This window comes from Leptidea sinapis, chromosome 30, assembly GCF_905404315.1.
Source record: "Leptidea sinapis chromosome 30, ilLepSina1.1, whole genome shotgun sequence".
Classification (NCBI taxonomy): Eukaryota; Metazoa; Arthropoda; class Insecta; order Lepidoptera; family Pieridae; genus Leptidea; species Leptidea sinapis.
Genome location: NC_066294.1, coordinates 6049338 through 6193516, shown reverse-complemented (window position 1 = coordinate 6193516; position 144179 = coordinate 6049338). Strand labels below are relative to the sequence as shown.

The window sequence follows — 144179 nt, the reverse complement described above, 5'->3', positions numbered from 1 at the left end:
TAAGAACATCCCATCAATATATCGAATAATCAAACCGTGGATTACACCAGGAATTCTAAGATTATACATCTTCAGAAATAGAAATCGATTACAACTAAACATACGCAAAGATCCAGACAATGAAGTAAATAAAATAATATACACTAGATACAGAAATTACTGTAACAAATTAATAAAAACAATAAAAAGAAAATATGAAAAGGAACTTTTAACAAAAACACTTAAAAGTCCTAAATTACTATGGAAAACTATCAAGCAAATCACATCCACTAGTAACGAAAAAAAAATCAGAATATTGAGTTAAACAATTTAAAAGAAACTGTTATAAAATCGGCGGATTATATCAATAAATATTTTATTAATATAGGTAAAGAACTTGCATTGTAAATCAAATCTAAGACTAAACATGTTACCCCCTCTTCTGAAACTCTAACACACTATCCTAACTCAATTGTTCTTCTCCCGACAGATACAAATGAGGTTGCCAGCACACTGATGAATCTAAAATCGAATAGTGCTCCTGGATGGGATAATATCCCAACCTCATTTTTGAAAACAGCTAAAACTGACATCGTACCCATCATTACACATGTAATTAACTTATGCTTTGAAAAAGGTGTGTTCCCTAACGCACTAAAGCAATCAGTTACTCTCCCTGTATATAAGGGTGGGGATAGAGATGCTGTTGGTAACTACAGACCTTTCTCATTATTGCCTGTCTTATCCAAAATTTTAGAAAAGCTCATAAATAAAAGACTTCTAAACTATCTAGATAAATTCAATATACTGTCAGAACATCAATATGGTTTTCGACCAGGTAGGTCAACTGAAGATGCAGTATGCGCACTTTCCTTACTAGTAGTTGAGAAAGTTGACAAACATAAAAAATGTATTTCAGTTTTTCAAGATCTCAAGAAAGCTTTTGACACCGTCTCTCTCCCCATTCTTATACATAAACTAGAAGCTATTGGTATTAGAGGAACGCAGCTACACCTATTCAGTCAGTATCTTTCTGAACGTAAGCAAAAAGTAAAACTAGGTGACTGCACCAGCGAATACGAGTCAGTATCATACGGCGTACCACAGGGCAGCGTTCTTGGCCCAACCCTATTTTTAATATATATAAATGACTTATGTGATATGAAGCTCAAGAACGCAAACATCTTCTCGTATGCCGATGACAGTGCGATAATATTCACTAGTGACTCGTGGGAGTAAGCAAATATACTGAAGTGGGTTTGCGTGAAATTTACACTTGGTTAAATATGAATCTACTTACTCTAAATGCAGATAAGACCAACTACATGTGCTACAGTTTATATAACGATGCCCAAGCTGCTAGAGAATTCAAAATACAAATTCACGACTGCGTTAACATCGTACATTGTAACTGCCCATACATTCAGAAAGTTTTTCAAACTAAATATCTCGGTATCATATTGGATCAGAGACTTTCTTGGCATCCACAAATAGACTACATAATGCAGAGGTTGAGAAAACTAACCTGGATTTTTAAATCATTAAGATACGTAGTAGCGAGGGTGCCGGCTGGCCCCGAATTGGAAGACAAAGATCTCCTGAAAGAGATCTATACATCGTTGGTACAAACTGTACTAACGTATTGTATAACGATCTGGGGTGGGGCCACTAAAACAAAATTCCTTGAACTTGAACGAACACAACGTAATCTTATTAAAACAATGTACTTTAAAAAACGCAGATTTCCCACGGATAGCTTATATAAAGAAACTAAAATAGCTACAATTAGAAAACTATATATTACAAACACTATTACAAGAAAGCATAAATCCCTCGCTTTTGACCCTAAAATCCTGCAAAAAAGAAGAAAAGTCATTGTGGCAGTAGTTCCTAAGTCAAACTCAACTTTTGCTGATAGACAGTTCAATAAGCGCTCTGCCAAATAATATAATTTAATAAATAAAGAATTACAGATATATTCAAAAAACATATATGAATGTAAAAAACTTACATCTAACTGGTTAGAACCCAAATCCTATGACTGGGTAGAACAGTTGCTGAGTAGCTAGTTGTGTATGCTACAAGTATATTTATATAAATACACACACACGCGCGCACACACGCACACACACACACACACACACACACACTTGCACACTAAACACTCATTTCCCTTCTTTCCTCTTTCTCTGATCATGTCTATTTTATATACAGTAGTAACGTAACGTATACTGGTAGAACTTTCATAAATAGTTTTAAAGTACATATTATTTCATTTGTGTAATTTGCATTGTAAAAAAAAAGGTCAAAATTATATTTTTATTAGTTAACTTTTACATGTATGAATAACTCTTAAGTATAATGTATTTTTGTTTGTTATAAATAAAGGTTAAAGAGCGGTGACTCCCAACACAGGCGATAAGCTTAACGGGAGACACCTGCCCCTAGTTTTTAAGTACTTTTTGTTAAAGAAATAAACAATTTATTATTATTATTATTATTATTATTATTATTATTGTTATTATTGTTATTATTATTATTATTATTATTATTATTATTATTATTATTATTATTATTATTATTATTATTATTATTATTATTATTATTATTATTATTATTATTATTATTATTATTATTATTATTATTATTATTATTATTATTATTATTATTATTATTATTATTATTATTATTATTATTATTATTATTATTATTATTATTATTATTATTATTATTATTATTATTATTATTATTATTATTATTATTATTATTATTATTATTATTATTATTATTATTATTATTATTATTATTATTATTATTATTATTATTATTATTATTATTATTATTATTATTATTATTATTATTATTATTATTATTATTATTATTATTATTATTATTATTATTATTATTATTATTATTATTATTATTATTATTATTATTATTATTATTATTATTATTATTATTATTATTATTATTATTATTATTATTATTATTATTATTATTATTATTATTATTATTATTATTATTATTATTATTATTATTATTATTATTATTATTATTATTATTATTATTATTATTATTATTATTATTATTATTATTATTATTATTATTATTATTATTATTATTATTATTATTATTATTATTATTATTATTATTATTATTATTATTATTATTATTATTATTATTATTATTATTATTATTATTATTTAGCCGTTTGCGAACTAAAGCTCTGAGGTATATATTAAATTTTATAAAAGCGCTTATTATTAAACTCACTCAAAATGCCGTCGAAAGAACATCGTCTCTATGATAAAGATTTGAATTTCCTATTCAAATTAAGTCAATTTCCTAAAATGCAATTATTGGTGTTGAGCAGGTTATCAACTGTAAAGTAGATCCTGTAAATAGAGTCACAACCTGAGAGTTGAACAAGACATACCAAGATTTACGAACCATGCGTCACTCGAACGGTTAGCTCAGTGGAATAGCGCTTGGAGTCCAGCATCGTTCATAAATTTGTGTTGCAAATGTAATTTAAAGATACTTAATGTCAAAAAAACTCCTAAAACCGCCAAATGTAGCAATTTATCAATTAATTCGGATGGTTGGTTTTGATAGCAAGAGTCGGGATACCCCCAGATCCCGAGAGGATCTAGTTTAAATTGCATAAATTGTCGTAAGGATTTGTGTACATCTGTAGAATATTTATTTAATAATTTAGCTATCGAAAGGCGTAGGTGTCATAGGTATTTTAATTATATGGGTAACCTATACAAACAATACCACTATGGCCGCGAACTTCATAAGAATTTCATCCAACATTTCAAACCCAATTTCACCCCCTTAGGAGGATTTTCGTAAAATCTTTTCTTAGCTGAGACCTACTCCCTAAAAAGACCTACTACACTTCAATTTAACAATACTTAAAACTTTCCCATACAAAGTTTCATCCCCTATTTAACCACCCTTAAGGGAGATTTTCGAAAATAACGTATAGGTACAGATTTTCATTACTTATAACGAGTAACCTAAATTACGAATTTTACGTCTCTAATTTCAAAAACAAAGGACTTTCATACAACCTTCCAACCCCCATTTCACTCCGTTTGGGGTAGGAGAATTTCATCTCATCCTTTTTTCCTGCACTTGCCCCCGATAAAGAACCTACATTTCAAATTTCAAGTAGATAACTATAGATCCCAAAAAGACTAACACAGATTTTTATTATTTAAACCTAAATTTCGATTAATAATAATAAAAGTGACTTAAATAGTAATTATTTAAATATAATTGATTAATTAACTTTATAATGACGGTTAATTTTATTTTTCATTAGTTAATTATTAAAGTGGATAGTGTACTTAATTATATCCTCGAACATAACAGAGTCGAGGTTGGATACATTTCAGTTGGAATTTAATATCTATCTCATACACTGAGGATTCTTAGCTGCAATCATATTCACTGCTCTTTGGTGGATCGTGTTATACAGGATGTAATACTTTCTATTTCAATTAATTTATTTTAGTGTGTGTTTAAAATGCATATTTTTTGTATGGAAAAGGAGGATAAAGGAGCGTACGGGTTACTTAATGTTAAGTGATCACCGCTGCACCTGTTCTCGTGCAAGACCAAAGAAATTGACAGGAGCGTTGCCGGCCTTTGAGAATGGTATAATATGCGTATGTATTTATTAAATAAAGAAACCAATTTAATCAATAAGCTTCTATTAAAATTGTGTGGTGTCAATGTCACTGAGATTTTGAATTTTGAACTACAAATTGTATTTTTCAAATCTTCCTTTAAAAACCTCAATACACAGGCGAAATAGGAACGACTTGTAAAAAGTGAAAAACAGGAAGATCTGTTGAATTCCGTTTTAAGAAACCTCTAGCCATGCCAACATGGATCAGGCCCAAGGGTGAGTTGACAAATATATGAACGCATATCTTTTACATGCGTTCACTGTGAGATATGTGAAATAGTGGGCAAAGTGAATAATATGATACTAAGTAAATGTTGAAATGAAATGAAATGAAAAGAAATTTTTTTTTTGCAAGAAACATTGTTCTAAAGATGTTAACATAATATTATTGATAATCCAATATGTTTCGGCAATTGACATGCAAAATTTGTTATAAAATTGTCTAAATACCAACACATTATTAATCTGAATGTTATCTTAAAATCGTACTTTGACCTACTATAAAATTTTCGATTTATAATCATTTCTAACAAAATTTTATACTAAATTATATATTAAATAAAATATTTGTATTATAATGTTAAATAATATATCTAGAGTTTGGGACAGAATTTATACCGAAATGTAATAATTAAGAAGACTTTGGAACAAAATGTTGACGATACTTCCAATGCCAAGTATTGTAAGTCCAATCTAAATAACAATAACCTGTCCCACTTGATTATATAAGGCTTGATCGGGTAAGGTTTTTTTATAGTTAAAGCCGGCCAAAGGAGTCAGCCCTACCCCAAATTAGCTTTAGATGCACATCAGTCTCAGGACATAAAATTCGAGGTATCGTACTGTATAAACATGTGAGAATTATCATTTAAATTATTATTGTAAAGGAATACATTGTTATATTATTAAGTTAATATTTTTTTATATAAACCTTGGCTTAACAACTTAATTAGCGCGATTAATCAGGGCAAAATTTACCAGTTATTACTTTATTAAATACAAAGAAAAGTAATTTGATTTATAATTATTAAACTCACCTTGCGTTACCCAATGCGTTAAATTTATGATTCTCTCCGTTACAAATATTCACTTAGAATTTACAAATAAATGTATCGACCAATTAGGAACATCCTGTAGATTCAAAACACAGCGCGCCAAGAATTAGGAACGGTCAAGACATCTTAGTTATGACCGCTCCTGTCCGAAGCAAGGCTTACGTTTGCCAAGTGTACCCCACCCCCTAAGGCATAACACCCACCCCACCCTCTGACCCACGTATTAATAAATCTATCTGTGCATCCTAAATATAACCTTTTTGGTGTAAGTTCACCGAGAAGATTGCATGTATTCATAGGACTGTTAAGGTCCTGTACACTACGATTTAAAAAATTTCTTGCTTCGGACTATTACTTTTTGGAGTAATCTGTAGAGTCCTGTATTCCCAAAGCGATGTGACTAAGAAGTTTCAGCAATGGGAGGCTCCTTTGTACAGGATGCCGGCTAGGTTATGGGTACCACAACGGCGCCTATTTCTGCCGTGAAGCGGTAATGTGTAAGCATTATTGTGTTTTGGTTTGAAGGGCGCCGTAGCTAGTGAAATTAGTGGCAAATGAGACTTAACATCTTATGTCTCAAGGAAACGAGCGCAATTATAGTGCCGCTCAGAACTTTTGGGTCTTTCAAGAATCCTGAGCGGCACTGTATTGTAATCGGCAGGGTGTATCAATTACCATCAACTGAATGTCCTGCTCGTCTCGTCCCTTATTTTCATAAAAAAGAAACGTCTTACTTCGCACAATTACTTTTAGGAATAATCTGCAGCGTCCTGTATTCCCAAAGCGATGTGACTAAGAAGTTTCACCAGTGGATGGCTACTTTGCACATGATTCCTGCTAGATTATGGGTACCACAACGGCGCCTATTTCTGCCGTGAAGCAGTAATGTGAAAACATTAGTGTTTTTTCTCAGTTGGTCACAGGATGACTGACCGTCATTAGCAAGTGGTTAATAGATGCTAGAATATAAAAATATTAAGTTATTTCTTTGAATAACGCGATTGTTACAAATTTAAATAAAGTACTAAAGTTATCTACCTAATATATCTCCACGTTAAAACCCAAAACACATACCTATAATTTTGGCAAAACCATCAAATATCACCTCCGAGGCAACTATTACAAATACTATTCTCGACTCCTGTCAACCACAGTCCCCCTGAAAGTCTAGCAAAACTCTCTAAGAAAAAAAGCGATTCAATCGATTTATGAAACGTGCAGTCATTGATAGATTGACAGATGACGGATATAATCTTGTAAAAGAAACGGAGTTAGCCGACATCCACTACGTTTTAAGCAACTATTCGTTTCAAACTCAGCCGGATTATACTTCGACGCCAATCGCCACACTGTAATTACTACTATTTCAAACTTAATAAACTAAATTTCAATTTTTTCTTAGTCAGGCTCGCATTTTATTACGTAGTATTTACAACCTCTTCGTCTGAAATCGTGCTCTGCAAAGATCACGAGTTAAATAAAATAATTAGAAAAATGTAACTTTATCGCAAAAACCTAATGTAAAAACCCAGTTAGAATTAATCGTTTTTTTATCCTTTAATGAAAATTTTATTTAAACTTATAAATGCTCTATTTTTAAGTATTTTATTGTATCTTATTTGATATTCTTTAGCATCCTTTCGGTTTCATTTTGAACTAGTGTTTGAGAGGTGTAAGTACCAAAAATACATTAACTTTTATTTCGATATTGCTGCAGGTTTCTTAATATTTTATTGCAACTTAATTGACTTTTGGTGATGCATAAAATGTGTAGAAATTACATTATGTCTATATTGCTGCATCACGTCATTTATCAAATATAACTGTGAACCGTTATCGACCTTCAAAGAAACAGTTTATAAGGGTTCCGTAGTCAAATGGCAAAAAACGGACCTCTCATAGATTCGTCATGCCTGTCTCTCTGTCTGTCCGTCCGTATGTCACAGCCACTTTTTTCCGAAACTATAACTATATTTGGTAATTAGATGTATTCTGTGAACCGCATTAAGATTTTCACACAAAAATGGAATACAACTGAACATTTTTTTTACCACCAATACGTGTGGGGTTATCTATAGATAGGTCTTTTAAAAAATGATATTGAGCTTTCTAATCTGAATAGTTTGCGCGAGACACACTTCCAGAGTGGTAAAATGTGTGTCCACCCTCTGTAACTTCTAAAATGAGATAATGATACAACTAAAAAAAAAATATTTTGAAAAAATTGGTTTGAACGAGATCTAAAAAGTAGGTTTTTTAATACGTCATAAATAGTTACAACGAACTACAAAAACTTTTATATTATGTTATTTGTTGCTACGGAACCCTTCATGGGCGAGTACGACTCACACTTGGAGGTTTTTTTTAATTTTTACTATACATACCCGAATATATATTTCTTTCAATTTGCACTTAAACAACGTTTGGCCAGAAAAAAGTCCGGGGAACTGTTAATTATTTATGTAACAAAAATCTTCGACACTATAAGCAGTATGAAGATATGGAAAATGTAAATTCGCTAATGAAATTAGCCAAGTCTCAGTAATTTAATCGCATAAGGTCTGACCAGACGCACGATGGACTCAATTCAATTATATAATTCTCTCAACTAAATCTCAAGTCGTTGAATTTTGAGTAGCAATAATAATAGTCTATTGGTTTGTTCTAATAAGAACTCATATGTTTTTAATGTATGTTGACATTTTACATTATTTATCTACACCCATGCTATAATCCTCTATTAAAGATTCTAAAACAGTTAGCTTATTGCCAACATTAAAACACCCAATAATCATTACATCATCCAAACGAGTGTTGTAATAAAATTCAGTACAACATTATATCATCCGTTTTCATAATAACACTCCTTTGGAAGATATTATGGTTACTAGTACTGGCTTTTTTATGTTAGCAGTAAGCTAACTATTTCAGAACCTTTTAGAGGATTCGTATAGTGGGTGTAAGTAAAGTCTTGTATGCAACTGTTGATAATTAGGTATTACAACACTCATGTGATACTATTATCATAAACTCACATTCGTGTTTTAATACCCCTTATAACACAACAGTTGCATACATACAAACATACGTGAATGTGCGCTATTTTATGAACTGTAAGGGTAGTAACGGGTTTTACTTAAAAAGTTGGTACTTATAAAAACAAGTGAGTTTTTTCGTAGTTAAATTATTATATATTATATCAATACAGTAGTAAGAAAACTGTCACACACACAGAATGTCATTTAAAAAAACTAGGCAAGAAATAATATTAATAATACCCCGTCCAACCTCCATTATATATCCCCTCTCCCTAGATTACACTCCTTTTGTAAATATTTTGTGTAAATATATTAAAATAAATAAGATTAAGTTGTAAATATCATTAAGTACTTATATTAATTAATAATTTAAGTAATTCTATCTGTGTATGTCCTTTATAGTGTAATAGCATGTATATTATTTGTTTCAGATATTATAAGAAAATAAAACTTTATGTAATCTTAGTACCGATCGTTACCGTCAAACTTTGAAGACTATGTGTCTCGTAGCTTGGTAGTCTTCTTTTACGTGATACTGCCAAATCTGTGGTGTGTCTTCCACAGAAGCCACAGTAGGAAGAATAGAATAGAATAAAATATTAATAATGATGACATTGTTACTCATGTACCTTGCAATTGACGGTTGAGGTATTCGTTGCTAAGCAATTGTAGAACAAGATAGAATATTCCATAGTCCGGCACCCATAGGGTCGTAACCACTCGTAAATTCCAAACGTCTTCAAATTCAACTATTTCCAACTATTGGTCAAGTGCAGATGTAAAATACTAGATGTGAAATTTAATTGTATTAATTTAACATAATTTATAGTATTTTAATTTAATCTAATGTAAACTTTAATGATAAATAAGGTACTAAAACTGTAATAAAATACTCCTAATTGTACAGTTATGAATGTCCTAATTATTAATTGAATTTTTTGTAATAATAATTATAAATTGATATAATATCATTAATCAATAAAAAAAACTATACACATGGGTAGTATTTATTTAAATTCAGAATTTATCCATCTATGGATATAATTTAACCACCAGATTACCAGATAGACTGGTTTATGGCCACTGTCCCAGAACAACATTTTAACTAAATTTACTGGACTCCTGTTTAAATGGTTAATTGACAATTTTTTTTTTGGGTTAAGGGTTTTTTAAATTTTAAGTAAACATTTTGCATGCTAATTTAGATTAGCAGACTAGAAGACACTGAAATAAATTTAAGATCTATAATGTATACTGTATTCGTCGCAATAAATAAATTTCATTTCATTTCAATAAAAAAATGTTTCTTCTTAGGCGCCTTTCTTATCAAAAAGATTAATTGCTAAGATTGTATCGATATCAAATAACAAAAATAATCAATTATTGAATTCTTAAATTTTGTAAAACTTAAAATTACCTAGGTGCAATAAATAAAAAGATGCAATATATTAGAAAATTTATTGGAGTTGGCGTTACTTTGCGGAAATCCATAATTATACAAATGATTTAAGTTTTCTTTAGTGTTAATTCCGCCAATATTTGTTTTTAAACAATTCGACACGTGTTTCGCCTCTACACAAGGCATCCTCAGGACGTGTTGTCTCGCCAAAATCTGGCTCGAGACTTAGTCTCGTATATTGACGGAATTAACACTAAAGAAAACTTAAATCACTTGTGCAATATATTCATCAAAAATACATAATTTTAATTGTAATTAATCTAATTCACTTCCATTTCCATTACATCTGTGTTCACAACTATGTCTTGCTTTTACGAAGAGAACCGCGTTATTATTGTGCCTCTGTCAACGGAATATGAAATGTATTGGAAGCCGGGATGAGCCCTCCCTCTTGACCCGAGGCGGTGGTCACTCGGGAAGGGTAAGCCAAGGTGTTGTGGGGTGGTACCTAACTAAATTTAACATTCAAATATATTTGGCGAATCTTGGTGTATGCTTTTCAACTGAATTCTGAATTGGTATATGCTTATACATTTACAATAAGCCTGTCTGACTTAAATATGATTTAGAATATTATGTCACGCTTCTTATGAAACTTACAAAAAGGCTATGGTCGATGCTTCTCCTCGGATTCGATCCTTACCACGTACAAATGTGATTTTGATATTCGACTTTGTTCCGCGCTCGGTAATAATATATATTATTATTATTTTTGTTTTTTTTTGCACTGTCTTAACAACAATTGCCACTTTTGTTGTACGTAACATTTTATTAATACAATTATTAAATGTTTATTGGATGAACAATATACAAAAGTATAGGTAAGTACATACGTAGAAACTATTACTTTTTCTGTTGGAATTGTAACATGCGTTGGAATAAATTTGTAGCATTCATGATTAATGTAGATTTTGTGTCATTTATGTATTTACAAATGACTTAGGATGGCCCTATCTCGCTGGTTGAGTTTTTAGAAAATTAACTTAATATTTAATACTGTAAACGAAATTGTAGCTAGTAATGGCATAATTAGGGCTTTGAACCCTGGACAGGACTGGGCAAACAGATCATCGAAGCTTATGAAATGCTGTAAAAGGCATAAAAGGCATTTATGTTCTCAAATCGCTTTACTACTATCGCTTCGGAAACAAATGGCGCTTTGAGAGAGAAGCGGCGCAAGAAACTCTCCTAGCATTCTGTTTTCTTGCGCTCTTTTTAATAAAAATAAACATTATTATACTGTCGTTGCTATTGCTTAAATCATAATCTAGTCCCAGGCTGTCCGACCTCTTAATAGGATTTACGAAAGACACATTTTTTAATACAACATTTAAATTTATTTATAGATAATGCCTGAACAGTGGTTGGGACTTTATTATAAAAGTGTATACATTTACCCTTAAAGCTATTACGTATCTTAATGAAGCCACCTAGAATTAGTTACAAGCAATCCCTTAATTCTAGTGTTATATATAGTAGGTAATGAAAATCACTATTAAGAGCAACAAGGTGACTATTTTTGTGAACATAATATATAAAATTATCATAAATGTACTGACAATGTCATAATATTTATATCTTTATATTTTGCTTTATGAGACTGTATATGTAGAACATAGATATTATAAATAATGTATAATTATAAATAATATCTATGTTCATGTACATCATTGATTTAGAAACGTTTCCAATAAGCGAGAAACGAAATTTCAAGAGCGTTGAACCACTATTATCAGAATCAGTGGGATGAGAAATGTTAAAGCAAAGTTTGCTTACAAAATACTAATTTATCTTAAGCAAAAAATTTTTCTGAATCTGTTCATTAAATATCGTAATAAAATATTTTCCTTCGAACATATAATTGAAGTGAAATCTTCATAAAGGAGAGGCTAATAATACGAAATATAACAATTTTGTTTGTTCTTATCAACTATTTATAAATGTTTTTAAATAACTCTTATAAATTTTTCTCCAACTGATAGCGCTCCCTTTGTCGATTCGAGTCGAAACTACACATAGGAGCATTACATGGCCTTACGTGACAGTAAAGCCTCATTCAAAACTTAGAAAAAAAGTGCTCATGCATGTATGCCTAAGGAAGTTTTTACATCAATAATATCAAATTGAACATATTTTTTTCAAGTAAACAATATAATTTCACCTAAAGCAAGAATATTCTAAACACGTGTAATCCTTTCTATTAAATTACGCACAATTTCATAGTAAGCTTTACTTATTCAAATACATAATTTGAAACAGAAAACATTGCCTGAAGGCAGTTCTTGTCCAAACATCTCCAAGACTCACTATTTGACTTGCGGCCGCAACTGGACCTTACAGAAGAAGATAAGGGTGCAATTTAGAAGCTTAAGCTGTTCAAAAATATATTATTCATTTTTTTTATTTGCTACAATGTTTTTGGCAGTGAAGGAAATATACTATTATCTAATCTGTCCAATTATAAGAAAAGCTTTTCGAAATTATCACTTGTTATTCCATTCGATAAAAGATGGTTTAACTCTCACATAAGGCAATTATTTATAATAAAGTTATTTTTTTTTAGTAAACCAAAATACAAAGCCAGATCTATCGCTAGTAGATATCGATAGATCTAGATTAATAAATATAAAAATAAACATATAAATATCGTCAAAAATATTATAACATCCAATTAATTAGCTAGTGGATAGGTGTGTCCTTGGAATTTATGTATATTTAGATAGAAATATAAAAAACGCATGATTGTCATTCGTATCGATATAAATTTTTATTTTGAATGTTATGACAGGGGTAAACATTACAAACATTTATAAGGCTCCCTGAACATAATATTTGTGCCATAATTGGTATTACGTCTGTGGGACCGATAAAAGCGAAGTACATTCTTAGGATCTACATAAAGTTACCAAAAACCAAGTTCTAGGTACCTATTCTCTAATCGCTAAGGGTTGAGTATATTTATCTAATGAGACAAGGCTCATTTTCTTGCTTTGTATTTGTATGTTAATTAAAGTTTAATTCTATGCAAAATGGACTAGCAAAAACGCTCAGAGCTTATGTCATGTAACTCTACAAGATTATCTTAATGTATTTATATGCGGTTAAACCTAATTTTCGGACAATCGTTGCGGTCTCCCCTTCGTTACAGGTCTTATAAAGGATATATTGAGGTGATTTATCTAACTGCTTGAGAATTTATGTTCGCTGAATTTAACGTACATTTTGTGTTCGTGTGGTCGCTACCTACTCATCAAATTGATATATAGTGCATCTTGTGTTTTGTGTCTCCTTCGAACTGATGATTTTATTGAAGTTATACTTCTTTAGGCGCGTTATAAAAAAATGATGAGAGTGATATCTTAGGATGCGATGTGAAGTTGGTTCCTAAAATTTTCTGACGCTTGCGACATTCGTTATTTTTTTTTTGTTTCTTCGTCCATTGTTAGGATAGGCAAAGGGTTAGGCCCGTACAGAGCAGTATTCATTATTTAATGATTAATTATCAAAGCCATCGATGCAAGATTTTTCAATATTGTTCTATCTACAAACATTCTACGTCAAAACGTAGGAATAAATAATTTTAAGGATTTTTGCTTCGTTACGCCAAAGAAGTATAACTTCTTGCGTGCATACATAAGTACACATACTCGTACACTTTTCTACATTTGTAGTACATCTGTGTCCTGTATTAATCAGTACACTAGCAGAGTAAAAGTTCGTGCACCAAACGTGCGCGATAAGTAAGCCAAGAGTGTAATGATAAATGCACACAATTTTCATTTCTCATCAGCAATTCATTATTAAATATACCAGAGTTACTGTATGTTCTTAGCAATTAACCAGTTTGAGGCTCCTTGGCACAGGATGCTGGCTAGATTATGGGTACTATTTCTGCCGTGATGCAGTTACGTGTAAGCATTACTGAGTTTCGGTCTAAAGGGCGCCGTAGGTCACTATTTGGGCAAATGAGACTTAATATCTTGTGTCTCAAGATGACGAGCGCAGTTGTAGTGCCGCTCAGAATTTTTGGGGTATTTCAAGAATCCTGAGCGGCACTGCATTGTAATGGGCAGGGCGCATCAATTACCATCAGCTGAACCTGCTCGTCTCGTCTCTTATCAACATAAAAAAAATATTAACTTAACTCTTGAATGAAATGAATAGCTCTGAATATGAAATTAACTTAATCAAGATAATATTATCAAATATAAGAAAGTGTAATCTTAAAATAACGCGTCTTTATATTATGAGCCTAAAGCTTTTCTATTAGGGAGAGTCCACATATAATAAATAAAATCGAAATAAAGATATGGAACAATAGAGAAAGAGTATCTATGTGTATCTTACGGTACGCAGACGTGGTCGCTAACTATGGGCCTTATGAGAAAGCTCATGGTCGCTCAGAGCGCAATTGAGAGGGCTATGCTCGGAGTTATCCTGCGAGATCGAATCAGAAATGAGGAGATCCGTAGGAAAACCAAAGTAACCGACATAGTCCAAACGATTGCGAAACTGAAGTGGCAGTGGGCAGGGCACATAGTTCGACGGACAGATGGCCGTTGGGGCAGTAAAGTCCTCGAATGGCGACCACGTACCGGAAGACACAGTGTTGGCAGGCCCCCCACAAGATGGACCGACGATCTGGTCAAGATTGCCGGAATACGTTTGATGCCCTCAGCACAGGACCGATCGTCGTGGAAATCTTTGGGGGAGGCATGTGCAGCAGTAGACGTCTTCTGGCTGGTGATGATGATGATGGTGATCTATGTGTAGCGAGGCGATTTTTTTTATGGAAGAGGAGGACAAACGAGCATACGGGTCACCTTGTGATAGTAAGTGATCACCGCAGCCCATACTCTCTTGTGACATCAGAGGAATCATAAGAGCGTTACTGATCTTATAGTGTCGAATAACGGCCGTTTTCATTACCCTATCTACCCTTAGTTTAACTTACGGATACATTGCTTAACCGTTTAATGACAAGATCTTTTCTATCCATAGTTATGTCCAAATAGTTATAGTCTAATGCAGATAGCAATAGCAGTCAATAGCTTATTGAAATGTAAGTAAGCGTAAAAGGATAGATTTGTCTACGTCTAGTAAGTTAAACTTAGGATAGATATGTTATTAAAAACGGCCGTAAAACTACATATTATGAATTCGAAAACCGAAAACACATTGGTACGCGGCGGGAACCGGGGTGAGAGTCAACGGCTAACCATATTGTGGCCCCGTCTCTTTAAACGCCAGTTTCTAAGATTTGTTAATTCTATAATACATAATATAAATAGAAAAACAAAGAAAATTTATATAGAATAGAACTAAGGTATTGAAGCGGCGGCAGTATACGAAATATAAATAAGATATACCAATGATTATTAAAACAAATACCCTCACGGCTTATACAGCATTTTTCTAAAATTTGCGATGAAATAAATTGAATCTTAAATAAACCGAATTGAAAAATCATATTATTCTCAACCTCTAAGCGCTGCTGAAATTCAATCCGTTGACCTCTAGACATTCAAAAACTCATTACGAAGAAAAACTTACCGAACACGCATTAACAAGCCTTCGGTTTCAGACAGTGAAAAATAAACAGAAGTAAAACGCTGCTAATTTAAGGAGCCTACCTTATCTCTGTGTAAGTTCGGCATCGGCCTTCATTTGTCTTCGTCAAAGTAACCCGGTGATCATTTATGCCACAGCACACCCTACCCTTTCGTTGACAATACACGGGTGGAAACTGTAACGAGCATATTGAAATAATAACTTATATATAAAAATTCTCGTGTCACGGTGTTTGTTGCCAAACTCCTCCAAAACGGCTAAACCAATATGTATGTTTGATATAGATATTTCTTGCGCCACTTCTTCTCTCTCAGAGCGCCATTTGTTTCCGAAGCGGTAGGAGTATCTAGTATATTAGAAATGACGTCAAAAAGAATTCTAAAGTAATCAATTTTGAGAAAAAAATGCCTTTTATGACTTTTTATGAAATTTTGTGTCGGCTAGGTCTGAGAATCGGCCAAAATCTATTTTTCATACCGCTAAATGATAAGGTTGACCCACCCCTATTTATTCTTTTTTTATTTTCTTGACAAATTAATATTTTTATTTTATTATGATTCAACATTAAAAAGTACACGCAACTTTAAATTTTCATCCGTCTACGATCAACACCTATTTTTGTATCACGATTTTTATATTACTTTGTTCCATCCACTGATCCGCAAAAGGGTTTCAAGACGGCAATCGAATATCAAAACTATTGTAGTACGGTATGTTTAGTAGGTCTGAGAAGCGGTCGACTTTTTTATACCCCAAAAATTTTTATTATTGAATATTTTTTTATTACTTTATAATATGGCAATGCATTGTTTGCTGAGTCAGCTAGTTCAACTATAGAATATAATAAGCTACCAATGAGTGTCTCTCGATGTAAAATTGATGAAAATGAATACATGAATATTGGGAAGCTAAATTGTTTCAAAATATTGTTACTATTCATTAGGCGTAAACTATTTGCATCATTAGATTTCAAATTGTATAGAACCACAGTATTTCATGGTATATTTTATTATGGTGTGTTTTAACTTTTATTATTATCTGAATTCTATTATTTTATAGGAAAAGAATTTACTATTTTTTTAAATTTTATTAATATTTTCTAAAAAGAGAGAAAAGTATTTAAGCAAAATAGAATCCCGTGTTTTTCCAACCACAAATATCTCCCACTGACCGACTTTATTGCTTCCACTTTAAGGACCTGTTTCCCGTGACATATGTGGTCAGGCGATGACTTGGGACTTCGGCCAGGAAATTGAAGACACTCTTGAGAAGTGCGATGACGTCACCATTTTCCGAGTCAATAGTAAGACGGATTGTTTTTGTTTACTGTCCGACAGTGGCACAAGTTTTTTCTTGTTTGTTTTCGGTGTTTCAATTGATTGTTCCTTTATTTGTTTCATGTTTATGTTTTTTTTTAAATAGAGGACATATTATGCAATCAATATATATCTAATTAATAACTGTTAAGACCTAGCCGTCTCCTATAATATTATTTTTTACCTTATGTTTTGAATACTATAATCTATTTATTTATTACATAATTATTGTATTTAATAATGGAAGCACTTGTGGCTGTAATCGCGACGGCCGCCTTATTGAAGGTAGCTACTGAAAATCAGTGTTGGGTGATACCCAACTAATATGCTGAGTTTCAAACCTTTTTGGGACAAAACACTGCAAACACCACCTTATTATGTTGATATAGAATAAGGCTTACTTTAGTTTTTAATGTATTTTAGTTTTAATTACATCAGGCATATTATAGTATTTTTTAGATAAGTTTTTTTCATATTATTTGTTATTATATTTTGTAAATGTTCACGTGTATTTGTAGTATTTCTTCCAAATAAAGATATACTTACTTACTTACTTACAATTCCTTATTATGACCGAAGTTCAAGCTTTCTTGCTGTGCAAGAGGATTCACAAACACGTGGCCTCAATGCTGGAAAATATTATGTTTTTAGGGTACGGTGCCTGAAGGGTAACCTAGGGTATCCTAGGGTGTCCGTCCGTCTGTCAGCGGGTTATATCTTATAAACCGCAATAGTTACACATCTGTTATATTAAGAGTGTGTTACAATTACCTGCTGACCCGGCAAACGTTGTTTTGCCATATAAATTATTTTTAGAGTTAGACCGTTTCGTGGACAATGCTTAATTTTTCTAAAATAAACGTAGCCTAAGTTACTCCTTATTACATCAGCTACCTGCCAATAAAAGTCGTCGGATTAGCCGGAACAAACAGACAGACAGACAGACTTGTAAAAAATGTTATTTTGGTGTATATGTATTCATAATATACATTTAGTAAAAAATATTACAAACAGACACTCCAATTTTATTTAAATGTATAGATAATTCACACAATATTTTTTAAAAATTATAGCCTATATGTTATTCTGGTGTGTAAGCTATATTATTGCAAAGTTTCATCAACATCCATTCAGTAGTGTTTGCGTTAAAGAAGTTCAAACATACATCCAGACATACAAACTTTCACATTTATAATATTAGTAGGAAATATTTAGATTCTAATCTCGATGGTACGGAGCCCTTTCTATGCGAGTACTAAATGCACTTGACTAGTTTTTGACTGTACTTATGCCTTGTCAACCTGGAAAGACATTTTAATTGCTTTGTGGCCTGTAGTGCAGTGGTGGGATTCGGTGGCAAGAATCAGGCCAAACAGATCTACGGAACGTTATTATATATTAAATTTTAACTAATAATAATTGATACGAATTTTACAAAATTGTCACTCATGCAAACACAGACTAACTCGTAAGCATTCCATGCCTTTACGTTTCTATCGTATATAAGGCGAATGTCAACGACAATCTTTTTTTCATTACCAAATTGTCGCACAAATCTAAGAAAATTCTGCCCATAGTCACGAATGTATACGTTGTATTTTTTTTATGGAAAAGGAGGATAAACGAGCGTACGGGTCACCTGGTGTAAAATGATCACCGCCGCCCACATTCTTTCGCAACACCATAGGAATCACAGGAGCGTTGCCAGCCTTTAAGATGTACGCGCTTTTTTTTAAGGGTACCCATATCGTATCGTCCCGGAAACACAATCAAGTTCATTCCACAGCTTGTATGATGAGTATAACAGGGATACCTTAGATATTTTCGCTTTCTCGAACTTTAAGAAAATTATTCTCGAAAGAGATATCTTTAATAATATTACCCAAACAGGTTTTTAAATCTATGCTTACTAATTTTGCTAATATTTTATGTATGCAATAAAAATATAAGTTAGCGCGTTGTTATCTTAATTAAGTAAAATTCTGTGCATGCTGTGATTTCCTGTAAGTGATAAGACACTTAGCATTAATTTAATTATATTGTATTTATTGTTGTATTAGTGTACTTGTTTTTGGAAAGCCTTATAAATAAATAAAGAAACGAGACCAAAATATATTTTTAGAATGTTTGTCTCTTTGTGCATGCTAATATTCGAAACGGCTCAACCGATGAAGCAATTTTCTCTGCCTAGTTATTGTTAGCTGCCGGTTAATTTGTTTCGTTGTAATCAGTTCACAAACGAAAAGTTAAGTTAATTGAAATAAAACAGAGGACGTGCCCTGCCTGGACCCTCTGAGGATCCTACGCCTTTTAAAAGTAATAGGTCTCGAGGATATAATTTAAATCTTGGCACAGTAACACGTTTCCTAGTTAGTATGCTTGTTCTTATCCTTAACTTTTGAGTTGAGGTTAGGCGCGCTAGCACAAGAATGGGGCACAATAGATCCTAGGATTTAAGAGCATTGAAATCCCCAAATCATAATTAATAAAATAATAATAATAATTGAAATAACACACAGAAAGCGGAAAATATGTCATGAAAAAATAAAAAATAATCCATCTTCAAATTATTAGTAGTTGGAAGTTGGTATAATTTAATCAAAACACATCCCAAGATCGAAAACCCTACGTAAACTCTTGTTAATTAGTGAACTATTTGCATACATACCTACAGTTTGTTTTTGGATTTCAGCTGGTCGAATGATTTTACTAACAATAACTTGGTCAAGATGTTTTGAGTGAGTAATTTAGTTTGTCTTGATAAGGGAAGACCCTTTAAGACACACAGGTGGTCAGGGAATTTGGAATAACAGCTAGCAGTTTTAATATATTCCCCAACAAGGAGAGACTCAAATATGTATTTACTTAAAGTTACACTTATGAAAGCGAATAATATAAACCAGAGGTTTGCTCTAAGGATTTTCTTTTATTATTGTAGATAAATAAAATAGTGTGACAAAAATAATTGTAACAATAATGTTACAATGAAATTATTTCTAATTAATTTTTTTGTTTCCGACAAATCCTTCGCTTATCAGCCGCCATATTCCAAATTCAAATATTTTTTTATAATATATATGAAATTTCTTATACAAGTCAAAAACTAAACCCAATACTACGCCACAGGCACCTTATTTTCCAAACTCGTCGGCAAATAAGTCAAAATAAAATATCTTAATCTTAATATATATAAATTACGTGACACGTTGTTTGTACGCGATGGACTCCTAAACTAATGAACGGATTTTAATGGGGATTACTTCATGGAGTGCAGTTTGGTCTAACTTGAGAGATAGGATAGTTTTTATTATGATTTCGAACCCATAATTAGTTTTATTTGCAATATTTCTTTGGTATGGACATATTTTTTATGAGAGAATTTATTGAGGCACGGTTTGACAGTTCTGCTGTGAAACAATTTCATAATAACAACAGGGAGCATATTTTACAAAATAATTCTTGATGTTATGAAATAATTATTACAATATTATGAACAACGTCTGTTGGATCAGCTAGTGTACAAATAAATTCACAAATCTACTACAAACAATAAATTTATTTAGTTTTTATGCATATGTACAGAAAATATGATTTAAATTTAATGAGTGAACTTGATTGTTAACTCCACTGAGACTTGTCTTCAACTAATTCGATATATGTTTCACCTCTACACGAGGCATCCTCAGGACATGTTGCCTCATCTTAAAAGAGAGTGATAAGATAAGAAATACTCTGTATTTAGATAACAATTAATTTCTCCAAAATAATGTCTAATCAAAGACATTTTTAAATATTTAGTACAATGTAATTGATGAAGAATTTAACTCTATTTTAGATTAACTCATTACAAGCTATCATCACTTAACTCCAGTAAAGTAACAAGAATCTCATTTCCACTCTTTTTAATCAATATTTAAAGCTTCCTGATTTGAAAAATAATATATTTTACTATACTATATTCAAGCTTCAACTGAAGTGGCAGTGGCCAGGCTATATAGCTCGACGGACAGATGGCCGGTGTACCAGTAAATACCCCGAATGGCGACCACGTGCCGGAAGACGTAGTGTTGGTATATATAATAATTTGGTAGTTAGGATAGGTTGGATGAGGGCAGCGCAGGACCGATCGTCGCGGAGACCTTTGTCCAGCAGAAGAGCAGTTTTACCAGTGGGAGGCTCCTTTGCACAGGATGCCAGCTAGATTATGGTTACCACAACGGGGCCTATTTCTGCCGTGAAGCAGTAATGTATAAAGATTAATGTGTTTCGGTCTGAAGGGCGCCGTAGCTAGTGAAATTACTGGGCAAATGAGACTTAGCACCTTTTGTCACAAGGTGACGAGCGCAATTTTGGTGCCGGTAATTATTTTTGAGTTTTTCAAGAATCCTGAGCGGCAGTGCTTTGTAATGGGCAGAGTGCAGCAATTACCATTGGCTGAACGTCCTACTCGTCTCGTCTTATATAAAAAAAGACGTCTTCCGGTTGATGCTTATGATTATGTACAGTAAATGTATAGCTACGAATAAATAAAGGTATTTTGCGAACATCTTCTTAACACGTTCCCAGCGTCACTGATTTATCTGTACTTTCCATTACTGCGTTACGAGACGTTTGAAACCTCGTTCTGAACCAGAGGTTGTAGCGGCACGAGGCTTAATAACGAGGTGTTCGCAACCTCGTAACGCAATGTATTAAACTTTTTTTTATTCAGTGCGGTACGAGGTTTAAAAAATCCGGTATTAAGGTAGGTATACCCAAAAACTCAGCATCAATAGCACATCTCAGACATATAGTTATCTCTTTCCTAGACTTTACCACACAGAAGTTACGCCTCTCGCACGTCAGAGAAGTTTAAGTTTTTCCATACCGCTATAAAGACGAGACACTAACGAGGTGTTTCAAGCCTCGTTTCGCACTCATCGTGTTAAATATATTTTTGAAAATTTTAAATATTTCTTTCTCTTATTTCTCTCTCTCTCTCTTCATACATGCTTGATAGCAGAATAGAGTCCAGCAACAACCTACAGCGAGTTTGGGAGCATTTACCAGTCCCATAACACCGTGTCAAGCATAATGCAACTTTTTGTTTCAAGATGTTAAGTCTCATTTGCCCAGTAATTTAACTAGCTATGGCGCCCTTCAGACCGAAACACAGTAATGTTTACACATTACATGTATTTCGTTCGCCGATTGTTGCGAATTTCTAAAGTGCACAAATTAAATTTGTAACCAAAATAATTGCATATTAGGAAGTTGACTTGAGATATCGATCTTTTGTGTCGGTTGTGGCTCCAAAATCAATGTATCAAAATTTACGATCCATAAGTACTCGAACGGTTGGCTCAGTTAGGTAAGAGCGCTCAAACAGAACCCGACAGGTCGCGGTTTCGAATGCCGCATCGTTCATGAATTTTGTTTACAAATTTAATTTCTAGAATCAATCCCAGAAGTGAGAGATATCACATTTAAATAACAAATCGTTCTAAAGTGTATTTGAAAATAAAAATAAAGAAAATCTTAAAAAAAGCAACTTATGAATCTCTGTTAACAATATTTTGCATGAACGTAAAACCAAAACAAAATTAGCATTACATAGAGCGCGTAATTATAAATTCTCCATCACTCGGCAACAGTGAAACAATGAAGTTAATCCATCAGGCCAGCTCCTCAGGCGTGGGCAGATAAGACAAGGGCCCGTATTGTATCCCACCCCGTCTTGAATAACCGCCCTGTCAAAGAACTTAAGTCAGATATGACACAGATACAAAAAAAAAACAGTTTATACTCCTTATGTATCATAATTATTATTTTTACACTTAATTAATGGTCTGTTTCTGCATATACATACAATTCTCACATTACTCGAGTTATTTTAAATAAAACATTATATCAATCTGATCAAAGCTCAATCAAAAAAAATCGTGCATACAAAATACACATGTCGTCAGAAGTGAAACCTGCATTGTGCATTAACCTCTAAACTGGATTTGAAGTCCTGGTACATATATATGGTATACTCGCGTTATACACTAGACAATCTCTTCCAAAACACTGTAAAATGTTTCCCATCTCATTTACTCCCACGTTAAATCCTATGAATTTATGTGTCTGTCTCTTTTTACTGTGGCGCTTTTTCGTTTCATCGACTTTCAAATCACAACGATGCTAAAAAAGTTTTGTCTTCAAATATTTTCACAAAACCCTTGTTTAATTTCTAACGTTCCTCTTAATAACTGGTTTTCCAGTTTAAGACGCAGACGTTTGCTTATTTGAATCGAAGTCTGAATTGGAAAAACGATTAGTAATTCCATACAAACTGTTTAGAATTTTTAGGTTCGCAGTTCAGCAAGATGCTCAAAGACTAGGCATTAAGTAGATAGGAGACTATACCATTAATATATAGTAACTAAAGACATACATTAGGTAACATTAACGTCTGGTCTTGGAAAAATGTGGAGCCACCTTATAGCGATTTTAATTGAACTGCAAATGACGCCATTGAAACGTTTGCTTTACAAACAAGATAGCTTGGTGTGAAGTTAAGTGATCGTGAAGGCTGTACCTTGAGTTAAAAGCTAACGCTGACATTATTTATAAGGCCACAAATAAACTTGGTATAAAGTTATACCTGAGTAAGTAACCATGAGTATTCAAAATGTTTACAAATAGAAATTTAGCTGAAGATTGATTTATTTGGACGTATGACGTTTCCTGCGTTAACTAGCAAAGGTGGAATATATTCGAAAAACTTCAGAATTATCATTGTATTGACAGAACTGTCAGCTATATAGTCAAAATTTTGCATATTCCTGGTTTATTCTCATTTGTAACAACTGTGTATCAAGTTTATTTGTAAGACCGTAAAAGTGTTATGTTTAGTTTTAAGTATTCCTCAGAGTGCTATGTAACTTTTAATTTACCTGGGTAATGAATTTAAATACCCTTTTTTATGAAAATAAGGGCCGAGACGAGCAGGACCTTCAGCTGATGGTAATTGATACGCCCGACCCATTACAATGCAATGCCGCTCAGGATTCTTGAAAAACCCAACAATTCTGAGCTGCACTAAAATTGCGCTTGTCATCTTAAAATATAAGATGTTAAGTCTCATTTGCCCAGTAATTTTATTAGCTGTGGTGCCTATTTCTGCCGTGAAGCAGTAATGTGTAAACATTACTGTCTTTCGGTCTGAAGGTACCCATGATCTAGCCGGCAAAGGAACCTTTGCACTGGAAGCCGGCCCACTGGTATTAAATTTGTTAAAGTCAATGACATGATTAATCAATAAAAGAGTAATTTTTTATTCATTTAATAATTTCACACGATCTTTTAAACAATACAAAAAGGTATGTTTGAAAGAATGATACAACTTTTGTTTGTGGGTTAAATGTGTCCGATATTTTAGCAACACCCACAAGCTTCGCAAACAATTAGTTCTACTACATATCACAATTAATAGATACTTATTTCTGTTAAAGCAATGTGTTACAAATAGCGATCCTTCCCCGAGAAAAAAAACATTAGGCATAAACTCATAACAGAATGAAACACCATAATCTATTACAATCGCAAACCGATGTCCATTCCTTAAGTCCACCCTTCTCAGATTGTGACATCCACCTGGGTCCGCCATATGAATATTAATTCAACCATATCTTGACCCCTGTCCGAAGAAGCCGACTTGTCGTATGAATTTCTTAGAGAATAATTAATTACTCACCTTTATTTACAGTAGCTTGAATATAATTGAGTAGTGTGCAAATGTTATTTTAATATTTATAAGGTTCCATTTATAACTTCTTCCTAAAATGATAATAATGATAGGCTAGATTATGGGTACCACAACGGCGCCTCTCTCTGCCGTGAAGCAGTAAGGTGTAAACATTATTGTGTTTCGGTCTGAAGGACGCCGTAGCTAGTGAAATTACTGGCCAAATCAGACTTAACATCTTATGCCTCAAGGTGACAAGTGCAACTGTAGTGCCGCTCAGAATTTTTGGATTTTTCAAGATCCAGAGCGGCACTGCATTGTAATGAGCAGGGCCTATCAATTACCATCAGCTGAACGTACTGCTCGTCTCGTCCCTTATTTTCATGAAAAAAAAAACACAATTTGGTGCAAAATAGAATAGCAGTAATTGGAATATGAAGATAAACGCAAGATCATTGCACCCTCTCTTCAATCACAAGAAAGGTGCTACTGTTGAAAGCTGTTTTGCACAGTTTTTATCATTTTTGTAGGGGGGGTTCAGCGATAGGCCCTATCCAGACCTTAACGATCATAACTTAATATTCTATTACTATTTAATATAAACTAACAAGCTGAATTGAATTTTTTAAATATCTCATATAATTTTTAAAAAGAAACTATTTAATCTCCTACTGACAAAATTGTACTATTCTATAAAAGACTTCTTTTCAGATGCTTCACTCAATTAACATTTTAAAATATCATTATACTTAATTTAATTACTTACTAACTAATGGTTTTTACCAATTTCGATTATTTAGATATCATTTAACTGACATTCTGTATATATATATTTCTTTGACGTGTTATAAATTATTATTTGTACGCCACAGCATGCGGGCAAGGAATGGAGAACTTTTATTGTGATTTGTAACATCTTATGTATACCCGTGACTACAAATAAATGATGAAATGAAATGAAAAAAATGTAATTTACATTCGTGAAATAAGAAACATAATACTTCATATCATTTACTGTAAAATATCTTATTAGTAGTAGCTGGAATGGTTAACTATAGTAAGTTTAGTAAGACAACGAACCACCGTTTCTTAGTTTGGAAATCTGAGAAGAAAAAAATGTGTTAACTAATTACATATTTATATTTCATTAGCATAAATATGATCGTAAAAGTAACAACCGTAATATTCATTTCGAAAGCTTAAAACTATACGAACATTTTAACCGTTGCAGGCTGTCAATATGAAACATTAACAATAGAGTTCTAAATTCGAAATATATGTCGCAATTCCATTGAGTTCCGGTAGAGTTTGAATGTCCAAGTTGGACTTCCGGCCGCATCCAACATGGCGGCTTATCTGAAGAATTAACTAGCGATAGTTATTCAAATGGGCTTTAGGGGTGATAAAGTGACCTATTTATACTATACACAACGACACAATGGGTACATATTATATTAGTTTTTTACTACATAGGTAATTAAAAATATTAGCTATATATCGAGTAGGATTTTGTTTTCTATTTTTTATGTGTAATTAATGCCAGAAGTGAGAGTTATCACTTAAAAAATAGAATAAATTGTAGATTAGCAAGCGACATCTCAAGTCAATTTCCTTATATGCAAATATTGGGGTTGGGCAGGTTTTCAACTGTAAATAGATCCTGTAAATGAAGCCACAACCTGAGAGTTGAACAAAGCATACAAGATTTTATAAAGGATTCGTCACTCGAACGGTTGGCTCAGTTGGAAAGAGCGGTCGCACAGAACGCGAGAGGTCGCGAGTTCAAGTCACACGTCGTTCATAAAATTTTGTTTTCAGTTCTATTTGTGTAATTAATCCCAGAAGTGAGTGTTATCACTTTAAAAACATTACCAATTTTGTAGGATGTACATTTTTTTTGTATATGATGGGATTTAACCATTGGATTTTTATAATTATATATAGATAAGCATTATATTGTATTTTAACAGGACTGAGAACCACTTTTCGGAAAACTGTTCTGGGGATAAATTTTCCAGTTATTTGCATGAGCAAACTCTTAAGTAATCGTAGCTTATTTTTTGATATTCATTGAGATTTCTTGTCCAGATTCAGCAAGAAAATGGTTTAAACGGAAGATGAAGATACATGAGCGTATATTCACCTGCGCCCACATCTACTTCAAGATCAGAGAAATCCGAAGGAGTGTTGCCGGCCTTTCAGATATGTGTACGGGTTTTTTTGAAAGTACCCATGTTGAATTGTTCTCGAAACACCGCGCTTGGAAACTTATTCCATAGTTCGGTTCTGCCAGGAAGGAAGTTCCTTGTAACCGCACTGCAGAAGAAAACCATACTTACAGGTGATGAGGAGGATATCCAAGCTCCAAAACGAAATTCTATCTTTATTTTAAACTATAAACAGCTTACCTATTGATATCTAACAAATATTTAGGAATCAGGAGTGTCTAAATATTAATTGCTTGAATAAAGGAATTGCTACTCTTTCTACATATTATACCTGCCCTTAAATTATAGTTGGTTATTTAACTGATAAATTTCGCGTTATAATTCTTGCCTTTATGGAATATTTGAACAGGATATTATGCAACCAATGTTACAAATCTCCATTTTCTACCGGCACAATTGGGGTACCAAGGAGTATAACATAGTTAATACTTATAGAATCCGGGGCAAATCCAACAATATTTCAAGTGTAAGTTAGAAAGGTGAGGAGAAGGGTTGTATATAATTGTCCGGGGGTCCGTGGGGGTGGTGTGGGGTTGCGTGGGGGTGGTCAGTGTTTGTGATTTGTAAATGGGCTCAGACCTTAGCCCTTCCCGAAGACGGGGATATATCACGCGCTTTTGAGATAACTTTGTTTTAATAATTATATAGAGCTGCTCGATAATGCTAAAAATGCTCGAAATAAGGTAAATTATATTTGATTGAAAGCTGTTATTGAAATGTATTTTCTCTTTTTTTAGCGATTAATAGGGGTTTAATAAAAATTGTGTTAATAAATAGAAACACATACATACATAGAGTCACAGGATAAATATTATTATATCATCATAATAATTAGTCGTTTTTTGTGGTAGTATATGTAATAGCAGGAATACCACACGACTTTCAAATCTAATATTATTTGTTTTTTAATTTTTCATTCCCGAATTAAACTCATTAATCAAGTAAATTTGGCGTGCATTATTCATATTTTGGAGAATATTTACTATGTATATTATGCTATTTACTGTTATCACTCGAAAAACACAAATATTCTTAATTTTCCCTCAATTTCAGATATACTATTTGAAAACAATGTAGAACGCATGGAATCAATATTATACTATGAAACTTTTCTGTCATCAATTGATATTATCAACTCTATATAATTCCATGTCCAGCACATTGTCTATCGAGATATCTTGAAGGGCACAAAGGTTCCCGCAAATTACCAAAGTAAGTGTAACGTCCGAATAGAAATACATTATCTGGATGGGAAGGCTGCGATCACAAGATTTATTGGTTCTAGAGCCGGTAGGCTGACTGCTCTATTTCCTTGGATGTCCAGATAACTTATTAGTTGTTTAATACTACTTACTACTTCCATTCCGGAATTTACGTACGAAAAACAAGGAATCTTTATTAGATTATTGTGTTGTCTGTACATGTCTCTATTCGTGCATCTGTCAAAACTTTTTTTTAAAAGCACCAGGAGCTATTAAGTTGTTATTTGTAAGAATGGATATGGTAAATGGTAACATATATATCATTAACTTTTGTGTAACTTTTTACCTAAAGGAAAAAATTATGTTTCGATTGATGACAAAACTTATAACGTCTTACAAATAAATTTTTTATTAAGTTATACCTGAGATTAAACCAAGAATATGCAAAATTTTGACAATATCGCTGACAACACTGTCAATACAATGATAGTTCTGAAGTTTTCCGATAGCCAAGCAGCCTTGCAAATAAACGCGGCGAACGTTATACGTCTGTATAAAACAATCATAACCAAAATATCTATTTGTAAATTTTGCATATTCTTTGTTTATTCTCATGTATAACATTCATTATCATCATCATCAACATTTAGCTGTGGAATGAACTTCCTTGTGCGTTGTTTCCGGGACGATACGACATGGGTACCTTCAAAAAAAGCGCGTACAACTTCCTTAAAGGCCGGCAACGCTCCTGTGATTCCTCTGGTGTTGCAAGAGAGTGTGGGCGGCGGTGATCACTTAACACCAGGTGACCCGTACGCTTGTTTGTCCTCCTATTCCATAAAAATAAAAAAATCATCATCACATTAGCTGGAAGACGTCCACTGCTGGACAAAGGCCTCCCCAAAGATATCCACGACGACCGGTCCTGCGCTGCCCTCATCCAACGTATTCCGGCGATCTTGACCAGATCGTCGGTACATCTTGTCCATCATCCATGATACCAAGTTCATTTGTGAGGCCGTTAGGGTATTCTCTAATGACGTAGAATTTGGAAAGTGACAACTAACGATAATAGTTACTTGTTGCTTGTTTATTACAAGAGTGTTGGCTATAAACCAAACACATAAATCAAATCAAATCAAAATCACTTTATTCATGTAGGTCACGGAAATGACACTTATGAATGTAAATATTTTTTTTATCATATATTATCGTCTACAATATATTATTGAGAGCAAAAGTGTGGTCCTGCGTTAATGTTACCTACTGTGCTATTTTTTTTGTTACGAAAATATGAGACAAGACGTTCAGCTTATATTTCATTTCATTTCAGACGTTCAATTGATACGCCCTGCCCATTACAATGCAATGCCGCTCAGGATTCTTGAAACCCCCAAAAATGCTTAGCTACAACTGCGCTCGTCACCTTGAGATAAGATGTTCAGTCTCATTTGCCCAGTAATTTCATTAGCTACGGCGCCCTACAGACCGAAACACAGACCGAACTGCTTTACGGCTGAAATAGGTGCCGTTGTGGTACCCATAATCTAGCCGGCATCCTGTGCAAAGGAGCCTCCCACTGGTGTCCTATTTGATACCCATTCTATATCATAATTATAACATAGTTAAATTTAGATTTTTCACCTGTTAGTGTGTTACCCTGCGCTTCTCAGAATTTCACTTGACACCCATTTTTTAGATGATTGGTGATTTCTTAAAAAAAATTTTTGTTTTTCCAGACAAATTTTTAAACTTTTTAAAATTTTCAAGCATTATCTTATCTAATAAATTAGAAATGACACTAAGAGCATTAAAAATCTTTTTTTTTCTTTTTTTTTTATTAACAGACTTTTACACAAATTATCTTGCCCCAAACTAGGCATCGCCTGTACTATGGGTACAAGACAACGATATATTACTTACTCGTACTTACACATACATAAATACATATTAACCTCCATGACTTGGAAACAAACATCCATTATTCATTATATAAATGATAGCATATACCGGGATTCGAACCCGGGACCTCTAGCTCAGTCGTCAGGGTCACTAACCATTCGGCTATTTGACTCGTCAATTATTAATTAATTAATCTATATTTCCTCATTGAATTAAGGGCTTCGTTCATATCTTAACATGTTCACTTAATAGCTATACAGACAGCAGTTTAAGATAAAACTTACACAAGTTTTGAAGCTTTGATGTTTGTTAAATGCATCGTTTCTCACAAGACGCTCCGTGTCCAATGTTAAACATTAAATATATGTTTTACCACCTTATAAAGATTGCGTTTGCGATGCCCCAGGCCTGCGGCACGAAGCACTTGTACGACAGTTCTTGGTTTGTAGGCCAGGAGCTAAATGAGTATTAAACAATGCCTTATTGATGCACTAAAGATTACCATAGACAAACCGGGTCTGGTCTATTAATTATAACAAAATCATTAAGATATCATAATTAACGTTAATTATCACTGTTAAATCTTAACTTATTCGCATCTCATATTAAATGTTTATTAGTAATAGTATTTATACTTTTTAATTAAAATTCGTCATTTTGAAAAGATAAAAGCGATTTAAAGTTTTAATTGTACCTATATATCCCAATTAAATGTAAAAAAATAAAGTTTTGATAAAAGAGATGATATATTTTGCAATACAAAATTAATAGGGAACATCACACAATAAAATTATGTAGGGAAGCGGCAGATTGAAAATATTATAGTTTTTCTGAATTTTTTTTTCTGACTACCGTCATTAAATTGAAGCGATCTCCTAGACTATATTTAAATGCTCACACATACATGTGCATGAAGCTTAGCAGCCGCCATGTGTGCCATGATGGGCGCACCGTGACTTGAGCTAAGAATGCTTATTGGAGACCATTTGCACTAACTACAACATTCAAGCTGTATACGAAACATAACTCGAAATCAAATTATTTTCAGTGGGTCTCGCTATAAATATCTAATGTCTTATTTTACTCAACCCACAATAATTTTGGTTACATATACATATAAACATTTTATCGAGAATTTATTTTTAGCACCACATTTCTTCCAGACTTGGGACTCGAACATAATTTTTTAAAAAAAAAATAACAAGTATTTTTAACGGACTTAATTAGCTCTTTCTAGAATATATCTATGATATTCTCAGAATAACATGATCTAGCAAATTAAATCATTTAGTAAAACAGTAATATTATTTTTTGACATATATTTTCAATCGAACTTTGCATGCCTTGTCATTATTACTTTTAAAACCTGAGAAAATCTAAATTGAGAAACATTAATTAGAGATTGCATAAATAATTTATAGTTTTTAAACAATTTATTCACTTAACTAGAAAGCTAAACTCGAGTTTTTTCAAATCGATCGTGCTTTGTGCAACCCGGCTCTAGAACTTGTGATAGATACATCCCTACACTTACCGGTTAGTTTAACACTTTAATGCCCACTACACACAATCAGATATTTGTTTTAAATTATGGTAATAAAGTGTCTGCTGAAGTCACGAGCTCTTGAGGCTTGCGCGTGCGTCTCGACGGGAATGGGATCCAATCAGGGATCGGGGTACAGTTAGTTTAAAGAGAACATTGTCTAGGCGTGTAGAAGACTGTGTGTGGATTAAACGTGATAATTTTTTTTTGCACCAACTGCTTATAGTTGAACATCTTTTAGCATGTTCGTATTGTTTGTATGAGCGTTGTTGTGTATCGTCATATTAGGAAAATATTGTGGTGATCCGGTGACTTACAATCTCCTATCTGTCTGTCTGTTCGCGATATATTCAAAAACTACTGCTCCGATTGTCGTGCTGTTTTCACCAATGGATAGCGTGATTCTCGAGGAAATATTCAGTATATTATTTGTATATTTTTTTATTTTGTATTTATTAACCATACTACTTGTGAATTGTCCCCGTTAAGGCGACACTAAATACCAGCGACCTTGAGCGATATGAGTTCACGGCTGCCGGCCCGCCATCTATGTAACAAAGCCAATATTTTCAAAATTCTTGCGTGGAAAACAGTTTATATGCTTACAATCCTCGTTATTCACTACTAATCTGAATATATTAACCTACACAAAAAAGTACAAGCTATAAGAATAACTTTCCTGAGAGAAGTACCAAAAAAATGCGTCACGCCATGCCAAAAAACTTGTTTAACTTCAAAGAAAGTGGTAGTTCAAAAAGGCTCGGCAGTGTTCACTAAAACCAACAGCATGCATTAGCAACCTACAAATAAGACTTAAGGATATATGTAACAGGATTAAGTAGTGTTCATAGCTCCAAATGCTATACTTTCACCACAAAACTTGTCTAAAAACACCATGTTTGCGTGTTTTCTGGTTACTCTTTGCCTTAAGTGGCTGCAATATACTCGAAGATTCATTTAAGAGGCCCGATAACAAATAATTTAAAAAAAAAATGATGTGGTGTCGTGGGACACCAGGTAGGAACGAAGTTCGACACAAATTGCAAAAAAATCGTTCTAATATTGCTATAATCGTCATCATATATTAATATAATAATATTGATATAATATATACACTACTCGCTTGTATAGTATCACATTTTTTTCAGTTCGGTCGCGCAGCAAAATCCCTATCCCCTCCAAGCCTGCCGTAAGGACCTTCGTTCCAAACAAGATTTAATGGATAAAAATTGTAAATGATGAGTTAGGACTGACACAGTAAATGCATACATAAGGTTGGACGCATACTTAGCGCGACTGCAGCAGGAAATGCGCAGTGAGCGATAAGCTGAACGGACTTTGTGATGTTCACTGTCCGCGTGTCTCCGCCTGTGTTGGATTAATATGGATAATTCTATTGCTTAACAAAGAATACTAACATACAATATTAATCTTTAAAGAAAAACGTATGGACAAACAAAAGGTACAAGTTACAAGGATTTGTATGCGTGCACTTTTAATATAAGATTTTTTTAAATTCGTCTTATGAAATTAAATTAACATAAAACAAAAGTTGCAATTGCTACTACATTTGTGAGTTTTATTTATTTTATTTTTAACTGTATTTAACTGAAATGTAATAAATACCGTATAAGTGATAACTCTAGGATCTTACCTACAAATTTAAAATCATTTTACTGCTGATGGCTTGCGTAGTTTAGTTTGCGGGTTTCTTACCTTTACTATTTCTATAACACATTTTGAAAGAAATATTAAAAAAATGAATTTAATTATTACTTTAAACTTTAAAAAAATTGAAATTAGCATGTAAAAATAGTTAAATTACTTACAACTCCGCTTTTTACGAACATAAGATAAGCTCAGTAATTTAAAAAGAATATTTGTAGAGACGATTCAAAAGCCCTTACTTTAAGCCTTATTGAATAATAATAATAAAGTTTATCTGACTTTAACTACAATATTGCTGTGGTTTAGGTTGTTTCTTTACTTTTTAATTAAATTTATCTGTAGCGGAAAATTATTTTTAAAATAAAACCAAAGTTATACCTCTTTAACTGAAGTTGTTATTGACTATGACCTTAATATTTATATAACAATCAAATTAGTCTTATCCATACAAATCGAGCATATCCAACAAAACGTAGCTAGAGAGCGCATTGTTGCACTGATTTAGAACAGCAGACATCTCCAAACTAACTCGATCCATTCTCACGTATTAATATATTCTATTCGATTCTGTAATTCGCTAGACGATGTATCGATTCGAGAGATTATCGAGTTCTGAGCCGCGAAGTTTGTTACTGACGTGGAGAGATAATAACTTCTGTTCTGTTTTACGAATTATATACAGACCAATAATAAAATTTGTAAGTGTGGTTAATATTATGACGATCATTATTTATAAAATAATATGTCATTAATCGACGTCGCATCATTTATTGTGAGGGTTTGCTGGGAGTTGCGAGGTCTTGCCTCCACCAGCACTAGTGACAGTATATTCTTTCAGCATACTTCTTTGTTGTTTTCCTGAAGAAGTTCTTTGCAAACAATTTGTTATTAGGGTTCCGTATCCAAATGGCAAAAAACGGAACCCTTGTAGATTCCTGATGTCTGTCTGTCTGTCCGTGTATGTCACAGCCTCTTTTTTCCAAAACTATAAGAACTATACTGTTGAAACTTGGTGAGTAGTTGTATTCTGTGAACCGCATAAAACATTTTTCCACAAAAATAGTAATAAAACAATAAATTTTGGGGGTTCCCTCCATACTTAGAATTGAAACACAAAAATATATTTTTTCAAACCGAAATGTGGGGAGTATAGATCTATGGATAGGTCTTCAAAAATGATATTGAGGTTTCTAATATAAGCGCGAGAGACACTTCCAAACTGGTAAAATGTGTGCCTCCCCCCCCCCGTAACTTCTAAAATAAGAAAATTTTAAAACTAATAAGAAATTCATGATGTCCATCACCATGCAAACTTCCACCGAAAATTGGAAAAAAACAACCTACTAGATACAGTTAATTTTTTTTTTAATACGAATAAATGATGAGAGCTCATTTACTCTGTATGATCAAAATCATACAGAGTAAAGATTTATTCCTTTTCCATTTTAATAATTTAATATCGCTTTCCTTTCTATATAACTTTTTTATTATGTTACTTGCTGTTACGGAACCCCTTTATGTGAGCCGACTCGTAATTGGCCGCTTTTTCTTAGAGAGTTTCGCAGTAACTCACAAAACAATAAATTACAAGTAATGAACGTATGTCCTGTTCTTTATTATCAATTTTCATAACTCACATCCCGGAAATAAACATGAGAAGTACTCAAATATTCGCAAAATTTCAGAGAAAAATCAACTATATTCTGATTATAATAAGGTACATTTTAAAGTAAGCCATTATACCTGTATCAATAATAGCATTTCGCATGTCATTGTCCTAGATATTGTCTTTTCATATAAATCAATATGACGCGGTATTTGTTGACTCGACATTTTCGTAAGACTATGGCTGTTTGGCGACACTTTAATATCGTCCCTTTTGTTATAGTAATAAAGTTCAATTTAGACATTAATTATTTTTACAATGTTATAGGGTTTATCTAAATCGGTCATTCGCCATCGTGTGGGGGCTATGGCGATTTGAATATGTTGCTTTGTGAGTGAATTATAAAACAGGTTATTTACTCAAAAGAACTTTTTTTTATCTCTTATCCGTTTTTTTTTTTCAATTTTTTTTGCGATAATATACAGGTTGGATTTTTGAGAAGGGCGGTGATGGCCCAGTCGGAAACTACGAGACTTAGAGAAAAGTCGTGAAAAAATACATCCTGTGTTATTGAACCAATGGACTCTCATGTTGCTGATAGGGATCATACTTTGCAAAGAGATGTATTACTAAAAATGAAGGCAAGTAGAAAAATTTTACAAATTGCTTTTCATATCTCAGTTTTACTTAATTAGTAAGTTGCTCAAAATGGTTTCCGTTGACTCCAATGCATAAGATTATACGTCTCTCTCTCTAACTCTCTAATCTCTAATGGCAGGATTTATCTTCTATAGAATATCAACAAAAAAGTAAGATTCCTTACAAAAAGTTTGAATAGGAGCTGAGTTTTCTTCTGTGTAAAAATAATATGGTATTTCCTTTCATTTTTAGTTATACGTTTCTTTGCAAAGATTATCTTATTATGTTTGCAACAGAGTCCATTGGTCCAATAATACGGGAAGTAATTATTTAAAAAAAAAACATTGTCTCGTAGTTTCCGACTTGGCCATCACCGGCCTTCTCAAACCATCCTGTATAGTATTGTAGCGGAGAATGTAAAGGCTATACAGTTTCTTTACAATCCAGAATATTAAGACCCTCCTCCATCATAAACGAATAATGTCATAATCTATATATATAAAAATGAATTGCTGTTCATTAGTCTCGCTAAAACTCGAGAACGACTGGACCGATTTGGCAAATTTAGGTCTTGAATTATTTGTGGAAGTCCAGAGAAGGTTTAAAAGGTGAATATATAGCAAAATGCTGCTCAATTAAATAATAAACACAAATTTGTTTTTCCTTTGATGTGTCCATACATAATTTCTATGAGAGAATTTATTGGCGCACGGTTTGACAGTTCTGCTGTGAAACAATTTCATTACGACAGCAGGGTGCATATTTTACGAAGTAATTTTTGATGTTATTGACAAATTCATATAAAAACATTATTTTATTTATTATATACAGAACAACGTCTGTCGGGTCAGCTAGTCTACAATATTTATGTTAAAATTATTAATATTTTTTGTAATGTAAACTTTTGGACCTTGCTATCGTAGACGTACATAACCAATGGAAATTTCAGATAATAAAGAAGTTTATTAACTTTAAAATCTATTAAGTTATATAATAAACTTTTTTGTCATATCAAGTATATAATAATAATATTGTGAATTTAAAAGGTTCAATGCTGGTGCTCGCTTGACAGCCTATTGAGAGTCTAGTTATGTCCCCAATATACTTAAGGACACCAGCTAGGTATATTAATTTTCTTGTTAGTCCCTTTAGATTTTACCTTATTTTAAGTCTTACTCGTAACATAAACAGATCTAATACAGGATAAGTTTAACCACGCCTTCCTAATGACATTTGATTATAATTATACACACACACACATCAATAAGAACCGTGTATGTATGGGAGAATGTAACTTGTTGTAATTGTGTTCAGCCTACATAGAAAACCCACAGAGACTAAACTCGATTGAGAAACTATAATTGGTCAAAAACTCTCAGTAATGGGTTCTTTTGCTTAATATATTCTTTTTATTGAAGTAGGCGTTACTTTGCGGCAATCCATAATAATACAAATCATTTAAGTTTTCTTTAGTGTTAATTCCGCCAATATTTGTTTTGAAACAATTCGACACCTGTTTCGCCTCTACACGAGGATCCTCAGGGCGTGTTGTCTCGCCATTGAGTCTCACTATTGAGTCTCGAGCCAGATTTTGGAGAGACAACACGTCCTGAGGATGCCTCGTGTAGAGGCGAAACAGGTGTCGAATTTTTTTAAAACAAATATTGGCGGAATTAACACTAAAGAAAACTTAATTTTTTTGTATAATATATTCTTGGTAATGTTGTATATGTGCATAAGCACATAACCAGGGACCGGCATAAACTTATACTGCCTACTACTCGGCTAAGTCGAGTTAGTAAGTATTTTGTGGGGCGATGTATATGCATTTACAACAAGATCCCAGAAAATATACAAAATAAAAGTATTACGATTTTGAAAAGAATTGTTAAAAAACGTTTGTGTGGTGTTACTATGTCATAAATTACTTTCTTAATGATACCACAGATTGGGAATGGAGCGACTACCCTTAGGCTACTAAATAATAAGTTTTATTGCAAAAATTTTTATTAAAACCATATTTTTTGAAAAAAAAAAAAGAAGCCCGCTGAGTTTGTTGCGCTCGTTCTTCTCAGGTATGAGGCCACACAATTTTTCAATAAAAAAGTGGATTTGACAGATTACTAAACTAAAAAAGATATTCCAATTTAAATAGTTTTTTCGCACTCTTGTAAAACACACTTTTTACACTTATGCTTTTGTTCTTCTTAAGGTACGATATACGAATTTTAACAATTCCTTTGAATAGCGTAATACATTTGTTTTGAACATTTTCTCAGATCTTGTTGTAAAAGAGTAATATACAACGCCCCACAAAATACTTACTAACTCTACTAAGCCGTGTGGCATAATAAATTTATAATTGTTCCTGGTGTTAACATTATGGTTATGATAGTTTCTAGCAAATTCGCAGACACAAGGTTTCATAGAAACAATCACAATACTTTACAACTATCACTATCAATAGGGCAATATAACAAAAATGTCTTATTTTTTTCCAAAATGACCGAGTTCGATTCCCGAGTCGTGTATGATTATTTTTGAAAATCTATAAATACAGTTTTTGTTTTCTCTAAAATCTATATCGTGGTTCCTTAGAAGATATTCTTTTATCTCTTATATAATCTGAAATCCCCATACTGACCGGCTTGGGTGGGCTACCCTGTATACATAGCCTTATTAATAATACATTGAGAGGCAACAGTTAAAATGTTTATTTCTTTAAAAATTGCTCGCAATGAGTCTTTATGACCTAGATCATAGATCGTAGATAGATCATTTATAAATATTGTTCTCATGTAAGTGACAGTTTGTAATGTTTTTAATGAGAATAAATGATCTTTAAGCCTACAGATCATAAATAGCGCGAATCTTCTCTTCTGCAGCGCAAAGATGGCATTAATATCGAATAGTATCTAATTAATCATGTGGCATTGCCCCATAACAATATACAATAGGACATTGTGCTAGAATAAATATTTGAAATGTCAGATCGAAGATATGTAAATGAAAATTCACCGCACAACCTAAAATCAAGACATTACATTATTTCCTAAGCAAAAGAGATTAGCCAGAATAGTGTTCGATATTCAAAAAGCTTGGCAATTAACGGGTTCAAAGATCACTCGCGTGACATCGATGAAATGCAAATCTGCTTCCAAACTACGCAATAACTGTTATACCTGCAGGTGTAATCAACATTTTCACGTGATGAAATGAGCTTACTTAAAGTACGCATACATTTATTCATATTTATATTTGGATGGACTTTGCCAGTGATAATTTACTTTTCAAATTATCTAGTAAGGTAAGTCATTGTTTAGTTTTGGATTTTATATGAAAGATATTTTTATGTTACTTAAATGGAGTCAAACGTTAGAATCTCAAAAATCACTTCAAATCGATTAATTGACTTAGTAAGCCAGTTCTACCAGGTTATATGACTGGGATATATTAATATATGATTACCTTACATGCGCCTATTTCTGCCGTGAAGCAGTAATGTGTAAGCATTACTGTGTTTCGGTCTGAAGGGCGCCGTAGCTAGTGAAATTACTGGGCAAATGAGACTTAATATCTTGTCTCAAGGTGACAGGCGCAGTTGTAGTGCCGCACAGAATTTTTGGAGGTTTCAAGAATCCTAAGCGGCACTGCATTGTAATGGGCAGGGCGTATCAATTACCATCAGCTGAACGTCCTGCTCGTCTTGTCCCTTATTTTCATAAAAAAAAAACATAGGTATATTTAATATTATATTCTGTGTGATCGAGGTGTAAATTTAGGTTGATCTAAAAGAGTGGAAATGAGTTTTTGCCTTTTCGTCTCAAAAACGCACTTTTACGAAGAAGTGGTAGTCAAAGTCAAAGATTTTACTTGCATAAACATGTTACATAAATATTATAAAGTAAATGTTTGCCATATTTAATACGTGAAAATTTTACAAAATACATTAAACATAAGAAAAATCATTAGTTACATTAGTATCAATTTATTTCAAATTTTAAACGATTATATTATAATATTATTTTTAAGTGATAAAATGTGCTTTTCACTTCTCATGCTCTGAAATTGCTTATTTGTGCACGATACACACAAGTGCACAAAAGGATCTACTCATAAATGTATCTATATTAAGGCAAAGAAAATGAGCCATACAGTCAAACACAATAAAAAGTTCAGAGATAAAATTTGTAATTTTTTAATATTTACTTTCATTTATTTGCCTCATGTATTTTTTAAGACATAAAAGATATTAAAATTTAAATTAAAATACGGTAGGTTATTTAATTAATTAAAAAATATTTATATTACCAAATTAATTCAATAGTAAGCTGTATAGGTCTGGAGTCCAAGCCTAATATCAATGTCGTAAGATTAAAAAAAAAGCGCCGGCAAACAGGTCTTGTTTTTTCGTGCGTTTATTAATTTCTTCAAATTTGCTAAAATTGTCAAAAATTTCCATTTATACTACTGTTTTATTTCCTCGGAATCGAAATGGAAAGCAGAGTTTATAACTCGTCCACAAAACCTTTTTATTCTCGACATTACTATCAGTCTACTAAAAGTCTCGGATAAAAATGGTTCGTTTTGTGCACTCGTTTTAAAATCTACTATTAACTTTGTTTTAAGTTTTAATTAAGAGTCATGTCATAACATTAATGATCATGGCGATTGTTAAATTGTCATTAATATTAAAAAGCAAACTACATCGGCATTTGCTAAGGTTCACAACCCCTGTTGTTCAAACATTCGCGATGTACTTGTAAACGTAATTACACACGATAGCTCATGATTCACGAAATATTTAAATACTTTATTACAAACATTTGCGACGCTGAAAATATGAACTATCCTTTCAACTTAAAAATAAAACTTATCAGTAACTAAAAAAGGTTTCAAATCCACTGTCAATTATATAATATATATGTTCAAAATACAAAAGGCATAACTACTAATTTAAATAGATAAGTAATTTTGTGGCTTACTGCATGAGTGTTATGGTTGATAGTTGGATGTTGTAAGTATGATTAGAATGATGCGCTCGTGGGAAAGATGGAAGCGAGACGAAGCGCGCGTGAACTAACGATTCTACGGACGATACAGAATTGTAGCGAAGTCTGCTCTTGCGAAGTAACAAATGTTGGTGGATTGTTATGATTAGATAAATGTTATTTTATTGCTGAAATTATGAGCTCATGTTTAGCTATTGTACGGAGCACAGCAAGAGATCATTAAGTATGTACTAGTTTTATACAGGGGGCACCTATTATATACATACCAATTACAGGTCATACTGACAAACTGTCATAACAAAATACTTTTAAATGGACTGCATTATTAATACTACGCAAGTTCTACAAGGTTATAGGACTGGCATAGATTTTTTTATAATGAAAGTAAGGGACGAGACGAGCAGGACGTTGAGTTGATGGTAATTGATAGGTCCTGCCCATTACAACCCCTTTATGATTCTTGGAAAAACCCAAAAACTCTGATCGGCACTATAATTGCGCTCGTCATCTGGAGACATAAGATGTTAAGTCTCATTTGCCGAGTAATTTCACTAGCTACGGCGCCCTTCTGACTGAAACACAATAATGCTTACACATTACTACTTCACGGCCGATATAGGCGCTGTTTTGGTAATTACAATACTGTGCAAAAGACCCTCCCACTGGTAAAATTTTGGTTTTCATAATTATGTTTACCGGTTGGTTTTTATATGTTTGTTGGTAAAGTTAATAATTATTATAGTAAGTATATTTTAAAATTATATGAGCAAGTATTCTCCGTGGATTATTTAAAAAAAAACAGTAATATGCAGACCGGTTGAACATTATGAAAGTTTATTTGATTCAACATCATCTAGTGGTAAGTTGCAAGAAAGCGGATTGAATAGATTTTCTAAACGCATGCTTTCATTTCAATCGGATGAATGTTTAACAACAAATAGAGGACAAACTTTAATATTGATTTTATCAAAAAAAATATGTCTGCGTAGTACCGCTTTTTATTGGGTGAAAGAGGAGTAGCACCTACTGCTCTAGAAAGAAAAACACTGTGCTCACAGTAACTTCTATTGCAAATTTACCATAGTTTTATCAAATATGAACATTTAAATTTTGGAGACTATAAATTTTGCACCTATTAACGTATACCTACTTAATACAATGTGTAAGATTTTTCTGCCGCCGATTTAGGTGACAAGCTTGCAGGAAAATCTAATCCTGGAAATTTGGAGAATGTAAATTTTGTAATGCAAGTATTATATTGAAATGATGCCAAAATGTGTAAGCTTTATTGCTTATATAGGTATCTACCAAACTTGTAGAAAAATCTGAACTTGGAAATGTGTAGAACGTAAATTTTGTAATGCAAATATATACAAACCTACAAAGTACAATAAGTAAGATTTTTCAACCGGTAGGTAATTGATGAGAAACGCAGAAAAATCTGAGCTTTGAAATTTGGAGAGTATAAATTATTTTATAGTGCAAATATGTACTTACTTACCTAATACTAATGGAATAATAAGAGAACCTACTTAATAAGTTTTATTGTAATATTTATGTATAATGCAGAAAAATTTGAATCTGGAAATTTGGAGAAAAAATATATTTGGAATGCAAATATATACTTATTAAAATGAGTCAGATGGCTTTTAAAAGTTTCTTCTATTTTCTTCCCTCAAGCTCAACTTGTGGGAAAAAAATACAAGAAACTCAACGGCCATTTTAGAATCGCTGTAATATAGATAACAAATTAGTTTGTATGGTGCTGCATCCAATATATGAGTCATGTTTAAGTAACATAAATTATTCCATAAAAAGAAATACAGAATTTACTGTATAAATCTAAATTATCGTATTTATATTGGACGCATCAACCCATAGATCTTGAATTCATTGTTTGTGTGAGGATGCTTCGTGAACATGAAGGTCGTGATTACTGTCACAATTAGTATTTTCATTTTGCTTTATCACTACTTTAGGTGCGAAAAGATATGTAATGCTCAACTAAGGCTGCTATTCAAGGAAATTGCCAAAATAGCGCATAGTTGAAACCACATGAAACTCTTTCTTGACAGGTTATATATAGCTTATATTTTTACAAAAAATAATTATATATCTACAGAATATGAGGAGAAAATTCATCAAAATTTACATTTCTATTTTATTATGGACAGTGCAAAAAAATCACCAAAATATCCCTTACTTTTAGAGTTAAAATTGTATGAAAATTTATCAATTGTACACCAATACTATTTAATAAGTTTTAATAGTTTTGTAAAGAAAATTGTATAATGTTTATATTAAAATTAAAAATGCTTCTAATTCCGAATTAAAACAATGGCGATCAAATTCAAATTCAAATATTTTTATTCAAAATAGGATGTGACATCACTTATTGAAAGTCAAAATCTACCATCCATTCCAAAATGAATGCCTCAGATCTGAGAAGAACAGGAGCAGCAAACTCAGTGGGTTTTTTTTTTCATCGAAAAAATATGTTTACAAAGTAATAAGCATTATGGTTATGATAGTTTCTAGCAAATTCACTTATATGCCTATGAACATACATTGCATTATCAAGAATATATTGAGAAGCAACAGTCAAAATGTTAATTTCTTTGAATTTTGCTCTCAATGATTCTTTGGGACCTAGGTTATAAATAGCGCGAATAGCACTCTTCTGCAGCACAAATATTGTATTAATATCGGCAGCGTTGCCCCATAGCAATATACCATAGGACATAATACTATGGAAATAACTAAAGTATACTAATCGCGTCGTATCCATGTCAGTTAATTGTCTAATCTATTTAATTTTTTGTATGCTGCAGAACTAAGTCTGTTCGCCAATCCTTCAATATGGTGGCCCCATTGTAATTTGGAATCTAGAGTTATGCCAAGAAATATAGCAGATTCCACCGGTTCTATCACCCCTCCGATTAACAAAACACTTGCTTCTACATTTTTTACATTTGGTACGGTAAATTTTATATATTTAGTTTTCTTTTAACATCTCGTGTGAGAGAGGTCACCTAGCTCCGCTCGATCAAGGCCGTTGGCTCGATCCCCAGCCTTAATATAAACATAAATCGCTCGGCACTTCACTAACGGTCTTGTGATTACACAAGCTTTAATACCAGACAGACATAATACAAAAACGAGATCATATTGATCCTAATAAGCAGATACATAAATGCCAATTAACATTGACTGTCTGTTTATCCCGTCATCAGATATGAGAACAAAGGCGTCTATTAATGCTGTGATCCTCTGACATCTTATTATGATGTTTAATCTGTGGCCGGTTTGCTTGTATCGTCGCTAACTAGTAGGAAATATTTTCGTTCGATTTATAGGTTTCATTGTTTATTATAAATGTGAATCAATATTACAAAGCCTGCTCTTTCCGTCCGTCAGCCAGTGCGTCCATCACATCACCCCATCCCATCACTAGTGAGAGGCTCCTTTGCACAGGATGTCGGCTAGATTATGGGTTTCACAACGGCGCCTATTACCGGAGTGAAGCAGTAATGTGTAAGCAATACTATGTTTCGGTCTGAAGGGCACCGTAGCTAGTGAAATTACTGGGCACATCAGAATAAACATCTTATGTCTCAAGGTGACGAGGGTAATTGTAGTGCTGCTAAGAATTTTTTTGGGTGTCTCAAGAATCCTGAGCGGCACTGCATTGTAATGGACAGGGCGTATCAATTACCATCAGCTGAACTCTTGCTCGTATCGTCCCTTTTTTTCATTATAAAATCGTAAAATAATTGAAATTTAGACAGAGCGTACATCTGTTAGAAAAGTGACTGTTCATTGTCAGTACATTTATGAAAATGTATATACTCGCACGTTCACAAAAATCATCACCATTTTATTCTCTATTAGATGACAATCTTTCATTATTATAACACTAGAAATAAGGGATTTCTTATAACAAATTCTGATAGGATACATAAGATACATAATAGCCTTATGAGTAAATGTATACACTTTTATAAGTCCAAGTTCCCTGTTCAGGCATTATCTATATATAAATTTAAATGGTTTATTAAAAAATGGCTTTGTCGTAAATCCTACCACTCCACAGTTATCTAAGCGGACAGCCTGGGACTAGATTATGATTATATTATAGCAATAACAATGACAGTACAATTTATTGTATATTTTATTAAAAAGAGCGGAAAAAAGAATGCTGGGAGAGTTCTTCTGGGAGACTGCTTCTTCTCTCTCAGAGTGCCATTTGTTTCCGAAGCGGTGGTAGTGTTGGAAGTGACATCAAAAAAAATCTAAAGGAATCGATTGTGAGTAAATCAATGCCTTTTAAAAATAGTGTTCATAAAGATTTTGTTTGATAATGAGGATTTATTTGAGCTAATGGCCATGGGTAGTCAATGCTCTAAGAAAATAAAGAAATAAAAAAAAAATATTTTTGTTTAATCGACAAATAAAAATAACAAATATAGACACATAATGACCACAATGCAAATAAAAACAATTACAATAGTAGAAATTAAATTTACAAATTTAAGCGTCTTGATAGAGTCTCTTGCTATTAGACAACCGATAAAAACAGGCCAGGAATATTTGTTTAGTGTGCGTGACAAGCTACATCTTACACTCGCAATTTGTATGACAATTTATGTTAGTGTGCGTGAATTGCCCAAAATAGAGGTTAGTTCAAAAGTCTATTTTTTTCGACGTTTTCACAGCGTACACACAAAAATCGTCACCTGTTTGCTCTTAATAGTGATTTTCATTATAATATTCAAATTCAAATTCAAATATTTTTATTCAAAATAGGATGTGACATCACTTATTGAAAGTCAAAAACTACCACCCATTCCAAAATGAATGCCTAAGACCGGAGAAGAATGGGCGCAACAAACTAAGCGGGCTTTTTTTTTTTCATCGAATAAATATGTTTACAAAGTAATATTGTACAATAAAACTTATTATTTAATAGCCTGAGGGTGGTCACTCCATTTCCAATCTGTGGTATCATTAAGAAAGTCATTTATGTTATAGTAACCTTTACCACACAAACGTTTTTAACAATTCTTTTGAATAACGTTATACTTTTGTTTTGAACATTTTCTGGGATCTTGTTGTAAAAGCATACACATCGCCCCACAAAAGACTTACTAACTCGACTAAGCCGAGTAGTAGGCATCATAAGTTTATGTCTGTTCCTGGTGTTAACATTATGGTTATGACAGTTTCTGGCAAATTCACTTATGTGCCTATGAACATACATTACATTATCAAGAATATATTGAGAAGCAACAGTCAACATGTTAATTTCTTTAAATTTTGCTCTCAATGATTCTTTGGGACCTAGGTTATAAATAGCGCGAATAGCCCTCTTCTGCAGCACAAATATTGTATTAATATCGGCAGCGTTTCCCCATAGCAATATACCATAGGACGTAATACTATGGAAATAACTAATGTATACTAGTCGCGCCGTATCTATAACACTAGAAATAATGGATTGCTTGTAACTAATTCTAGTAGGCTTCATAAGATACATAATAGCTTTAAGGGTAAATGTATACACTTCTATAATAAAGTCCCAGCCACTGTTCAGGCATTATCTATAAATAAATTTAAATGTTTTATAAAAAAATGGCTCTGTCGTAAATCCTATTACTCCACTGCTGAATATCTGAATGATCGGACAGCCTGGGACTAGATTATGATTATTTTATAGCGATAGAAATGACTGTACAATATTGTATATTTTTATTGAAAAGAGCGCAAAAAAAAAATGCTGGGAGAGTTTCTTGCGCCGCTTCTTCTCACACAGGGCGCTATTTGTTTCCGAAGCAGTAGTAGTATCTAGTAGTTATTAGAAATGACATCAATAAGAATTCTAAAGGAATCAATTTTGAGAAAATAAATGCCTTTTATGCCTTTTACGTATTCTATGAAGACGTATTTATGATCTAAGTTAACTTGTGTAAGTGGACTAGTATTTTGTGGCTTTTTGAATATATTATATTCCCATACGTAAAATAAAAATGTCATTTTGTTGCTTGTCTTTCCGTTAATTTGTCTAATATTTTTTTCTCATAGAAATATCAAGTTGAAATTAATATACTTACAATATTTATATTCTATGGTAACTTATAATACTATATAATATTATTTACATTTGCATGAACTTTAACAAGCTTAAAATAAATCAAATTAAGTACTTACTTATTCTAAATATTATAGTTATAAGATTATATTTTGTTCATATCAGTAAAGAAGTCACATAATATATATTTACCTATAACTTCAACTATATTTAATAACTTAGGCAATATTAGTGTTTATGTAATAAAAGATAAAAATTGTTATCGGTAAATTTAGCGCTGCAGAGAGTTCGCTAGCGACATCTAGTGTGGAGTAGCTAAAGAACTGCAAGCCTTTAAACATTTCCTGTATCTCGGATTTAAAAGAAGTTATATACATATTATTTACTTTGCTACTGTTAAATGCTTATCCGGATTCATACTTAGCCTTTCCATAAGTCTTCAATTCTATCTTTCTTCTATCCTTAAGCCATCTCGTACGTAGCATAATGTGGCTCCGGCCACCACTACCCATACCTCAGGCCCAAATTAAAAAATAGCCACGAGAAAAAACGGAACAATCCCACCTAACACTTTTCATTATTATGACACTAAAAATAAGGGATTGCTTGTAACTAATTCTAGTAGGCTTTATAAGATACATAATAGCTTTAAGGGTAAATTTATACACTTCTATAATAAAGTCCCAGCCACTGTTTAGGCATTGTCTTAAAATAAATTTAAATGTTTTGTAAAAAAATGTCTCCACTGCTGAATTTCTAAATGATCGGACAGCCTAGGTTGTGATTATTTTATAGCGATAGAAATGACTGTACAGTATTGTATATTTTGATTGATAAGAGCGCAAAAAAAGAATGCTGGGAGAGTTTCTTGCACCTCTTCTTCTCTCTCAGAGCGCCATTTGTTTCCGAAGTGGTAGTAGTATCTAGTAGTTATTAGAAATGACATCAAAAAGAATTCTAAGGGAATCAATTTTGAGAAAATAAATGCCTTTTATGCCTTTTAACAGAATGGAGAAACAGCAAAGGTTGCAGGCAAACAAAGAATGTGGTTCCGGTGCCCAAAGATGTTCGCCTGATGAGACAACACAGGGACAATATACGCATTGTAGGTAGTCCCTGTACTGTAGTACCTGTCACTGTCCCCTGAACACGCATCTGTCTGTCATAGGTGTAACAGACAGCCCTTTGTACAGAGGATGCATGGAGGCAGAGGAAACGACAGAACACGTGCTTATGGAGTGCAGCAGTGTGGACGAACAACGGGCACAAATACTCCAATCAACAGCATCGCTTCCGAATGCCTGCAGAAACTTAAAAAGACTGCTAGACTTCTGGAATGATCTGGGCTGGTTGGAATAAGAAGATGTTTTTAAAAATGCACAATGGCCCAATCAAGAAGCTTAGTGTGTAATCAGCCCAGCTAAACTAACTAAGGTTTAGTACAATAAATGAATGCATTTATTATGGGGTGGCCATAATTCCGTGGCCATCTGGAAGGCAAAGTCAAAATGGCTCCGAAGAAGCTGGGCGTCATAAATAGAGCACGGCAATACTTCAAGCCGCCCCACATTCTAGCGCTGTACAAAGCGCAGGTCTGGCCACATATGGAGTATTGCTGTCATCTCTGGTCTGGCGCACCCCAGTATCAGATCCAATTGACCGCGTGCAACGCAGAGCAGCTCAAATTGTCGGGGACCCAGTGCTCTGTGAAAGGCTAGATCACTTGGCGTTGTGTAGAGACGTCGCTTCATTGTGTGTTTTCTACCACATTTATCACGGGGAGTGTTCCGAAAAGCTATTTCACCTCATTCCTACCGGCAACGCTCCTGTGATTCCTCTGGTGTTGCAAGAGAATGTGGGCGGCGGTAATCACTTAACACCAGGTGACCCTTACGCTCGTTTGTCCTCCTTTTCCATAAAAAAAAACTTATATTTTTATTTATTTAAATCTTAGCAATAAATACATGAGAATTCTATTCAAAACTATCACTTTTGGCTTAAATACTTACTGGTGGGGTACAACAAAGAGGATACAATAATACATATACCAATGCGAATTTTAATAGTGATCAGTTCAACGGTGTTGTAGTAAAACAATATCATATAGACATACATACATTTCTAATCTAATATGTTTAGGGGGGCTGTATGGGAGGCTCGTTTGCAAATGTTGCTATTTAGAGGTTTACTACATCACCTTCTTTTTTGCCCCCAAGAAGTAATGGGCAATTACAAATAGTAATTTCGGTTAGATGGATGCCGTAGCTAGCAGCCTAGCGAAACTCTCTTAGAAAAAAGCGATTCACTCGATTGCATGAATCGTGCAGTCTGATTGCAGTGACAGTTTGACAGATAACGGCTTTAATCTTGTTAAAAAACGAAGACAGCTGAAATCCACTACGTTATAAGCAACAGTTAGCTTTCAAACTTAGCCGGATTATACTTCGTGGCCAATTGCGATACGGTAATTACTACTATTTCAAACTTATGTCAAATGACTGCACGTTTCATACTAAACTAAATATCACTTAGGCAGTCCGCCTCTTATTACGTAGTATTTACATCCTCTTTGGTAGCTAGTGAAATTACTGGGTTGATGAGATATAACATTATGGCTGACATCTATGGAGCGTACTCAGACCTTGCTCAGACTTTACTTACGTAAAGCTTAGATGAGTATAAGCTTACTATAATCTTTGATTTCGTTTTTATAGTCGTTTGACAGCACATATTACGCTGAGCTTAAGCTATGACGGCCCAATGCAAAAGTCAAGTTTTATCACACCCAGCAAAGTCTTTTTTTCCAGCTGATAGTAATTGCTCAACCCTCACTATTATGAAACAGTGCCGCTCAGCATGCTTAAATAAAATTTGGGCGGCACTACAATTGCTCTCGTCACCTTGATACATAAGATGTTAAGTCTCCTTTGCCCAGTAATTTCACTAAATTCTAAGTACGCTCTCTAGATCTCGTAGTTACAAGCGTAATTGTTAAGCCGCTCAGAAATTTGTGGTTTTCAAGAATCCTGACCACTCTAGGGTATCGAGTGAATATCTTTCTTGCCTCTTTACCTATTATAAAAAGTAGACTAGATAAAAACAAATCTTATAACTATATTAACAATACTATGACAATATGGCAAGCTTCCTGATGGAATGACGCTGGTGGCTTGGGCACGGGGAATGGCGCTGGTGTGGCACGCGTTTTGCATCTACACTTTGGCTCCTGGTCTTGTCCGAGTTACGTAAGTTGGTGCTGGGGCTGCTGCTTCGACTGCCGAAGTCAAGAAGCGTCGCAAATATATCGGTCTCAGTGAGTCTCATCTTTGTGGCGTTTGGTGTCGAGACTCTTCGCCCGTGGGGCCCAGAGGCGCAGAGTATGTTCAAAATACTAGCTTCGCACCTCAATAAGGCTACTGGAAACCCAATCGCTGGCAGCTATCTCGGTCAACGGATCAGCCTAGCTATCCAATGCGGAAATGCTGCCAGTATTCTTGGTACGCTTCCACGTAGTGATAGTTTTAAGTTTATGTAGTCATAGTATTGTAAATATAGTTATAAGATTTGTTTTTATGTTATTTTTTATTATTATATGATGCATTAATTTGATAAATATAGTAGTTTATATAAAATTAAACGTCTGGATAATATTTTCCGCATGTGAAAGATGATGTAAGCTGGTTGGAATTTAATAAAGTCTGAAAGAGAGGCCTACAATCACATTACTCAACAAACAATGAGAACCGCTCACCCATTTCTAAGTAACGCGTTTCGATTCGTACTTTATATTCGCTCGATGTATTCATAATATACAGAGTGTTGCGTTATCATCAAATAACTTTTTTTAAATGAATCTATTAATTGTTCATTCTCGAGACAAAAGAGGATCTTCTCATGTCAAAACGGTGAAAATCTATGACGAAAATTGTCATTTTTTATGATATCTTCAAACACAGATGTGGACATATGATATTGATAGACAGTCGAAGGGACTGATTTTTTTATTTATGGAAGAAGAGGACAAACGAGCGTACGGGTCATCTGATGTTAAGTGTTCACCGTCACCCACATTCTCTTCAACACCATAGGAATCACAGAAGCGTTGCTGGCATTTAGAAAAGTAGCTTTTTTGTAGTTACCCATGTCAAATCGTCTTGGAAACTCAGGCCTACTACGTGGAAGAAAGTTCCTTGAAAACCGCACTGTGGAGGAACGCCATACATCCAGGTGGTGGGGAAAAAATCAAAAATCGTGGCGTGTTATGCGAAAGTGGAATTGAAGGTGGAAGAAACACTCCCTGTGATAAATTTGGTAGAAGAGACATGATGAAGCGATGTTTCTACGCAACACAAAGTTCTCTAGCCTTTCACAGAGTCCCCGACAATTTGAGCTGCTCTGCGTTGCACGCGATCAAATGGATCGAGCTGATACGAGTGTGCGCCAGACCAAAGATGACAGCAATACTTGTGGATCTACGCTTTGTAGAGCGTTAAAATGCGGGCTCGCCCTATTTATGACGCTCAGCTTCTGAGTAGCCATGGCTTTGCCTCCAGGTGACCACGGCATTGGCAATCGCTCGATATTTCGAGACCCAATATGCCAATACTAGGCGAGGCATTTAGGGAAATTTTATCAAAGAGTGGTGATACTGTTGTTTAAACTCTACAAGGTTTAAATTAGCCCATTCTACGTTTCTAGCGTATTCTTAGTGACGAATGGTATGAAATAATTATATGACAACATGAAAAATGCTATAAAGTTCACTAAAAATAAATATTTTCTTTAAAGCAAACAACTACGGAATAAAAATATAAGTTAAGAATTCTCGGCTGAAAGAAAAACGTATGAAACGCGGAAAATATGTTATTTATTTGTTTACGAAAATGAATTTAGATCACCCTTGAGCGGGTGTTTTCTTAGCATTAGCGTGAGATTCGTGAGACGTCGCTACTTTAAATCTCGCTTCTATGTATGTTAGGGCTACCACCTTCAACTTTTATTAAAATATTTTTTTCTTTGTATAAATATAAGTATTGATTTATGTTAGCTGTGAGGCATCATTATATAATCACTTGATAACTAAACATAATGTTAGTAGTTTTGTTGCAAATATTTATTCGGCCAAAGTGGATAAATGATGGATGCAAGATGTTTATTTTACGATTATTTACTTACTTATAACTTATTCAGTGCAGATGCTCATTGCATCCGTAAATGTGGAAGTCTCTCTGGACCTCTGGTCCTAACAAAATCCACCGCCATGATGTTCCAGGACGATAAATGAAAGATAAGAGATAAATTCAAAATGAAATGTAAAGTATTTTTTATATTTTCTCATTATGATCATCGGGATTATGGTTAAAACCAGGACAGATGCCTTTTGCAATACTAGATAATATAAAGTAATGCGTGGGCAGCCTTTAAGGTGATAGCTCCTCTCTAGCTTGAAAGACCCTAAATCTCATCGATTCGGGAATACTGCAGCCGGTAGATTATAGCACAAAGTGATTGTGCAAGGCAAAAAGTTTCTTTCAAGTGTGATTGTGGAATGCCAGACTTAAATGTGAGATGTGTCTAATTTCCTTTTTTGACATAATATATCAGATGATGAAATTCAGCTTCTAGTGTTAACCTGAAGAACTCCATAGAACTTCCACGTGGTACCGAAGAATCAGACCGAATGACTTGGTCGTCGATGATTTGAGCCGTTCTTCGTTGTCTGCATACAACGAAGATATCATGATATCTTATTAACTGTCCACAAGTCCTACTTCTATATCAAACTTGTAACTTCACTATTTATTAAACAAAATATGTACAATAATTAAAAAGCGACAACCCTATCGAATCTGAATTCGCCACTTATTCCGCGTCGCCTCCCAGCCCTCACAATACCACTGTATGTTATAATTTTTGCTTTCCCCAAATATATGAACAAAAGACTTGTTAATGAATGTATCGTAAATTCGCGAAACCATGATTAAGCATTGTTACTTTCGAACTGAATATTCATCTAAGGAAGATGTTTTTGTCTTATTTCATCGGAATAGTAGATTTTTGTTTGCGGAAATAGAGGGAGGCTTTGAATTTGACTTTCAACGGCATTGTCTATCTCTTAGGATCAATGTTATTGATATAAATAAAAGACAGAGAAAAGAATTCCGAATATGAATGACTTGACGTTTTTACTGTTACTAGGTATATAGATCATTGATAACAACTACATTGAAAAGAGCGCAATAAAAGAATGCTGGGAGAGTTTCTTGCGCCGCGGCCGCTTCTTCTCTCTCAGAGCGCCATTTGTTTCCGAAGCGGTAGTAGTATCTAGTAGTTATTAGAAATGACATCAAAAAGAATTCTAAAGGATTTTTGAGAAAATAAATGCCTTTTATACCTTTTTAGTACAATTTTTGAAAAAGAGAAAAAAATTCATATTTTGTAAGCAGGTAAAATAATGAGGAAATTGAAATGCGTATAATTGAAATTTAGTTAACTAATATTTTGTTTTGTTTTTATTGTTTTTTTATTTAATTAACTAATACATTGGATAAGGAGAATGATGTATGGCCTATGTTTTCTTCATAGCACTATTACGCGTAACTTAAATTGTGAGTACTTACTCAGTCGTATTGCACTTAAGGCCCCTTACAAGAATCTGAGAGCTAAATTACCTAAAATTTTCTATACCCCCCATGTAGATCGAAATCTAGGCTTACAGTCCCTGGTTAAGCGCATTCTTGAGGAGTACAATTTTATAAATAGTAGCATTGAGTTGGATGTGTTTCATGAGTCTATATAGTTTTGAAGAAAAATATTTGGGAGCATTTTAAAGTGTTTATATTATTGTTGTAAATTATTGTTAAATTTAAAGTCACTTAGTATTTGTATTATTTAAGAGAGTTTTGGCAAAGTTATGTACGGGAAGCGTAGCAAATATATCGGTCTCAGTGAGACATAAATCTTTGTGCCGTTTGGTGTTGAGACACTTGCCCCGTGGAGCCCAGAGGCGCGGAGGTTATACAAAGTACTATCTCACTTCTCGCCTCAATATGGCCACTGGAAACCCAATCGCTGGCAGATATTTTGGTCAACGGATCGGCGTAGCCATCCAACGCGGAAGTGCTGCCAGTATTCTTGGTACGCTTCCACGTAATGATAGTTTTAATATGATGTATCCTTCACATATGAGATTATTATAAATAAATTAAACTTTATTCTTAACTTCTCTTTCATAAAGACTAAGAAGAAGTGATACAAGTTTGCTTTATTAAGGCTAGGGTGACTATGAATTATTCAACAATTAAATTTAAGAAGTTTGCTTAATAGGCCTTGTAATTGTTTGTATATTGGTAGAAAATAAATGCCTTTTTTGGGTTGTAGTTATAACTATAAGAAATACCTGAAATTACCTTTTTGAAAATAAATAAACATTGGTCATAAATATAATAAAATATTCTCATTATAAATTAATGTAATGAGAGTATTTTCGGATGGAAAGAATGTTAATTAAATAAATACATTCAAATATATCACTATCATGATTCATGAAGACTGAGCATCATGTACACTGAGAACTTTAATCACCAAGTCTATTACATCATTAAATCTATTACATTAGTCAGTTACATCTATAAAAATTAAATTATTATGAATGTATGTTAGTTATAGTGTTTTTACCTTAAGAAATACGAATTCAATTCTAATTTGTTGTAAAAACTTAAGGATTATTTATATTTTCAAAATTGAAATCATTGTTTTATTATCTTTATATCACGTGACCGACGTGACAGTTTGATTTTAGCAAAACACCAACGGACTATGAAAAGTCATTTTTATTTTAAGAAAAATCAATATAAATTGCACATTAGACGTTTTTTAATTTATGTTATTATGACGTCACGATAATTTTTTTTTAGCATAAAGTGGAATTATTTTGAGGAATTAAAAATATCAGTTGGCTATCGAATCTTTACGAGCATTTAAGAATATATTTAAAAAAATCGAAGAATAGTCTTTTTTGCAGAGTTAATAAAACTAAACAGGTAAACTTGCTGACCTGACAAACATTGTTTTGCCATATAAATTTATTTTAGTGTTCGACCGTTTTTCTCCGACTTACCTTTTAAATTCGACAACCACGAAAAAGGATTTTCATTTATTGGATTATTATGTTGTAGTCTATGACACTCACAAAAATGTGGCTTTCTCTTAGTAACAGAATTTTCAAAAACGGTTATATATATCGGCACACTATATCTTTATATATTATAGCCTTTGTATTATTCTGATCTGTAAGCTATAATATCGTAAAGTTTCATTAAAATCCATTCAGTACTTTTTGCATGAAAGAGTAACAAACATACATTCTTACAAACTTTCGCGTTTATAATATTATTTGGATAAATTTACTAAATCATAGTCACCCGAGTGGAGTAAGGAGGCAATTGTTCTGAAGATTGGTGTAAGCCTCCGCGTGTGATCTTAATTAATGAATACGAATGAATGACTAAGCTTATTTCGTTAATTTATTTATATATTATGTATAGAACGCGAGGGGCCGTACAATATGTTTGGTAATTACAATCTCGAGTGTGCTGACGTTTCGCTAATGATTATATTAAGACTAATTTTGCTTAATTTTATTCGCTTAAATATACGATATTTATTTGTGTTCTATATAGTCTGGCCATACATACTGTTACAATTAAAAATAAACAAAATTTTACATTTGAATTTGGAATATGTCATTTTTATATGATTGTTCATTGAGTTTTCTCATTTTGGCGCCAATACATTGTACAATGTTTTGCGATTTTAAAATAGAATGAGGTGATAAAGAACACCGAATCGCTAAGACTGCATTACACAAAGTAGGTATGGAACCAAATGCAATTTATAAAACTCTCCATACGCTTGGAATTACTAAAATATTTGTGTACCAGGTTATTAATAGGTACAATGAGACCTTCTCTGTTTGTGACTGAAAAAGATCTGGCCGTCCATGTAGTGTTCGTACGAATAATGTACTCAAACCAGTAAGGAAAGGAATTCGAAGAAATCCTATCCGAAAGCAAAATATTTTATTTATTTCGGGAGATGAAGATAGAACCTAGAACCATGCCACGTATTTTAAAACTGATAACCGACCGGTTGACCGGTCATTTCTTAACTGATAATTTAAAAAAGAATAGGGTGGTAGAATTGAAACAACTACTGAGGCAAAGGGAGGTCACGGGAAAATTTTGTCTACGGATGAGAAGATTTTAAAAATTGAGCAACATTTTAGCAAACAAAATGACCGTATTTATACTTAAAGCTCTAAGGAAGCTTCCCAATTAGTCGACAGAATGCAACGTTATGTTACTACTAATAGTATTCATATCTAAATATGAAGAAGTGACTGAGCCATACTTTTGTGAAAAAGATATCAAAACATCGGCACAAGTGTAACAAGATACCATCTTGAGGTAAGGTAGTGAAGCCCTTTAACAACACTATGTTCAAGATCCAAGAATGGTCCTTCCAGCAATACTCGGCGCCGGGTCATAAGGCTCGGTCTACGCAGTCTTGGTTGGAAACGAACGTTTCGGACTTCATCAGAGCTGAAGACTGGCCGTCGTCGAGTCCCGATTTTAATCCGCTGGATTAAGATTTATGTCAGTTTTAGAGAGTACGGTTTGCTCTAAACGCCATGATAATTTGGAGTCCCTAAAACAATCCGTATGAATGAATTTTTTCATGGAAAGAGTGCGTACTTCTATTGATAACTGGCTTCAACATTTAAAGGACTGTATTGCAGCCAATGGAGACCACTTGGAATATGCTTTATATGTTTTTAATTGTTTTATATTTATGTATTAAGCTGACACACTGTAAAAATAATAAATGTTATTCGCAATAGAAGTTTTTTCTTCGTTTAAGTATTTATGGCAAGACTAGGTACATACCGGAAGATGCAGAGTTGGTAGGCCGACAAAATGGACCGACGATCTGGTGAAGATCCCCGGAACACGTTGGATTAGGGCAGCGCAGGACTGACCGTCGTGAAGATATTTGAGGGAGGCCTTTGTCCAGCAGTAGACGTCTTTCGGTTGATGATGATGAGACGTACGAGTATACATAAGAAACAAAGATTCTTATTTTCATGTGCTTTTGACAAGATTTAGATGCTGAGAGTAAATATTTAACATTTTTTCTCATTATTATATATAATATTTTGTAATAAGCATTATCTGCAATAATTTCTTCAATAAAACCCCAGTACCGTTGCGCTTTGGTTGGAGTTTGCATTAGGCTTCGGTGCTCTCTAATACTCTCCACTTACCATATGAATATTTCAAGCGAACGATTTACCGATAATAATAAGATTTCAGTACAGCTAGCAAAACAGTTACATATTTTGAAAGAAAATAGACTATATAATAACTATAATTTATATTTTATTATTTAAAATAGGGTACCTAGGCGCAAATTAGCTGGTAGCACATAATTATACATGGAGTCACGTCTGTTTATGAAAAAAATATCTCTCAGAAAAATCTATTGTCTTAAGAATTTCCGATCAGGAATTGCCCTGCCGCGAGTTTAACATTTTATACTCATCCCAAGAAAAGTGCTCAACGTCGCTAAAAAAGTTTTAGCTTCATAAATATTAACTGAATATAGATTGCATATAACCTAATAAAAATAAGCCGGAAATCCCAGAGTAGTACAGATCTCCGTTTCAGCATGTTTATAGTCAATGTTGATGTTAATATTTCAATTGAAGTTAAAGTATGTCTACAATCTAATTTGAATCCTATAACCTTTCACCGAAAATTCATTTTCCATAATTTCAATGACTGTCTTACGAATTTTCGATAAGGTCACGTGTCCTGACGCGAGTTTAACATTTTTTCACTTCAAAAAAGTTTTACGTACCTTACCTTGATGTTGTCACTGTTCTGTACTTGGTAATATCATGTGATATTCGTTACAATTAAAATAAAAAAATAGATATTGTCTTATAAAGAGTTTGTGTTGCTGACGTTACTTCAAGCAGACTGTATGTGTCTCCCGATAAGAAGCGCACACATTGAACTTCAGAGTCACAGAACTCCAGTTTCAATAAATTTTAAATTATAATAAAGGTCAGTTATTTCAATAATATCTCGCATTGTTCTATAATTTTTGATCTTCGTATTGTACGAATTGCAAATGCTTATTCATGCAAACAGCCCCATTTTGTTACATCTAAGAGTTGATAAATAGTGTAAAACGATTCGGAATACCAACGAATCGCAATCTGTATTACCTATTCTTTTATTAGATTTATTCACAATGATAGGACATATTTACCAGTGGCAGGCTCCTTTGCACAGTATGTTTTTCAATCTAAAGGGCGCCGTAGCTAGTGAAATTACTGGGCAAATAAGACTTGACATCTTAAGTCTGAAAGTGATGAGCGCAGTTGTGGTGCCGATCAGAAATTTTGGGTTTTTCAAGATTCCTGAGCGGCACATCATTGTATTGGATAGGGCGTATCAATCACCATCAGCTGAACATCCTGCTCGTCTCGTCTCTTATTGTCATAAAAAAACATTGTACTCCGTGTTTACGATCCTTCTCAACCCATGCACTTCAGGACAATCGCACTTTCTCCCGAGCTACGAAGAAAGTTGAAAAAAACCCGTATTATATACATATAATAATATAATATGTAGTATTTATTTTCTTTGACTAAACGCGGATGTTTTACATTTAAATAAAACACTTTTAAATGATTAAAACGCGTGTAATTGTAAATGTGTTTTTACATTACTTTTTTGCGTAAAAGTTACATTTTTATTTTTATTTTAGTTAACTGTCTTTCTGTCTCGCAAATACCACCTCCGAGGCAATAAATGGCGATAAACTTCATAGTGACAACTATGACAAATACTATCTTTGACTCATTTCATCTGCAGTCCCCTTGAAAACGAGATCTGGAAAGGTCTTGAAACGTCGGGATAGCGAAAATAAAAATGTAACATTTACGCAAAAATCTAATGTAAAAACACAATTACGACTTAATTTAATCCTTTAAAAGAGAATGTGGGCGGCGGTGATCACTTAACACCAAGACCCGTACGCTTGTTTCCATACAAAAAATTGTAAGCATAACTGCAGTATTCAAAAAAACAAAATCTTTAGCTTTTAGTTTAGATTACTATTATGTGCAACGAATGACTTTTCTATCACATAGGTAGCTATAAAGCTGAATTCAAAACGTTGAAGTCTGAACCAATATTTCATCGCTTCAGAGTCTTACATCATTTCATTCAATTGTATTTAATTCGTCGTTCCGTGTGTTTCAAGATTTTTCTCCGTCTACGTTATTAGATTGCACACAGTCTGTGGTTCGGAGCTGTTACGATTGTCTGCGGCGAAATGTATGTGCATAATGTAAGTTAGTATTCATTTTGATTTGTTTTGCTAACGAGTGCGCTTAAGACTGCAATCTTTTGTATTGTTGGTAGACATAACTTGAACGGGTACTATATGTGATGCCAGGTCGACCTGTTATAGTTAATAAATCAATGTAGGTATTTGTTGTATGCGATTACTAATTATGACAGTAATCACGACCATGATGGCCACTAAGGATTCTTACACAAACAATAAATTCAGCTCTAAAGGTTGATGCATCCAATATATGATAATTTATATTTATAGAGTTAATTCTTTATTACTTTTTATGAAACATTTTTTATTATTTCAACACGATTCAAACATTGGATGTAGTATCTGACAAACTATTTTGTTTTATATATTACAGCCATTGTGACATACTCTATTATTGAAAAAAGTGGCCGTTGAGTTTCTTGTGTGTTCTTCTCACGAGCTCTACTTTTTCCGGACATATGGTAGATTCAGTAATTTAAAGAAATATTTATAGACGAATCAAAATCGCTTAGTTTAAGCCTAATTGAATAAAGTTTATTTTACTTTGATTTTGCATTTGGAATGAACTTTCTTGAGCGGTATTCTCAGGACAATGTGACATGTCACTCATCTCCAATAAAAAAATTGATTGAAGATGAACTGTTAGAATATGAAATGTCAAATTTTTTAACTCTATTCTACTAAAATTTTAGGTTAGAAAAATCACTAAAAGAATAACCCCTTCGGTTCTGAAAAATCTGCGAAGATGACATCAAAATTACTTTACTTAAATTTGTCTACTTAGTTAAGCTTAAGATTAATTATATTTATGATTTATAAACGTTTATATATTTATTATATGATTTTTAACTTCCCGCTAAGAAAATTTTAAATTTTCGAAAATTCGGTAAGTTATTGGTTTTACCCCGTTTTTCGAAAATCTAGTCTTCATCAGATCTCGACGTTTTATGGTCCTAGTATACAGACACCATCGCGAGGTGTGTGTGTGTGTGATTATTATGTCCGTTTCTTGGAATTACTTTTACATTTTTTGTTAAAGAAATAAACAAATTTATTATTTATTATTACATTATAACTGCTTCGCCGATCGATTTCTAAAACGTATTAGCTCTAAACATCAAAAAACCACGTCGATCACCACCAAGCCGGTCAAAATCGGTTGATTCGTTCGTGAGTTATCGTTGACGGAAGAAAACCGAAAAGATTATTTTTCCGAAAAATCCGAAACAAATTTTTTCGAAATGACTTCGAAATTTCAAGTTCAATAAATTGAACCTCAAAGATTATTTGTGAGGCTTAAAAAATTTACTGCCGTTAGAAAATTAAAAAAAAAGTTTGTATGTCTGAATAATGTTTTAACTTATGTTTATGTTTTTGAGTTCGAAGAGACCAAAACTGTCATAAGTACAATTTGAAGTATTTGGGTAGGTATGGAATTAGCGGGAAGTTACAGGGATGGCCTCTAGGGCCAACTGTTTTCCTATTTTTTTTTGTATTAAAATTGTTTGTGTTAAGAGTATTGTTAATAGTCTAAGTTGATTTGAATAAAGACTCTATTATTATTGTTAAATTTGTTCTTATGAACCATCCAAACCTAATTATAACATAATTCTTTGAATTCACTGTACAATTATTCCAAGTATAAATAAAAAAGCGAATGATTATATTAACAATAATATGACATCGCTGATTTTACAATTCATATCCAATAACACACGATTGTCACATTTAAATATTACCTGAGATAATCTTTAGTCTAGACGTCACTAAGTTGTACTTATTTCGCGACAGACGTGGGGTAATTACGGGCAACACCTTATCCAGAATTGCCTTATACAGTAGGGCCAATGTGACAAAACATACATTGTTCAGCTGTTCAGCTTTGTTCTAGACAGTGGTTGTGGTTTCGTTGTTTTGTTACTTTAGATCTCGTTAGCTTTAGCCTTTATGTAACTTGAATCGTAATTGGAAATATATTCTGACTTATACTAAGAATCTTTCGAACAGTACTGCGAAAATCATTAAAAGCTCCTGTTTACAGGATAGACATAAAACAAATGGCTAATACAATTAATAATATGCAGAAAACTAGCTCGTTTCTCTAAAATTTTATTTATTTTTGTTGGATGAAGTGTTTCTATGCTTCTAATAAGGCATAATACAGCAGGTTGTTATACTTGTCACTTTGATTAGTGCGAGTGCAAGTGATTAGTTATTGAGGATGATTAGTGCAGGTGTGTAGTGCAAGTACTGTCTAATTCTTGGAAGCTGAACATGCAAGATGAAAAATATGGTTTCGAAAACGGATTAATAGAAGACCCATTCATGGTGCAAGCTCCCAACTCTTTCAGGAATTGGCTGCTGAAGATACGATGGAATATTACTTTGCTCTCGTGTTTAGTGGCAGGCACGCTACAAGTGAGGGGGAAGGGAGGGCGCGCGGGCCGTGGCTACTCGCACTTCACTCGCAAAAAATAGAACACGCTTCTAATCACGTTACTACGCAGCCAACTAATCACCTGCACTAATCAGTCGCTGTCCATACCTGTTTTCTCCTAATCACTAATCACCTGCACTAATCACTAATCAAAGTGAATCCAGGCCTTTAAGGACTCGCAACTTTTTTTGCGTACGGATCACCGGTGTTAAGTGATCACCGCCGCCCACATTATCTTTATCTCAACACCAGAGGCATCAAAATTTGATGATAGAATCCACAGACGAGTAGTAACTAGCACATCGAAAGTAAGTTTTACGTCCATGCATGACTTATGGGTGCCAAAGTTGGTCTCACAAATAACAAATTAAGCAAATTAAAAGTGTGCCAACATGGGATTGAGCGCAGCATGTTGAAAATAAGAAAGCAAGATAAAATAAGAATAACAAACATAAGAAAGAAAACAAAAATGGAAAAACAATTAAGCAGCAAAAATGGCGTTGGACAGGACATGTAATAAGAAGCAAACAAGAGAAATGGACAAAAGACATTATAGAGTGGTATCCAATATATGAAAAAAGAAATAGAGAGAGACAAACGATACGATGGGAAGATGATTACAACAAGATTGCTGGAGCAACATGGAGAAGAACAACTTACGACAGGAAAATTTGGAAGATCTGGAATAGTTTTTATTAAGTGAAATATAATTATAATCATTTAGTTTATTAAGTTGTAGCATAAGTTAAAAATAATAAAAAATAAGTTTTCTTGCAATAAAACCTTCATTAATTCATTAATTCAAGTAAGTTTTAAAATAGAAGGTATATTGAATGGTAGGTATTTTGGCGTTGAATAATTGATTTTAAAATACTATTTTGCAAAAAATATTTGAATTTGTTATTGTACACACAAGCTATTTTTATCGCGAGTAAAAGGCTTGGCGGGGTTGAAATAGGAGGTGGAAATTTATATGAAAGTTCGTCATTATCGTAGATAGCACCATGAAACTTTGTTGACACTTGACAAGGAATATAAGAGTATTAATTGTTCTAGCACTTAATTTTTTTTTAATACATGAGGATGAAAAAGGGGAATGAAAGTTCTATAGTTGGTAGCTTATAAAATTTATTAACCACAGCAGTTTGTTGTGTATTCCTTGCAGTAAAAGCTAGAGCACCGCGCACCGGCACGGAACGCCGGAAGCCGTGGGTTCGAGTCCCACATCGTTCATAAAATTTTGTTTTTCAAATTTTATTTGTGTATTAATCCTAGAAGTGAGGGTTATCACTTTAAAAACATAACATATTGTTTAGATTTACAAGAGTAACATCTCAAGTCAATTTCTTTATATGCAAATATTGGGGTTGAGCAGGTTATCAACTGTAAAGTAGATCCTGTAGATGAAGCCACAACCTGAGAGTTGAACAAAGCAAACAAGATTTTATAACAAGGCGTTACTCGAACGGTTAGCTCAGTTGGTTAGAGCACCGGCACGGAACGCCGGAGGTCGTGGGTTCGAGTCCTACATCGTTCATAAAATTTTGTTTTTCAAATTTTATTTGTGTAATAAAAATACTACCCATAACCCAAACTAACTATTAAACGCGCGCGAAGTCACGGTTAAAAGCTAGTAAGGCATAATTATCTAGATGTAAGCAAGGTAAGAATCATTGTTGTAAAACGTTGTCGAAATATATCATTTGGTACTATTTTCTCACATAACAAAGTCATGTTAACTGTGAAATCATAAACATATTACTACCAAAACAATGCAATCTCAAGCAATTTCACGAAATGGCTCCGATTACAGATAGGTTACACGTACGAATTAAATGTACATTATGTATGTTAATTTTGTGTGTTTTAGTAACGGATGTAGCGTGGATTATGATTGTAATCTATGCTTATTTTCGATCATTAGTTTTGTATTTCATATATTATGGATGTTCTTTTTAATAACGCCAGGGAGCCTTTGTCGTGCTTAAAGAGAATGAAGCATTATTGTTCACGCCTTATTCACGTTTGAGTTGTGGGTAAGTTTCTTTAAATTAGGAAGGAAGGTGTATTTTCTTTTTTTGAAGGTAGTCATGTCGTATTGTCGCGGGAACACCGCACAAGGAAGCTCATTCCACAGCTTTGTAGTACGTGGAAGAAAGGCATAAAAGGCATTTATTTTCACAAAATTGATTCCTTTAGAATTCTTTTTGATGTCGTTTCTAATATACTAGATACTGCTACCGCTTCGGAAACAAATGGCGCTCTGAGAGGGAAGAAGCGGCGCAAGAAACTCTCCCAGCATTAAAATAATAGCACGCTATAAAATAATCACAATCTAGTCCCAGGCTGTCCGATCATTTAGATATTCAGCTGTGGAGTAATAGGATTTACGACAGAGCAATTTTTTTATAAAACATTTAAATTTATTTATAGTAAATTCCTGAACAGTGGCTGGATCTTTATTATAGAAGTGTATATATTTAACCTTAACGCTATTATGTATCTTATGAAGCCTACTAGAATTAGTTACAAGCAATCCCTTATTTCTAGTGTTATAATAATGAAAATCACTATTAAGAGCAATGCTCCTTGAAAACCGCACTATGGAGGACCACTACACATCCAGATGGTGGGGATGATACCCTAATCTTTTACATGTCAATAATTCTAATCGGATGTTAAAAACGTCGTGTATATACGTTTGGTACAAAATTGTATTCATAATCATGGGATTATGAGCAGATCTGATATGGATAAGAGCTAAAACATTCATAAGCTCTCCGATAAAATTGATGTGACTTATAGAAGCTAGGATTTTTCTTTTTTAAGCCCTCGATAGCAAGAACATGGCCGACGTCGGTCAATTGTTTCGTATTTGACGCTGGTTTTTAGGTGCAGGTAGTTCATTATCCCTAAATAAAAAAATGTTTGAAATTTGATATTTTTTTAACTATAATCGAACCATGTGAACCAAATTAATAGAACCTTATAACTAAATAACATCGGCAGTACCTAATACCCTCATGTAGCCCTAGCATTAGATAGCGTAAATTTTTTTTGGCTTTGCTTACATTTTTGACAATTTATCTGCTTGACAACTTTCTGAAATTGTGAGTTGTAAATTTTCAGAAACAATACCTCGATAGAATCATGTTTTTTTTCTCCGAAATGTTTACATTGCATACTATTACGTACCTAGTATTTAAATTATATATCCTCTTTGTTGCAGAGGCATATGCGGTTAGTTATCGGAGGTTTAACAAACGAATATGTATAATATTGTGTTATTTAACTTGGCTTTATATTTATGTATTAAGCGTTATATGCGTGTAATTATGAATAAGACGGTCAATATATTTCACGTTTATTCGTATTTGTTTAACCATTAATTGATATATCTGAAGTAGTAATTATTTGTTTCTTTTGATATTAACTGCTATATTATATTATTAAAAAATTCAATTTTGATTTGACTTGCGTTGCAGCAGCATCTAGTGGTAGCTTGCGGAACTAATAAGCCTCTCTGAAGTTAAAGAAGGTTCTTTTAATAACAAGCGTTTGATTTTTGTATATAGTGCTCAAATGTTACAATAGATGGCGTGCTAAACGAAATTTCTTTTTAATTCAATGAAATTCAATTTAACTGAAGGCTTATGTAGAACACGAACGAGCAAAGCTTGAAAAATCATATTAAAGTAATTTATCATTGTAAATAGTGCTCGTTCCAATACCGGGATATGTATTAACATAATGCTTTTATTATTGCCATAACCATTAGATTATGGCATTACTTTGGTGTTCCCCCGATTTAGGAATGACAATCAATATGGGATATGGCGATAAGCAAAAGCTCCGGCTGTAGCCACATCTCTTCCTAAAATTTAAGCGGTTATTATTATTGCTTTAATTATTGCGGTAACAGGTATTCGTTATGTTATGTGGCCGTAGCAAATGCGACTATAAAACCTACACAACGCGCAATGCATTTTGCACGAACTTTTAACTACAATAATATTATATTCTAATACTGACTGTTAAGGCCGCTATTCTAGTTATTTCTTAACGGTTTATACGAGTATACTTAAAGCTTTTATTTTTACAAAAAAATAATTATTTATGTCTACAGAGTATGAGAAGATAATTCATTTTTTCTTTACATTTCTATCTTTAAAATACATTAAGAAAATCACAAAAGTAGCACTAACTCTTACAGATCGAGCCATATGAATCATTCAATCTAGATAAAAAATAATATGAAAACTGTTTACCAATAGGTACTATTTGACATGACAATATAGTTTTGTTATTTTTGTAAAGAAAATTGTAATATGTTTGTAATAAATTAAAAATGCTTCTAATTCCGAATTAAAACTATGGCGATATTGTGCGAGAGAGGTAACCTAGCTCCGCTCGGTTCCCAGTTTTAAAACATGAGCTTATAAACCTTGCCGTTGATAGCAGAGTAGGCATCAAAAAATTATTATATTGAATTAAATAACGCCAGTTTCTAAAAAAAAAATAAGTAGCCATAAACCATCTAGGAGGATAAATTTCGCATCGATTGGTGGTAGTTTCATGTCGATACCATCAGTGGTTTAGGCGTGATTGAACCTCAAACAAAGACCATTTTCATTATTAATAATATTTAAATAACAATTAGTTCAATATTAGTGAATAGTTTTCATATTATATTTTTAAAGATTCTTTGTTTTAGGTTCATTGTACTAATATATTTTTTTTATTTCATTTTAAGCTTGTAAAAGCAATGTCGTATTTCAGGTTTCAATCACCTCGCACTTATCAGTCCTTCACAATCACTTACATCTAGTACCTATAATATGCTATATTATTTCAACGGCTAATCTCTAGATAAAAATGCTTTTACGCTAATGGAGTTGTGTTGATGGCTACCGTATTATCGTCGTGTGAATTATTGTCATTTCATATTTTTGCGAACCGGGAGAATAATGTAAAATGCGCGGGGATTTTGTATTTGGTGACGCAATTCCAGCATTTCTGACTAATTGGACCGCTGATGAAGATGTAAGTTATCACGATATTTTTTCTACATCTAAGGTTATTTCATTACCTGTCTATTATGTTATCAGTAATTGTCATAATTGAAATAAATATCTAAAAGAAGGAATTGGAATTGCATCTGCTACAGGACACCGACCATTCCACGGGAGCCCGCTTCTGCTCCGCTGTCAGTTCATCAGGGATGTTGGATCCCAAAGTATCCGAACTTTCAATTCTTCGTGTAAAAATTTCTGATTTTGGCTCATACCAATCCCCAATAGTCTTCGAATTGTCTCAATAGGTAATTCGCGGGTTTTCTTCAATCAGCCGCTTAACAGTACCCACATTATTTTCGTTGCCGGCAGTTGTAGGCCGCCCTTGAAATTCGTCAAGAAAAGTTACCAGTGGGAGGCTCCTTTGCACAGGATGCCGGCTAGATTATGGGTACCACAACGGCGCCTATTTCTGCCGTGAAGCAGTAATGTGTAAGCATTACTGTGTTTCGGTCTGAAGGGCGCCGTAGCTAGTGAAATTACTGGGCAAATGAGACTTAACATCTTGTCTCAAGGTGACGAGCGCAGTTGTAGTGCCGCTCAGAATTTTCGGAGGTTTCAAGAATCCTGAGCGGCACTGCATTGTAATGGGCAGGGCGTATCAATTACCATCAGCTGAACGTCCTGCTCGTCTTGTCCCTTATTTTCATAAAAAAAAAAAAGTTACGGTGCTCAAGCAAGGTGCTTCTCTCCCAAAAGCATTTTGAAGACGGGCGGCACAATGTTGCGGTGACAGAGAACATTTAAAATCACAACAAATCATCGTTCTAAAATCATTTCGACTTAATTCCATTTTCGTTGCGTACGTAGAACTTTGATGTGTGATAAAAAACAATTGACAAATGATTTCCCGCCAATTGTTTTTTTTAATTACTAAGAAGGTTGGAACGGTTAAAAAAAACATTCGAAATTCAAATAGTTCCGACTAGCTAGCAAAACTTTTAGTGTTCCCTATGTACTAGAGAAGAACTAATTTTACCATCAATATTGAATGTACAATGCTTTGCTTTTTTTGTTTGTAAGTAGATTTACCAGAAACTGATAACTTTGCAGATTGATACCACGCAATATCTCTTTCCGAACCGACTATGGTATGTAAAACCTCAACAGGAAATAATAATAAAGGCATCTGTTATGGTTTTCGTTGGGGTGATCGGAATATTTTTAAACACAGTCATTTTAACTGCTCTCTGGAAGAACAGATGGCTTTGGTCTGCTAGCAACTATTTAATTGGAAACCTGGCTCTCGTGGACACATTGACGCTGATATTGTGTCCCTGGTTTATGCTGGTTAGAGATTTCTATCAGAATTATGTGTTGAGGCATTTTGGGTGCAGATTCGAAGGTTTCATGCAAGGTGCGTATGAATATGGCTAAGACCAATTTAGAGAGACATTTTTTTTTGTTTTAAGATTTTATCTTATATGTTTTTCCCTTAATTATGTGACGTCTATATGCATTTCAATAGAGCTACTGGAATCCCATCCTTGGGTTGCCAGTAGCCCTATTGAGGTGAAAAGATAGTACTTTGTATATTCTCCGCGCCTCTGGGCCCCACGGGTCTAGTGTCTCGACACCAAACGTCACAAAGATGTAAGACTCTCTGAGACCGACATATTTGCGACGCTTGCTGTCGTCGGCAGTCGAAGCAGCAGCCCCAGCACCAACTTACGTAACATAGACATGAGAAGGAGACAGAGTGTCGACGCGAGTCGTGTCCCACACCAGCGCCCTTCCCCATGCACAAGCCACCAGCGTCATTCCATCAGACGCATGCCATCGCGGCGGGTAATACACTTTAGCTCTAAAACAGCTGGTATATTAAAAGCGGCAAATGCCATGCGGATGACTTCATTAATGCTGGAATGATGACTGATACGGCCTGCCAATTTTAGGCGGGATAGCCCGTGACGCCCAAGAGCATCTACCTGAACGCCTTATGTTGTTTTGTTGTAAATTAATAAATTAACATCACTTTCCAGCGTAATAAAAGCACGTTCCTTGCAACTAATTTATTAGAAGAATTGGTAGAAGTGAACACAGTCATTTAATATATTAAACTTTTTATTGTCATTAAAATTTTCCATTACTACTCGCTTTCTTGGCTGCTTCTTTATATAAAATCATTCAAATTAAATAATAATAACTATATACGATATCTTAAGCAATTCTCCACATTTTTCGCTGTAGTAGCAACATATATATCGCTCATACAGCCTTGAATGACGTTATTAAATCAAATCAAATCAAAATCACTCTATTTATGTATCAATTTACTATAAGTACTGGCTTGGCATACATGACGCGACCTGCATAGTATATGCAAGTATGCTTTTCTTAAGTTGGAGACGTTGGAGTTTAAGGGTCCATAGATAAAAAAACACATATAAAGTGTTTTGAAGATTTGAGAGGTGACCTAAAAACTTTGCATGTATTTACTGAGGCAAATTTTCAGAGAATATGTTTTGAAACTATTAATTAGGTTGCCAGCTTCATTGACCCTTTTAGGCTTTTGAGATTTAGCACAGTTACACAGACTTAAATATAGGTCTTTTAGTAAGAGGCATTGTTTATTGGTGAACTGATTTTAGTAGCAGTAATTGTTGGCAAAAAAATTATCGAATAAACTTGATATAAAGTTATAACTGAAGATAAACAAAGAAAATGCAAAATTTATACAATATCGTTGACAACACTATCAATAATTCTGAAGTTTTCCGAATGACAAGCTGCCTTGCAAATAAACGCGGGAAACGTTATACGTCCGAACAAACCACTCGTAAGCAAAATGTCTATTTGTAAATATTTTACATATTCTTGGTTAATGCTTAGTAATAACTATATACCAATTTTATTTGTAAGGCCGTATAAGTTAAAATTTCCAACATGTACTTGTGTTTTAGCTTCTCTCCTCTTAGCTAGTGTGGGAGCATTATTTCTTGTATCATACGATAGAATGGCTGCTGCGGCTCTCACATCAGAAGCTAGGATTACCAGAGCTGTGGCACCGAAGCTAATTGCTTTATCATGGATCATATCTATGCTACTATCTTTACCGTGGATTATAAAAAGAGAATTTAAGGTATGTTTCCTTGGATTAATATTTATAATTTTACTCATAATTTCAATACGGATAATAAACTTTCATATTCAGTTAAAAAATGAGGTAAAGGTTACTAAATACAGTATTTTGGTCACTGGCTGGATATGATTTGAAATTTTTATGTGCCTTTATAAAATCTTACGGTCAGCAAAGGCTCTTTAAGGTTTCTTCTATTATATGCAACTACTATTCGTGTCAGATATGCATCATAAGGGCTTCATATTATGCATATTTCTAGTTTTTCCACAATAAATATTAGATCTACTTACGTTGCAAGGCATAAGATACATTTTTTTTTGTCAAAATTGATTCCTTTCTAATTCTTTTTGATGTCATTTCTAATATACTAGATACTACTACCACTTCGGAAACAAATGGCGTCCTGAGAGAGAAGAAGCGGCGCAAGAAACTCTCCCAGCAATGTACCGTACATTGCTATTGCTAAAATAATCATAATCTAGTCCCACCAGGTTGTCCGGTCACTTACCTACTACTCCACAGCTGAATATCTATTCAGCTGAATATCTATTCAGCTGTGGAGTAGTCGGATTTACGACACATACATTTTTTAATAAAACATTTAAATTTATTTATAGATAATGCCTGAACAGTGGCTGGAAGTTTATTATAAAAGTGTATACATTTCCCTTTAAAGCTATTATGTATTTTATGAAGCTTACTAGAATTAGTTACAAGCAATTCCTGATTTCTAGTGCTATAATAATGAAAATCACTATTAAGAGCAAAAAGGTGACGATTTTTGTGAACGTATGCTAAATTTTCTTTAAGTTATTAGAGATTATGAGGTACTTGATAGTAAAGCACAGTTTTTCAACAAAGTCTCCATAGAACATTATCAAATGCAGGGAAAGCTTGGTTTCAAAGACCTGGTGATTCTTGTAAGGCGATTGATAGGTACTGATCCATAGAATAGTGGTAACAATGGAGGGAGCGACTCTAAAGGCATATGCAAAAAATACAAGGTATCATGCAATATTTTATTTTTATTTTTGACTTAGGGTTTTTATTTGCTATCTTTTTTACAGGAACGCCAATGGAAGAATTTTCTTGAGATGTACTGCGTAGAGGATATCAATTTTCTCGAGATATACTGGCATTTTATTATAATAATGATCGTTTGGCTTCCATTAGGCGTTATGATAGTAACAGTATGTATTTAATAACACTTAAATTATTAATTTTAATTGTTCCATTTAAATGTAAGTTACATAAATTTTAAGATCATATTATCATAAGATCTCTTTTCATGATATGATAATCTGGTTTATGAGTATTAGAAGGATGGCTATAGTGTTCCGGAAAATATTGCTGAAGTATTAATTTCCAAGCAATTTACTACATTCAAGTTACTGGCACTTGAGGCTATATTTATTGATGTGAAAATTTTTTCGAACAAGAGATTGACATATGCACAGAACAGAAAAAACTAGTCATATGTATGACGCGAGTATACCTTAATATTTTCTGACATCATGCATACGACGTATTACTACATAGACACCAGGAGAACATATAGTAGCGGTGATAGTAATGTCTTTCATAGCGGGTAAAATCATGTGTCATCCTAGTAACATGAACCAAGACTTCATTTAGTCCATTGAAATGTTAAATGAGCTTTGCAATGTTTAGAGGACGCAATTTTATTTTTGGGACATGTGGGGGGTCAATAGAAGCTTAACCCCAAGTTTGTAGGTTTGCAGCCCTTGTCCCCCGGCCGCCATCTTGGAAAAAGGGGTGCAAACACCTTTTTCGCGATATCTCGGAAACTATGCGTCCTACAAAAAATTCGTATAGACATAATTTGTAGACCTAGAAGCAATAATTGTCCTTGGGGCATGATCAATCATTAATCTATACTTATATTATAAAAAGGAAAGATTTGATTGGTTGTTAGTTTGTTTGTATTGAATAGGCTCCGAAACAACTGAACCGATTTGAAAAATTCCTTCACTGTTGGGAAGCCAAACTATCCCGGGTGATTGTGATTAAGCTTTATTATGTTTTTATAAAAATTTGAGCCTTTGCAGAACACATCACTACTTATAAAAAAGTGTCGCAACAGCAAATATTATAAAAGTTCTTTGAACAAATGCATTAATTCAAACAAAACAAATCTTATAACTAAATTTACAATATTATAAATACATAAAATTAAAACTATCATTACGTGGAAGCATGCCAAGAATACTGGCAGCATTTCCACGTTGGATAGCTAGGCTGATCCGTTGACCGAAATAGCTGCCAGCGCTTGTATTTCCTGTAGACTTATTGAGGCGCGAAGATAGTGCTTTGTACATTCTATTCTCACCAGTGGGAGACTCCTTTGCACAGGATGCCGGCTAGATTATGGGTACCACAACGGCGCCTATTTCTGCCGTGAAGCAGTAATGTGTGAGTATTACTGTGTTTCGTTCTTAAGGGTGCCGTAGCTAGTGAAATTACTGGGCAAATGAGACTTAACATCTTAATATACTCGTATGTAGTTATAAGCCCTTCAGAATTTTTGGGGTTTTTCAAGAATCCTGAGCGGCACTGCATTGTAATGAGCAGGGCGTATCAATTATCATTGGCTGAACGTCCTGCTCGTCTTGTCCCTTATTTTTACAAAAAAAAATCTCCTCTCTCCTCTGGGCCCCACGGGCCAAGTGTCTCGACACCAAACGGCACAAGTTTCTTTTATTTTTAAAATTTTATTGAAATGTCGCTACTACGTGCTAAGTCCTGTGTGTACGCAGCTGAAGTCGCGGGGTATTAGCTAGTACTATTTAAATAGAATAAAACAAAACACGAATTTTCAGTATGGTGCTATTCTTTGGCGACTTGAATGGAGCGCTCGGGAACTAGCCTCTCGGGGCGGAGGGCAGACAATATCCAGAGCAAAGGGAAAAGCTATGCGAATTACTGCTTTTGTTTTGCTCGCTGCCGTTGTATGCCGGCTGCCTTACACTGTTCTCGTGTACTGGAGAAACAACATGCCAAGAAGTATTAATGCTGTACGTTTTCTATACTTTCAGATTATCTTTTTTCATTAGTAAACTTCCAAACCTAATTCTGTTATAATATTGACACGGGGGTGGGTCAGGGATTGGAAATAAAACTCCCCTTATAGGAACGAGTCTTTATTTGCGTTCACTTTTTTTCGAACTTGCACTACGCCGGTCTGCCGCTGTTCCTCATGTCGGCGGCGGTACCTTCAACGCGTCACACCGCACCGAACACTAAGTCTCTTCTATCTTCTTCTTCTTGGAACACTTCCACTTTTCACTATTTCTTCTTTTCTTCTTCTTCTTCTTCTTTACACTTCCGAGTCAGAACTAGAACTGCCGTAGGCCACGCTTAGTACGGCTTATATACCCCCGGATCTGTTCTATTTTCAAAATGATTCTCCTATTCCATCTTTAAGTTTAAATTGTACTAGAAAATTCTTTTAACTACTTTTATCCTGCTTACACATTTTCCATCCCTTTTTTCTGTTCGATTTGATCCTGAACTTACTAGAAATTTCCATTAACTTTACAAAACCCAAAATATTCCATACACTTGTAGGTGTATCGAACCCGAGTCTACAGCGTCTAAAGTAAACACTTTTACGCTAAAGCTACGAGTATTGCTGACGGAGCTGTTGAAATTATCAATGTCTTGAAGTTTGACAACTCTCGTCATGTACGTTGCTGCACGATATGACGTTTGACAACTCTCGTCATATACGTCGAAGCGTAGCTACGCGACAATATTTTAAATTAACCACGTATCACATTGGCACATTGAAATTATTTAAAAAGGGTAGCGTGATTATATCAATTATAACGTATGACCGCCAGTGATTGAGAGTGTCAGACTTTGTGTAAACGAACGTTTTGTGCTGTCAAATAAATCAAATTTGATTTGATTTGAATTGAAATACGTTTCAATTTGCTATTGGCACATTGATTTGATTTCAAAGGGTTATAACAATTAGAAAGTATGATCGCTTGTGATTGCCATTTTGTGTAAACAAACTTTATGTATCGTCAAATCTTTATATATATAATTTTTGTGTGCGTGTGTATGTCACTGAACTCTTCCTAGACGGCTGGACCTATTCTAATGAAACTTGCTGTGTGTATTCAGGTGGATGTTTTTGTTTGTTTCAGTGAATTTGAGATTGGATTAGATTCTCAATTCCGTCCATATTATATAATTTTCCTGTTCATGTGTATATTAGTGAACTCGTCCTAACGGCTGGACCGATTTTTTAAATTTAAGAGGTGTGTACAGGACAACGTCTGTTGGGTCCACTAGTCTATATATATAAAAATGAATTGCTGTTCGTTAGTCTCGCTAAAACTCGAGAACGGCTGGACCGATTTGGCTAATTTTGGTCTTGAATTATTTGTGGAAGTCCAGGGAAGGTTTAAAAGGTGAATAAATATGAAAGTGTTCGGTATTAAATAAAAACAACAATTTTGTTTTTCCTTTGATGTGTCCCCCGTCGTCCGATATTTGTTTTGTATGGACATATTTTCTATGAGAGAATTTATTGACGCACGGTTTGACAGTTCTCCTGTAAAACACTTCATTACAACAACAGGGAGCATATTTTACGAAATAATTCTTGATGTTATGAAATATTATTGACAAAAACATAAAAAAACAGTATTTTATTTATTATATACAGAACAACGTCTATCGGGTCAACTAGTATATTATAATGTAAATATATATTTTGATTTGATTTAAATTGAAATACGATTCAATATGCCAATAGCACATTATGTAAACAACTGTTCCGTACTGTCATATAAAGATATTTAGATTTGATTGACTTGTTACACGATAAGAATGCTTTCTACTTACGATATGTGCTCGCTTATAACAATTTCTGTTTAATATACATCTGAATTCACTGTCAAAAATGATACACAATAACAAACGATACACAACCGAGTCTGTCTCCCCAAGGGGAGAAGATGAAGGTCTAATCTTGCAAACATCCTGATATACTTTCCTGGAAGAATACTACTTCCCCTATATCAATTATTATCAGCCCTTTCAGGTAAACTGTTAAGTTCTCGTTTCTCTGACCCGTCTTCAGTTGCTTCATACCTGTGTTATCTTTTTAAGGGTTTAATCGTTACCACAATAATATTACTTTTGATAATAAAATAAGCATTCTGAATTTAATAATAATTAATAATTTCTCAGAGCCCGTTATTGAATTACAACATAATTTTTCAACAGAATTCTTGAGAAGGTGTTATTGGTATTTTTTATGATACTGCCTGATATTGCCTCATAATTTCATTGACTATGGTCTGATTTCGATATTTTTATTTTATTTGAAATAGCATATAGTTTCCACATTGGTTCCATATATGGATAATTTTAAAATTGGGGCTTAGTAAGATATTAAAAGTACTATTTGAGATCAATAAGTATATTCATTTCTAATTCACTTTTTTATTACTATGGAGCATTTTACATTTTCTTTCAACAGTTCTTCAATATAATTTTTATGTGTATGTAATATAACACCAATTTAAAATTTATTTTTAATGATACTTATTACTAAAACTTTATCTCTCTCCTCTATTCTAATATGGTTAATAAGGATGTTATCTAAATTAATTATCAATAATCAGTGCTGCAGTTATTCTTCTTGTGGACTTGAACTATGCAAAATTTTATATTCTGTAAGTGCGTACACAGTTTTTTTTTAAGTTTTTTGGCCAATAGAGAACAAATGGCTAACATTTTATAAAATAAGTACCACGAAAACCTCTCGGTTTTATCTGGGCACTTAGAGCCATTCAATTTATTTTTAATTATCAAATTTAAATTTCCTTTTTTTCAAAACCTATTCTTTTTTTAGGGACTATCTTTTCAAGCGTTTAACTTGTGGATTAATTAAAATATTAAAAATGTTATTTCTTCAGGTTGAAGGTGCATATGAAATTGTGTGGTTTACAGCAAATTTCCTTTTGTATTTGAATTGTGCTATCAATCCTCTTATCTACGGCTTCACAAATACTAGATTCAGGAATGCAATGGACCGGACTCCCGGACTGGCGTGCTTTCGATTTGGATACTGGTGCTGCTTTTGTAGCGCAGTATGTATTTATTTTTTTGCTATTAAATTCTTATTGCAACATTTATGGTCATCAAGAGAAATCATTTTTTTCATATCTAAGACTATGACAACCTTTAAATTTTACTCCAAAGTAGCCTTAAAGTAGTAATAGTAAAATTGTATTTTCAGCGTACCAAATCTATATCACTATCTATATAAGGGATCACTCACTTTCTTGCCCATCAATCCGTCTGACAAGACGCGGATTTTGATAACTACAGAACCTTAAGCTGAGAATCAAGGTTTATTTATATAAAAGATACGTCCATTCAGATCCAATATTTATATGTAAATTTTGGAAAAACTTTAACTAAAGCTATAGGACAGACAAATCGTGTTTAAATTTTTGAAGATCTCGTTTAGAGGTACTTGAAGCACGAGATTAATTTTAATATGGTTTCCATTATCATCATCATCATCAGCCGGAAGACGTCCACTGCTGGACAAAGGCCTCCTCCGAACATCGCCATGTTGATCGGTTCTGCGCTGTCTTCATCCAACCTATTCCGGCGATCTTGACCAGATCGTCGGTATATCTTGTGGGGGCTTACCAACACTGCGTCTCTTATGGTTCTGATACTTTCAATTAAATATCAGCTGCAAATAGTAGTAATTGGAATCTTCTTTTTCAAAATAATAAGTTTATATTTAGTAAACTCGTGGTATAAAACAGAAAGCCAAGATTGACGCACCGCTTGTCCGGTGGCGACTCTGAGAATGGTGAATTCGCGACGGTTCTATACGCCTCTGTGTAGACCCATGATCTTGGGTCTTGTGCATATACATCCCATCCCTCCCTGCAGGGCACCTACCCGGCTGGGAACGTGTGAAAAGCACTTTAGCGTAGGTGCCATTTCGTGAGAATTAATGAAAACATTCCAAAGTTGTATATCCTTACTGATCTTACATTCCAGAATATTATTCTACGGATTATCGTGGACGAATTGTTCATTGAAAGAAAATTATCATTTTTGATGTACCAATATGTTTCTTGATGTCTGGCGTAACCCAAAAATGTGCAATTTACATGAAACAGCTTTCAGCTTGATTATTTCCGAGTCAATATGACTTGAGGATCTTTAAGATAAGAAGTTGTGTGGGCAGCCTTTGAGGCTAGTGTGTCCAAGACAAGTTTTCTAGTGTCACTAATATAATTAATATATAAATAAATGATTTATTTATTGTCTCAGTTATATTATTTCTAAGAGAAACTAAGCTCATCAAATACCTTTATCTTCCTTGTTTGAGATGAATTTGAAGGTATTATATTTAATACCTTGAAATTCAAATATGTTTTGTGCATTTCAGACTGTCAAGAAAACGAAGGAACTGGAAATCCACAATCCCGATCGGATTTATATAATTGATAATGTGACTCCAAAGCCAAATAGGAAACTCTCTCACGCGATCAAGAACTTCTTGCATTTTAACAAGCATACATTAGAATTGAGTATTCCGAAAGTAGATGAACCTACTACGAAGCCAACGAGAGTGACTCCATTAAGAATTGAACAGTTCAATTAGAATGTTGATTACAAATTAGTTTTAGCAGTAAATATGATTGATAAGAAATATAAATTTATCAAATTGAAATTATTTTATTGAGCAATATACAATAATATGAAGAATCTTTAACAAAGTTTAATAAATATGGTATACAAATTCAACGTAATGTTATTTCTGATAGCCAAGATGTCTAATGCTTATCTCTGATCTTTTGCACATAGTAATCAGTGACGGAAGAGATTTGAATAAAGACCTGAAGCTTCCTGTGTCGTTCCTGTTCATCACTGACCTGTATAAATACCACTGGACAGGTAATTCCATATGTTTGAAAGATTTTTTTTTGTGCCTATTTGAAGCGGCACTCGCGAGAGTCCAGAGGACTAATTTTGACGTATAATGCAAATGGCTGCGAAGGAACGCATAATACTCTGAAGTATTTTTGCATTTTGAATTAATTTCGTTAATTTTCCGTATTATTTATACTTCGAGAATCAACTTAATTGTTTTGTAAATAGTTTCCCACCATCTATCGATGTTTGCTGAGATTGTTATCACTATTTTAGTACCGCAGACTCTCGCTACATGGCCAACAGCGCCAAAATGGTGAATATCAAACAGCCACAAAAGTACTTTGACAGCCGCCAGTCCAGTGGCATATAGTTTAGGGGTCAGTGCTGTTCACCTATTTTCTACAAACATTTATTTTAGTCGCGTCCAGTAAATACGACAAAACTAAAAAAATCAAACTTTCAATAAGAACTGTTTACTTGACAGTTACACTGCTTACTGAAAAACTACTAATAGTTTCAGTAGTAATTATAAAATGCATGTTGTAGAATAAAATATATATGAACAATGTGTACAAGATTATGCTTCCATGCTTTTGTGGGGTATTTTACCAGTTTTTATCAATTAGATGATGTCGAATCTATCAATGTTGCCAATTCATTTACTTTCTGTTCAAGTATTAATTTCATTTGTGGTTCTACTTTCAAAATCTGCACCGCTTCTTGAAGTAGGACCATGCTTTCCATCAACTGTTCCTGAAATAAGAGGAAACATTCAATAACTAAAGGTTCAATTATTTCAATATACATAATATTGGACACTGTTTATTTTTCATTTTGTTTATAGATATGCTAATTAGTTATTTGGTTTACGTCTCGTGAAAAGCATCGTCGTCCTCTCTTAAATGTCATTTCCTGTGGTTGAATTGTATCATTCCCATCACTAAAATATGGTCGAGGGAAGCAATTCAGCTCATGCTGAATGCTCGTGAACAGGTGCTACTAGGCCTGGGCTGACGATCCTATATCCGAGAGTTTGCTTTTATTGTTTACTTCTAAGTTATAATTTCAAATATTTAAAAATGTTCGGACAATACTTTTTTCATTAACTTTTGTATAGTATATTGATACAAATCCTGTGCTCAACATCTCTTGAGATTTTTATGAATTAAATACATTTTTTATTGCATCATTTTGCATAGATTGTTTTGCATCTTATTTCCCAACTTTGATATATTTGTGTGTATAAATATACCACCTACTTCAAAAAAGGAATTTCAATTCTTCGGTACGTTCTTTTCTTATGTTTGTTGGTCAGAACTTTCGACTGGGATTTTGATAATTCTTTTAGTCTTAGTCTTTAAGTCTAAGTCGGTTTCAGCCAAGATAGGTTTGTGTACATAGTAATAGGTGAGATATGCTTGAGTCGCACGTGCGACATGAGAAGCCGAGAGGCGAGAGCGGGGCCGTGGCGGACCGGTATTCCAAAAATAATAATAATCGTAACTAGAATTAATCTAATTCTATAATATCTATAATCTATTCTAATCTAATTAATAAGATATTGGATTAAATCACGCAATTATTTTATACTTTTTAGTGCATATTATATTAATTGTTTTGGAATAGTGGTTTTGAAGTCGGTTGTTTTTTTTTAACTATCGTAACATTGGGTACTGTTATAGGTTAAGTTTTATATTTATTGTTAATGCCGTTTATTTCCAAAATAAATAAATAAATGATATTTAAAATGATTAAGCTGTAAATAATATTTTTAAACACAAGCAGTTTGTGTCTTGCAACAATTTCTCTCTTTTTATTGAAACTTTAATTCCGAAGTGGTGGTAATTGGTAAATGTGTAACTTTGACATTAATGAGTATAATTGTTTCATCTTAATGTATAAATAGATACTGAGTTTGAGTTAATTTATTTGTGAATTTTGAGTTAACCTTTTCGCATTTGCCGAAAGTTGGTGTTAGATGTCCATTATTTTCATATTTTTTTTTAACTCTTTGTCTGTTCGTTTGTTCCCTATAATTTTCAAAAAACAGAAACATCTAAGCTGATTTGTATGTGGAAAGCTCCTGTTACCGACATAGCCAAAATGATTGCGAAACTGAAGCAGGATTTTAAATTAAAAGAAAAGTACTTACATCATTAAATCTAAACAAATAATAATTAACGTGTTGAAAATTTTCATTCTCTAAATAATATTGAGGTCAGTACAAGCTTAACAACACTCCGGTACAAGTGCTGGCAAAGTTCCAATATTTTTATAGTAACGACGTCTAACAGCGTACCTATTGAATGTGATAGTAATTTTTATGAAAATATTAAAATCACACCTGTCTATTGAAATAAATGGATCAGAATCTGTGATCTGACGCAAATAAGACATAATCACCATAATTTCTTTATTTAAGACTATATTTATTGTCTTAATGGTGGTACCACCGATACTTTGTAGCAATATACAGTATAATCCTGTGATGCAGTAATGTGTTTCGGTCAGTAAGGCGCCGTAGCTAGTGAAATTACTGGGCCAGTGAGACTTAACGTCTTTTGTCTCAAGGTGACGAGCGCAATTATTGTAGTGCTGCTCAGACTTTCTGTGTTTATTAAGAATCCTGAGCGTATCAATTACCATCAACTGAGCGTCCTGCTCGTTATCCTCCTGTCTCAACCCATTATTTTCATAAAAAATTGACCTATAGTTGAACACTTTCGTGATCTTGTAGTAATGGATGGATAGCAAGCTTTTATACACTTGTCATTACGATTATACAACACAAAAAGCTTAATAAATGCTCGGTTTTTTCAAAGGAATGTTAAAATAAAAAAAAAAAACTAACATACATCGCTGTATTTTGCTTATGTCTGTAAAATAACTTACAGTCCATATAGCGGTCCTTTACGCGTCGCTTGAATTATGTTCTCCGAAAAGATGACTTTTACGGGGATAGACTTATATTTTTTGGTCTACATAAACTTGAAGATAGGCGGAAAGTGACATGAATTTATTATTACACTATATTGTGGCTAACTATTCAAGACTTCTTTTTTATATTATAATCAATATAATAGCTTACCAATCCTTAGAATAATATTACTGTAATGTAATAATTTTAATTATGTTCTCTTGGTTCCAATTGAAACGAGCGTTACATGGCCAAGCGTGCACTACCAGAAAATACAGTTAAGTTGGGATAAGAAAGTAGATAAAGCAGAGAGTTATTTGAAATTCTATTTTACAACTTTTATTCAACTTGCAATGTGTGTGTGTTTTGAACTGATCAAATCTTGCAACAGAATTGAATCCGTTATCTTTAAAATTCAAAGCTCTTCGTCAAAGAAGCCGGAATTTATTTTCTCTATTTATACAATTTAATTATTATTAATGCTATTTCAGTCTATAAAAAATTTGCCTTACGGCCCGGTCCACCTATTTAATAAAATATTTGATCACCTCCGCCTACTTATTTCATGTACAAAATACCAATGATCAAGTTTTTTGAGATTTAGTATCAATCTGTTCAAAATATCGGGATTTACCTGGGCACCTTCTTTAGTAATCTTATCAACTTCAAAATCTCTCTTTGATTGCATTACTAGCGCAGCTTGTAACTCAAGAAGTATGTTTCCTCGAAATTTTGTCCACCCCGGCTCTAACTGGTCTGCTACCTCCAAGAGTTCAAAACAAATGTCTATTTTACGTTTTAGAAGGTAGTCGGGTAAATCTGTAAATAATTCAAAATATATATATCATTATTTTTAGTAATGCAGTAACTTGATATTTTAAGCTGCATATTGTTATTATCAAACTTGTTCAATTTTACTATAATTAAGATTTATTATTATTTAAATATAAGGCATTTAAATTGAAATCTTATTTCTATTAATTTCAAGTTTATTTGTTTCTTTTTATAATGTACCTAATTACAACTTTACTTAATCCCCGCGCGTTGGAACGGGGACGGAACCTTTTGGACATTAACATCTGCGTGCAGTAGTTTGTTTGTTTTGCAATCGGTACTTTTGATTGATGATTTATGAAGTGTGTGCACAGAATAAAAAGTAAAATCATGACTGAGCACGACGTCATATTATGTCACTAACATGGCAAGCCTGTCCCCATTTTATCATGTGGGTATGATATCAGATTTTGTAATCGCAGACTTCTAAAAATGTATAATATTAGGTACCTGTTAATGTGTAGCCGTTATAGTTTCCATAAATTTGCATAAGTGCTAACTTTGCTTGTATTATTAAGTGATTCTTAGGATGTAAGGTTTTGCAATAGTTTTCAATAAAGTCTTCAAATTCTTTTGGATTCGTCTTGTTTATTTTCTTAAGATCTTGCTTTAAAGCATTATTACCCCAAAACATTTGTCTACTTTCTATACAGTGTTCACACTTTGCGCATTTCCAAGGAGCAGTTTCACTTAAAGGATTTGTCGAAAGCATCATTGTTTTTGAATCACCGTTACTGCAAATTGAGCAATATATGCTTCCTAAATAGGTTTCAAATTCCGTCGCATCTGCACATCTGTTACAGCAGCAGTCAAAATATTTTATGCTTTTCAAATGTTTTCTTCTATCTAATGTACTCCACAGTGACTGTGTGTATGTAACAGTCAACTCTTCTCCCTTTTTAATTGGAACAGTGGCAATCAAAATCATGGCATTATCATCACCAACAAATAAGTGTCTGGTATTAGGCCTGCAATTATGATTCATCATTGAAGCAGTAACATAAATACCTCTAAATCGCTTTGAGCCATCCGCTGATCTTACATCAAATGAATTCGTATCAAATATCGAAGCTATCCTTAAAATAGTTTCCTCTTCAAATGGCAGTTTTAGTACCTGTACTATAAATGTAACTAGATTAGCTTTTAAAACTTTATATAATTGTGTGTGTATTCTGTCTTCTAAGTGGGATTCTAAGTTCATTATACTTTCAAATTGACCAGGGCTAGACTTCTTCATTAAAAGGACTCTTAAAGGCGCAATAACACAATACGCTGCTTGTCCTTTATCAGTAGGGTCATACTGAATATTACATTTGTATTGATTAGATGTCATTAGATCACATTCTTCTTTATGCACTTCAGATTTTTCACATTCGGCGTCGCACATGGGCCAATTACATTTAGAACATTTATAAAAATCCAAAACGTTATTATTTTCAATTGGTTCTAGTTTACGAGCACACGAAAGACAATGGGGTAAACATGCCATTCTCGGACCAGTTACAGCTGGCTTTTCCCGTAGAATCACTTCTCCTTGCTTTATGTCTCTTGAAGCTACCATATGTCTCCCAATAAGTTTTGAATATTCTATTTTGAACGGTCGACAGTTGATTTTATGGCCATCTTTCCACGCGACTTTTTGATGATCTTTAGAGCAGTAGAATACCAATTTGCATCCCCCGCAGGTTTGATTAGCAGGCTTCTGGCACACGTCACACGCGGGCATTTTTCTTCCTTGTTTTATATTGTTAAATCGAGTAACACATACGGCTAACCTAGCCGGTTACTGATAGAATACTTGACAAAAATAGATACTGGTAATTATCAAAGCATACTAAACACTCGGATTCGTGCCAACAGAATGAAGAATTACAAAACGTGGTCTACTTAATAAAAACAAAATGTTTTATGTTCAGCTACTATTTATCTAATCAAATATAAGCATGTTGTAATTTTATTTGAATTAGTTTATGTGTGTAATACTTTGAAGTCTGCATCGAAATTATAAATTGAATGAGATCCATAAAATATTAATAGTAGATTTTATATTAAGGTAATTTTAGATTCACCTTCACCATGAACATCTACTGAGCTATTGAAAAGAAGTTTGACACAAAAAACTATGAGATAAAAATAATCTTTTTTTAATGAAAATAAGGGACGAGACGAGCAGGACGTGCAGCTGATGGTAATAGATACGCCATGCCTATTACAATGCAGTGCCGCTCAGGATTCTTGAAAATAAACAAAAATTCTGAGTGCTCGTCACTGTAAGACATAAGAGGTTAAGTCTCATTTGCCCAGTAATTCCACTAGCTACTGCGCCCTTCACACCGAAACACAGAAATGTTTATACATTACTGCTTCAGGCAGGAACCTACCGTGCGGAAGAAAGAGCGCAAGCGCAAGAAACTCAGCGGCCTTGTGTAATGTAATATATCATGAAGAAAATCATTAATGTAATAGTAACCCTTACCACACAAGCGCTTTTTAACAATTCCTTTGAATTTAGTTATAAATTTGTTTTGAACATTCTCTGGGATCTTGCTGTAAAAGTATAAACATCCATCGATAAAAGACTTACTAACTCTACTTATCCGAGTAGTAAGCATAATAAGTTTATGGTTTTTCCTGGTGTTATCATTATGCTTATGACAGTATCTATAAAATTAACATGTCTTATATCTTTAAACCAGCATTTCTTGTATATATAAATTCTGAATCTTGGAAACGGCTCCAACGATTTTAATGAAATCGATCTAGCTAGGTTTCAATTTTAAATAGTGTAGTTTTAATGAGAAACAGCTAAAATAACATTAGAATACAAAGGCAAATTTCACCCCGGTTCGAATCCAGATGTCCTATTAGTTTTTTTTGTTTCTAGTTTTGTACATTCTTATAAATCCGAGCAAAGCAGATATTGTACATAGCATTATCAAAAATATATTTAATGGCAACAATTAAGAAGTTTGTTTCTTTTAATTTTGCTCTCAATGATTCTTTAGGATCTATAAAAGCGTGAATAGCCCTCTTCTAAAGCACATAGGAATATACCATAGGACACATTCTATGAAATAGATTTAGATATATGGTATAGCAAACTTATTTTTGTAGAAACGTATTTACATTTGATATCCCTAGCCGATACACCAGCTCACGCGGGTAAAGTTGTTTGAAAGCACTTTTTTCATACTTCACAAAAAAAAAATTACGGCAGTGTGCGCTTAAGGGTAGACAGGCTTTACAATACATCGCGAATCTATCATATCACACAAAAAGGACAACCGGATATTATCTAAAACAAACACAAAAAGAGCTATTATATTAAATATTGCTATTTATAACCCTAAAGAATCATTGAGAGCAACATTCAAAGAAATTAACATCTTGACTTTTGCTTCTCAATATATTTTTGATAATGTAATGTATGTTCATAGGCACATTAGGGAATTTGATAGAAACTGTCAAAACCATAATGTTAACACCAGGAACCGACATAAACTTATAATGCCTTCTACTCGGCTAAGTCGAGTTAGTAATTCTTTTGTGGGGTTGTGTATATGCTTTTACAACAAGATCCCAGAAAATGTTCAAAACAAAAGTATTAAGAAGAAAACACTTGTTAAAAAATGTTTGTGTGGTAAAGGTTACTACAACATATTGACTTTCTCAATGATACCACAGATTGGGAATGGAGCGACCGCCCTCAGGCTATTAAATAATAAGTTTAATTGTACAATGTTACTTTGTAAACATATTTTTTCGATGAAAAAAATCCCGCTGAGTCTGTTGCGCCTATTCTTCTCAGGACTGAGGCATTCGTTTTTCGAATGGGTGTTAGTTTTTGACTATCAATAAGTGATGTCACATCCTATCTATACTAATATTATAAAGCTGCAGTGTTTGTTTGTTTGTTTGAACGCGCTAATCTCTGGTACTACTGGTCCGATTTGAATGATTCTTTCAGTGTTGGGTAGTCCATTTATAGAGGAAGGCTATAGGCTATGTTTTTTTTTTTCAAAATTAGGGATCCGTAATAAAATTGCTATTTTGTAACACAAGGTGTAAAATCGAAAACCTAATTTGCGTGCGCTGCAAAAACTATTGACAATAGAACAAAATGATGTACAGGCTATAATATAGGCAATATTTTACTACTTATAAAACTATCGCGTGAATTATACTTTATATGGCAAAACAAAGTTTGCCGGGTCAGCTAGTTTTGAATAAAAATATTTGAATTTGAATACTATGACTATTGGAATAATAAGTGCCGGTAATAATTTACCATCAAGTAGACCTTATGCTCGTCCTTTGTAGATTGACATAGAAATACCTTTGGAAATAGACAATAAGGTTTTTTTTTATAAGGGACGAGACGAGCATGACGATCAGCTAATGGTAATTGATACGTCCTACCCATTACGATGCAGTGCCGCTCAGAATTCTTGAAATACCCAAAAATTCTGAGCGGCACTACAATTGTGCTCGTCACCTTGAGACACAAGATGCCAAGTCTCATTTGCCCAGTAATTTTAAATAAAGTTTAATTCAGTTTACACGAACCTAGTGTTTTCCCGAATAACCTTCAAATTTATGAATGGAAGATGAAAATAGCATCGCGGTTAATCATGTCGAGTGAGGAGCCATGGAAAAGCACGTTACTGCTTCTGCAGTTTCGGAACACAAGCTGTCAGTGCGCACGCGCATCACTCGTACATGTCGTAATTAGAACATCGGTAAGTAATTTCATCCGTTTTCATTATTACATAAATGTAATAGTTATTGTCAAAATAGTGTAATTTATTTGCTGAAGGAGGATGGCGAGTATGCATGTATTACGGGACCCATTGAAAGAAATGGCGTACATCATGGAAAATTATTAATTTAATTGTAGAAAATAATAAAATTATGAAAGAAGCAAATATTTAGTAAGTCTAAAAAAGTGGAAGAAAAAAGATATACCTTAAAGAAAAATATAAGCTTAAATTATTAAACAATATCTATTGATTAATCAATAATTTGTATCTTATGTCTTTGCCTAATAACTGTCTGCTAAAAGATAGTAATCTTAATATATATAAATTACGTGACACTTTGTTTGTCCACGATGGACTCCTAAACTAATGAACGGATTTTAATGGGGATTACTTCAGGGAGTTTTCCAACTTGAGAGATAGGATAGTTTTTATTTCGATTTAAGACCCATAATTATTTTTATTTTCAATATTTGTTTTGTATGGACGTATTTTCTATGAGAGAATTTAGTGACGCACGGTTTGACAGTGCTCAGTGGTCCGCTGTGAAACAATTTCACTATAACAACAGGGAGCATTTTTTACGAAGTAAATCTTGATGTTATGAAAAATTATTGGCAAAATCAAAAAACGATAATAATCTCATTGAATTTTATTGTGAACTACTACTGATTTGAGTATATAGGTGTCGGAACATCCATATAAATAATGACAAGGACTGTCATGTCAAAATAATGTAGATGTCAACTGTGCAAAACATTGCATTAGTGTAAGATGACTTATTTTATAATAAACTAGCTGACCCAGCAAACGTTGTATTGCCATAACAAGTAATAAGAAAAAATTCAATAATTAAAATTTTTAGGGTATAAAAATAGATGACGACCGATTCTCAGACCTACGAAATATCATTAAATCGTACATAATTTGTTTCGTACTACGATAATTATTATATTCAATTGCCATCTTGCAACCCTATTTCTGTGGATGGAACAGAATAATATAAAAATCGCGATACAAAAATAGGTGTGTTGATCGTAGATGGGTGAAAATTTGAAGTAGTATGTATTTTTAAATCTCGTTCCAGTTCCATCACAGGAGCATTGCGTCTGCGGAATCATATAGATATAAAAATTCTAATTAGTTTCTCATTTTCAATTCTTTCAATAAGATTTCTGAACGACGGGGGACACGTCAAAGGAAAATCAAAATTAATGTTTTTATTTAAATCCGAGCATTTTCATGCTTATTCAAACCTTTTAAACCTTCCCTGGACTTCCATAAATAATTCAAGACCAAAATTAGCCAAATTGATCCAGCCGTTCTCGAGTTTTAGCGAGACTAACGAACAGCAATCCATTTTTATATATATAGATAGATAGATTATCTCCTAGCGCCTCACTAACTTTTGTATAAACATCGTATAAACTTAAGTTTATAATAAATATAAACTTGTACTTGTATGATGCTTCCTTAATTTTTAAATTATGATTGACTCGATTGTACTATAATTTTTTCAAAAAAATTATTCCGTGTGAATACTCAGTATGAATTTAATACAAATTTTAACTCTTTAGATTTAAAACTTTTTAATTTTTCGAAAAATTTACCGCCATTGCCCAAATGATTACGAAACTGAAGTGGCCGTGGGCAGGGCACATAGTTCGACGGACAGATGGCCGTTGGGGCAGTAAAGTCCTTGAATGGCGACCGCGTACCTGAAGACGCAGTGTTGATAGGCCTCCTACAAGATGGACCGACGATCTGGTGGAAGATCGCCGGAATACGTTGGATGAAGGCAGCGCAGGACCGATCATCGTGGAAATCTTTGTCCAGCAGTGGACCTCTTCCGGCTGCTGATGATGATGATTTCTTATTAACTCTAAAGTTTCAATTAAACCAATGAGTTAAATACTTTTGTCACATTCCTACTACTCGCTGGGCTTATTTATAGATTGCATGGAAACTCCATGAAAATCGGTCCAGCCGTTTTTAAGTGCAAATCAACTACATACATCTAATTTTATTTAACCACAATTATTGGATCCATCTCTCATATGTTTTCTAAAGTCTATTCATGGCTAACAAGACGGGCGGCGGGCGAATTTATATCTCACTAAGCGCCCCCGCCGCCCGCACCTGTCTCGGTCCCCTTTGTCGTCATACCCCCGCGCCCCTGTACCCCGCAGACGAGGACTCAGATAAACGGTCGGCCTGTAACTGCTTCTTCTGTGAGTAATATGACAGTGACTTGACAGTTTTGCTGTAGTGGCTCTTTGCCAAAATTACTGATACATTAGATAAGTATGCATTTGCTAATTTAAGCTCATTGTCCTTTTGCGCTATTATAAAAGCAATTTCTATTTTTAGTTTGCAAGAAATCTTGGCATTTCCAAATTGTTACACATAACAGTTGTAGTTAACTTTAGATATTATGAGGATATAAATGCACAAATAAAACTTTATGAACGATGCGGGACTCGATCTCGCGACCTCTCGCGTTCCGTGCGAACGCTCTCTCCTTGGAAATAAAATTCGTTTTGTCGTTCATAAAATTTGTTTACATATTTTTAATTGTGTAATTAAACCCAGAAGTGAGGGTTATCGCTTTAAAAACATAACAAATTGTTTAGATTTACAAGAGCGACAAATATCGTTATCTAAATGAGACTTAGCTTTTGAAATTAATATAAGATAGGTTCCTATCCGATCCCGAAGTGGAGATATTTATTGAGTGCAATCAATGTGTCACTGAATTTTGGATTCTTGAATCCCAACGGACACTACTAGTACGGTCAATTTAGACCAAAAAATAAGAGTGAACTTACATAAAGTCCCAACAAGCTGAAAATCAGTTATAAAAACGCGCTAGGTACACTACCTCATGGCGTGAAAACGTGTGCATATTATGGCGATAACAACTTTTATAACTTTTTGAATAGTTATATCTCAGAAACGGTGGCTCGTAAAAAAAAAAGTATTGATACATTTTTTATAGATAATTTTATGATCTACAATTTTTGTCGGAGGTACTTTTATGATAAAACTTACCGTTTTGCTGAAAATCGCGAAAATCTCATTTTTTTGACCTTTGACCTTGATTAAAAAAAATTCCACACACGGGAATGATGGACAATTTTTAAATATTGTTTATAATTATGTTTTGAACAATTTCACTGATTTTCAGCTTGTTGGGGCTTTATGTAACTTCGAATGTCTAAATTGACCGGACTATACATTATACCTACGTTATTTTTTTTTTATATGAGAGGGGGCAAACGGGCAAGAGGCTCACGGGATGGGGAGAGGTGAGGCAACCACCCATGGACATCCGCAACAACGGTGTGTCAAGAAATGCGTTGCCGGCCTTTAAGGTGGGAGTATGCTTTTTTCTTGAAGGTCCCTAAGTCGTATCTGTTCGGGAAGACCGCTGCCGGTAGTTGATTCTACAAAGTGGCTCTGTACGAGGCAAGAAATTTCGAAGAAAACGCGCGGTTGTGGAATGCCAGACGTCTACGTGATGCGGATGGTACTTTGCACGTAATGTCCGATGGTGGAATTCGGCCGCTGGAATCAACCCGAACAGCTCCTCTGAGCACTCCCCGTGATAAATGCGGTAGAAGATGCAGAGAGGACCCACATCTCTACGCAATGCTAGAGAATCAAGCCGATCGGAGATGACTTTTTTTTTTTTTTTTGAGAGGAGGAAATACGGTTACGTATTTACGCTCCGGAACGGGGCGTAATATGTCGGACTCGAGTGTCCGCGTAAGCGGACACCCCATACCGACTAAAACCTCCTCTGTGTTGTTAGCAGCCCTGGCTTTCACAGCGAAGTAGGACGTGGGCCGTGGAGGCCGCAAAGACTAAGCAACAACAGTCGCGGGGCGTCTCCTAAGGAGACTCGAACCTCAGACCGGCTGTGTGCTTGTGGGAAGGAGAGAGAATGAAAATGAAGATGAAATGAAGATGAAAGATGAAAAGGTGATAAGAACACACTAGCCGGCGAGTGTGGTGATGTTTTGTGTAATGTATGTAATTGTGTATGTATGTGTTTATGATTGTATGTATGTGTGTTTGTATGTATGTACGTAGTTTAAATGTTTGTGTGCATGTATGTTTGTGTTTGTGTCTGTTTGTGGAGTGTGTTTGTGATTGTGTAAGTGTTGTATGTCAGTCCGTCAGTCAGTCCGTGTGTGAGTGAGTGTAGTGAAGCGATTACAGGACGAGGACTAACGTCTCGTCGGGTATCAAAACAATGTGTGGTGTATCTAGGGTGCGGGCCGCTGGCCATCGTCAGAGCGACGAGTGCCAGTGGTTTGCGGTGGTTGACCGTGCCTACGCCTGCGAAGGCGGTGTGTGCGTGTCTGTGTCGGTGTTTGTGTGGGTGTCGCGTTCGCGATGGTGATGTCGTCATCCAGGTCTACCGTTACGTGTCTGGGACGTCTTATTGGGTTGAGACTATGGTGAAGGGTGGTGTACCCGCATGCCTTCCTAACCAAGATGTTGGGATGGTTAGGCGCCTTGTCAAAGAAGCGTCGCGAGATCTCTTTAAAGTGTTGAGCTATCGTCGGAAGCTCTAGGTCGCGGTGAAGGTCAACGTTTCGGATGAACCACGGGGCTCCGGTTGCCATGCGCGTGAATTTATTTTGAAATACTTGCAAACGACGTAAGTAGTTCGGTCGGGTGTGCGCGAAAACGACGCTTGCGTATGACAGTATGGGCCGTACGATGGTTTTGTACAGCGTCACTTTGTGTTTGAGCGGAAGTTTGCTTCGCCCACACACAAGTGGATAAAGGCGACTGAGGACAAATCGGGCTCTATTGCATACCGTATCAATATGTTTCTTGAAGTTCATATTGCTGTTGAACGTGACTCCTAAGTATTTGTAATCCTTCACCCACGGTATAGGTGTTTCATACAATTTAATGACGTCGGTCGGTCGTTTTTTAGCGCGGATGCTATTCGCGTTACCGAAGAGTACCGCTGCACTCTTGGTGGGGTTCACTTCAATCCGCCATTTTCTGAACCAGTTGCCTAGTTCATCGACGGCGGCTTGAAGCACTTTAATGTTCCTGCTCAAGGTTGAGCGGTTCAATAGAGCGGAGCCAAAGTAGAGTGCCGTATCGTCAGCGTACTGAGCGAGCTGAACACTCGGAAACTTGGGAATGTCGCTCGTGAAGAGCGAGAAAAGAGTGGGAGAGAGGACTGAACCCTGTGGCACGCCAGACCTGATGGGTCTGGGTGAGGATAGGGTGCCCTCTACTCGATATCGGAAGGAGCGATCAGTAAGGTAGGCTCGTATGATGCGCACGAGCCTGTCTGGCACTCCCAATTGATACAGCTTGAATACTAAGCCGTTGTGCCATACCTTGTCGAATGCCTTCGCGACATCGAAAAACACGGCTGCCGTGGTAGCGTGAAGTTGACGCCGTACGAGAATGTACTCGGTGAGTCGGTGAGCCTGCTGGGGACACGAGTGAGCGGTTCTGAATCCGAACTGTATGTCGGGTATCAGGTTGAGCTCCGCGATGTAATGATTAAGACGCGCGAGAATTAATCTTTCGTAAAGTTTCCCGATCGAGTTAATTAAGCTAATAGGCCTATAGCTACTCGGATTAGCTTTAGGTTTATTGGGTTTTGGGATACCGATAACAATGGAATCCTTCCATTGTTCAGGGAACGCGCTGTTAGACAATAGAATATTAAAAATGGTAACCAATAAATTAATAAGAGTCGAGGGTAGGATTTTAAGAACCCTATTGTTTATAGTGTCGGGCCCCGGGGCCTTCTTGGAGTTAAGCTCCTTAATGATCAGCTTCACCTCTTCGTAAGAGGTGGGTTTTATTACATCGCCTGAAGGGCTCAGAGCGGAGCGACGTTCAACTTCACGATCAACTTCGTCAACGTGTGTCGGGTCGGCTGCTGCATTTGGAGAGCACTGACTCTCGAGACTATCGGCGAGGCATTCAGCCTTCTCATCGTCATCGAGCGCCGGCTGCAGTCCCGGTCTGTCCAAAGGAGGCATGACAGTGGGCGGCTCCTGTTTGAACGCGCGAGGCAGCTTCCAGAAAGCCACATGTGATGGCTTAAGGTTGCCGAGCAAGCGGTCCCAACGTTCGCCGCGGAGTTCCGCGATACGTTCCCGTACCACCCGCTGTAGGTAGCGGAGGTGGCGCCTATTCTCGACCGACGGATACCTATCGTAAAGTCTAGTGGCTCTGTGCTTCTGTGTGAGTAAGTTCCTGACCTCTGGAGGCAGGTTTAGGCGATGCGGTTGCATCGTCGGAACCTGCCTGGAGCAGGCCTTGATCCTATTCTGTATATGTGACGTCACATGAGAGATAGCACTGTGAGCCGTGTCGACCGAGTCGATGACGTCCGGTATAAGGTCAAGGTCGTCGGACTTGATAGACTCGAGATCCTTTTCCAGCCGTTGCCAGTCGATCACTGTTTTCGACGGTGGTTGAAAGTTAACCGGTGGGCCTAGATTTAGGACGACGGGCCGGTGGTCTGACTCTAATTCGTGAAAAACCTTGATTGAATTTACATTGAGCGTTACGTTCTTAAGTATCGCAACGTCTAGAATGTCGGGTCGGTGCGCGACGTTATCCGGATAAATCGTCGGGTGCTGTTACTGAAAAGTTCGGCGTGTCTGTCAGCGAATCTAATAAGATTCCGTTTCTATTTGTGGCTCTACTGTTCCAGCTGGAGTGTTTGGCGTTAAGATCGCCGCCCACTATGACTGTGGCCCCGTGGCCGAGTAATGCTTCTATATCTGTGTATAATACTTGTTTGTTGGGCGGAAGATAAGCTGAAATAACAGTGATCGGCTGGTGATTCGCCATACTGACCCGGATGGCAGAGGCCTCGATGTTAGTGAGGACCGGAGGATCTATAGGTATACAGTGTAGAGACCTTTTAAAATAAATGAGGGTGCCGCCCATACGGGTGGTGCGATCATTCCTGACTAAGTTATAATTAGCGATACGCGGATCGCGTATACGTGGTTTTAGAAATGTCTCTTGCACTAAGAATAGGTCTAATTGATGTTCGTGAGCGAACTCCTTCACCAAGTCTAGTTAAGGCTTAAGGCCTTGGGCGTTAAAATACGCTATACGGAGCGTATGTGGTTTAACCCGTCCGCTTACGTAATTAGGCATCGCGAATGTTTTTATACTTTCGCCCTATATCGGTGAGGGCACGGAATATTTTGCCGTTGTCTGCCATAACTTGCAGGAGCGACGGCGGGTCGTCCCGGACAGCCTCGAGCCTGCTGGCCAGGGCTATGATTTCATCTATGTCGAACAGCTCTGACAGTTCGAACATGAAGGCAAAGGTGCTCCCGCCTTGGTTACCTGTTGCCGCGGACGCGGGCGCCGATGGCCTCGGTCGCGGGACCGACGCCGCCGGGCGGGACGCTAGCGGTGGCCGGAGGGGCGCGGGGGCCGCGAGAGTGGCCTCTGTGGCAGCGTTGGCAGCCGGAGGAGACCTCGCCCAGGCGTTTACCTTCGGAGGCGACGCAGGTTTGAAGGTCGGAGTGAACTCCACCTTCTCTGCTCTGCCTTGCGGCTGGCGGCGCCCTGGGTGACGCTTGTGTTTGGGTGCCTTGGGACACCCGCGATAGCTCGCGGGATGCCCCTTCTCCCCGCACAAGACGCAGGCCGGGGGCTCCGCGCATTGTGCTGGTCGAGGGCACTCCGGCGTGCCGTGTTTGCCGTGGCACTTCACACACCTCGGGGTGTGTTCGCAGTTGCGTGCCGAGTGCCCGTATAAGTGGCATCTGTGACACTGACCAGGCCCCCCGCGATTGCGAGGAGCTTCCGCCCGGATACCCTGAAGGGAGCAAACCGATTTTATGTTAAAAATTTCCTTTCCCTCTTGCGTGAGGTCAAGGACGACGAGAACCATGTTAAATGGTTGTTTGTTGGTGGTTCCGCGCATACGGTGCACCTCGTGTGCTCGCGAGGGTAACCCTGCTCTTTGAGGTCCGACAGAATGTCGGCCTCGTCTAACTCTCTGGGGACGTTCCTAATAACGACCCTCAGACGCTTCTCCTCAGGCAGGGCGTACGTGTGGAAACCCACACTCAGCTCTCTAAGAAGGGATGTCAAGGCGCGGTGGTCCGCTACCTCTTTGGTCTCTAATTTGATGAGAGATTGGTACGCCCTCGCCTGGAAGGAGAGCGTCTTCGGGATCCTAATTTTGATAACCAACCAGCGGCCTCGGTCTCCTATAAAAATAGGAGGCGGGCGCTTGGTCGGAGGCGGTACGCGGGCTTTACCGGGCGCGGGCGCGGGCGCGGGAGTTTAGCCAGTCGTGGCCGCGGCTTTCTTGGCGGGTGTGCCATCAAGAGAAGGCGATTCGCGACCGCGCTTCTTCTTGCGACTGACGGTGATAAAGCCGTCAGCATCTGACGCGACACTCTCTGCTCTCGACGGTAAAGCGGTTTCCGGCTGGGCCGGTGAAGCACTGGAAGCCTGAGGGGCTTCCGTGCGGTCAGGACTGACCGCGGGGACCTTAGGGGTCGCCTGCGCGTCAAAGTACGCCTGAAGGACAGGCGGACGGGCTGATCAGGTGATCACTTTCCTTGGTTTGACCGAAGCTACGGAGCTTGCGTCGGAGTCATTACCTAGTTCCATTTCGGATTCCCCGTCGGAACCCGAAACGTCAGACGATGAGTTATATTTGTTGGATTTCGCTTTGATAGCAGCATCCACTGTCTCGTTGATTGTTACTTTTATTAGCGGAGCTATCTTCTCCGAAAATAACCTATCTAAGAGAGCGCTGAAGAAGCCCTCGTCGGGAACCATTGGTGAAGCCATGGTTGTCATATTTATTAACTAGGTTGGGCGGGCAACAACCCCCGCTGCCCGGGTCAGGCAGAGGGGGAATATAATAATTAAGTGGACAACTATAGTTAAGTTGTACACTTGCACATTAATAAACAATATTAATAATAATAAAATATGCAAAAATTAAAAGAAATTAATAAAAAATAATTAAGCCTAAGACTTAGCTTTGCTGGATGTAGACTGGCTGGGCTGGAACCCCGATGCACGCTGTGCAGGCCCCCGCGGAGAAGACACACACGGCACGAACTGCAACTCACAAACACACACGATTAGCGTGCAGAATCGCGAAACACAGCACAGGTGCTAACAAACACGATCGTAAAACCGGGTAATTAACACAGATAATAACTAAGCTACGTTCCGCGAAGGAACGTAACAGGTGCGAGACTCAAAGTGTCCCGAACAATAGCGCGCGATAACAATAGCTAGTCCAGGTGGCCTGAGCAGATAGTGCGATAACGCAGGTAATAAAAATATTCGAAGGAGGACAGATAGCGCGGCACGTGTGCTCGCGTTGCCTGCCTGAATCGAACTATCGGAGATGACTTGATCGTCGATGATTCGAGCCGCTCTTCGTTGTATGCGGTCAAATGGAAGAAGCTGGTACTGGAGAGCACCCGCCCAGAGGTGAGAACAGTACTCCATGTGAGGCCGAATTTGCGCCTTATAAAGTTGCAGGCGGTGGCTTTTAGTGAAGTACTGTCTCGCCTTACTGAGTACACCAAGCTTTTTAGAGGCCAGTTTGGCCTTCTCTTCCAAGTGACCACGGAACTGAACGTCGCTCGATATATCGACGCCAAGTATGCCAATACAGGCTGTGGCAGTTAGAGGAGTGATCTCGAATCGAGGGGATGCGACAAAGGGAGACTTTTTAGTGGTGAACGCACAAACTTGTGTCTTCTTGGGGTTGAATTGGACTAAATTTTGTCGGCCCCATTCCGAGACTTTGCAAAGCATAGTCTCGATTTCAGACACAAGTTTGATCCAGTTCTCGTCGACGCTATCCCGGGACATGTTTGCACGGCCGGTGTAGGAAGCATACCCCGTGCTGTCGTCTGCATAGCAATGAATATTACTGATTTGCAGACTAGCTGACCCGGCAAACGTTGTTTTGCCATATAAAGTATAATTCACGCGATAGTTTTATAAGTAATAAAATATATATATATATATATATACATATACACGCGATAGTTTTATAAGTAATATATATATATATATATTTATATATATATTACTTATAAAACTATCGCGTGAATTATATATATATATATTGTACATCATTTTGTTCTATTGTCAATAGTTTTTGCAGCGCACGCAAAAATAGGTTTTCGATTTTACACCTTGTGTTACAAAATAGCAATTTTATTACGGATCCCTAATTTTGAAAAAAAAACATAGCCTTCCTCGATAAATGGACTACCCAACACTGACAGAATCATTCAAATTGGACCAGTAGTACCAGAGATTAGCGCGTTCAAACAAACAAACAAACACTGCAGCTTTATAATATTAGTATAGATATGCAGAAGAAACAGCGTAGGGGATAGCACACAGCCTTGCGGGACACCAGAGTTTATGGGTTTTAAGTCGGAGAATGCACCGTTGATAACAACCTTGATGCTCCGATCAGCCAAAAAGCTAGTGACCCATTTGCACAACTTCTCGGGAAGCCCATAGGATGGCAGTTTCGCTATAAGCGCTTTATGCCACATCATGAAGACCACTATGAAGAGTTCCATACCTTGCAGTACCACATCAGCAACAGCGTCAGCAGCGGCATCTGGATCTCCCAGCGAAAAACAGATCCGCCTCCACGGGTAGGATGCAAAAAGCACCGCATCTCGTCCCACTCTGCTGACCTATAGTGCCACATGCGGCGACAGCCTAAGAAGCGGGGCCGTGTTAGGCGCGTGATCGGCACGGCACTCCGGATCAGGCAGTGGTCCGACGATCCCAGAGGAGGGTCAACGGAAACTAGGTAGCCTAGCCGTCCGGATGTGAGGTCAACAGAAGGTCCAACAGAGAAGGTGTATGATCTTGCACATCTGGGATTCGCGTTGGCGCAATAACCAGTTGCGTCAGACCATATGCTAAGGCGAAGTCGTGAACAGATCTCCCTGCATGATCGGTGGTACGTGAGCCTAGCCATTCGGCGTGGTGGGCGTTAAAATCGCCAAGAAACACGATCTCTGCAGTGGGGATCTGCTCCAACACGGAATCTGTAGCCATTTGGATGTGTTCGAGAAGCCGGTCAGTCTCTGCGTTACCGCTGTGGGACCTATACAGGCATGCGTAGATTCGCGGATGGTCATCGCAGTCTACACGCAGCCAGATGATGGATAGGTCCTGTCCTTCAAGAAAACTCAGGCGTCGAGAACCGACGTTATAATTACTAGATATCGCTTGGCGTCCGGTAAAAGTAAAATTTTGTGATACATATAAGTTGTATGTCTGACTGACATTATATCTGCGATTTTTTAAATTTTTGTCCGTCTGTATGTCCTTGCGTTATCTTACTGAAAGCTGTTGATGCGTAGCAAGATTACAAGAATGCCTAATATGTTTAAAAATGTGTAAAAAAAATCTTAAATAACTTTGAAGACGATTTCAAATAAAAAAAGTCCGACATCGGAACTATTATTATTATCAATATTGCCAGTATCCATCCCTAGTCTGTGCTATAACCAAAGAATAAGACATACCCCCTTATTCATAATGGTGCGCTAACTTTAAACAGCCGCTAAGGAGTGTATTTTCTTATTCTGACTTAGGTCAATAGAAGAAGACAGAGTGAGAATTAGCAATGCTTTAAGTTAGCAGACTATTATGAATAAGGGGGATAATGTACAAGTAACTTACAATACATTTTGATTCAACGCCCAAAACAGCGCGGGCGTTTGATAGGTACCAAATGGGCACACATGGGCTTAGGTACCATATAAAACACAAAATTTATAGTATGTAACAAATACCTATTAGTTTAATAACAATTTTAATAATTTATGGTATCATCTACAAACCTGAAAGAAAAAAAATATGCCAAAAAGTTTTTATATTGTTGATGTACAACTTTTTTCCAATCTCCGTTATCAAAAATGACGAAATAAAAATTAAAAAAATATACCTCATTATACATTTTGAATTCAAATTCTAATATTTTTATTTTAAATAGGATATGATATCACTAATTGAAAGTCTACCACCCATTCCAAAAAGTATGCCTCAAACCTGAGAAGAACGGGCGGAATAAACTCAGCGGGTCTCATTTGTTTTTTTTTATATAAAAAATATGGCTACAAAGTAATATCGTACAATTAAGCTTATTATTTATTAGTCTGAGGGTGGTCGCTCCATTTCCAATCTGTGGTATCATCAAGAAAAGTTATTTGCTCAACAACGTTATTTTTTGCTGCGAGTGCTGACTACCTCAGTAGTCTATAATAGAATCACCCGCTACGCTCGTTATTCAATTCTAGACTACTTCACAAATTCGTGATTTAAAGGCAAGAGACAAAAAAAATTGCTCTCGTGTGATACATACAACAATTCACCTCAACTAGCGAGAAAAGTGTCATAGGTATATAGTAAGAGAAACAATTAAGATAATATTTAACAAGGTTTATTATAAATATCATTATTTAGATGTTGCGTTCGGAAACTGCACTGCTTGAAATTTTTATGAAAACCAAACATGATATTTTTAAGTTAGCGATAATAATGTTTATTAGTAATTATTTTAAATATTAAGTCTTTAAGAAGGCAATAGTAAAATTAATAAACCTAAATTTCGATAAGTAAAAAAAAATTGTGACAATGAGATAATACGCAAGGCTAAAATGAGTTTCGGAACGCACCGGATCGCATTGTTTTTTTTTAACGCGGAATAATTCCCGGATGTATGGTCACGTAAGGTTCGAAATTTAAATCACTTTGCCTCACGCTCGCATCAAAAAGCGTTGCTGCGAGTTTTCACGTAGCAATAGCGCCCTTTTGGTGCTGGAGAGGTGAAAAGTAATTTATGTTATAGTAAGCTTTACTACACAAACGTTTTTTAACAATTCTTTTGAATTTCGTAATACATTTGTTTGGAAATCAGAAAAATTCAAAAGATTAGAAGTGACAGCATTAGGAAAAGGACAAATTTGATAGATGCTCTTGAGTACGCTGTAACACAAAAGTGGCGCTGGGCAGGTCATGTTGCAAGATTCATGGACAAAAGATGGACAGTAGAAACGACAATTTGGGATGGACCATCTGGCAAAAGGAAAAGAGGCCGCCCAAGAAACAGATGGGTAATAAAAATAGCAGGAAAATAATGGAGAGGAAAAGCACATGGAGCTAGCTGGAGGAGGCCTAAACCCGCAGTCAGTCGTTAGTCGGGTCAGCTAGTCAAGAATATAATATTACCACAGACCTTTTTATATATGAATATATGATGCCGCAATTGCTCGTCGCACCGCTTTGCTGCGGCGTATATTTGAGCGAAGCGAGGTAAACTAAGTCTGTGTACAAAAACAAAACAAAATTAATCCAAACAAAAACAATAAAAATAATCTTTTGGAATTTGGCGCCATATTTAAACATGATGAATAAGCGCCTTATTTGGTCACACGAGAAACTTGTGCTGATTTGCAAATTCAATAAGTAAGAACCTGGCAGTCGCATCACTCTCGCTTGATAGCAATGTTTGGCCCTCACGGGCATCGGGGTAACTGTTCGGGGCGATGGCCCCTTTCAGTGATATAAACGCCGCCTGCAACTACAGGCGGGGCACTGGGTGGTCCATGGTGTCATGTCCGGTGGTATTCTGCTGCAGTGCAATCGAGCCCGCGTAGTGTCGGGAGCGATCTGTGGACTTCGGCAGGGTGGTAGGTCCGTGGTTGACTTGCACCCGCCGCTCAGCGATGCCTAGCCCGACGGTAGTGTACCGGTGAGCGCCCATCAGCTAGCGGCGAGGAAGCAGTCGTGTCTTAGGAGACTAGGTCACGTGGTAGTCGTATTAGTGGAAGTGCGATGCCACGCAAATGCTGGGATCACGTTCCATCGGCGCCCGCGAACACAGAGGTACTCAGGCGACGAACGAAGTCGTCCAGGCAAATGGAAATTTCAATTTTTTGATCCTGTTTGCTCGAACTTCTTGACCCAAGCTTTGACTTTAATTAACACGTGGACCCTCATTTACACGACGTAATCCTTATTCTTTTCAAGATAGGCGTCGTACAGAAACATAGGAATCGTTATTTTTGTAAAATTGTTGTACACAATAAGCACGCTGGTGTCCCGTGAAGCGTTCCATCGTTACTATAAGTTCATAATGCGATGCACAATTCCCTGCTATCCGCGCGCCCCTCCCTCTAACGATTTTTTGAGAAATCAAGTTTTGATATTTGCAAAATTTTACGGCCGACCCTTTATTTTCAACTGACTGTTGGCTTTTTTAAAAATATTAATAAAAAAACGTACTCAGGTGCACAGGTGTACCTGTCACCTGACTACTTGCGTTGACGACTGTGGGACATTCAGTATTCACCAGCCGCCATGCGGAGCTGGTACGTAAACTCGTTAGTGTTACCAGGGAGAAATGGGAACAACTAGTAGGTTATTAGCTGTAGGTGGGTGGCCGTACTTATGTATCCGCCAAGCGTAATATTTTAGCTGAATATCATAGATGGCGCTAGCAATTACTAGCTCCGCCCTGACAATATTTATTTTTAGTTTGATAAATTCATATTTAAAGTTTAATTCTTATAGTATGTAAGATCCGTTCATAACACAATCCGTCTATATTTATGACGAGTGGTATACGACTTTTTAATATGTATACCACTTTCATAAATTAGTAGCTCCAAGTGTTCTGTCAAGGGTCGAAACGTCCTAGGCAAAACGTAATACTAGGTACCTATGACGGTGGCTGTGACTCAAAAGATACAGTGACTAATACGGAATACCTGTTAAAAAATACTAGCTGTTATTTTAATACTATCTGCAATAAATAACGTTCTATTCATATAGACAATGCACCTCAATAAAAACTGTTAAATCGTCAATGGGTTTTGAAAAATCGGTTAATGTATTTATTAATAATTTAGGTTTTTATTAGGTTCATACTTCATATTAAATTAATAACATTGCTAAATTTAATTTATACGTAGTACCTATTTCGTCAGTATAATATCAAGTCAACGTTTTCGTTCGCAAATTCGTCAACTGTTTTGAATTAAGGCGCTATAGTCCTAAAAAGTAACATTTTTAAAAATCTACTTAAAATACTTCTACAAATACTACGGTTCCAATTTTTTGACATGTTTATCTTCATTTCTTTATCTAAATTATCGCTGTTTCGAAAACACGATTACTAAAAAAATCTTGATAGATTTATTTTTTGAAAAATAGTCTTTTTTATTTGAATTCTTTATATTATAATAAAACTATGATAGCTATAAACACAAAACTTATTTCATTCGATAGTTTATTAGTATTTATCAGTTATCACTGTGGAATTTATCAATACGCTTTGTGAATTATTTTATATTAATTTTTTTCGTAATAAACCAAACGCGACGCCTTGGTTGCATGCTCGCTCAAGCCAGCAGTACGCCCGTGACCACTGTCAAGGAAGGTACTGTGCTCGTGTCTCTCGGGCTCACATTACGTAAGATTTTAGCAAACAAGTACAAAGCGGGAATCATAGTAAAAAAATAATGATGATGCGACAGCGTATTTGTTGAAATATATAGGTAAATGTAAGTCGGAAAGTACTAAAATAAAATTTGCGTAATATTATTTTGAATATTATGCCACGCGAGATTTTTGTATATATGTACTTTAGGGAAGTTAGATAAATCCAAGATGACCGCCGCACAAAATTATGATTTCAGCAATATGGATATCGTGTCCGGGGTTCTCGAGGGTGCAGATAACGATTTTGTGATCATTTTTGAAATCCAAGATGGCCGCCGCACAAAATTATGATTTCAGCATTATGGATATCGTGTCGGAGGTTCACGAGCGTGCAGAGAACGATTTTGGGATCATTTTTGAAATCCAAGATGGCCGCCGCACAAAATTATGATTTCAGCAATATGGATATCGTGTCCGAGGTTCTCGAGGGTGCAGAGAACGATTCTGTGATCATTTTTGAAATCCAAGATGGCCGCCGCACAAAATTATGATTTCAGCAATATGGATATCGTGTCCGAGGTTCTCGAGGGTGCAGAGAACGATTTTGTGATCATTTTTGAAATCCAAGATGGCCGCCGCACAAAATTATGATTTCAGCAATATGGATATCGTGTCCGAGGTTCTCCAGGGTGCAGAGAACGATTTTGGGATCATTTTTGAAATCCAAGATGGCCGCCGCACAAAATTATGATTTCAGCAATATGGATATCGTGTCCGAGGTTCTCGAGGGTGCAGAGAACGAATCTGTGATCATTTTTGAAATCCAAGATGGCCGCCGCACAGAATTATGATTTCAGCAATATGGATATCGTGTCCGAGGTTCTCGAGGGTGCAGAGAACGAATCTGTGATCATTTTTGAAATCCAAGATGGCCGCCGCACAAAATTATGATTTCAGCAATATGGATATCGTGTCCGAGGTTCTCGAGGGTGCAGAGAACGAATCTGCGATCATTTTTGAAATCCAAGATGGCCGCCGCACAAAATTATGACTTCAGCAACATGGATATCGTGTCCGAGGTTCTCGAGGGTGCAGAGAACGATTTTGTGATCATTTTTGAAATCCAAGATGGCCACCGCACAAAATTATGATTTCAGAAATATGGATATCGTGTCCGAGGTTCTCGAGGGTGCAGAGAACGATTTTGGGATCATTTTGAAATCCAAGATGGCCGCCGCACAAAATTATGATTTCAGCAACATGGATATCGTGTCCGAGGTTCTCGAGGGTGCAGAGAACGATTGTGTGATCATATTTGAAATCCAAGATGGCCGCCGCACAAAATTATGATTTCAGCAATATGGATATCGTGTCCGAGGTTCTCGAGCGTGCAGAGAACGATTTTGGGATCATTTTTGAAATCCAAGATGGCCGCCGCACAAAATTATGATTTCAGCAATATGGATATCGTGTCCGAGGTTCTCGAGCGTGCAGAGAACGATTTTGGGATCATTTTTGAAATCCAAGATGGCCGCCGCACAAAATTATGATTTCAGCAACATGGATATCGTGTCCGAGGTTCTCGAGGGTGCAGAGAACGATTGTGTGATCATACTTGAAATCCAAGATGGCCGCCGCACAAAATTATGATTTCAGCAATATGGATATCGTGTCCGAGGTTCTCGAGCGTGCAGAGAACGATTTTGGGATCATTTTTGAGATCCAAGATGGCCTCCGCACAAAATTATGATTTCAGCAATATGGATATCGTGTCCGAGGTTCTCGAGGGTGCAGAGAACGATTCTGTGATCACTTTTCAATTCAAAGATGGCCGCCGCTCATAATAATGATTTCAGCAATATGGATATCATGTCCGAGGTTCTCGAGGGTGCAGAGAACGATTTTGTCATCATTTTATAAATCCAAGATGGCCGCCGTACAAAATTATGATTTTAGCAATATGGATATCGTGTCCGAGGTTCTCGAGGGTGCAGATAACGATTTTGTGATTATTTTTGAAATCCAAGATGGCCGCGGCTCAAAAATTATGATTTCAGCAATATGGATACCGTATCCGAGGTTCTCGAGGGTGTCGAGGCGAATTTTGAGCGGTGGCCATCTTGGATTCTAAAAATGATCCCAAAATCGTTCTCTGCACCCTCGAGAAACTCGGACACGATATCCAAATTGCTGAAATCATAATTATGAGCGGCGGCCATCTTTGAATTCAAAAATGATCCTAAATTCGTTCTCTGCACCCTCGAGAACCTCGGATACGATACCCATATTATTGAAATCATAATTTTGCGCGGCGGCCATCTTGGATTTCAAAAATGATCCCAAATTAGTTCTCTGCACCTTCGAGAATCTTGTATACGATATTCATAATGTTGAAATCATAATTTTGCACGTAATATAACATTTCTCTCATGCGTCGATAAAAAAGATTTACTTCAAAAATGCATAAAAAATATTATCACATTAATTCCGTACTCTAGCACAACTGTAAGTTGTAAAAAATATTACGCGGTCTTTCTGGGTGGGCGGTCGTTGACCCGCATCGCTCGGTTCGTTCTCAGCCATGCCCGACGCCCATGCGTACCTATCGAATCTAACGTTCGCGCAATTTTTACCTTAAGTGTTGGGAAAACCTCGCCTTAAGCTGTTTTAGTGAGGCATTCAATTTCTTCATTCATTGCGAGTTACGGGCGAAGACGTTGAGTGAATTTATTAGCTTATTATGTTCAACAGGTCTTTTCGTTGAAGAAAAACAGTTAATTCGTTAACGAATATAAAACTGTTAATAAAAACAGTTTCTTGATTTAACGACCACATCTACACCTCATACAAAATCAAAGCCGATATATGGTAAATGCCACAAATGAAACCGTAATAACCTTCGATGCTATGTCAATACATTTCTGCATTTACTCCATTTATATAAGATATTATTGGTCAATAAGCAGCAATGTTAACACAATTTCAGTTTCAGCTGCGTATTTTGAATTAAGAACCCGATTTGGACAGTGACTTCAGTGGAGTAGGAGTTAGGTATTTTTTTAAACCTAGACGATAAAGAAGGTAGGCTATACGTTTTACTTCCGTCATTCTGTCCCTATTTTCCGATCAAGATCTGTTCAGTCGAGGGTTTTTTACGTTTTTAATCAAAAATCATACTCATATTATAATTGGGTAAGTTTGTATATTTATTTATTGGCTTGTGTTTTTATTTGTTACTTCTTTACGTTCTAAAGGGATTTTGATTTAATGAGTTAAGATAACGTTTAATGAGAGAAACGAATACTCAAATATAATATTTTTATTTACATATAATAATTACTTAAACTGGTTATTTAAATGTTAAGTTCCTTGAATTAAATAAAATTTGTCTTTTAGACTTGAATATCTTTTTGGTATATGCTTACACTGAGCGGATATCGAAATATATTTGTATGACAGATTTTGTCAAATTTTAAATGTGGTTAAATCCAAACAACTTAGTCATTTAGTGGTGAAATATAAATATGCTTGCTACCAACTAACTAAATAATAAATGTTGGGATCGCGCTCCATCGGCGCCCGCGAACAAAGAGGTATTCAGTCGACGAACGAAGTCGTCCAGGCTCTCCATGCGCAGATGACCTGATTCCGTACGAAGCGTGGTGCTCCGGAGATGGTGCGGAGTTTTGCGAGTCGCCAGTAGTGACCCGTCTCGCTTGTTAGTGCGAACCAGGCGGAGGCCGCGTAGGTGAGTCTCGTGCGAACGTACGCCTTGTATACGCACAACTTCGTACGAAGAGGCAGTTGGAACGCCAGCACGGGGCGGAGAACGTTCCGTGCGGTGCGCGTCTGGGCGACCACGTTCTTCACATCGGGCCGCATCGAGAGGGTCCTGTCTATGGTCACGCCGAAGTATTTGGTCTTCGGAGACCATTCGACGGTCTCGCCCATGAGTGACACCGGCAATAAGCGCGCCCGCCCAATGGAAATCGCCTGAGTCTTCGCCACGTTGACCTTGAGTCTTCAGTCCTTCAGCCAGGTGGGAAGGCGTCCAGTGCTCACTGTATCTTCAGCGCTGCATGCAGGGCATTCAGCGAGAATTAATACTTATTGTGATTTGATCAATCGGCTCAATTTGTAAATAAATATAAATAGCGCGTATTTAGAATAATTTGTGAATCATGTTTGTTTTTAATTATAAAAATTTAATCAAGTCGAAATCCAAAATTCTGTCTGGATAATAACCTAGAAAATTTCAAAAGCTTTCAAATTGGTCCGAAATGGCCGAGAAACAATTAAACCCAGAAATCAATTTGAGTCACACGGTGGGCCCGCTAAGCTTCGCTTCGCTCAACTAAGTAAATAATAAAACACTTCAATAAATTCAGATTTACAAAATTCACTTTCCCGTCAAGAATCGGAAGCATTACCATGCCATTATGTTGTACCTACCTAATTCTTTTGTTCATTTCAAATTTGTGATGATATTTTATGAACTTAAAATTAATAAATTTTTTTCAGGCTAATGGACGGGAATACCAACACACCGTATGAGGTAAAATAATTAATTAAGTAGGTACCTACATCAGAAAACACATTAAATTTAACTATTGTAATCTGCGCCATCTAGTTTGTTATGTAGGAACTAAAATAGCTACAATTCCCGTTTTCCTTTCTTGTAAAAGTTCAGTATGTTACAAGCAGATGTCTACTTTGTCGTAATTGCTATTTTCGAATTTAAGGTGCGGTCTTCGGAGAAGTTGGGACGATATTTGGTATCCAGTCGAGATTTAGACCCAGGAGATGTAATTTTAACAGAGGCTCCAATCATTTTTGGCCCAAAGGCGATGTCCGATCCTGAACTTAAAATGCCTTGTGTTGGTTGTTACAGACCGATTTTTACTGATGCAGGCGAACGTTGTGCAAAGTAAGTTTTGATACTGCATACCTACCTACACATATGAACATTAATTGCATTTTATCTACTCTGTATGTTTTTGTCGTTGTTGTTGAATTGCGGAAAATGGCCTTTAAATACCAATAGCTGGCTTCATAAGATACATAATAGCTTTAAGGGTAAAAAAAAATATAATAAAGTGCCAGCCAATGTTCAGGCATTATCTATAAATAAATTTAAATGTTTTATTAAAAATGGCTCTATCGTAAATCCTACTACTCCACAGCTGAATATTTAAGTGAACGGACAGCCTGGGACAAGATTATGATAATTTTGTAGCAATAGCAATGACAGTATACAATGTTTTATATTTTCAATAAAAAGAGCTCAAAAAAGGAATGCTGGGAGAGTTTCTTGCGCCGCTTTTTCTTCTCAGAGGGCCTCCTGCCCTTTTATGCCTTTTATGCCAATAACTTGAACTTATAATAAAATGCTTAATTTCAGATGCGGTTGGCCGGTTTGTTCCGGCAATTGTTCAGGATTGACCGACACGAGGCATCATGGCATGGAGTGCCTAATCCTTCGCAGTAGAGCGCATTGTGTCGTCGACAACATGGCGGATTATTATAGGTCTCGATAAACTTAGATAATAATAATTAATTAATTAATTGACGTTGCGTAGAGACGTCGCTTCATTGTGTGTCTTCTACCGCACTTATCACGGGGAGTGTTCCGAAGAGCTGTTGAACCTGATTCCTGCCGCCGAATTCCACCTTCGCACGACACGCCACAAGTTAGGATTTCATCCCCACCATCTGGATGTGTGGCGGTCCTCCACAGTGCGGTTTTCAAAGAGCTTTCTCCCTCGTACTACAAAGCTGTGGAATGAGCTTCCTTGTGCGGTGTTTCCGGGACGATACGACATGGGTACCTTCAAAAAAAGCGCGTACACCTTCCTTAAAGGCCGGCAACGCTCTTGTGATTCCTCTGGTGTTGCAAGAGAATGTGGGCGGCGGTGATCACTTAACACCAGGTGACCCGTACGCTCGTTTGTCCTCTTATTCTATAAAAAAAAAAGATAATAACAGCGTAATTATAATAGACGACCTGGGATGGATTATTATAGGGAAATGGAGAGGGCTATGCGTTAAGTATCCCTGCGAGATCGAATCAGAAATGAAGAGATCCGTAGGCGCACCAAAGTCACTGACATAGCCCAAATGGTTGCGAAACTAAAGTGACAGTGGCCAGCGCACATAGTTCGACGGACAGATGACCGTTGTGGTGGTAAAGTCTTCGAATGGTGACCGCGTACCGGAAGACGTAGTGTTGGTGCCTACTGGGGAGCCTTCCCCACAAGTAGGACCAACAATCTGGTCAAGATTGCCGGAACACGTTCGATGAGGATAAACAGGACCGATTGTCGTAGAGATCCTTTACTAGAGAACTTCATCATAAAGATTTCGTTAAACCAAAGAATTACAAACGCGTTTTTCCATCGGCGAGTCATTTGATAGAGAAAAGATTAATGAGCGTACGGTCTCCCAATTGATAGGCAAGCTTGTCTCATTTCATCTCTCACAGAATTAACAGGTTAAAAAAATTATAAAACACGTCTTTAAAGTTTACATTCCGAACGAAATAATAGGTATAGAAAAGCTTTAACATTCTAATCATTCGTAGTATCTTCAAAGAAGTATGTATAAAATATCATTGAAAAATAATGCTCGCACGTTCATTTTATAATAATTTCGTATTTTAGATACATGCCCCCATAAATTATTACAGCTATTGACTAGGCTCTACGATAATCTTTTTGACACTACATTAACTGCACCAATGTTAAATTCCACCCAATACTTTCATTATCTTTATATATATAAATTCAGTGTCTTGATGTTTCTTTCCAGTAAACCAATAAACTGATAAAACATGATTAAAATCCGTTCCTGGAGTGCAATTTAGTCCAATTTGAGATATAGTATATTTCGATTTGGGATCCATAAGTAATTTTATTTCCAATATTTGTTTTGTATGGACATATTTTCTATGAGAGATTTTATTGATGCACGGTGTGACAGTTCTGCTGTAAAACAATTTCATTATAACAACAGGGAGCATATTTCACGAAAGAGTTCTTGTTGTTATGAAATACAGAACAACGTCTGTCGGGTCTGCTAGTAACGTAACATAATAATACTTTGATTCACTATTTTCCAGGCACGATGCACTTCTGGCCCTTCGATGTTTACTACTTCAGAGCGTGGATGCTCAGAGATGGAAGCAAATACTAAACATGCAGTCACATATGGAATGTAGGATGCCGGGAACAGAAGCTTATGAGTAATTTATTTAATTTAATAATTTTATTTTAAAGAATATGGGGACAAACGTGTTGCAGGTGACGATGTTGAGTGATAATGCACCGCACATGGTCTTTTGCAACACCAGAGCAATCCTAATAGTTCAAAATCAAAATGAAATCAAAATCACTTTATTCATGTAGATGACGGTAATGACACATATGAAAACGGTTGAGCGAATGAGAAGAAGTCGCAAGAAACTCAATGCCACTCTTTTAAATCAAGATTTACATTTTCATCATTTTACAAATCATTTCAATTACAATATAATATGTAAAGTGATGCATCAAACATACTCAAACGCCAAATAGTCAATGCCTTACACGAGTAAGTCAAAAAAGTTAATGTAAAGTAAAACAAAACAAAACTTAGTGTGCTCCATCATCCACATACATAAACATAGATTATAATAACTTTTAAGAATCTGAAGCAGAGCCTCCCGTAACAGGATCATCCTGCCACCACAAGTAGCGGCTCTTTCACGAGCATGACGCATGGGCCAGCCATCGCGTCCCTCGACCATATTTTAGAGAAGGGGACGACTCGTCCCATGTCGCCGCCACAAGCAGTGCCATTTAAGCAGCCTATTACGAGAACTGAACCAAACAAAAAAAAGAAGAATCCTAATCTCCATAGCAATACTACCAAATACCTCTACTTACAATGAATGTATTGATATTAACAGACGTCCATGGAAATATATTATAACTTTTACCAAAGTATTTAAAGATTGCTTATGGTGTTATATACTCACATTGTTGTACGTTGGTACCATTGGTTGGTACGGAAGGCACTCTGTATGTGAGTCTGATTTGTACTTGATCGATTTGAGAAGGTGACCCCTGATTTATAAGCGTTGATCAGTGCGAATTAAAGTTCAATACCTTAATTGTACTTATGGAAAAAGTAGTAAGTAGTGAGAACCACACTATGATTGAACGCTAAGTGGGATAACAGTGTGGTGGACGAATTTTGTCGTCAGAAATAAGATCAGGTTGAAGGCGCACTATGATTCAAATTCCGTATGAAACGGTTAAGCATTTGTTTTGAAAATTTATTTGTTTATTAATTTCTAAAATTCATTTTAATTTTTGTATAACCGCAACTGCTGGCAAAAAATTGTTTATTAATCCGTTTACAGAGTACTGGATTCCTGCATTTATTGTTGCAAATCGTTTGCGTTCAAATCAATCGAGCTGGTATCAGGCTGCATCAGTCTAGTTATTTGTAGCAACAACTCTATGGTTCGTCTTCAAAAAGGCGGCCCAATACTTAAACACACTTGATAACGTATAATAAGAACGAAACATTGACATTTTTAGGCACAAGCACACCTGCGTCTAATTGAGCGATAGTCTGGACAAGCGTGAAGTATTGCCGTATTCTAGTGGTCACACCCAATTTCTAAGCAGCCTGTTTGACTTAATCTTTCATATTATGACTTTCCTGCTTGCAGTCACTTGACATATACAAGTCTTCACTAAGCTTGGAATTATATTCGTTTTCTAAAGCGGAACGTCTAATATACGATGTTTAATAATATTAACAACTAAATTTGACATGTTAGGGATAGCCTATAATGGGTGCCAATTGATACAATATGCATGCTGAAACTTATATTCATTAATATAAACATCCATCGCTCGAATATAAACATACACCTACCCGGATCCGAACTCGGGAAGTCCATTCAACAGTCAGGATCACTAAACACTGAGCTATTTAAGTGGTCATAGTCAATCATTAATCCAAATAACTTCCAACCAAACCAAACAGGACTTCCTCTAAGCCACGTGTGCGAAAAATCTAGAGCATTGTTTGAGTTTTTCCAGCTGACTTTATCAAAACAACTTAACTACATTCCTAACCACTTAAATAGAATCTTGGACTTGGCGATAACGGATTCCCCTGATACTATCTCACTAAGTCATACCATTGCTGTTTGCCGCTTAGACTCACACCACCCTCCCTTTGAGCTTACCCTACTTAGTGGTCGAGCCCCGTTGCTTGAACTCAACAACTCTATAACTGAGAAACTCTGTTTTCATAAGACCGATTACGAGAGCTGTAATAGGGAAATTCAAGACTTTGATTGGGAGCAGTCGGCTTTGCAACTTGATTGTGATGAGTTCGTTCATTGTTTTTATAACACTTTGTATGAAATAATTGAAAAGTACACACCCAAAACCAAAGTACGCAAAAAATCTTATCCCGTTTGGTTTTCTACTGGGCTAATAAAGTTGCTAAAATCTAAATTTAAATTTCATGTCAAATTTAAAACTTACGGTAATCCAAGAGATTATGATACTTTTGCAATGTTAAGATGTAGAGCTAAGGTAGTTTTTGATCAATGTTTTCGCACATATATAAATCGCATAGAGTCCGATCTGGCTATAAACTTAAAAGCGTTTTGGCGTTACACTAAAAATAAGAAAGTCACTAATGCCTACCCAAGACAGATGAGTTACAATAACCGATACGCTAATGATGGCCCTGGCATTGTGAACTTGTTTGCTGATCATTTCTCGTCGGTTTACTCTATGAACGCTAATAGTAATGTGAACTATATTCCTGACTTTCCTCCTTCGGCTTTTTCAATCTGCCAATTTTCAGTGTCTCTAGAAAATGTTATTCAACAGCTTAAATCCATTGATTTATCCAAAAATTCTGGACCAGATGGTATACCACCCATTTTAATTCGTATGTGCGCTGCGAGTCTCGCCAAACCCCTCGTTCTTATTTACAACAAATCACTACAAAATGGAATCTTTCCTGCTTTATGGAAGATTGCTAAAGTAACACCAATATATAAGACTGGGGACAAAACAGATGTCACAAACTACCGCCCGATAACCATTCTAAGTTGGTTCGCCAAAATCTTTGAAAGGCTTGTGTATGCACATGTCTTTAACCATCTGAAGCCCATCTTAAGCTCACGTCAGCACGGTTTCTTTGCGGGTCGTTCAACTGTTTCTAACTTACTGGTATATACTTCATTCTTATGTGACACAATTAACGATAAGAGTCAGGTTGATTCGATATATACAGATTTTGCGAAAGCTTTTGACTACGTTCACCATTCAGTGCTTTTATGTAAGCTACATCACCTGGGAATTCATGGTAATCTTCACAGATGGCTCACATCTTATTTATCAAATCGTACGCAACTAGTTGCGTTGAGTGGCTTCGAGTCAGTCCCATTTCTTGCTAGCTCTGGTGTGCCTCAAGGCTCAAATCTAGGTCCTTTGCTTTTTTTGGCATTTATAAATGACTTATTATCCAAAATTCGATGTGAGTGTCTGGCGTACGCCGATGATATAAAAATTTTTCGTAAAATAAACGGTCCAGAAGACTGCTCATTGCTGCAAAGGGACATCGAGACTATTTGGCAGTGGTGTAAAAGTAACCGCATGATGCTGAATATAAAAAAGTGTCAACTCATTACATTTACTCGCAAGAAAAATCCATTTGTTCATGATTATTTTATCGATGGTAATGTTCTAGATCGTGTGAATGTGATAAGGGACTTGGGCGTCATCTTTGACTCGGATTTATCCTTCAAAAGCCATTACGATGATATTTGTTCAAAGGCAAATAGGATGTTAAGCTTTGTTATTAGAATCGCCAGACCATTTAAACAGGAAAACTCCTGGATATTATTATACAAAGGTTTAGTGAGAAGTATCCTGGAGTATTGCTCAGTGATTTGGTCTCCAATTTATAATGTTCACCGTGATAGAATAGAGTCAATTCAGCGGCGGTTTGTAAGAGTTCTTTGTAGCAGGTTGGGTGTTAGACGTAAAATTCCGGAATACTCTGAACGCTGACGTAAATTTAACTTGCATAGTCTTGATAAACGGAGATGGGTATCTGATATGTGCGTCTTACATAACATTGCGAATGGTTTTATGGATAGTCATCTATTAAGTTTGATAAACTTTAAAGTTCCAACACGATCTGTGCGTATTCCATGTTTATTTTCGATCAATTCCTCAAATAATAATGTATCGCATAACAACCCGATTATGAGAATTTGTAGAGAATTTAACGAAGTGTGTGCTGATTTTGATATATTCTTTACAAATGTAGACATTTTTAAAAATACTCTTTATAAAACTTTCTAGTTTATCTAAAATAATTTAATGTTTAACTAAATTTCGTTATACTGTAATTACTATTGTGTCCACTTATTAATTTTTTATTTTTTTTTACTGTATTTGGTGAATGATGTGTACAATTTTAATTGGATCTCAGGATCATAAAAATGTGCTGTACTTGTTATTAGATGATAGTTTTATCTTGTTATCTGTTATTGTACCTACTTGTAAATAAATAAATAAAATAAATAAACTTATCCTAACTGATTTTTCTGTTTCAGAGAAGCCGAGGAATTCATCGTCGAATACCTCATCAAGAATTTTATAAGTAAACTCGATAATGATACTAAGATGAAATATTTACCAGAAATGTCTAAGGAACTGTTACATCGAATCTGTGGTATAATCGACACCAATGCTCTAGAAATTCGGTTACCGGATGGTTGTGAATTGAATGGCTTGTATGCAAGGACTTGTATAATGGAGCATAGCTGTATTCCAAATACAAAACATACTTTTAATGTTAATGCAAATAGCAAAAAGGATCTATATAGTATAATTGTAAAAGCTGTTGTTCATATTCCCAAAGGAACTAATATTTCGACTATGTACAGTCATGCATTATGGGGAACACAAGCGAGGCGACAGCATTTAAAAGACACGAAATACTTTTCATGTGAATGTCCTCGATGCAGCGATCCAACAGAATTAGGGACATACTTCAGCGCTATGAAGTGTATTGGAGATGGTAGAAAGTTATGCGATGGAATACACTTACCAGAAAATCCCTTAGATGATGAAACTGATTGGGCTTGCAGTAAATGTAATGCTAAAGTTGGAAATTCACAAGTTAATGCCATAGTTGTGCAAATGGGAGAAGAAGTGGATAATGTATTGATGATGGGTGGCGTGATTTCAGTGCTTGAAAATCTGCTGTGTAGATTATCAACATTTTTACACTCGAATCATTATCATTTATATACGATAAAACATTCCTTGATTCAGTTATATGGACGACAGTCCAGTTATATGTCAGAGGATATTTTAGATAAAAAGATTGTCATGTGTAGGGATTTAATTTCAATTACGACAGTTTTAGATCCCGGTAATGCTAGACTAAGTTTATATAAAGCTGTTTTGCACCACGAACTCTTTTCAGCTTTATTATTAAAATGTAAAAAAGTAAAAAGTGATGGATCCATAAAAAAAGAAGAAGAAATAAAGCCTCAAATCGTTGAAGCTAAAGATGCTGTGTATACAGCTATTGAGGCGTTAAGAGATGATCTAGAAGAAACATCGGGTAAAAAGCTAATGAATGTATTAGAAAAAAGTAAACGAGAATATGAAATATTTTGTAAAGAAAAGAATATCAATATTTGAGTAAATTTTAATATCACCATTAAGATTAAATTAGATAAATTACATTAAACAAAATAGTACTAAATAAATATTGTACTTAAAATTAATATCACAGTTGTTTTTGTCATGTTCACGTAACAATATTTTATAGTAATACTAACAATATTTGGCATTTTGATAACACATTTTATGTATTAAAATAACATTATTTAGAATATCTGAAGTACAGATAATGTGCTATAAGGGGCATAATTTTTTTGTTTATCTCTTTGTTTTATCTCTACTATTATACATTTTCAGTAGCAAAAATATGATATCTGACATTAATGGAGCCAAATAACAGATTCAGATTCACTAAAATAGTATTCACATTTTTCATCTAGTAGACAAGACTTATTTTTTCTTGTTACTTTTGAGGTTTTTTTTGGAAATTATATTCTATATTAGCGTTTTTCTATTAGGTTTCTAAACTCGTCTAGGAAACCATCTTACGCTTCTCGTATCAGTCACGCTCTGCTGAATCCATTCAGTGAATCTCGATACTCTTGTGTAGATACCGGGCATCCTAGCTCTTGCACATCCGCTTCCTGTTGATACTACCCCGATTACCATAGTGTGACCTTTATCGCCCTTCAGCATGAGTGGACCGCCGCTGTCAGCCTGTTTACATAAATACTGTATTGACTTAGAAGACTTGATTCATTTATTCTATTTCATCTTAATTTAGTCTTCTAGTTAGTGTTCTATCTTTCTATCATAGTCTAAGAATGTACCTATTATAATAGAATTAAGTTCAATTTAGTTTTTTTTATTCTAACAAGGATTGGCAGAGTATTTAAAAAAATATTGACCCACATTCGAAATAAGAAATCATCGTTGCCTTTTAATTTAAATTATTTTTTGCTTATTTTTTTTAATTATATAAAATGTAACCTTTCTTATAGAAACAGGTTATAACTTGATGTAAGCAAGCATCATCTGCCCATACCAGAAGCAATACGATTTGTATCATAAAATATCAGAAAACAACAAGGTATAATAGTATGATGCATATCGATCAATATATTATATGGAAATGTATGTACAAAAGCATACATTCCACTGCGCCCTAAAAGCTTAGATGGAATATTTCATGGGAATATATTGATATATTGGCATAATCAGATCCAATTCATGTTTATGGAAGAAAAGGACAAAAGAACGTTTGTGCCACTTGATGCTTAGTCGTCAAATTTCAAATTCAAATTCAAACATTTTTATTCAAAAAAGAATGTGACATCACTTATTGAAAGTCAAAAAACTACCACCCATTCCAAAATGAATGCCTCAGGCCTGAGAAGAATGGGCGCAACAAACTCAGCGGGCTTTTTTTTTCATCAAAAATATGTTTTACAATAATTAAAGTAGCATTTACAAAGTAACATTGTACAATTAAACTTATTATTTACTATTTAATAGCATGAGGGCGGTCGCTCCATTCCCAATCTGTGGTATCATTAAGAAAGTCATTTATGCTATAGTAACCTTTACCACACATACTTTTAAACACAAACGTCAGCGGTGGCTATACTCTCTTTGACATCAGAGGAATCGCATGAGCATCCTTTTAGGTATATGTATAATAGCGATCTAAAATACGGCACAGTAGAAGTGGTGGCAAAAGCAGAAGTGTCTCGAAAGGTGACTAATCAACTAAAGCCTACCAATGGGAGGCTCCTTTGCACAGGATGCCGGCTAGATTATGGGTACCACAACGACGCCATTTTCTGACGTGAAGCAGTAATGTGTAAGTACTTTTGTGTTTCGGTCTGAAGGGCGTCGTAGCTAGTGAATTTACGGGGCAAATGAGACTTAACATCTTATGTCTCAAGGTGACGAGCGATTATGAGATGATGTGCGCAATTATTGTAGTAATTAGAATTTTTGGGTTTTTCAATAATCCTGAGTGGCACTGCATTGTTATGGGCAGAGCATATCAATTACTGTGGTCAGCTGAACATGCTACTTGTCTCGTCCCTTATTGTCAAAAATAGCTAGATATCATTGTATTATGTATGTACCGAAAGACGCAGTGTTGGTAGACCACAAGATTGACCGACGATCTAGTCAAGATCCCCGGAATACGTTGGATGAGGGCAGCGCAGGACCGATCGTCGTGGAAATCTTTGGGGGATCCCTTTGTCCAGCAGTGGACGTCTTCCGGCTGATGATGATGTATGTAGTACAGATTAAGATGTTTGTTACATACATGCGTAAAGAACTATAGATTAACATACAAAAGTAAGACAATCTAAAAATGTACCCAGCAAGAATCTCTGCCTCCAGTTTCGTATCCCGCACACATTTGAGTCCCGACTACATTTATCTTGCTACCTTTGGATTTGTACCAGTCATTACACTCATTGTTGTTAACAACTATTACATCGGTTTTTTGCAGAATGTTTGGTCGTGTACCTGAAAATCGGTCGTGTACATGCAATTAAATTTCATACAAATAAATAACAATCACAAATATGTGAAAAATGAATCTATCCTGACGCTATATTGTTCAAGAATTTACCAATTAATTACTATCAAAACAAAACAATGATAATAACTATATTTACTTGGAGGAAGTGTACCAAGAATACTGCATAAATTTGTTTCAATATGCATACAATGAAAAAGTCTAAACCACAGTAGACATATGTCTACTGTGTTTAAACTGAACTGTAGGTACCTATTGAATGCGGAATAGTTCATGGCTACTTTTTCATATTATTGGATGTTTAGTAAAAAAAAGTCTCTCATGGATATCTCGAACACTAGAGGTCAACAAATGCGAAGCCGGCTTTTGAGATGAGAGAAATGCTCTAGACACAAAGGTCCTTAAATCGTATCGGTTTGGGAATTCAGTAGCCCACAGATGATCCACAAAGTTGCTGTGCGAAGCTAAAACTTTCCATTGAAAGGCTGGGCTATCGAATGCCAGACGACTAACGTGATGCGAGAGAAGTTTTGAATATTAATCCGGTGGTGATGTTGGCTGCTGGTATTAACTTGAACATCTCCTTCGAACACTGTAAGTTGAAGATAATAATAATTTAATTTGTCAGTATCAAACAAAAACTAAAGATAAGGCGGCAGAATTGGTGGATGAGCATTGCACAATTATTTCTACTGCAGCTATATTTCATTAGGATCTTCACAGCTGAAAAATTATTCCAAAGGCTGAATTTGTAAAACTAATGAAAAACGATATTAATTTAGCAAATAGAATGATAGATACCAATTTCTCTGTTCTCGTTTGTAAATCCCCATCCTGCGACGATGGCTGCTCGACCACTGTAGTCTGGAGATATAGCTTGAGGTAGACAAGCTGGGCGTAATTCACTGGTCCACACCAACTGTTTTATAGTTTTTAGTAACGCTACATCGTTGGTCTTCTTTTTACACCTGAAACGTAAGTAATATTATAAAATTATGACATTACAGAACTATTTGGAGTTAAATACGAGGTAGCAACAGTTGTTGATAACATAATGTTGAGAAATAAAGAGGTGAGTGGATTGATAAAAGTAGATTGATTGCACAAATTTCAGGCAAATGTAAAAGAAAGTGTTGGCAAAGGTCGATCAGATCGGTGATGTATTGAAAAGGAACAAGGACAAGAGTACCAAGTATGAGATAGCATCTATGAAGGGTTGCATGTTGAAGAGAAAAGGCAACTATGTCAGGACCATCAAATCGAGGTCTGCAATCTGTATAGATTGCAGAACCATAACCTTATGGGAGATAGTCTTGATTGTTTGTTTGTTTGTAAGTGAGCAAATAGTTTTGTCAAGGTAATTTGAGTACTCAAACACTTTTCTCCTTTTCAGCAATGATTTTCCTACGTCTCGGTATTTGCTTTGTTATTTGAGTAAATACTAAATGGTAGGAATATTTTACTCAACTTCAATTCCAACGTAGCAGCAAACTAACGCGTGAGATATTAATATTTATGTTTGACAATCAATTCTGATATTTTTTTTTGTGTACCTGTTTCATGTTCCTTTGGAATAGTTTTTACGATTTTGATGAAATTTACAAAACAGATATTTACGGGAGCGTGCCAGGTCTCATCTTCGGAAAACATGATTTACTGATTTAAAAAATCACTTTTAAAGGATTAAAACGCGTTTTATTGCAACTGTGTTTTTACGTAAAAGCTATATTTTTATTTTTATTTTAGTTAAACCGACGTATAATATGGTGTTTAACTTTGTCGATCTATGTTATGCTGACATATAAGATTTTATTCATCTACATATTCATAATTAAACGCGATCACAACATTTTATATCTGAACTATAATTATTCTGAGAACTAAACTAAGATTCAACACAATCAGTTCAAGAAAATTTAAATTTCACTTGTATGATCTAAAACAACATAAAAACAAACCAACTAACTTCGCCGGCGAAGACGAGGTCCCAATTTTGTGAAGAACTGCACACGTCACTTACAATAGTGCTGCGTCGAGGAGAATCAGACTGACAAGTTTCTTCCTTTTCGAAGCCCTAGGCCGAGATATTGTGTCTCACCAGAGATGCCCCAAGATAATTTTTGCTTAATACTGACCCACATATCTATGATAACACACTGCATGGAAACAAAAGGCATAAAAGGCATTTATTCTCGCTAAATTGTTTCCTTTAGAATTATTTTTGATGTCATTACTAATATACTAGAAACTACTAGGTACCGCTTCGGAAATAAATGGCGCTCTGAGAGAGATGAAACGGCGCAATAAAACTATACAGTTAAGGCATAATTAATTGAATAACGAGCGCAGATGATTGCAAAACAATAAAATGGGACTATATCTCTTAAAGCAAACAATTTTTTTTACAACAATGAACAACAAAATATTATACGTGGGTAACACTGAAAATGTTTAGAACTGGCCAGTTAGAAACATAGCAAATGAAAACTTTTTTTTTAATTTCAATATGAGAACTCTTTAACCTAATGTAACTCGGTAACCCAATGTAGTATGTTGTATTCATTTGTCATTTGTTTTGGTGAATTGGCGGCAAATATAAAACTCTTGTTACACGTGAAAATAAACCTAACGGGAGAAAATTTTCGGTCAATGATTTATTATGACTTTCGTTGTGGGCTTAATCAACAACAAAGCTATAATTGGCTGCGATTAGCATTTCTTAATGAAGCCCCATCTCGTGCCACTGTTTACAATTTGTTTTAACGAGTTTGAGTGTGAAAGTAGCAATCTCAATGATGATCCGCGTGAGGAACGTTCTTTAACAGCGACTACTGAAGATAACATCAGTGCTGTGCGACGCATGATAGAGGAAGATAAGAGAGTGACCTATCAGCAGATACGTGAAAGCCTAGGCATTCGTATGAGTCAAGTTCAAAAAATATTACACGAACATTTAAGCGTCAGGAAGCTTTGTACCAGATGCATTCCCCATACTTTAACCGATGACCAGAAATACCTTCGCATGGATTGGTGTCGCCAAATGTTACATAAGTTCAACGGCGGTGACTCAAACGCTGTATTAGATCACAGGTCCTGAAAGCTGGATATATTGCTACGAACCCGAAACCAAAAGACAATCAGCTCAGTGGGTGTTTCCTTTCGAGGATCAGCCAACTAAGGTAAAGAAAGGAAGAAGTCAAGGTAAGAAGATGATTGCCTCATTCTTTGGTCGGAAAGGTCATTTCGCGACAGTTGTGCTAGAAGATGCAATGACAGTTACTGCAGACTGGGATGTTAATCCAAAACAACTCTTGGAAAAAAATCGACAGCAGCGCCTTCGAACCAGGACCTTCACTACGACAATGCTGCAGCGCACTCCGCAAAACAGACTGTTGAATATTTGACTATGGCAGGTGTCGAGATAATGAGTCATCCGCCATACAGTCCTGACCTGGTGCCCTGTGACTTTTATTTATTCCCAAGAACTAAAGATAAAATTCGAGGTATTCGCTTTACGAGCCCTGAAGATGTGGTGAAAGCGTACGAAAATGCCATAGAAGAGACCCCTAAGAAAGAATGGACCCCCTGCTTCTCACAGTGGTTCCATCGAATGCGACGATGTGTAGAGAGGAACGGAGATTACTTCGAAAAACAAAAAAGTATTTGCAACATTCTAAATTAAGCCGTTTCTCATTTTCTAAACATTTTTAGTGTTACCTAGGTATTAACAATAATACTGCACATCGCATAAAATGTTTACAAAATATTTTTTCCTTTATCCTATCTGTAATACAGGAATGTATGCAATGAAATTCCTAAATGATAAGACATATTAGAATTTACAGACATTTAGAGATAAACATATTTTTTTATACACGTGTACAAAATTACGTCAAGTGTCAGTTCAGACGTGGAACATCATTAGGGATACCGAAATCACTACCATGTATCAACTCTGTTCCGGAATCTTTCATAGTTTTCAGGTTGTTATGTTTTTTCCAATTTTGGTAGAATCCTGTCTTACCAGAAATAATAAGTCACAGTCTCATCAATTATAGAGATATGATTTTTTCTTGGATGGGTATAAAATGTAAAACTTGCATCAGGAAACGTGACCTGATCGAAAATTCGTAAGGCAGTCGTTGAAATTATGCATGAAAATTGATTTTTCTGAGAGATAACCTTTTTAATTTAATATAATTGTAATAGTTCTGAAGTGTTCAATTATTTACGTAATATAGATTGTAATTTTTATGAATTTTGTTTTTTACCAAATAATTGCTAGTATTTCTGAATTATGTGAAATCCATTGTATGGATCTGGCAGCAAATATTTTTGGATAGGTATATTTTCACAAATATGTATGGAATCCCTTCATTACACACACGCAAAATATTTGTGGTCAGGTCTAATACTATAAAGTCACAAAGAAAATTTGAATCATAGTTAGGATAAAAAAATCTATATAAATCATGAATGAACATTGAAAAGATACTGAAACGATAGCAAAAGCGTAGTTTGAAGCGTAGCAACTAATTATTATGCTTTGAATAAAAATTTTAATATAATACCTCGTCTATTTCTATAAAACTTTTCTAAAAAAAAATAGGACAGGTTGGATGAGGGCAGTGTAGGATCGATCGTCATGGCGATCTTTGGGGGAGGCATTTGTCCAGCAGTGGACGTCTTCCGGCTGAAATTACTAGCCAAGTAACAGTATATTTAATATAAATACCACTTCACACTATACTAGAGTGAACTAAATGGTGCCGTAAAATAGTGCCTCTGTACGCGCGTAACGTAAAAAATCAAATCTCTTCCTTTTTTATAAAAGCGTCATAAGAATATTACAATAGATCAAATAAGATTTGCTAAATACGAACTTCAAATATATATTCTAAACAACGCGAACGTGACTGTAAAGTTAAACTTTGCTACAAAATTTTAAAGCCGGATTACCGGTTATATTATGAATATAAAAAAAATCGAAAGGTGTGCTGGGACACATAGTAGAAGTGAAACTTCAACGGAGAAAGTTTAAAAACAAATACTTCAAAGAAATATATTAAAAAAAAATTGCCAAAAAAAAATCCTTCAATAAAATGTTGTAATAATATTAAAAATAATGTATTCTATCTCATTCTCTCGCCGGCTGAATCCTACTCATTTACCTGTTTGTGTCTCTATCGTCTCGCTTTTTCGTTTCATCGAGTTTGAAATCACAATGATTCTAAAAAGGTTTCACTTCGAAATAGAAATATCGAAGAAAGTAAATGAACGACGACCTATGTCTTACTCTACCTGTATTCGGGATGTGGAATGATTTGGGACAACGATTCTCTCCTTTCATTTGTAGAGATGTCCGTGTAACCGACTACAGCTGTCAACTGCTTTGCCTTATAGAAATCATCAAAAACACTGAAAAAAAAAAACATAAAGATAATTTCTGCTTATTGAGATCCCAAAATACACTAACAATAGTAAATTGGTGTTGTACGAAGGAAAGGAAGGCATGGAAGATGTGAACTATTATTAATTAATTGAGAGCTATGAATAATTATAATGTATGTCGTAAATTTTAATCCCAATTAATTGGTTTTGATGTTTAACCTCTTGGGGGGCTTCTCTGCATAGGATGAAATCTAGGTGGGTACCACAGCGGTACCTTTTTCTGTCTGAACCTATATTATGGATTGGTCTCCGCTGCGCTCTAACTAGATAACACCGGCGTGGTCACAAAGTGCGGCAACTAAAACTACGTCCAAGTGGGCGTACTCGAGCCAGTCTCGAACTATGTGTTACGTTGACGTGCCACATGTTCTGTTAAACTTTGCTAAAAATTGAAATTAAAATGCCGCGTTGCGTAGTAAAACTTGGTAAGAATAAACTACAAGAAATAAAAAAGACACTGGGATCACATATCATCAGTTAGTATTTTGTATTTTATTAATTTCAATGGATAATAAAACGAAGCGTAAGTTAAAAAATTTGAAAGATGCCATTGACTGTCAAGATCTTTTAGTCAAGCATCTAATAGTTGCCGTAATAAAACATCTATTGTTCTTAGGTAGTGCAGTATCTCGTTGGTGCGCAGCGGGGACCAATCCTTAATTAAGCTTGTGAAATTATTAAATATATAGTTTCTTACAGGAGGACAAATTAATCAAACTGCCGCAGTCTGAATTATGATTATTCGCATTTATGTTTTATAATAATTTACAACTATATATAACGAGGAGCCAGTGCTCTGTGAGGAGGGTCACTTGGCGTTGCGTAGAGATATCGCTTCATTGTGTGTCTTCTACCGCATTTATCACGGGGAGTGTTCCAAAGAGCTGTTTCAGCTCATTCCTGCCGCCGAAATCCACCTTCACGCGACACGCCACAAATCAAGATAATATCATCCTAACTATCTGGATATGTGGCATTCACCCACAGTGCGGTTTCCAAGGAACTTTCATCCACCTACAGCCGAGTTGTAGAATGAACTTCCTTGTGCGGTTTATCCAGAATGCTGGTACCTTAAAAAAGATGCGTAAACATTTCGAAAAGGTTGGCAACGCTTCTCTGCTTCCTCTTGTGTTGCAAGAGAATGTGGCGTCGCTTATTTGTCCACCACTTCCATAAAAAATATGCACACTTTTAAAGTAAATGCTGCATAAATAGATAAAGACATTGCTATATATTCTACTTCTTCGTCGGATTACTCATGACAGAGCAGTCGTGGTCACATCGAACGACGACCGATTCTACTCCAGTCATCCCTGGCTGTTGCTTCTCTGGCACATTTGTTGAGGGGAGTATTGGTTAGGGCTTTGATCTGGTCTATCCAGCGCATAGTAGAGCTCTTGACCAACTGCCGCTGACCCTTCCCTGAACAACAAGTCTCTCTATGGCATGCTCTCCACGTCGCGTGATATGTCCGAAGTATCTGAGGATACGGGCTCTGACTATAGATGAAAGCCTTTCTTTCAACTTGATTTCTTCAAGTATCGAGACGTTATTGCGGCGTTGTGTCCAAGATACTCGTAGCATTCGTCTCGTGCTATATATAATTGTTTTTTATTATAATAAATTAATTCAAATTATCACAGTCTCCGGCAGTGTTATTGATTAAAAGATCTTTTTTTTTAACAAAATTAAGTCTAAACTGCGAGAATTCTTATCTATTTGTAATCTCCCAGAGAGCCATAATTAACATCAAAAATAATTATAACATATCAATTTTGGAAAAATTTATGTCATAACTTTCCCAAAAATAAAATAGCTTCAAAAAAAAATAGCAAAAATTTATTTGACTGAGAATAGGATAATGATGGAACCTGCAGACGCAGTGGCCAGCTGTGAGGAGCCACCTGTCGCTGATGATTGTAGCTCCACACTGGTGGGTTCCCTGTCTCCACAGACTGGCCGCCCAGGGGAACTCTCCATGGGAACTATCACTTCCACCTACAATCCTAGCATTCCTCGCCGAATGTATTCCGCATTCTACATCTGCAACTAAATACGGTCTACCTTTAATCTAATATAATCTAATATAATAATAATATATATAATACGTAAAGCGAAAAATTTGTAAACTTGCTTTAAAAAAAATTGCGCGAACGTATGAATGTGTAATTAAAAACAGTTAAAGCTTAAATGAAGAAGATGTGCATAATACAATTTGCTTATCTATGCCTAATAAATACATTAAATTGATACACAAATTAAATTACACACGATAGTACTTGAAGGACACACTGAAAATGAAACTGGCCAGTTTGAAACACTGCTAAAGAAATCTTTTTTTGAATTTCAATTTTAGAACTCTTTGGTAACCTAATGTAGTATATAGGATTCATTTGTCATTTGTTGTTGTGAATTGGCGGCAAAACTAAAACTCTTGTTACACGTGAAAATGAACCTAACGCGAGAAAATTGTCAGTCAATGATTTATTATGACTTTAGTTGTGGGCTTACTCAACAACAAAGCTATGATAGGCTGTGATTAGCATTTCTTAATGAAGCCCCATCTCGTGCCACTATTTACAATTGGTTTAACGAGTTTAAGCGTGGACGGAGCAATCTCAATGACGATCCGCGTGAGGGACGAAGAGGAAGATGAGAGAGTTACCTATCAGCAGATACGGGCAAGCCTGGGCATTGGTATGAGTCAAGTTCAAAAAATATTACACGAACATTTAAACGTCAGGAAGCTTTGTACCAGATGCATTCCCCATACTTTAACTGACGACCAGAAACACCTTCACATGGACTGGTGTCGCCAAATGTTACATAAGTTCAACGGCGGTGACTCAAATGCTGTATTAGACATCGTCACAGGTGATGAAATATGTGATATACATGCAAACTTCCACCGAAAATTGGTTTGAACGAGATCTAGTAAGTAGTTTTTTTAAAACGTATCAATGATGAGAGCTCATTTGCACTGTCTAATTTTGAGCGACGGTTTTCCATCTTAATAATTTAATATCATTTTCCTTTCTATATAACTTTTATATTATGTTACTTGCTGCTACGGAACTCTTCTTGGGAGAGTCCGACTCGCAATTGGCCAATTTTTGTTGCATTGCAAGCGGTTAAAAAGTTAAGATGGGATTTTCTTATACAGAATCTGTACTCCGTTATGTTATACGGAGTAACTTATATTTGCTACGCTGAAATACCAAAATTCAGCACTATTCGATTATCGAGGTACGTTTTCTCTGCTTTGGATTTAAAAAAAAGACATTTATAATTATTTGAAAGGAATAAATTGTAGGTAGGTAAATAATGGGCGACCCCAGGTGTTTTTTTTTATTAAAATAAGGGACAGGACTAGCAGGACGTTCAGCTGATGGTAATTGATACGCCCTGCCCATTACACTGCAGTGCCGCTAAGGATTCTTGAAAAACCCTAAAAATTCTGAATGGCACTACAACTGCGCTCGTCACCTTGAGACATAAGATGTTAAGTCTCATTTGCCCAGTAATTTCACTAGCAACGGCACCCTTCAGACCGAAACACAGTAATGCTTACACATTGCTGCTTCACGGGAGAAAACGGCGCCGTTGTGGTACCCATAATCTAGCCGGCGTCTTGTGCAAAGGAGCCTCCCACTGGTAAATTATATGTTATTAATATGTCTTCGATAGTAATTCCTGTGTTTTTAACAATATGGGTACAACGTTATTTTTTAAACCACTTTCTCCCTCACTTTCTACAATAGAATTAGATTAAAGCCTCATATTAACATACAATATGTTTAAGAACAATTATATAAAATATTATAAACAAATTTTCGTTGTTTTGTCATATAAAAAAATAAAAAATATTGTTAATTATTTTTTGAGGTATAAAAAATAGATGACCGATACTCAAACCTACCAAATATCGTACATAAAATTTATCGTACTACAATAATCATTAGATTGCCATCTTGCAACTCGATTTCAGATCTGTAGATGGAATAGAATAAAATAAAAATCGCGATGCAAAAATTGGTAGTGATCGTAGAAGGGTGAAAGTTAGAAATTGTATGTATTTTTTAATGCTGAATCATAATAAAATAACAATAATAAAATTGGTTACTAAAATAAAAATAAAAATTTCGGGGTAAGAAAAATATGTTTATAGAAATCGGTTTAGGCGTTTCGGAGGAGTATCAGACACGAGAATTTTATATATAAGACAAGTACGAAAAGGCTTGCTGGGGAATAGGTGAAATGTTTACATAAAAATATTTCTATTGGATTTGTCAAATGTAATTTGTCATTTGTAAAATTAATTAATATTATTAAGTGTTTTTTTTTTTTAATTTAAAAATACTTACGATTCACAAAGCACAATCCGTAATCCACAAGCACAAATAAAATAAACAAAAGAACGCGACCCATTTTCACAACAGTTTCCTCTTATCTAAACTTGTCACAACAACGAAACTCCTTTTATTTTCCTCTTTACCTAAATCTCCGCAGGTAAAAGAGATCTCTAAGCATAGTGCATCGGAACTATACCACTGTTCATTTATATGTTATATTTAAAGGATGGTATGATTTCTGAAACAATCTTTCTTCATTTTCCGAAGGTCCGCCCCTATAGATAACTAGTGATGTTCACTAATTGTGTTGTTGTCGATAAAATTTATTTGTGTTTTATTTACAACGACAAAATGCTACTGAGTATTAGCAAATTAAACTTAAATTATTATATGCTTCTACATTATGATCCCAGAAAATTCACAAAACAAATGTGTTACGATATTTAAAAGAATTTTTAAAAAACGTTTGTGTGGGAGAGGTTACTATGGCATAAACGATTTTCTAAATGATACCACATGCTGAGAATGAAGCGAACACCCTCAGGCTTTTTAATAAGAATTGTTTATTTTACGATATTACATTGTAATCCTTATTTTAATAAAAAAAAGCCCGCTGAGTTTCTTGCGCCCGTTTTTCTCAGGTCTGAGGCAATCTATTTTGAATGGGTTGTAGTTTTTGACGTTCATCAAGTGATTTAGAATCATATTTTAAGTAAAAATATTTGAATTTAATTAAATTGCTGTTATTTTAACAGCAACAAAATGCGAGGATTAAAATTTAATACAATTGTACGTTTTTAAATTATATACTAACGATGTAAAGTGATCACTTCCATTTGTTATTTTTTGCAAAAGTTATTGATTATATAACTTATTGATTTATGTATAACTTTAGATATTATTTTGTATATATCTTAATCATATTCTTACATAATATATTAAATTTTAAATCGAAATCATTGCTTAATTATATTCATTCTAAAAAATTCATCTAAAATCTAATTTCTTTCACACCATTATTCATTGCTCTCTAAAATTGTCACTAATTTATATTTAGTATCATCATCATCATCATTAGCCGGAAGACGTCCACTGCTGGACAAAGGCCTTCCCCAAAGTTTTCAACGGCGATCGGTCCTACGCTGCCCTCATCCAACGTATTCCGGCGATCTTGACCAGATTGTGGGTCCATCTTGTGGGGGACCTACCAACACTGCGTGTTCCGGTACGTGGTCGTCATTCGATGGCTTTACTACCCCAACGGCCATGTGTCGCTGGGCTATGTAAGTCATCACAACACACACAGGTTGAAAACCTTCGTCTTCAGACACCGTGGTATTTGGGACATATATATTTAATATAATATCACATTATTGTGAAAATATCGAAACAAAAAAGGATTTGTCACATCTCTTTAAAAAATTCATTGTCAGGTTCGGCGCGTGGCCTCGCCCGATAACAACCGATAAGCGTAGCGGAACCAATCATTAAACATAAATGACTGAACATTATCGAAATATTTCAATACAATGCCAAATGGGATATGAGAATAGGGTGACAATATTAGTCATAAATTAGAAAATGAAGATGTTTCGGATTACTTATGTTATCCAATATTTGAAAATTAAACTGGATGCTTAACAAGTTAGTACCTACCTACTAGGCTCTGTAAAATAAACAATTCTCTTGTATGCAATGGTATTAAATTTTATAAATTACCGAACAGTGTATCTGAATTATCAACAAATAAATTTAAATCTTTTTTTTAAACGCAGACTTATGTCGAAGGCTTATTACAGTATTGAAGATTACGTAAACGATATTATATGAAATTGAATAGTATTATAGATATATATATATATATATATATATATATATATATATATATTTTTTTTATTTTATGGTTCAGCCTTGTATTGTTTTACCGGATTGCATTATTTTAAAAATATGTATACTTATGTGTAAACTTTTGTGTAATTAACATGTATCTGAATTGTTTTTTTTTGTGATTGACGTTAACGAGCAATCTTTTGATTTTATGTCAATAAAGTATTTTTGACTTTCACTTTGACTATAGTGGAGGTAAGTGTGGTGTTTTGTTTTCAAGGTTTCTACGTGGAAACACTGATTAAGCTAACTTACTTTTTGGAGTTATTGTCGGGGACAATTTGTATCAACCTATCTAACGTTAAATATTTTATTGTGGAGTGGCCACATTTTTTAAATAAAATACTGTTTAAAGAATTACAACGCGTGTAGTTATAGGTGTATTTGTACAATTTCCTGCGTAAAAGTATTTTATTGAAATAACTATTGATCATTTGCATTTCTTTAAGTATATTAGATATTTTTATGTAAAGTTAAATAAAAATCAAATACTATGTATATTAGCAGCAAAAAAAAATTAGATATAGCAACATAAATATTTCCAACTTAATAAGTACAATAATTAAAGAACTGAGTTGGCTTAGTGTAACGTAACAAAAGCAATTTAAAAGTCGAACCTTAAAAAATAATTGTTAATTCAGCTAAAAAGAAACACAGATCTTTCAATCATTTGGAGACAAAATAACGAATAAACATAAGTAATACCTCTGACTAAATTTATTTCTTCAACAATGTTACTAAGTTTATATTAAATAAATTTTTAAATAATAGCATCCATTAATTTCAACTTTGTGCTGAAGTGTCGATAATTTTTTGTAAAAGATTGTTTGTGAAAATATTTAATTGATGGTTACCCTAGTCTAGTTACTTCCACAATAATATATTTGTCGGCCAAGTGCAAGCGAAGTGGAACAAACGCATCTTGGCCTACTTTTTAGATTAAGATACCATTAGATAACGTTTCTTACCTTAGTCATACTAAGTAATACCTAGGTCATTTACAATGGCGAACGATTTAACTATACATCATATTATTTTATTTCACATTTTTCAAGGAATCTTTATTATGTCAGCTGTCCACGACGCGGACGTTTGTATGGCGTCATTTATAGCAAGTTGACGGGCTATGTTCGGGCCCTGTTCCAAATTTTTTTTTGCTATCTCATCCAATTCTAATAATATTGACACACTTTTACACAAATTATCTTTTGTTTTATGGAAAAGAAGGACAAACGAGCGTACAGGTCACCTGGTGTTAAGTGATCACCGCTGCCCACATTCTCGGGTAGTATTCCGAAGAGCTGTTTCACCTGATTCCTGCCGTCGAATTCCACCTTCATACGACACGCCACAGGTTAGGATATCATCCCCACCATCTGGATGTAGGTGGAGGAAAGGTGGTCATCCACGTTTACTACAGAGCTGTGGAATGAGCTTCCTTGTGCGGTGTTTCCGAGACGATACGACATGTGCACTTTCAAAAAAAGTGCGTACTCCTTCCTTAAAGACCGCCAGCGCTCCTGTGATACCTCTGGTGCTGCAGAACGCTCGTTTACCCTCCTTTTTCATAAGATTCTCGAAAATTGAAAAAACACATCGGAAAGTGGAGGGCTAGGATTGAACCGGGGGCACTGAGGTGAGAGTCAATATTTCTGCCTATTGCGTCACCGGCGCTTGATGGCAGTATCCAATGTAAATTATTCTAAGAAACTTATAATAACTTACTCGACTTAGCCGACTAGTAGGCATTATAAGTTTATATTTGTTCCTGGTGTTAACATTATGGTTATGACAGTTTCTAGCAAATTCACTCAAGTGCCTATGTACATACATAACATTATCAAGAATATATTGAGAAGCAACAGTCAGGATGTTAATTTCTTTAAATTTTTCTCTCAATGATTCTTTAGGACCTAGGTTATAAATAGCGCGAGTAGCCCTCTTCTGCCAACCAAATATTGTATTAATATCGGTAGCGTTGCCCCAAGATTTTCATTTTCGTCGGCAAAGTTTTTCACCAGTGGGAGGCTACTTTGCACAGGATGCCAGCTAGATTATGGATCCCACAACGGCCACGGTGCCTCTTTCTACTGTAGAGCAGTTAAGTGTAAACATCGGTCTGAAGGACGCCGTAGCTTGTGAAAATACTGGGCAAATGATACGTAATATCTAATGTCTCAAGGTGACAAGCGCAGTTGCAGTGCCGCTCAGAATGTTGGGTCTTTCAAGAATCCTGATTGGCACTGCATTGTAATGGGCAGGGCGTATCAATTACCATCAGCTGAACGTCCTGCTTATCTCGTCCCGTATTTTCATAAAAAAATGAACGTAATGAAAGAACGTTGCCGCAAGAACTAGAAGTAAACGACAAATTTCGATTATTTTATGCACATAAGTATCTTGGGTAAATTGTTCATTTCAAGTAGGTTATGTTTAGTAGTTAGTGGAAATATAATTATGGAAATAGTAGTTATTTCTTGAAATATTAATGATTATAGTAAAATATTTCCAAAAATAATATCATCATCTTAGATTAAGGATTGGTCTCCGCTGCGCTCAAACTAGATACCGCAGGCGTAGTCACAAAGTGCGGAAACTAATACTACGCAAAAGTGGGCATACTCGAGCCAGTCTCGAACAATGTAAACTGTTCTGTTAGACTTTGCTAATAATAATTTAAACTAAAATGCCGGGTTGCGTAGTAAAACTTTGTTGAAATAATACTACAAGAAATAAGAAAACACTGGGATCACATATCATCAGTAATTATTTTGTATTTTATTAATCTAATATATAAAATTCTCGTGTCATGGTGTTAAACATTGAACTCCTTCGAAACGGCTTGACCGATTCTCATGAAATTTTGAGTGCATATTGGGTAGGTCTGAGAATCGGTCAACATCTATTTTTCATGCCCCTAAATGTTAAGGGTGGTCCACTCGAAATTATTTTTTTATTTGTTTTTAATTTTTTTTTAATTTGTTTGATTATGAGTCAGCATTAAAAAATACATACAAATTCAAATTTTCATCCATCTACGATCATCAGTTACTTTTGTATCGCGATTTTAATATCGGCAATGCAACGTTTGCTGGGTCAGCTAGTTTTTAAATATAAAATAACACGAAGCGTATGTTACAAAATTTGAAAGATGCCATTGAGTGTCAAGATGCCACGCACACAAGCATCTAATAGTTGACGTAATAAAAAAAAACTATTGTCTTTAGGTAGTGCGATATTTAGTAGGAGCGCAGCGGAGACCAATCCTTCATCTTAGAATTACTGTAAAATATTTCCAAAAATACTATAGTCAATTTATCTCACAGAATTTTTCTGTACGCAGTTTGATATTATTCAAGTCTCAAAATACAGTATTGCATAGTAATACAAATACTTCAAAACTTTCTATAAATTTAAGTTTGAACAAATCGGTTATAATCTCTTTCCTCTTTTTTTTGGTAACTTGGTTATTTACGTATATAAATTGCACACGGAAACGAAAAGCGGAAAAGCATTACTATGTTGGTGATAACTCCAAAACAGAGGTCAAGCGAAGGTCGGCGTCTACTTTGAAGTCAGTGTATGTGCCCGCATCAGTTATAAAGGTCTCACACACTATGCTGTAACTAATTATTTATTTTTTTCCATTTTGTTGCATATTATATTTTTTTAAGAAAATAAAGGTCGAGATGAGCATGGCATTCAGCTGATATTAATTGATACGCCCTGCCCATTATATTGCAGTGTCGCTCAGGGTTCTTGAAAAACCTAAAAATTTTGAGCGGCAATACAATTACGCTCCTCACCTTGAGATATAAGATCTCAAGATAGAAGTCTCTCAGTTTTACCAGTAATTTCACTAGCTACGGCGCCCTACAGACCGACACACAGTAATGTTTATACGTTATTGCTTTACGGCTTCTGCCGTGACAATTAGGCGCCGTTGTTGTACCCGTAATCCTGTGCAAAGGAGCCTCCCACTGATGAAGAATCATATCTATTTAACGGGCTATATCACAGCGAGATGTATCTAAACAGCTAAAATTTTAACAGAGTGTATATCAGTATAGACGCAAAACAAAAAAAATATAAGATTCAAGATGGGCAATTCTAAACCCAACGGTAATTTGAAATGAATTTAGGAATATTTGTAATTACTAATAGATGAACATTTCAATCTTAAATTATCTCAGATATTTTATTACTGAAAAATCATGCTCTAATTTTTATGTGGTGTGTGTAATACCTGAACGAGTAGTCTATATATTTAAACTAGCTGACCCGACAAACGCTGTTCTGTCAATAGAAAAAAATGTGTAATCTAATTAGTTAAAATTTTCATTCATTCATTCATCAAACCCTTCCCCTACCGTTTTTTAAAGAATTAAGATGCCATGAAGATATACATATTATGCCATCGCGGGCTATTCTGTAGATAGACAGTGTTTTCGTTGAAAGAACCCAGATGGCATACTTTTTTCCGACACCTCTAACAAACATCGTTAATGTATACAAAAATCTATACAAAAACTTAAATTACAAACTAAAACCTTCCTCGAGAACCACGCTATCATCCTATCCATTGCTGTAAAGAGGAAATATAATTTACACATAGGTACTGTAGCGCGTGAGTGCTCCCTCCCACGCGGGGTCGTTATAAAATCAATTAATCTGATAATCTCTGGTACTTCTATATACTTATTCTTTCACTTTCTATTTCTAATTGAATCCTTTATTATTCTTTATCTTTACGGCAAACCTTGTAGCAATGAGTTCTTATATACCGATAAGAACTCCTTTTTACAGTAAACACATACATACATATTGCTGGAATCACAGGAAGCCTGGGATGCTACAAACGGCTATACAACTGAAGTACTAAAGGAGCTACGCAACCTAGAGAGAGGAAGAGACAAAATAAGACAAGTAGCAAGGGGAAGTCGCTGCTAAGAACTAAGTCCCTCCCCGTGAAGAAATGCTTGACGGCAATCCCGCGGGGAATAACCAGGGAACAGAAGAAAGAGGCGGTTTTTTAGTCGGTATAGTTCACCAGACTGAGTCCGACATACGGGGTCCCTGGCATCCTGACCCCACGATACGTATCTAATAGTATTTTTTCCCTCAGACAAAAGAACACACACACAAACAGACACAGATATGTAATTTAATTTTATCCCCACTCAGTATGTTGACTCTTTAATCTTATGATGAGCAGGGCATCCAGCAATACGGGTCTACTTCGTGGCCGATCGCGATACTGTCATTACTACTATTTGAAACTTATGTCAAATGACTGCACGTTTCATACTAAACTAAATTTTAATTTTAAGTCAGGTAGTCCCCTTATTACGTAGTATTTACATTCTCCTTGCTTGTGATTTGTTTGTTACATTCTTGTTTTATTTAAAAACTAGTTGGCCCGGCAAACGTAGTTTTGCCATATAAATTATTTTTAGAGTTAGACCGTTTCTTAGACATTGCAAAATTACTTTATGTTTGTAAAATAAAAGGATTTTTCTAAAATAAACTTAGCCAGAGTTTAGTTAAGCCTAACTTACCTTATAACATCAGCTACCTGCCAATAAAAGTTCCGTCAAAATCTGTCCAGCCATTTCAGAGATTAGCCGGAACAAACAGACTGACAGACAGACCAAAATTTAAAAAAATATTATTTTAGTGTATATAATATATTCATGTACAAGTAGTAAAAAACTGTTATTTTAATATTACAAACAGACACTCCAATTTTATTTATATGTATAGATTACAGTCGTAGAAAAAATATTGTATGCGATAAGTTGTATAACTGGTCAAAAAACACGAGTGGCATGGGTTACGGGATCGCAATGAATGACGCCATGAGTCTCATTATACAACTGTTGCATAAATAATCTTATAAAAATACTGAGCACGATGCCCTTCAATCAGAAACACAAGAAGTATATTTTGTATACTTGCTAAGCGGCCTAATACATCAAACAGTAAAGTGTGGACAAGCCCTTACGCAACTAAATGAAATGCACAGAGAGGTGCCTTGCCATGTGAGGGCAATCGCTTAAAATATAATCTCTGATTACATAACAATGAAATACGAACATGAGTTATTCATAACTTCATTGTTTTTTTTTCATAAAGCGGTCCAAGGACCATAATACCTTATAAGAATTTTTAAGGTTTGTTGCATCTTGCAAGTTTAATTTTTATTCGGATTTCAATAATAATATCCGTTTATGATAGTGTGATATAGATATCTATTATAAAGTTACTTCTTTAAAATAATTGTTAAGACAATTAAAATATTCTCGAACCAAATTCATAAGCTTAATAATTATAATTTCTTCATGACGACGTATTTATTTATTAAAAACTAGGTGACCCGACAGACGTTGTTCTGTGCATAATAAATAAAATATTGTTTTTTAAGAATTTGTTCATAATATTACATAACATCAAGAATTATTTTGTAAAATATGCTCCCTGTTGTTATAATGAAATTGTTTCACAGCAGAACTGTCGAACCGTGCGTCAATAAAATCTTTCAATGGACATAATATTTTCCATATTGGAAATAAAAACTTTCCTATCTCTCAAGTTGGACTAAACTGCACTCCACGAAGTAATCCCCCATTAAAATTCGATCATTAGTTTAGGAGTTCACAGGGAACAAACACCAGGACACTGGATTTATATATATTAAGATATAATATAATTGCTATATTGCTGTAGCCGACGTGTTTACAATATCTCGTAACATTTCATTGATTGATATTTAAATAGAATTCAAGCCAACTCAAGTTCAAAACAAAACAGACATACATCATAGATAAAAGGAAGACAAATTTAAATAAATCGTTGACAAAGGTCAGATGAAACAAATTATATAACACTCGTCCATCAATACGAACGATGTACGCAGCATGTTAAGTGGCCGATCTGATACATTGTCATGGCTAAGGGTGGGTAATTGGGACAATGTCAGATGTGCATTGTCAAGTGTTTGTATAAGGGCACGACCAAACAGAACTGCCTGTTGCGATCTCCCGATATAGTGATTGTGAAATACCTATTTTAAAATTTTACTTCCAATGACACTTTTAGGTAGGGGAAAATCTTATGGTCATCGACATGCTCATTACGCGATTAATATATAATTAAAAATAAAGTATAATAAAATTAAAAGGGGTTTTTGCATAACAAATTTTAATATACCTACTAAAAATTGACAAAGATAAGCTAACATCTAAATAATTAACTTTTAAATCAAATAGATCAATTCGTTAAGCTGTTAAGAATAAATCAAAATAATGACACAGTAAATAATATTGGAACAGAAATTGGAGAGACCTTACCCGTCAACGTTTGCAGCGGAAGGAGAGACTAGAGAGGACTAAAATACATTTGCGTATTGGAGACCCCGAAACGGGGCTCATATGTCGGACTCGGGTGTCGATATAGGACGTGAGCCGTGGAGGCCGCAATGACTACGCAACAACAGTCGCGGGATGTCTCCTAAGGAGACTCGAACCTCGGACCGACTGTGTGCTTGTGGGAAGGAGAGAGGATGATGATAACATCAATCATAACATCAGATAATCAGCCTTTTCATTAAATGCTCAATCTTTGAGATCGCGTCACACGCGCCTTTTGCATGTTCCCAAACTTAATACAAATTATGCCCAAAATTCCATAATTCCGCGTCTGTCACGAACTTATAATAAACAGTACGCTGAGTTTGACGTATTTCACTTATCAAAAATTAAGTTAAAAACAGAAATAATAACACATCATCGTAAAAAATAATAATAATAGGTAACGCAACACTCACACACAAACACACACGCACACACACAACACACACACACACACACACACAAACACACACAACACACACACACACACACAAACACACGCGCCCGCTATAATTGTAATCTTTTATTTGGTAGTATATATAGTACATTTTTAAGTCTATTCTGTATATATATGATTTCTTTTTATAATTTAAAATTTATGTAATCCTTTGTGGCTTTATGTAAAACCTAGGTTAAGATTGTAAAAAAAATTGTTGTGTACGCTGTTGATTACATTAATAAATAAATGAATAAATAAAGATGAAAATGTAAAGATGGATGGATGAAGGATGGAAATGTTGGAAAAGTGTACACGCACATACTTTTTTTGTAGAAAACAAACCTAAGTACGCACAATTTTACAAACCTAAGTAGACACAAAAAGGTAAATGTGAAAATGACAGTATCGCGATGATTCAGCCGGCGAGAGAATGTGATAGGAAGCATTATACAGTGTTTTGTTACCAGGTGATCATAGTGACCAGGTAGCATAAATATGGTAGCGGTGATAGTAATGTCTTTCATAGCGGTTGAAATCATGTGTCATCCTAGCAACATGTACCAGGACTTCATAATATGCAGTTTACAGGTTTAATGTGAATTTTGCATCGGATACGGCGATACCGTTGACTGAGTTTTTGGACGCCAAATAAAATTTGAAAATGCGCAGTATTCCAAATATATAAGGACCATATTAAGACCAAAGTTTTTATTTTATACTTTAGTTACCATAAGTCTCTTGTACCATTAATCGAAAATGTAAGCCCTGATTCTGAATAAATATATGTAATATATTGTATAAAATGTAAAATAATTATCAAACTTTGTATTACTATGATTATTACAAAAACCTACAATTATCCTCTTCCCGAAATTTTACATTAGTCCCATTATCGTGAAGTCAAATTTTTTTAAGGTTTTACTTCTACCGCGTGTGAATAGCACACATGTTTTTTTTTTCTATAATGGGTGAACTAAACTTCTTATGTGTTATTTGTTACACGGGTTATAGTGCCGCATACTAAAAAGTGTGAAGGAATCATTTGTCTATTAACGATGCGGGTTTCGAACCCACGACCTCCGGTGCGGCGTTCCGTGCCGGTGGTCTAACCAACTGAGCTAATCGTTCGAGTACCGCCTTATAAAATTCTGTTTGCTTTGTTAAACTCTCAGGTTGTGGCTTCATCTACAGGATCTACTTTACAGTTGATAACCTGCTCATCCCCAATATTTGCATATTAGGAAATTGAATTGAGATGTCGCTCTTGTAAATCTAAACAATATGTTATGTTTTTAAAGTGATAACCCTCACTTCTAGGATTAATACACAAATAAAATTTGATAAACAAAATTTTATGAACGATGCGGTACTCGAACGGTTAGCTCAGTTGGTTAGAGCACCGGCAAGGAACGCCGGAGGTCGTGGGTTCGAGTCCCGCATCGTTCATATTTATTTTTTTTAATTTTATTTGTGTATTAATCCTAGAAGTGAAGGTTATCACTTTAAAAACATAACATATTGTTTTTCTATTATTACTTAATAGTAAATAGGCGTATTAGTCAACTTATTGTTTTTTGACACAGTTCAAAGGACATGAATAAGCGTAAATCCATGTGTCGTCTGTGAACACTTTGTTCGTACTTGTATCTGGGATCCAAAAATGGTTGCCATAAAATAAAACAATTAATGATCCTCGGATTGAAATATAAAATATATGGAAGAACCAACACGTACACTGAATGTATATAAAATTAAGGTCAAGAAGAATCTATAAACAAATTTAAATGTTTTATAAAAAAATGGCTCTGTCGTCAATCCTACTACTCCACAGCTGCATATCTAAGTGATCGGACAGCATGGGAGTAGATTATAATTATTTTATAGCAATAGTAATCAAAATACAATATTTTATACTTTTATTAAAAAGAGCGCAAAAAAGAATGCTGGGAGAGTTTCTTGCTCCCCTTCTTCTCTCTCAGAGCGTCATTTGTTTCCGAAGCGGTAGTAGAATCTAGTATATTAGAAATGACATCAAAAAGAATTCTATAGGAATCCATTTTGAGAAAATAAATGCCTTTTATGCCTTTTATGAAGTCGAAAGTAACAGTTGCAGGTCCAATCTGACGTTTTTAGTTCTACTTGGTTGCCGGATACTTTTTTTACGAGTTTATTTTTTCAGGCTCTAATTGGTGTTTATTTGTGAAATTATTGAATCAAATATATATTGACCATCTATAAAATGGTCTGCAGAAATTCATTCGGCATTCTGTCAACATTTCTTGGAAACGGATCTGTATATTCTCCCAGGAATAGACAATTTATTTTTATAAATATAAGTTTTGACTACATTTTGGTCAGCCTATTATATCCTGCTGACTTAGTTGCAAAGTCATAAGTTCTGCCTTTGGTCATGCCAGCTGAGTTACTGACGGAAAATCAATTATAATGGTACTAACGGTTACCTACTACTACGGTGTTCGTTTGCTTGTCATCATCTAGCAGCGTTTTCTATGTGGTATTTTAGTAACATCGTCCATATACAATAGTTAGTGATGGTAAGATGCATAATGCAAACAAAGTTAACAAAAAAAACAACCGACAGCAAAAAAGCTATTCCAAAACAATACTTACAATATGCACTAAAAAGTATCAAAGTAATTTTGTACTTTAACAATCTAATTAATCTTATTGTAGTTACGATTATTGTTATTTTTATAATTTTTTGGACCACACGTGAAGCACCAGCTTTCAAACAAAAAAATAATCATCAAAATCGGTTCAGCCAGCCGGCCCATTGAGAGCCTTCCCCTTTTTTGAAGTTAGTTAAAAATACGTGTATACGTCCATTTGGTAAATAAATATATGTATTTGGTATTTTTGGCATGTCTGCACCAGGTGTGGATAGCATGTATGATTGATTGATTATATATTGAACATTGTAGTACCATAATTCTTGTGCTTTTATTAATCCAGATTACTTAACGAGGGTGAGAAGTCAGCAAATGAAAAACCGCCAACACTGAGTAATATTGAAATTATACTTCTTTAGGCACGTTATGAAAAAAATATGAGAGTGAAATTTGAAGATACGCGCGCTTCATTGTAACACAAAAGAAACGGTGAAGTTGGTTCCTAAAATTTTCTGACGTTTGCGACATTCTTTTTTTTTTGGTTTCTCCGTCCATTATTAGGATAGGCAAAGGGTTCAAGCCCGTACAGCCGTAATCGTTATTTGATAATTAATTGTCAAAGCCATCGTTGCATAATTTTTATAATATTGTTCTTTCTACATATGTAGAATGAACGCACGATGAATAAATTATTTTAGGCTTTGTTAGGCCTAAATATAACTTCTTAAGTGCATACATAAGTAAACACATACTTTTTTAATTCTGCCAAGAATTTTGTTCAATTCGTTCAAAGCGATGCAGTAGTAAGCCCTGTAATGGAATAGCCATTACATTTATGCAGCCTGCGTTCGTGTTTAGATGATGCCTTAAATAAGGTCAGGGCTGTCAAGATTCAATAATTGACGGTTTTCTATAAATATTTACAGTGAACCTAGTTTCGCGACGAATTTAGTCTTAGAACACGTACAAACAGACTGTGTAATAAAAACATTTAGTTAGAATTAAACTTGTTGATTGCAAATAGATATTAATATTTTTTTTTTATATGAATAAGGGACAAGACGAGCAGGACGTTCAGCTGATGGTAATTGATACACCCTGCCCATTAGAATTCCCAGTGCTGCTCAGGATTCTTGGCACTGCAATTGCGCTCGTCACCTTGAGACATAAGATGTTATGTCTCATATGCCCCGTAATTTCCCTAGCTACGACGCCCTTTAGACCGGAACACAGTAATGCTCACATATTACTACTTTACGGCAGAAATAGGCGTCGTTGTGGTACCCATAATCTAGCCGGCATCCTCTGGAAAGGAGCCAAAGGAGCCTCCCACTGGTAATAATGCTGTTTCGGAAGAACATAATAAGTATCAGATTCGCACCGGATTAATATATATACCTAACTATAAAGAAGATATTTAATTATTATTCTTCGCATTTATGCTAATTCCATTCGGGATAATTGTCGCCTATCTAATATATAAAATTCTCATGTCCCGGTGTTTGTAGTTAAACTCCTTCGAAACGTCTTGACCGATTCTCATGAAATTTTGAGTTCATATTGGGTAGGTCTGAGAATCGGACAACATCTATTTTTCATCCCCCTAATGTTAGGGGGGTGAAATCAATGCAATGAAATCATTCAAATGCAATGAAAAGTCCACGCCAAATTTTTTAAATTTGTTTGATTATGAGTCAGCATTAAAAAATACATACAACTTCAAATTTTCACCCATCTACGGTCAACAGTTACTTTTGTATCGCGATTTTTATATCGGCAATACAACGTTTGCTGGGTCAGCTAGTACTTAACATACATTTCAATGCTACGTACTCATGCAACGCTCCTGATATTGAGGGGCTACTGCAATGGTGTAGGTACATAACGTTGTAAAACGTTCATTGCAGTTTTTCTGCCGTTTATTTGTTTCGTCAACGTATATAGTACATGGGATTGACGAATAAATAGACTGCTCTGTCTCTACCATCCGTTAGCAATCGAATCGTGCGTTCACTTACTACAGTCGATAGCGAGTAAACGTGAATCGAATAGATTTCGGCGAAATTCGTACCATGCGTTACAAGCACTCGATAGCGTGAGCTCGATATCGAGTGTAGTTTTCGTGTCGTCATGATAATATTAAAACAGCAGCTAGTTTCTGCGCCATCCCCAGAATACGACGGGCAGCCCGAGTGAGAATTCTCCGTGAGGGATTCTCCGGCTCTGGTGGAGCCGGTACCCTCTTTGGGTAATATGTGTTTTAGCACCGCTTTCATATTCTGGTGGAAAGGGGGAGGGGGGGGGCGGTATGGCCTCCAGTCCTCGTCACTAAACTATGCGAAACGGTCACGCTGGTATTCGGTGCGAGTGTGGTAATAAACCCGGACGAGTCTGGCCTGATTGCCGACGTCATAATTCGGCAGCGTGACTCTACCACACCTAAAAAGCCCTTCGTCGCATCTTACAAGTCTCTTAGTCATCTCTTCTTAACTTTACTTATATGACAGAGAAAAATAGCACGCCTTCGTTCCCAAACCGTATATGGTATAACCCTACCGAGTAAAACGTCATAGACTATTGAATACTGAGAGTAATAATGTTTTCCTAATTTGTAATCGTTATATGTTGAAAAAGTGACGCTGACACCGGTGTTGTTGTTTGCAGTTGATACAATTATGACTGCCTAAGTTTTTTTTATGCGCCCTGACAAAGGGAAAAGGCTACCCCCTCCGGGATAACGACGGGAGGGTGGTGGTGAATGCTCATGCATACCAACGCAGCCTATGTTTGCGTTGGTTATGTGGGACTCACGTAAAACCTAAGTGCCTTAACCCACTAAACACCACCTGAGGTTGGCTTTGGGCAAGTGCCCTCTAAGCCTTCATCGATGGCGACCTTCTCTTGGGGAGAGAGAGGCGCAAGCGGCACTCCCTATGGAGTATCCGCTGGAATGGTGACTGCCTAAGTTATACTAATCGACATATAAGCCTCTATTGGGGAATGTATTAGTACTAATGTACAAAAATATAACAATGAAGATTTTTCTTCAATTAATTTAAATTAAGTTATTTGACAAGGGAGGACAACTCTTGCAATATCATACAAAATAGGCAACATTCACCAAATATAAATGTTACTGCTAGGGATAATCATAATATAAAGCTCATAAATATTATTCACCAGAATATACAAGGTATCTCAAGTAAGGAATTAGAAATTGTACTGTTTTTGAGCTGCTGTAATATAGATATATTATGCATTACAGAACATTGGCGTAAGAGTCATAAGCTCCAGTTTAGTTTTAGAGAACATAAAGTAGTCAGTTCGTTTTGTAGAAGTAGGGCTATACATGGAGGTTCCCTAATTATTATTAATAACAGACTAAAATGTAAAAATAGAAGAGATATTGTTAATCTCTCTATAGAACAAATAATTGAGATAGCTTGTATAGAACTAGAGCAATTTATTATTGTAAGTGTATACCGCCCCCCCACTGCATCATATGAACAATTCCAACATAGAATGGAGGAGGTACTATCAAAATTTAGCAAAACCAGCAAGTCAATTGTACTGTGTGGAGATTTTAATATAAACTTGCTTGAACCTACGGCCAATTGTACTAGCCTTAAATATTTATTTCAAAGTTTTAATTTGTTCAATGTATTTTGGAAACCTACTAGAATCACTTCTATATAGTATTCGTTTTAAAGCGTAGACTGAGAAACGACAGTTACTGCGTTTTAAAACAATAATAATAGTTGCAGATTTAAACTTAACCTTTGATTCAAGTGATACTCTCTCTTCAGATCTCAAGTCCGCGTCTTAATACTTCGCATAAATCCTCAAAAGCTTCCTTGTTAAGTCTATATTCTTTTTTTAAATTATTTTTACTGATATGTTCAAGGCTATGAGCGCACGCTAACTTGGAAACTTCCTTGCTCACACCGTTCGTTGATTCCGCCGTTAACACGTTCCATGCTAAATAACGTCTGCCCGATATTATTTCGATATTTATTTATCAATTTTAAAATAAATACTTGCTTAGAAAACACCTTTGACAAACCAGTAGAGATATACCAGTAGGAGGCTCCTTTGCACAGGATGCCGGCTAGATTGTGGGTACCACAACGGCGCCTATTTCTGCTGTGAAGCAGTACACATTACTGTGTTTCGGTCTGAAGGGCGCCGTAGCTAGAGAAATTATTGGGCAAATGAGACTTAGCACCTATTGTCTCAAGGTGACGAGCGTAATTGTAGTGCCGCTCAGAATTTTTGGGATTATCAAGAATTCTGTGCGGCACTGCATTGTAATGGACAGGGCGTTTCAATTACCATTAATTGAACGTCTTGCTCGACTTAACTTCCATCGAAACACTATTTCTCGACAGCATCTGTCAAGTAAGTTACTCATGGTACCTATTTTCTATAAAAACCATTGCAAAACGTTACTCGCTAGCTATAAGATTTCGATAGATTTTTTACTTTATGACTCAAACTACCGGGATAAGTTCTGTAGGTGACCGTCAGAGGCGCTGTATAATTTTCCATACAAATTTTTTACGCAGTCGCAAGCCAGTCGGATCATTGTAAACTCATGGTAGAGGTACAGCTTCCATACAGTTGGGTGCAGTTGGCAACTTATTTAGTAAATTCAAATATTTTTATTCAAATTACGATTTAAAATCTCTTATTGAACGTCAAAATCTACTACCATACTAAATACTTATATGAAACAGATAACTCACAATATATGAATAATAAAAAATAGTCAAAGAGCGATAGAAGCTGCTCGAATTAAGGGAGATAATCTGTAACGGCTCAATCCTATTCGCGTTTATGATGTGCGTTTTCTACCGTATCTATTAAGGGAAGTGTTTCAAAGACCTATATTATGACTTTATTCTTTTGCTGGGAGAGTTTCTTGCGCCGCTTCTTTTCTCTCAGAGCGCCATTTGTTTCTGAAGAGGTAGTAGCCGGAAGAAGTCCACTGCTGTACAAAGGCCTCACCCAAAGATTTCCACGACGATCGGTCCTGTGCTGCTCTCATCCAACGTATTCCGGCGATCTTGACCAGATCGTTGGTCCGCCATTCGTGGACTGTACTGCCACAACGGCCAACAGTCCGTCGACCCATGCGCCCGCTCACTGCCACTTCAGTTT

At 35.3% G+C, this 144179-nt stretch overlaps 4 protein-coding genes across 4 annotated transcripts; 2 read left to right on the top strand and 2 right to left on the bottom strand.

Annotated features, from left to right (window-relative positions):
- Positions 1-69381: 69381 nt before the first annotated feature.
- On the top strand, positions 69382-77408 carry LOC126973887 (RYamide receptor). The gene is made up of 6 exons (XM_050821247.1): positions 69382-69430; positions 69555-69733; positions 70801-70923; positions 72574-72768; positions 75691-75864; positions 77193-77408. The coding sequence occupies exons 2-6, from the start codon at positions 69608-69610 to the stop codon at positions 77406-77408; spliced, it is 834 nt and encodes a 277-aa protein (XP_050677204.1). The 5' UTR covers positions 69382-69430; positions 69555-69607.
- Positions 77409-77462: 54 nt separating this feature from the next.
- On the bottom strand, positions 77463-83244 carry LOC126973876 (SET domain-containing protein SmydA-8). The gene is made up of 3 exons (XM_050821232.1): positions 81882-83244; positions 81232-81416; positions 77463-78433 (listed from the first exon to the last, which is right to left on the bottom strand). Exons 1-3 carry the CDS (start codon positions 83155-83157, stop codon positions 78299-78301), a joined length of 1596 nt encoding a protein of 531 aa, XP_050677189.1. The 5' UTR covers positions 83158-83244; the 3' UTR covers positions 77463-78298.
- Positions 83245-86061: 2817 nt separating this feature from the next.
- LOC126973878 (SET domain-containing protein SmydA-8) lies at positions 86062-114491 on the top strand. The gene is made up of 6 exons (XM_050821236.1): positions 86062-86170; positions 106190-106223; positions 106411-106595; positions 107070-107195; positions 108786-108908; positions 113307-114491. The coding sequence occupies exons 2-6, from the start codon at positions 106194-106196 to the stop codon at positions 114403-114405; spliced, it is 1563 nt and encodes a 520-aa protein (XP_050677193.1). The 5' UTR covers positions 86062-86170; positions 106190-106193; the 3' UTR covers positions 114406-114491.
- Positions 114492-114602: 111 nt separating this feature from the next.
- LOC126973931 (trypsin-1-like) lies at positions 114603-126801 on the bottom strand. Its single transcript, XM_050821307.1, has 6 exons — positions 126667-126801; positions 124174-124351; positions 122153-122269; positions 117653-117819; positions 116687-116838; positions 114603-115044 (listed from the first exon to the last, which is right to left on the bottom strand). The coding sequence occupies exons 1-6, from the start codon at positions 126728-126730 to the stop codon at positions 114850-114852; spliced, it is 873 nt and encodes a 290-aa protein (XP_050677264.1). The 5' UTR covers positions 126731-126801; the 3' UTR covers positions 114603-114849.
- Positions 126802-144179: the final 17378 nt, after the last annotated feature.

Excerpts from the sequence above, each read along its gene's own strand:
- LOC126973876 (XM_050821232.1), bottom strand. The coding sequence starts at position 83,157 with ATGCCCGCGTGTGACGTGTGCCAGAAGCCTGCTAATCAAACCTGCGGG. Across the intron at positions 81,417-81,881 it reads TAACGGCTACACATTAACAG|ATTTACCCGACTACCTTCTA; the intron begins GTACCTAATATT and ends AATTATTTACAG. Across the intron at positions 78,434-81,231 it reads TTACTAAAGAAGGTGCCCAG|GAACAGTTGATGGAAAGCAT; the intron begins GTAAATCCCGAT and ends CTCTTATTTCAG.
- LOC126973931 (XM_050821307.1), bottom strand. The coding sequence starts at position 126,730 with ATGGGTCGCGTTCTTTTGTTTATTTTATTTGTGCTTGTGGATTACGGA. Across the intron at positions 124,352-126,666 it reads CGGATTGTGCTTTGTGAATC|TTGCAGATGTAGAATGCGGA; the intron begins GTAAGTATTTTT and ends GACCGTATTTAG. Across the intron at positions 116,839-117,652 it reads AAACGAGAACAGAGAAATTG|GTACACGACCAAACATTCTG; the intron begins GTATCTATCATT and ends ACCGATTTTCAG.
- LOC126973878 (XM_050821236.1), top strand. The coding sequence starts at position 106,194 with ATGGACGGGAATACCAACACACCGTATGAG. Across the intron at positions 107,196-108,785 it reads AACATGGCGGATTATTATAG|GCACGATGCACTTCTGGCCC; the intron begins GTCTCGATAAAC and ends ACTATTTTCCAG. Across the intron at positions 108,909-113,306 it reads CCGGGAACAGAAGCTTATGA|AGAAGCCGAGGAATTCATCG; the intron begins GTAATTTATTTA and ends TTTCTGTTTCAG.
- LOC126973887 (XM_050821247.1), top strand. The coding sequence starts at position 69,608 with ATGGCTGCTGCGGCTCTCACATCAGAAGCTAGGATTACCAGAGCTGTG. Across the intron at positions 69,734-70,800 it reads TTATAAAAAGAGAATTTAAG|GAACGCCAATGGAAGAATTT; the intron begins GTATGTTTCCTT and ends TCTTTTTTACAG. Across the intron at positions 70,924-72,573 it reads TAGGCGTTATGATAGTAACA|TATGGTGCTATTCTTTGGCG; the intron begins GTATGTATTTAA and ends ACGAATTTTCAG.